The sequence below is a fragment of the Candoia aspera genome, chromosome 5 (genome assembly GCF_035149785.1).
Source record: "Candoia aspera isolate rCanAsp1 chromosome 5, rCanAsp1.hap2, whole genome shotgun sequence".
NCBI lineage: Eukaryota > Metazoa > Chordata > Lepidosauria > Squamata > Boidae > Candoia > Candoia aspera.
The window spans coordinates 36,765,372-36,904,087 of record NC_086157.1 but is presented as its reverse complement, the minus strand read 5'-3'; the positions used below and the strand labels follow the sequence as shown (position 1 = coordinate 36,904,087).

The following is a 138,716-nucleotide window of genomic DNA, read 5'->3' as shown; positions in this document are numbered from 1 at the left end:
GGTGGATGGACTCGGGTACAGTGGCAATTGGTGTACCATTGGAAGACCTGAAAGACCAGGTTAGGGATAGATCATCATGGAGAAAATCTATCTGTGGTCTCTAGGGGTCGAAAACAACTTGATGGCATTTGATCATCTAAAACTTCTATCTAGCCAGATTATACTTTCTGTATTGCCTAAAGGCACAGACAGCTATTCTTTAAGCACTTTTTAAAGGGTTTTTTTTCCAGTCCTGTCTGTACAGAAGTTATGGGAAAATATGGAAGGATACACCACTGAGCCTTTCCCTGTTAAAGCACTACCCTCCCTCCTTGAGTTACCACAAAACAATGTTGACATAAAATTTGCGGTTCCCATTGTCACTCCCTATCCTGTCTCTGCTGCTGCCATTCCAAGCCACTGCCCAGTGATGTTATCCTGACAGGCTTTTCTACTTTGGCTGCAACCTTTCTTCTTTGCTTTTATCTCCTGCACATCACCAGCTAGCAAAAGAAACATAGCACAGGATTACAGCACAGGATTTCAGGACTCTCTAGGTCAATATATCTTCCCCTCCTCCCAAACAGTATTTGAGTATCTCTCCAAATTAAAATAGTGTGAAAGAAACATAAGACGACATCAAGACAGAAATAGCAACAGAGAATAGGGAAGGAGAGCCTGCAATGACTGTGCAATCAGGTAATTTCTACAGGGTAGGATTGCTGAAGCTGACTAGTCCTGGGCAGCCATCTCTCTTAATCCGAAAGGATTGGCAAATTCAACATCCCTCATTATTTTCTAGAGGCTGCAATGAGGAAAGGTGGACTGATCTAAAAATAATGACCCCTACTGGTGCCCTTTCTGAGCAGTAGTAATATGGAATACAATTTTCTTCCCCAAATAAAATAGGAGAGGCCTGCTTTCACCTCCCCTACTTTGTTGAAATCCTGGAGAAAAGATAGTTTCAAAAATAGGGAAGTGTGATAAAGTACGTTTCAAAGAAACTCAGGAAGCAGAGTGTTATAATAGGAAATGCAAGGAGAAAAATGGCTGCAGAGGTGACTGCGGGAAGGGACATGCTGGTCGCACCCATGACAAGTCACCCAAACTCACCTTCCAGATAATGGGTGACAAAGCAGTTGAAGCTGTGGTGGGACATGGTACATTTAATGGAAGAAAAACTACTTTCATTCCTGCACTCTTAGTGATGACTTAAAGCTGGTTTGCTCCTGTAAGGGGTTAAACAACCTCATGCAACCAAGGGGGAAGATTGAGTCTCTGTGGTCACGCTGATGCTATTGTAAGGTGGAAATGTGAACAGGGTAGTAATCTGGACTTTCTTGGGAAATGTTGTGAATGAGGAAGAATGTTTGCACCAGAAAACCTCACCGAGAAGCATCCCATCTAAAGATTTAGAACTGTCTATATGGCCAACCCTGTTTATTTTTTCCTAAAATATTTTCTCAGATATAAGTATACCTGATTTCAGTATGACTTCCTTATTTGGAACTGGGCTGTGCTTAGATTTACAGCCTTACAGAGGTAAAACCTAAGTCCTCACTAGCCTAACAGAAACTGAATTGAGCTACACTTACTTCCCCCCCCCCAAATAACCTTGGATCATTCCATATGGGGCTCCTAGATGTTCTTAGAAAACAAACGTGTTGGGTGTCTGCAGCCTAATGGTTTGTGAGGATATATGTCATGCCAACCAGAAAAAAAGAAAAGCTAAATTGGAGGGGGGGGGGTGTTCAAACACTGGGGTAGGGGAGAGGTATAATAAAGATGGCAAGGAAGAGTTTCACTTGCTACTCTGCCCACTGGAACTGCCAGTCTCTTTGGATGCCCACAAAATGGTTTCAAATCCATCCATTAACTGAAAAAGGGTTGAGGACTCCTGAACTGTTCAAGTCAAGAAAGAAAAGGTTTGGAGGGTGGGGGAGGTCCTGAAAAAAGACGAGCAAAAGAATGAGGCAGTGATCAAAGCAAGTAATAAAAGAGTGATCAAGTCTTAGCCAAGAGAGAGAGCGAGAGAAGAAAAATGTTGTGATTATTATAAATATAATTAGATTAAGCAGCTAAGTGACAGTAGTGAAATATCAAAGAAAGCATCCAAGTTTGTAGGAGATAAAAACAGAATTATCCCATAGAAGAGAAAGGAAAAAGAAAGGAAAACATTTTATTTAAGTCCAGTTCTGAAAATTGAGAAGCCATCCAAGAGAGAATACTTCAGAAATCTTAATTAAGGAGTGTCATGAGTGCCGTTGAGCTAAAGTCATCAGCGCAATGGCACTCATGACAATGACAAGGAAATAGGTGAAGGGGGACAAGTTAAGTAGCCATCAACCCACAACGACTAACGGCTAATAGACAATAGATAAACGGATCACGGAGCCACCCAAGCCATCAGCGGCAATTGCAACGGGGATCGCCCAGCTGAAAGCAATCAGCAGAAGATTGAAAACCGGAGGATGGGCGATCCTGGAAACCCTCAACCAATGGCAGGGCAACACATGGGACAAAGGGGGGTGACGTGATCGAGAGCGAGGGGGCGCTGACCGGCGCGGGGTATTTAAACCCCGCACCGGCGCGCTCCTGTCACTCTCAGCTTTTTTCTAACAACGTTGTACCTATCCTGAAATAAACCAGAGCCTGCTTTGCAACCCAGTGTCTGAACGTTATTCAGAGGTAGGCAGCGCATGACAAAAAGCTGAGAGTCATAAACTCAGCCTCGCCGAGCCCCACCGGACGACAACGAGCCGCGGGAGGAGTAGACGGCGAGAAGACCAGCAAGATGAGGCCGGAACGGCGCGGGCAAGGAGGGCGAGCCGCGCGGCAAGAGGCAGAGGAGGACCGACCGAGGCCAGAGGCACCGCGGACTCCCGGAGCCATGGACGCCCACCCAACCCGACCCGAGCCTCAGCTCCAACCCCAAGGGGAGATGGCGACGGAGGCAACCCGACCGCGGGAGGGAGCAGCACGACTTCCGAAACCAGCGGAGGACCCCGCGCCCCACATCGCACCCCAGCAACGGGCGTGGAGCGACAGCCCCACGGCGCTCGACACGGAGGAGGACGACGGAGACACCCATCAGACGGCGGAGGAAGCGGACCCGCGGCAGAGGGACGATGAACCCCGCCGGCAACCCACCCCCGAGGACGCGCCAACGGAACCGGCCCCAGCGGCGGCGCGGGCTGTGGACGAGGAGGCACGAGCTGAACTCGCGGCCATGCGGGCTCAGCTGACGGAACTCCGGACCATGCTCCAGGCGCTTATGCCCCCCGCGCCACCCAACGACGTCCCCGCACAAGCCCACACCCCGAGCGAAGCATCGAACCCACACGGGCCAGCGGAGGGCCAGCAGACGGCACAGGCGGCCGACACCACACCCCGAGAAGCGAGAGGCGGGGCCGCACAAAACGCCCGGGCCCCAAAGGACTTCCCCATCTTCTTCGATGGGACCCCCACAAAACTCTCGTTTTTTGTGACCAACGCTAGGGAGTTCATGGGGAGGCACGGACACTCCTATGACTCCGAGGCCGACAAGATCGCCGCCGTGGCGATCAAACTCCAAGACAGGGCGGCGGACTGGTACGTCCAACTGTACGAGTCCAGCTCCCCCGCCCTCGCCACCTTCCCTGCTTTCATCAACGAGATGAAAACCTATTTCGAAGACCCCCTAGCTAAAGTACGGGCGAAAAGCGCACTCCAGAGACTTAAACAGGGCACACGCACGGTCCCTGACTACGCCCTGGAGTTCAAAGCCCTCGCGGGAAAGGTCTGCGACTGGTCTGAGACCACCCTGCTAGAAATCTTCAAAAAGGGGCTCAACCGCGACGTTCTCCAATGGGCCCTCTACCGCGACGACCCAGAAACGTTACACGGGTGGATCCACCTCGCGGGGAAAGCCGAACACGCGCACCGCACCTTCCTTATGACAACCACGGAAGACACAAACTACGTCGGGAAAAAGGTACCCGCACCACACGGGGGGATGGCCGGCCCCATATACCCAAAAATGAAGTTCAACCGGGAGCCCTGCGGGAGGTGCGGCAAATTAGGGCACAAGACGGCGGACTGCTTCGCCAACCGACTGCCGACCAGCGCGCCCAAGCCCGCCCCGAAAATTAGCCCCAAACCACCCAACCCGGGGCCGCCCCCTCACCGCCGAATGACCGTGGCCACAGCGACACCGGAAGATGGCTGGGACGCTTACTGGGGAGAAGGGGACAATACCGACCCCGACCAGCCGGCGGGAAATGCTCCCCGCCTGCCCTGAAACGCGTGGCGAGGCAGGCGGCGGGACAGCAACGCGAACCACCTCAACGAAACGACAAAAGCTCCGTAATATTGGCAGCAATTCAACTCTCTGCCGGCAACGGAGCCACCACGGCCGCGGCACTAGTGGACTCGGGGTGCTCAAAAAACCTTATCCACCCCGACCTAGTCGCCAAACTCGAACTCCGCTGCTTCCCCCTCCCCACGCCGCTAGCATTCCACCAGCTGGACGGCTCCACAGCGGGGGGGAAACCAGCCACGCTACAAACCGAGCCGGTCACCCTGCAAATGGGCACTCACACCGAGCGCACGTCGTTCGTAGTCACGCCCATCGGACGGCCCATTGCAGTCCTGGGGATGCCATGGCTCGCGAAAAACAACCCGCGGATCAACTGGGCGACCCGCACCTTCACATTCGGCGACGGCGAGTATCGAGCACCAGTACCAGCTGGCAAAAGCAACCCCACGGTAGGACGAGCGGAGGCGACCACACAAGACAACGCCGCTACCACTGCAGACCTACCGGAACAATACGCCGACTTCTCCGAGGTCTTCGGAGAAGCAGAGGCAGACCAACTACCCCCCCACCGCAAGACGGATTGCCGAATCGACCTACTGCCCGACGTCCCCCTACCTAGACCAAAGATCTATTCGATGACCCCGAAGGAGATGGCAACCCTCCGGGAGTTCATCGATAAAAACCTAGACAGGGGATTTATAGAGCCAGCATGCTCACCGGTCGGAGCCCCCGTCTTATTCCGGGAGAAGAAAGACGGGACCCTACGGCTCTGTACCGACTACCGGGGCCTAAACGCGGCTTCCCTGTCCAACAAATACCCCTTACCCCTGGTGAAGGACATGCTCGCCCACCTGTCCACGGGCAAAGTCTTTTCCAAATTGGACCTGCGCGAGGCGTACTATCGCATCCGAATCAGGGAGGGGGACGAATGGAAGACGGCGTTCAACTGCCCCCTAGGCGCTTTCCAGTACAAGGTACTGCCCTTCGGACTCGCGGGGGCCCCTGGGGTGTTCATGCAGCTCATCAATGAGGTACTGCATGAACATCTGTTTAAAGGGGTCCTGGTCTACATCGACGACGTCCTTATTTACACAAAAACATACGAGGAACACGTAACCTTAGTCAGGCAAGTCCTCGACAAGCTCAGAAGGGCGCAGCTCTATGCAAAGCCCACAAAGTGCGAGTTTCACAAAGAGCGCCTAGACTATTTGGGGTATCGAATCTCCGGGGACGGCATCGAAATGGACCCCGCAAAAGTCGAAGCGGTACTAAACTGGGAGCGGCCCCGCAACAGACGGCAACTACAGAGCTTCCTGGGATTCGCGAATTTCTACAGGTCCTTCGCCCGGGGGTTCGCTGAGATAGCCCTCCCCTTAACGGACCTCCTCAAAACCAAAGGGGTGGGGGACACCAGACGCGCCAAGAACCCAGGCACAGTGCTGAATTGGACTCCCGCGTGCCAGACCGCATTCGACAAGCTGAAAGCGCTGTTCACGACGGAGCCAATCCTCGCGCACCCGGACCCAGAACGGCCGTTCGTGGTCCAAGCCGACGCCTCAGACTTCTCCCTGGGAGCCATCCTGCTACAAAAAGACTCCACGGGGCTCCTGAAACCATGCGCCTACCTGTCAAGGAAGTTCTCCGAGACAGAGAGGCGATGGCACGTCTGGGAGAAAGAAGCCTTTGCGGTGAAATCGGCACTAGAAACATGGCGTCACCTACTCGAGGGAGCCACCCAACCATTCGAGGTCTGGACGGACCACCGGAACCTCGAGGCCCTACGAACGCCTAGACGCCTTAGCCCAAAACAGGTCCGATGGGCACAATTCTTCAGCCGCTTTGATTTCCAGTTGAAGTTCATGCCGGGCAAGAAGAACTTCCTGGCCGACGCCCTCTCCCGGCTGCCCCAAGACGAAGAGCCCGCCCCAGACACCATTGGGACGGTCCTATCCGCCTCGCAACTGGGGATGGCCGTGACCACCCGAAGCGGCGCACGGAGGCAGCTCGACGCTACGGCGCAGCCGACGGCGGGACAACCGGCGACGGAAAGACGGCAACCGCAACTACCAGGGGGAATGCGCACGGACCTCGCCGCCGCCCTCAAAACCGACCCCTGGTTCCTGGCAAACCCCGACAAGGTAACGATGGCGCAAGACCTAGCATGGGGGGAAGGCAGAATCTACGTCCCGGACTCGCAACGCCAGGCGATCTTGCATAGGTCACACGACGCCAAGCAAGCGGGACACTTTGGGTTCCTCAAGACCCTACACCTAACACGGCGGCAATTCTGGTGGCCCGCGCTCAGGCGAGACGTAAAAACCTACGTGGCGTCCTGCCCAACGTGCGCTAGGGCCAAACGGGCACCAGGCAAACCCGCGGGGCTATTGCAACGGGTGGCAGAACCCTCCCGCCCATGGGAGGAAATCTCTATGGATTTTATAGTGGACCTCCCACCCAGCCAGAAGAAAACGGCCATTTGGGTGGTGAAGGACTACTTCTCAAAGCAGGCCCACTTCATCCCCTGCACGTCAGTCCCATCCTCACAACAACTAGCCAAACTCTTCCTCATCCACGTGTACAGGCTACACGGATGTCCCGCACGTGTGGTGACCGACAGGGGCACACAGTTCACCTCCAAATTCTGGCGGGCCTTCTTGAAGCTGACGGGGACCCAACAGGCCCTGTCTACGGCTTGGCATCCGCAGACGGACGGAGCCACTGAGGTTCTTAATGCCACCTTAGAGCAATTTATACGATCCTATACGAACTACCACCAGGACGACTGGGCTGAACTGCTCCCGTTCGCCGAAGTCGCATACAACAACGCCGTCCACACGAGCACGGGAAAAACCCCGTTCGAAGTAGTCTCGGGGCGCGACTTCGTCCCCATACCGGAGCTACCTCAACCCCCGGAACCCCAGGTGGACGCCAGCGACTGGGGACGGAAGATCGCGGAAGCATGGCCAGTAATCACGGCGGCGCTGAAGGAGGCACAGGCTGCTTACAAAGAGCAGGCCGACAAGCACCGGCGCCAACAACCGACGTTCCAGGCGGGGGATATGGCCTATCTCTCCACCAAGTTCCTAAAGTCAACCCAACCCTCGAAAAAACTGGGGCCTAAGTACATCGGGCCGTTCCGAGTCACGCAAATAGTGAACCCGGTAGCAATACGCCTGGACCTGCCACACAACCTCCGGAGGCTCCACCCGGTGTTCCACACCAGCCTCCTAAAACCGGCAACCACCTCCCGATGGCACCCAAGCACGCCTCAGCCCGCACCGCTTATGATCGACGGGCAACACCACTTCGAGATAAGGGACATCCTCGACTCACGCAAGCAACGAGGAACCCTACACTATCTGGTCAGGTGGAAACACTTCCCCCACCCGGAATGGGTGGCGGCGCACAACGTTAAAGCGCCTGACCTGACCAGAGCATTCCACCGGGCATACCCCGACAAACCGCAATCAAGGTCAGCAAAACCAACCCCCCCCCCCGCAGGCCTCCCCCCGCCTCCCGTGCCCCAAGGGAAGGGGCCCCCCCCAAGCCCGCGACTTGGGTGGACCTCCCCCCCCCCGGGACTCACTCCCCCCGCCCCGGGCCCACGGGGTGGTGACAAACGATCGCCAGCACCCTCCCCCCGCCCCCTGGCCGCGGGGGAGTGGCAAGCAAGTCAACAGGGCAACCTGGGGGCAACGCCCAGGAGACACAACAAAGGCGACGCACTCCAAATAAGCAAAAAAGGGCCCTACCTGGAGCTGAGCAGCACCCGACCAGCCACGCCTCTCGCCTCGCCGAACTGAGCCAAACAAACAGGGTGTGGTTGGAGCATGCGCACGCCAGGTCAGAACCCGAGCATGCGCACCATGGACACACCCTGGGAAGGCACGTGGTAGAGGGAGGAGCAAAGGGAGGGGCGACAACTACTCCGGCGGGAACTTTGAAAAAAAAAAAAAAAAAAAAAAAAAAAAAAAAAAAATGGCGTTTTGACAGCTCCATGGGGAAAACCCAGAAACCCGGGGGAGAACACTATTCGGAAAGGGGGCAGTATGTCATGAGTGCCGTTGAGCTAAAGTCATCAGCGCAATGGCACTCATGACAATGACAAGGAAATAGGTGAAGGGGGACAAGTTAAGTAGCCATCAACCCACAACGACTAACGGCTAATAGACAATAGATAAACGGATCACGGAGCCACCCAAGCCATCAGCGGCAATTGCAACGGGGATCGCCCAGCTGAAAGCAATCAGCAGAAGATTGAAAACCGGAGGATGGGCGATCCTGGAAACCCTCAACCAATGGCAGGGCAACACATGGGACAAAGGGGGGTGACGTGATCGAGAGCGAGGGGGCGCTGACCGGCGCGGGGTATTTAAACCCCGCACCGGCGCGCTCCTGTCACTCTCAGCTTTTTTCTAACAACGTTGTACCTATCCTGAAATAAACCAGAGCCTGCTTTGCAACCCAGTGTCTGAACGTTATTCAGAGGTAGGCAGCGCATGACAAGGAGGATGATCAGACTAAAATGGCCTAGCAAAATGTTCTGTAGTTTGAATGTTGTTATGCTTGTGATTTTTCCTTCTTCCTTGTTGTTTATTCGTTGAGTCGCTTCCGACTCTTCGTGACTTCATGAACCAGCCCACGCCAGAGCTTCCTGTCAGTCGTCAACACCCCCTAGCATCAGCATCTTCTCCAGGATGTCCTGTCTTCTCATTATGTGGCCAAAGTATTTCAGTTTTGCCTTTAATATCATTCCCTCAAGTGAGCAGTCTGGCTTGATTTCCTGGAGGATGGACTGGTTGGATCTTCTGGCAGTCCAAGGCACTCTCAGAATTTTCCTCCAACACCACAGTTCAAAAGCACCGATCTTCCTTCTCTCAGCCTTCCTTATGGTCCAGCTCTCGCAGCCATATGTTACTACGGGGAACACCATTGCTTTAACTGTGCGGACCTTTGTTGTCAGTGTGATGTATCTGCTCTTAACTATTTTATCGAGATTGGTCATTGCTCTTCTCCCAAGGATTAAGCGTCTTCTGATTTCCTGACTGCAGTCAGCATCTGCAGTAATCTTCGCACCTAGAAATACCAAGTCTTTCACTGCTTCTACATTTTCTCCCTCTATTTGCCAGTTATCAATCAAGCTGGTTGCCATAATCTTGGTTTTTTTGAGGTTTAGCTGAAGCCAGCTTTTGCACTTTCTTTCACCTTCATCATAAGGCTCCTCAGTTCCTCTTTGCTTTCAGCCATCAAAGTGGTATCATCTGCATATCTGAGATTGTTAATGTTTCTTCCAGCAATTTTAACTCCAGCCTTGGATTCCTCAAGCCCAGCATATCTCATGATGTGTTCTGCGTACAAGTTGAATAGGTAGGGTGAGAGTAAACAGCCCTGCCGTACTCCATTCCCAATCTTAAACCAGTCCGTTGTTCCGTGGTCTGTTCTTTCCCCAATCCCCGATATTGTTATCCTTCCTATACAGGTCTTCCATATATTCTTGCCACCTTTTCTTGATCTCTTCTTCTTCTGTTAGGTCCTTGCCATCTTTGTTTTTGATCGTACCCATTTTTGCCTGGAATTTACCTCCAATGTTTCTAATTTTCTGGAAGGTCTCTTGTCCTTCCTATTCTATTGTCTTCTTCCACTTCCGCGCATTGCTTGTTTAAAAATAATTCCTTATCTCTTCTGGCTAACCTCTGGAATTTTGCATTTAATTGGGCATATCTCCCCCTATCACTGTTGCTTTTTGCTTTCCTTCTTTCTTGGGCTACTTCTAGCGTCTCAGCAGACAGCCACTTTGCCTTCTTGGTTTTCTCTTTCTTTGGGATGTATTTTGTTGCCTTCTGAACAATGTTGTGAACTTCTGTCCATAGTTCTTCTGGGACCCTATCTACTAAGTCCAGTCCCTTAAATCTATTCTTCACCTCCACTGCATATTCCTTAGGAATATTAGTGAGCTCATATCTAGCTGATCTGTGGGTCTTCCCTAATCTCTTTAGTCTGATCCTAAATTGTGCAAGAAGACGTTCGTGATTGGAACTACAGTCAGCTCCAGGTCTTGTTTTTACCGACTGTATAGATGTCGGCCACCTTTGGCTGCAAAGGATGTAGTCAATCTGATTTCGGTGTTGTCCATCTGGTGCAGTCCATGTATAAAGCCATCTCTTAGGTTGTTGGAAGAGAGCGTTTGTTATGCAGAGTGAGTTGTCTTGGCAAAATTCTGTCAGCTTATGTCCCACTTCATTTTGTTCTCCCAGGCCATGCTTACCTGTAATTCCAGGTGTCGTTTGATTGCCCACCTTAGCATTCCAGTCTCCTGTGATGAAAATAACATCTCTTTTAGGCATGTTGTCCGGTAGGTGCTGCAGTTCCTCATAGAACTGCTCTACTTCAGCTTCTTCAGCATCTGTGGTTGGGGCATATATTTGGATCACTGTGATGTTAGATGGCTTGCCCTGAATTCGAATTGAGATCATTCTATCATTTTTTGGATTGTATCCAAGCACTGCTTTAGCCACTTGACTATTAATTATGAAGGCTACTCCATTTCTTCTGTGGTCCTCTTGTCCACAGTAGTAGATCTGGTGGTCATTTGGTGTGAAGTGGTCCATTCCAGTCCATTTCAGTTCACTGACACCCAAAATGTCTATCTTTAATCTTGACATCTCACCAATAACCACATCCAATTTGCCCTGGCTCATAGATCCTACATTCCAGGTTCCAATGGTGTGTTGATCCTTAGAACATCGGATTCGCCGTTCACCACCAGCACCGTCGGCCGCTAGCCGCCCTTTCGGCTTTGAGCTAGCTGCGTCATCACGTCTGGGGCTAGTTGAACTCATCCTCTGTTCCTCCCCAGTAGCATTTTGACCATCTTCCGACCTGGGAGTCTCATCTTCTGATGGTATACCGACATATCTCTGGTTGTACTGATCCATTTAGTTTTCACGGCAAGAATACTGGGGTGGGTTGCCATTACCTTCCCCAGGGATTGCATTTAGTCTGACCTCTCTGTCATGACCTTCCCGTCTTGGGTGGCCCTTCATGGTTTAGCTCATGGCATCATTGAGGTGCTCAAGCTCAAGCACCACAACAAGGTAACGATCCTTTGCTGAAGTCCTTCTTCCTACTCTGATCTATTTAACTATTAATGAGCTCTCATTCAAGAAATGACAGGAAAGAATGTAACAGAGTTTCATGCCAGTTTTAGATGCCACTAAAATGAAGAGGCTTTGTTTCCTAAACCTAACCTCCCAGCCTGCACAATAAAATACTGTAACAGCTTTGTAATCTGAAAAGTTGTAAATAAAGTTGCAAGTCTTTTAGTTACATAGAACTTCATATATCCAATTTGTTTGAAACACTGTTACTAGAAGGTGTGCCTCTGTATTTTCCAGCAATTCCAAACATCTTCAGAAAATCTAAGTAAATTCTGTGAACGCTGCATGCTGCTTTCTGTAACCACCTTTCAGTAGGTTTATTTATTTATTTATCAAATTTTATCACCGCCCATCTGCCCCCAAAAGGGGGGGACTCTGGGCGGTTTACAACAAAAACAAAGTTTAAAATTCATTGCTGTTAATTACAATAAATATGAATATAAATAAACAGTAAAAATATAAAATGTAATAAAATCCAGATGGCTAAGACTGCATCTCTACCTGTGAGTACAAAGGGCCCTTCTAGGGCACTAGCCATCCCCAAGGATGACTGTTCACCTTCCTGCTCCAGGCAGGTTGACAAAACCAGGTTTTTAGTTTTTTGCAGAAGTCCAGGAGCAAGCGGGCCTGTCTAACCTCTGGGGGAAGTGTTCCAGAGGGCGGGAGCTATTGCAGAGAAGGCTCATTTCCTGGACCCCGCTAGATGGAATTCCTTTACAGATGGGGTCCATTACGTGACCGGGTGGGACGGACTGATGATGTGGGGAAGAGGCGGTCCCTCAGGTAACCAAGTCCCATGCCATGTAGTCTTTAAAGGTGATAACCAACACCTTGAATTGGACCCGGAAGCAAACTGGGAGCCAGTGCAGCTCACATAGCAAAGGTGTTACATGCGTTACATGTGCTGACCTTGGGGCACCTAAAATTGCCCACGCAGCTGCGTTCTGGACCAGTTGTAGCTTCCAGATATTCTTCAAGGGTAGCCCCATGTAGAGCGCATTCGAAGGGCCTCTCGATCCAGGAAGGGGCATAACTGGCGCACAACACAAAGTTGAGCAAAGGCTCTCCTAGCCACGACTACCACTTGCTCCTCGAGCAGAAGTTGTGAGTCCAGGAGGACCCCCAATTACACACTGGGTCTGTCTGGGGCAGTGCAACCCCATCCAGAACTGAAGATGACAATTTCCCAGATACCAAGGAGCCATTAATTCACAGCCACTCCGTCTTACCAGGGTTCAGCCGAAGCCTGTTGTTCCCCATCCAGGCCCCCACAATCCCCAGGCACCTGGAGAGGGTGGTCACGGCATCACTTATTTCATCCAGGATGGAGATTTACTTGTTTCTCTTGCAAATAAAGGTGACTTAGCAGGAGCTTCCTAGACAAGTGCGGATCTTCCAGGAAATAGCTCTGGATAAACTCTGGATAAAGATGGTCCAAATCAAGATGAAATTACCACACACTTGCCTGTTTCACACTGGCCTTCTAGAGGTGTGTTATAAACATTACAGCATTTTAAATAAAGGGCACCACCCTTAAAGAGCTGCTTTAGGAAACCCACATGTAATATTTAAATGTTGTCATCATCTCCATCCTTAATGGCAAATGTATTAAATTTTGATCCCTGGAGTGGTTTGCCTTGCAGAGTGGGGAGTTCATCCTTGCAAAAATCTGTATGAAATCCAGTTGGAAGCACTCTTCTACATCAGTGCTGTAAGTGAATTTAGTAGTTATTGATTATGTGCCATGAAGTCAGTGTTGACTCTTAGCGACCACATAGATTTTTCCCCTAATGATCTGTTCTAACCTGGTCCTTCAGGTTTTTCCAATCGTAAGTAAATTTAGAAAATAAGGGACACCTTATTCTGTGATCGTGATTAGTTTGCTTAGTCTTTTTTGCTTCAATTTTACTGACTATGGACATATTAAATGTGGTTTTCCAAAACTTCCAAACCTTTTAAACTGGAAGGACTCCTCTCTCCAAATCTAATGCACAGCAAGGAAAGCCTGATTACCAATTGCATTAAAAAGGTTGTGCAATTTACCATAGTGCTAAGTAGTCTGAACAGTTCGTAAAAAGTTATTAAATATGTAATACCTGCACAGCATTTCCTGGGTGGGCTTTGCAATGGAGAAGAACATTGTGTTTCCTTGCCAAATACTCTGTGTTTCACCACTGGTTAGAAATAACTTTGGTTCCATTCTAGGTGATTCAGTAATGAAACAGTCATTTCAATAGTCATATTTCATTGTTAGGATTTTACGTATCTCCACAGATGTCTTTGAAGCAGTTTTGGTTGACCCTCTCAGGCTGACCTGGCAACAATGCTGTGAGCACTGTTACAAAAAAAGCACTGGGTGATTTGGTCTTCTGTATTTTAATGTCCTACAGTGAAGGGAAGTTGTTATCAGCAGCATGTCTGCGAAAGTAAGATAATAGCTAGATCCAGTTACTCAGTGTTGATCATTTTTGGCCTGGAGGATTCCAGGACTGATACTAGAAACAGGCCCTTGGGTGTGTCTTAAGTACCAACCCAAGAATGCTGGGGGTCAGTCTTAACATCTGTATGTTCATCCCATTCACCATCATATTGCTGAAAGACCTGAACCATACCAGAGTGAGCATTTAAATATAATTGGCAGGCAGAGTTACAAAGCAATTAATAAACCATGTCTGAGGCTGGTAACGTGCCAGCAACAACAAATTTGATAATTACAGAAGCTGTGTTGCCAGCACCATTTATTTCATGATTAACATTCTTCTGTTCCTGTAATTCAAAACCCTGGAAGGAACAGAGCAATACATTATCACATTTGATATGGACATGCTTCATTAATGTTAGTACTTCAGGTATGTTCTTGGCCCAGAATTCAACAGGAAAGAGAAATGATAATAGAGCTTTAAGGAACCCATGGCAGCCAGGGGATGCCCAAACATCGCCTTTTTAAGCGGCAGGTGGGTTGAGCTACAGTTCAATGACACACCAAGAAGTGTTTAATCTCATAGCAGTCAAGCTAGAAAAGCCTTCCCAAGGGGAGATACTCTGTAGTGGTGGGCTTAGAACTTCCATTTCCTCCAGCTGTGATCACTGATCCTGTGGATGAAGGGACAGATTGAAAGGCCTCTCTAGAGTACTAGGTAAACTATTGTATAGTAGGGACCTTACCTTCCACAATGAGAAGATCTGGCAGAAATCTACATGTACTGGACAAAACAAAGATTGTAATTAGCAAAATATTAATTAAAACTAGTAAAATTAAGAAGTACATGGGCTTTGTTTCATGCATAAGACCTGTCTGTTTTGATTAATCCAAATTTTCACAAAACCTCCCTTAATTTCTTCATCTTTCTCTGTCTCTCTGCCACTAGAAGTCATTCCCTTCCCTCCATTTCCATGCAAAAAATATTTATCATTTTTGAATATCTGTTCCTTAATGTGTGCATTTTTGGCAACCATTTTTTCCTCACAAATAATGCATGTACGTATTTTGACTGATGAACATATTTTATATCACCAAAAAAAATACAGCAGGTACAATATATCCCTAGCTCAGTTTTTTTTCCTGACAGACATTTTTTGCATTTATGTTTTTAGCTTCAAACTTTACCACAAAATTTTATTACAATATTATTTAACACAAAAGTACAATTTTCATTGCACTTGTATATTTGCTTATACATTTGGGAAATACTATAAGAGATAAATAAAGGATACATGGGAAACTTTCATTCTGAAGAGTGTATAAATATTTCTAACCAGTAAATAAAAAAGAATACATGAAGCTATGAGTCCAGAAACGGAGTGCAAAGTTTAATTAGCTGGTGAAATATGCTTTTTTGGGATATGCCACAAGAAGATATATAATCATTCACATTGAGTTCTGTGTACTGTAACTATCATAAAAAGCATTGCTTTGGATGTAACCATTTTAGTTTTTATTTATTGGGCCTTTGAGTCAGTGCTGACTCCTGGCGACTGCCTGGACAAGTCCCTGCAGTTTTCTAGGCAAAATTTTGGAAGTGGTTGGCCCTTACCTTCTTCCTAGGGCTGAGGGAGAGTGACTGGCCCAAGATCACCCATCTGGCTTTGTACCTAAGGCAGAACTAGAACTCATTCACAGACTCCCAGTTTCTAGCCTGGTACCTTCACCACTACACCAAACTGGCTCTCAACCATTTTAGTGCATGAGTGGAAAAGAAATGGAAATTTTTAAAGGGGCTTAAGTGAGGCTGAGAAACATATAGAAAGATGCAGAAACAGCAGAATGAAATAACAAAGCTTAGTCCACAGATAAAAAAGACAGGACAAGATGTTCATCAAGGTCAAAGGATGTCAATAAACTGGGGAGCAATTAAAGGAACATCAACACAGTATTGTCTCAGGATAATATGAGAAAAAGTGATGAAACAAAGACTGCAAACTCATAGGAAACAGAAGGTTTCCCCCCCACACACACAAAAAACGGAGTAAGGTCAAGAGGATCAAGTTATGCAAGGAAGCCATGCAGGGCCTCCTATAAAGACTCAAACAAGGTTCCTGAAAATGTGCTGATCAGCTTGTGGACGAGCACAGGATGTGTTCGGACATAGCATGAATGCTACATACTGTACATACTGAGGAAGATCCCACCAGAAAGATTTAGGAGGTAGCAAATCAGAGGACTGAATGCCTTCTTCCTTCAAAAAGAGAGGGTGGCAGGACTCCATATACAACCAGGAGCAGCTTGTGCATCAGCTCCTCCCATCCTGCCTCACATTCACCTTGGGCTATTTTCCAGAAGCAAAGAGTGATATGCATATGATGGATTGAATTAATCAATAAACAAACAGAAACTATGATTAGTGGGGTTTATAAGAAACTTTGCTTATGCTTTATATTTTGTACCATCTGTCACTCTTAAGTTACTGTATGTGCTTTATACATTTAAAACATTAAATGGGGAAGGTAAAAATTCTGTTTCAGTTTTAAACAGTTGCATACAAAGCTTTTAATGGTGGAGAAAATAAAAATATAAAGCTGCTATAATTACAGACAGAATTTCCCACAGAAAACTGTAAAGGACCATGTAAGAATCTGGGTAGACACAAAATAATATGCTGTACCCTGAACTCAGAGGAACTCTGCAGGAAGAGGTTCCAGATTGCATAAAAATACACAATTTTCTTGGCATTTACAGAGAACACCAGTATTAGAGATAATAAATATCAGCAACAAGAGAGCATTATCTAGCAGATACTGAAAATAAATTAATGCAGTTGTTACCTAACTTTTTCCTATTCTCCTATAGCATTTATCTCCAAAGAATTAGTAAATTACTCCAAAGCAAGACAACACATTGTAGTGTGGGAAGAACATATGAGAACTCATTCTTTATCTCACTCTTTTTAATGTCTTTTTTGGCATATGTTTTATTATATATATATATATATATATATATATATATATATATATATATATTAGTACACTAGTATATGTATATAATTGAGAAATAAACAAACATACAAATATTAGGCTGCATACTAAAATTGCTTACTTTTAAGAGTGTGCAATCAAAAATATTTGGAGTTCACTGCTCTAGAAAATAAATGACTCGTGGCACAGTTGTTACCTCTGGAAAACCCTTCTTCCTGCAAATTCCAGATTTGGAGGCTGAGTGGGGATGGCAAAGCCCACTGGAGAATCATTTTTCTAACTACAGAAAGGGAGGAGTTTTGGAATATACAGTATACTTGTGCCAAAAGCCATGATCTTCTGCTTGAGATGGAGATGCATATTCCCAGTCTGGGATACAGTCATAATTCATCAGTCTTGTGAATGCCAGGTGGCATCACAACAAACTGTTTGTCCTTTTTTGACTAAGTCAATCAAGCAATGTGTCCTTAAGTAGAGAGATTAATTGTTCCGTTCAGTTCTACATCTTACAATATGCCAAGTGGCCTGGAAGGAAAATGTGCTGTCAATTTTTTAGAAAACATTAAATCAGAAGCTTTGTTTGAAGTTGTTCAGAAGTGCTACCCAAGTTCAAAAAGATCATATTTAATTGTCAAGTGCCTCCTTTTGTACCATCCTGCTAGAATGTGCTCAGTCACAGAACTGAGGTTTAATAAAAGTTGATCACCCTTTTCCTGTCAGCAAAACAGACACAGAAAACAAGCCTCAGGCAAAGAAGCTTTCTGCCCTGAGGAGATGCCATGAGAGTCAGAAATGCAATACTGGCTCTATTTGTATATTAATCTTACTAATGGAAGATTTCCATTATTTAATACTAAGAAAGAAAGCAATCACATAAAGGTCACCCGTTATCCTTGTGCTGCAAGGTCAGATCTCATATATTGCATGAAGACTCACCCCTATTTCTAGGCATCTGCTCTGGAACTTTGATTCCATCGAAGGACAGAGCCCAGAGATTAGCTGACCAGCGTCAGATGGGAAGATTGCTCTGTACTACTAAGGACTATTTTTTATTGTTAGAGGACAGCCCTTCAGCCATCATATACAGGTTGCCTCCCCAGAAATTCAATGAAAATATATAGCTAAATATTGACATTTTTATATACCCATTATACTGTCTTTGGAGTTATTCTCCTTCCCTCTGTAGCAGGTGGTAAGCAAGTTGACTGAATGTTATGAGCAAGGACATAGACCATTTGGTATTTCTATAGGATTAAAAGTTAAAGGAGGAATGTATGAGTTGCTGTTATGCATAGGATTTGAATGGATGAATAGACCCTGAGGTATTCCACATAGGAGGTGTCTCTGACTTGAACTTTCTCCCCTATCACTCATGGATGGACATGCCCACAGACAAAGGAGGAGAACCACCAGAACACCATGTTCCCCACTCCTAATACCCACAGGCAGTCCAGAAGAATACCATGATTGTTGGTACTGAAATCAGACTGAAAAGGGTCTAGATAATCCATATTTTCTAGGGCCCTCTGAAACTGAAACCTGACCACCTTCTCAACAACCTTCCTCAAAAGAAAAAAATGCCCATATCAGTCAGATTGAATGAAGGTTTCTTGAGAAGAGGATCACTGTTGTCCAGTGAACTACCTTTCTGCTCTCATCTATGTCAGAAACGAACAGTTGAATAAGGTTCAATTTCTCATAACATTTTTATGTTACTCTATATAGTTATCTGCAGAAGAATATACAGTAGTTGTCAGTGGTTTTCCCATTTAGTTATTTGAAAGATTTAAAATGGATAAAAAGATTTATGGTATAGAGCAAAGTAAGTCAGAATTTATATTTATTAAAATATAATTGTGTACTGATGATGAGCATGTAATTGCTAAAATGTACAAACTTTTGTTGAAATTTGAAACAGAGGAAGAACAGGTTAAAGAATGTATGATAAAGTGGGCTAAGAATTTTGGTTATAATATACAGATGGATCAGTGGGAAAATATGTGGTTAAATGGTTTGAAATTTACATTGTGCTATGATCTCAAAGAGAATTTTTATAAAATGATGTATTGCTGGTACATGACGCCAGAGAAATTATCTAGAATGTATAAAGGCACTTCAAATGTATGTTGGAAATGTGAATAACATGAAGGGACGTTTTATCATGCTTGGTGGAAATGTAAAAAAGCTAAAGAATTTTGGATTCAAATACCTACTTTGATACAGAGGATTTTAAAGATCAATATTCAGTGGAAACCAGAACTTTTCCTTTTAGGATTAACAAATAGTCAGAAAAAAGCCATGGAAGATTGTTTCAATTAATATTTACTGCGGTGAGATTACTATATGCACAGAGATGGAAAGATTCGACACTACCCACTATGGAGGAAAGGTTGGTGAAGATGACAGATTTTGCTGATATGGATAAATTGACTTCTTTGATTAGAGAAAAGACAGTATCTACATTTATTGGTGCCTGGAAGCCTCTTAGGGACTTTTTGCGTAAAAATGAAAAAAATGAGCTTGTGATTTATGGTTTTGATGATTAGACAGGATTAGGCAAGAACTGAGAGTTGAGGTGGTGGAAATTAAGACTGTTAGTGGGATTAATAGGAGAAATAAAGAGCTGTGGGTCAGTAATGCAATTAGAGGGGAACTCTGGATTCTCTGATCCACTTGAAGGACTTATTTAATGATTTCATAGACCATGGGGATTCATGATGTCACAGGATTGAGACTTTAATATTATTCAAGATTTCAGTTTTAGAGAGGAAAATATTTAGACAGTTGTCTTCTATGCTGTATGTTATTTGTCAGTAACCAAGGAATGCCAAGAACAAGTAGAGCAGGGCAGAGGTGGAATCAGAGTTTCAAAACCTCTGAAGAAGTGACACTGTGCTGCACCAGTGGATGTAAAGATGCCAGACAGCATTTATAAAAGCTTACCAGTGTGTGAGGGCAGAACATTTGGAAGGAAATAGGTCCGTTTCATTGGGGACAACATCAAGTATCAAAGTGAATGTTCACGAATGATTCTCTCTCAGTATATTTCTTAGCATTTGCTGAACATTCCTTCAAGATTCTCAGCTCTTAAAGTATTCAGTAAGGGAAAATTGAATCAATATAACTTGACTGATGGGAATATTAGAGTTGCCTTAAGGACAGGCCAATGAATTTTTTGGCTTGGTCTCAGGCAAGTCCAAACATGACTGCTAAGTGAACAGAATAGGATTTCCAATCACTATGCTCTAAATTGTTCACATGCTTGTTTTGTAGCCAGAGGATATAGAATATTATTTCTTTTATTGATGGATATTCAACCTCTTTTCCAGGAGCTCAAGATGGCTTAAGAGGTTCCATTTTATCCCCAAAACAACCCCTGTCCAACTACAATATTTTAACCACCACACCATGCTAGGTCTGAGGAACAAAGGGAAAAACCAACTAACAGCAAATACCGATAGTGATGGTGGGGGAAAATAAGTATATAGAAATGATAAATGAAGTTATTTGTTGGCCTAAGATTGCTTTGCCCCAAAGAAAGTATCCACCTAACTTACAATGTTTAAATGACTACCTTTGAGAAAATGTTCTAACATTTTCCTGGATGACCTCCACTTAAGCTGTTTTAAAGCAATTCACTCACAGGTGTTCTGGGAAGAGCGCCAATGTATGCAAGGAAATGGAAAATCCAAGTAAACTATTTGACAGTAGGCAAATAAGACTATCAAATAAAGAGACTTGAATACATAAAGAGTTTTTTAATAGTAGGAAATAGAAAAGGCTTCGAACTGTTTACTCAAGATATTTGAACATCATACTATTGTATCACACAAATTTGCACACATGTGCTTGTATTTGAATGTTAAGCCTGCATTCCTATGTACACTTATACTTGACAGTGGCTTACTGAATGCAGTGCAATTGTTTCTCAGTAGACATGTTGAAAGTTATTTTGTGGATATAAATTCAGTTTTTTTATACTGGCTCCATGCAAGCCCCAGATTTATTTACAATTCTATGCATATTTACTCAGAAGCAAGTCTGAGTGAGCTTCTTTAAAGAAATGTGCAGAAAATGTATCTGAAGTTGCATTCTTGTTGGTGCAAAGCCATTTTACAAATAAGAGGGAGTTATGTAGAAAATTATGTAGATCCAAAGCAGTGCATGATGTTGTAGAATATTTCACAAATCCCCCCTCCCCAGTGTAATTCTCACCCATGAGCTGAGTTGACCTCTTTCACCATTACAAATCAAATGTTCCATGTTGTCAGGATGTTTACTAGAACACTAGATTTTCAAATGGTAGGTAAGATCCAATGGCAACTGTGAGTCTTTTCAATAAAATATATTTTTGCTTTTCATCATGCAAAAAATACTCTTTTCAGCACTTATGCAGGTTTCCCACTATAATGTTTGTTTACCCACACATCAGTATAACAGCAGAAGAGTATACCAACGAAGGGTATTTGACTAGTTTAAAGCAGTCTATAAAAATAAGTGCATGCTTCTGACTTCTCCCCCAGGTTTTCTTATCCATGTTAAGTCCTCATTAAAATGGGTCGATTGAGAGATATGAAATTTGCTAGCATTCACTGTAATCTCTCTTGTGTACTTCATATAGAGTGAGATGTGGTGCAAGTCTCATGTTCTGAACATGAGCTAGTAAAAAAATTTTTTAAAAAAACCACTGAGTTGTTAACAGTAGCTAAGGTAATTTGAGCCGTGTGCGTTTTTAAATTTAACATCAAAGCACTATAGTTTTGGAATTTGCTTTGTCTTTGATCTGAAAACAGAAGAGAGATCAAAGGAAAGGGGAAAGTAGTCTTCATTCCAACCTTCCCACGTAAGGACCAACTGTCTCCTGAAAAAGTCATTCACAAATTCCCTCTCCCATGTTTTTAGTAACTCAGTTGTTTCATTTATCTAATATATGTATATGCCACCTTCCCACTGTTCAAGTAACCCACATCAATGAAATATCATAAATATGATATACTAAATGTATTAGCAGATCTAACCACAATTATTTTGAAAAAATAATCCCTTTCAGAAGAGTATAGTATTCAACCTGTTGCTTAAACTTGGTAGAGATGTAAGTAGACCCACTCTTTAGTGCAGTAACAGAGGAAACTGTATGTTACCAGGGAAGATACATACCTGGGCTTTTGAGTGATGATCTGCTGGAGCTGTTAGCAATCTGGAAATTCTTTGAAAGAAGAGCTGCAGTGTGCACGGGCACAGATTGTTAAAGCAGCAGAAGCAGCACCCTTTTAAAGCTTCAAACTGCCTTTTTGTAAGATGTTCCTGACTGTCTCTGCAAGCAAAGTAACTATTCATATGCAGTATAAGAATGCAGAGTTTTCGATTTTGAAGCAGCAGTGTGAGCCTGAAAAAAGATACAGTGGCTTTAAAGCTTCAGAAAAGTACATTGCATAGGTTCCCACATGTTGTAAACTGCCTCTTTCAAAGGATTCATATAGCCTTCAGAGATCTGTTGACCCCCGATCAGAACATGACTACAGCCATAAAGCGTCTATTCATAAACAAAGGACAACCAATGCTCATGTAAAATTATGCAGGACAAAAACTCCATTTTAAATTAATTGTATATTCTGACCAATATAGGCTTTGTACTCATAGTACTGTATATGAGTTTGTTAACACATTACAGAACTATCATGGCCCAGGACTCAGACTCAGATTCTTTCTCTGAAGAGGCTGCTCCAGCTGAACCAGTGAAATGTCAGCCTCAGGAGACACCAAGCCAGGAGTCACCTGAGGCTGATCAAACACAGGCACTATCAGAACAGCTGGAGCAGTCAAATAATGAGGTACAGCATCCAAGACCTCAGACTTGGAGAGCAGAGCAAAGACATTCAGTGAGGCTCCTTGACAAGCAAGGGAGTAACTATCTTAATTGAAGATAGCTGGCTGCAGCCTGATTTAAGAGGCAATCCTAACCTGTGTTTCTCCAGTAGAAACAACTGTCTGATGTCCTGTTGTGGTGTGTGGTTCTTGTGAATCCTGCTTGTGTAAAAAAAAAAAAACCCTGAAACTCTCACCTTCGGACCAGCTGACAAACTTGACTTGCTCTTTGAATGTTGGACTGGATTTTTTTAAAAATAATTTTATTGTAATTTTTAATAAGCATAGTAAAAACTAAAAGAAAAATAAAAGTTCAGAAGGTGCAGAAAACAACAAACACAATAATAAAGAAGTGGCTTCCAACCTGCATCACACCGAGCATAAGCTAATATAATAAGTTTTCACCCTCTTTTAGAATTACAAATAAATAAACTCTTCTCCCCATAGCCTAACTTTTATCTATATTTCAGTCCTGGTTCAGCAAAAAGTCCATTAGGAGTTAACAGAAACATCAAACAAATAATTTGTCCCTGATAGGGACAACTTTATATTCCTTCTTTTTGCTCTTCATGATCTTAACCTTTAAATCATTCCAGTGGCATCACAGGATTTGATCTTTCATCAATCTTTGGCATTCAAGAGGAGTTTTTCATCAGCCTACTTTGTAAATCCCAATAAAGAGGCATCATCCAAGATTTCTTATTGCAGCTGTTCCATGTCCCGATCCTTTTCTTCCCATAAAGAGGCATTGTCCAGAATTTTTTGTCACAGCTGTTCCATGTCCTGATCCTTTTCTTGATTTGTCTTTTGTACTGATTTTTTTCATCTCAATTTTGTTCTCTTTCATGCCTTCAAACTCTACAATGTCTATGTCAGGGAAAAGTTTTTAAAGATTTTTCTCATCATCTTCTAAAAATTTATCCATTGAAATCTGTATTCTTCCTGAGATTTTAGTTATTAATATCTGTCCAGTTATCAAAAAACTCTTTAAGAAATGGTTATAACTGGCTTAGCCATTTTAACTCTTTCCTTCCTGGTCCTTTAGTACACTCTAGTGTCCATTTGCAACCTGCATCAAACCTCAGTTCCTAATATGGGTTTAATTGTTTCAGTTGTTTCCCATGAGTATATTATTTAATTATATACAGTATGTGTTTTTCAAATCTTACAGCAAAAATAACCAATATTCTAAATCTCTCTGGTCTCCCTGTCCATTTAAAATTTTCTTAAATCAAAACCCTTTTTTCTTTTTGCGAATTGTATATTTTAAATTCTTAAGTCTGTTTAAAATTTCTGAAATCCAGAGAAGAATGTAAAACTCATCAGGTGTCAAATTAAGCTCACTGTTTTGAAGGTCTTTAATATCCATAAAGTGGTAAAATTGAACATTTTTGAATGTGATTTGAAAATGAGTTTGGCTGGCTCGTGTCCTTATTAAAGGCTCTGCCACTGCTGAGAACAAAGATGTCATCTCCCTCGGCTCCTGATATTCAAACCCGTGGGAGACCACTGTTTTACGGTCTCCTCATGAGGAGCTGTCATTTGGATCACTCATGGGCAATCCCTGTTCTCTCCTTCTCCGGAGAACTTCAAAGGACCAGTCTACTCACCAGTTGTCTCTACTCATTCACAAAGATGTCTTCAGTCAGCCATGGCTCACAGCAGATGCTGAACATTGGACTGGATTTTGACTTCTCTTCTGCATGTTCCTGTTGAAAGGGAAACTACCCAGGCAAGCTTTCCTTCCTAGAGAATCTATTTTGATTTAGGTTACTTTTCTTGTCTGCCAGTTATCTACTCAGCCTTGAGTAAATTGCTCTTCCCACCTAGCAACTGTGTGTGAGTTTGAAACCTGAAACAGGACAACAATCATTGTTCACACAAGGTATTCTGGACTTAAAAATTTATTAGTTCTCTACACAATATTAAAACAAATTCAGATGTTAAAAATGTAGGGTAAAATTCCAAATGCAACTACTAGGAAGTAAGTCATAATGAACTATAACATGAATTATGGATCATGTTATAGGGATGAAAGCTGGAATAAGACAGATAACATTACTGTATGCAATGCAAAAATGGAAATGGTTAATATATAATAAAACAAAACTTTCAGTCCAAAAGTGATCTTGCACTTTTCTCTATGTGTGGATATCTTAATATATAGTACATTAAATTGCTTGAAGGACAAGGACAGTAAAACAATAGTCTGTTTATTATTTTCATTCATTAGCATTTCTATAATATAAGCAGATTAGTCGATTTATATAAAACAGTGCCCCCGACACCTGGCAGTGGTCCAAGATAATGCCATGATTTATGGTGTCAGAAGCCACAGAGAGATGCACTACCCCTATCTCAGTCACCCACAAGAGGAATCAATGTGGTTTCAGAACCATATCCAGGTCTGAAATCCAACTGAAAAAAGGTTCAGATAAGCAATTTCTTCTAGTGTTTTCCATAGGGTCCACCAGCTTAAGAAACTGCCCCTAAAAAATTGGAAACAGGACAGTAATTATCTAATATTGCTGGGTCAAATGATGGCCTCCTCAGGAAGGGGTATAGCTGTACTACCTTCAAAGCAGATGGGGCCAAACCCTCTCTCAAGGATGCCTTAATCAGCACTCTGACCCAACCTCCTGTAACTTCCATGGAGGTTTTCATCTGTCAGGAAAGGTAAGGATCTAAACCACAGGTGTCTTAGCTAATCTCCAACTCTGTTTTGAGAAGCAATTTCTAAAAGCTGTTTATTTAAAAAAAATTCATTAATGTTCTATCACATTAAAATGCTTTACCTGTATGTGAAAAGACATTTTTGTTCTACTCTATAGTAGCTCAGCAAAGACATTTTGACTGGACAATTATTCTCACTGTATTAAAGCAACAGTTATCTAATTTTTAGTTAATTTTCTAAAAATATCCATGACATACCATTTTGTGGGTGAAAGAATGAAAGGAAGCACAATAAGCAATATTTTTCACATCAGAATAATTTCTTGCCAAAGCTAAATTGCTTGTAGTTATTTTCTAGAATTATCCTATAGCAACTTTTTAAACATACACAAATGTGATCAACATTTCTGAACCTCTTGCATTGTGGCCTCTTTGGTGTACCATAGGTTTATTATCCTTATCAATTCAATCAGTTTAGCTTGATAAATTAGCACTTTTGTTTTACTAAAACATATGATCCACTTTTGAGTGCCGATGTGTAAAAGCAGTACAAAATGATGTATCTACTTTATCCTCTGTGGCATGTCGCTCCATGCTTGAGATTTCTTTTTGGCAAGTTCCATCCATGAGGGTTGGTCTGGAGAATGACCGACCTTCCTAAGTGGTTTTATATCTTCTTTTTCAGTCGGCACTGATGGCTGAGCTGCACAGGGGGAAAAAAGAGTTTCTACTACAGTATTTCTCAAACCTGCAACTGTGAAGCACCAAATAAACATCTGGAAAATGTGGGAAACACCTATTTAAATACCATCACCCCGCCGCTCATGTCTTTTCATTAAAAGCAAAGAGTTAGAATTTTTTTGGCAAATAGGATAACGATTATAGTTACTTTTGTATATGCCTTCTAATGTTTTCAATTTTTAAAGGACTTCTTAAATTTTCTACCAAAACAATCCCAAATTAAGCTTTTATTGAACTGTTTTATGTACTTCGTGCTACGCAACAACTGTTAGCACAATGTACTGGCCACAAATGTTCTTTAACAGAAGTCTCTGTGTACTAAGTCTTTCATGTCAGAAAGGCTGGCCAGCTGATTGGTGGTGAACAGGGAAAACCAGAAGCTAAGCCAGCAAGCTGACTCTGGCCAAGGAATGTGGGGAGGCTGCAGCAGACCACCTGGAAGATCTTGTAGGCTGCTGGAGGTCTACAGATCCTAGTCTGAGAATTCCTTTTCTAAGAGCTCAGTGTTCAGCAGTAGCAGCTAACACTCTGAGATTCTACTAGCCAAGGCTGTGTAAGAATCCTGTCCATAAAAATAAACGATGAGTACAATTTTTGTATTTTCTACAAAAGCATTCTAATGCTAACTTGAACGTGTCAGGCTCATCCCATGTAGTGTTGTTAGGGGATTAATGTTTTCTAAACATAACCAAGAAAACATTCAAAAGAATGTTCCACATAGGCTGCAGAAACAAAACCTAGATTCTTCTACTCCCTCACCAAGTGAATACTGGAACTGCAGTTCATCTGGACTTGGCAAGATTCTGTATATAATTGCATAGACATTCACAGAAAGCACACTTTGTATGTTTGAAAAATATATATGAACAAGGACTTAATGGCATGTGAAATAGGTACACAACAATATTCCTATAAGTAGCAAATGAAAAGTACTATAGAAATGCTGAATAGGCCTACGTATTGTGTTAAGGCATGTTTTGTTTAACCATAGGTTTTTTTTTCATTACCCACAACTGGTCAAATTCATACTGCATGCCAAGCCAAATCCAAATCCTATGATGGCTTAATACAATGTGGGAACCCCAACAATGATGAAGTCTGCATATTGTAGAAAAATAGTAGGTCAGTATTTTGACTACTTGCTTTCATACCAGGGCTCTGATGGGGTAACAAGCTATTTCTTGGTGAAGAGTCTTGCATATCCAGCTTCGTTTCCTTCTTCGTTTCTTCAGCAGAAACCGTGAATGGGGAAGGTGAGACTGTGTTCTGAAGGAAATATGACTGTTGCCTCACTGCTTCCTAAATAAAAGTACAAAGAGAAAACCAGTAAAGTTTTAAATTATTTGGAAAGAGACTATGATAGGAATGTAACAGACAACTCATAACTAAACAGCAGAAATGGCTCTCCTGCTCATCTTCGAAATTATCCTATTATATATTACAGTTACTGAGCTCTTCATACATAATTAACCCTTGGAATTTATTATCACAAGACAAAGTAACTGGAATTTAATTCATGGAAGACAGATCTATCAACAGCTATTAGAGCCCTGCTGGATCAGGCAAAATAAGTTGCTTACTCCTTTCCAACTTTATTATTTGGACCCTTTTCAGTCAAGTTTCAGACCTGGTTATATCACTGAGATTACATTGATCACACTTATTGATAACCTTTGGTGGGACTGGGATGGGAGTAGTGCATCCATTCCAACCCTCCTTGATCTCTCAGTAGCCTCTGATACCATCATCATAGTATACCTCTGAACTGTCTCAGAGGATTGGGAGTGGAAGGCATGGTGTTATTGTGATTCATCTCCTTTCTCTAGGGCCAATTCCAGTTGGTGTCAGTAGGAGGGAGGAGATCTGGCTGTAGACCCCTGCTCTGTGGAATGCCTCAGGGTCTACTCTTTCCCTATCCATATTAAACATCTACATGAAGCCACTGGGTGAGGTCACCCAATAACATAGTACGCTGGTGATACCTAGTTATCCAAGTACCTAAGGGATTCTGTCAAGGTTCTTTTTCAGTGTCTGGAGACTGTTTGGGTCAGTCTTGGGAAGCCCAACTGGCTGCACACACACACCCTGATATTTTCTATCTAACTCTGAACGGGGTTGCACTCCCCCAGATAGTGCTGGTACACAATTTGGGGGTTCTCTTGGACTCATGGGCCCTGCTTGAGAAGCAGGTGGCAGCTGTGGCCAAAAGGGCCTTTTCAGATATCCACTTTGTGTGCCAATTGCACCCATTTCTGGATCATGCCTTAGTCATCCCCAATTTGAACTAGAATAATGTTTCATATATGGGACTGCCCCTGAAGAGTATTTGATATGCAACTACTTTGGCAGCAAAGATAGTCTTGGGTATCTCAAGATATGCTCATGTAATACCACTGCTCTTTGTCATGTTCAAGAGCTGCACTGGCTCTTGGTGAGCTTCAGGGTACTGGGTGTCTCCTATAAAGTCCTCCTGGGACTTTATTTGTGGAACCGCTTATCCCCCAATGGTTTCTGTTCACCTCACCAGATCTGTCAGAGTAGGAATGCTTCAGGTCCTTATATTAAGCGGTGTCATCTTGCAGAACCCAGGACATGTGTCTTCTCTGTTGTGGCACCTGTCCCGTGGAACAGCATCCCCTCCCCCTACAAAGATCTGGATAGCCCTCAGCTTGTTGTCATTCCATAAAGTGTAAAAGATCTGGCTTTTCCCTTAAACCTTGAAAGTTGGTTCTTAGGTAAAACCTGTTGATTAACTTCTTGTTGTCTGTGACCTAGAAGAGGCAAAGGACTTATTTGAGACCTTGGTGCATCGTATACTGATGTAGTATTTTCATTATTTTGGATTGCTGTTGTGTTTGATTTTATTTACTGTTAGCCAGCCAGAGTAGCTTAGTGAGTTGGGCAGCCATATAAATTGTATAAACAAACATACAAGAGTGATGCTAAAAAAAGAAGTTGTGCTATTTGTGCTAGGGTGGAGAAATTGTGATGCTGAACTGCAGCTTCCAACAGTGTAGCGAGTATAATTTATGGCAAAGGATAGTTGTTGTTTATTCGTTTAGTCGCTTCCGACTCTTCATGACTTCATGGACCAGCCCACGCCAGAGCTTCCTGTCGGTCGTCGACACCCCCAGCTCCCCCAGGGACAAGTCCGTCACCTCTAGAATATCATCCATCCATCTTGCCTTTGATCGGCCCCTCTTCCTTTTGCCTTCCACTCTCCCTAGCATCAGGATCTTCTCCAGGGTGTCCTGTCTTCTCATTATGTGGCCAAAGTATTTCAGTTTTCCCTTGAATATCATTCCCTCAGGTGAGCAGTCTGGCTTGATTTCCTGGAGGATGGACTGGTTTGATCTTCTTGCAGTCCAAGGCACTCTCAGAATTTTCCTCCAACACCACAGTTCAAAAGCATCGATCTTCCTTCTCTCAGCCTTCCTTATGGTCCAGCTCTCGCAGCATATGTTACTATGGGGAACACCATTGCTTTAACTATGCGGACCTTTGTTGTCAGTGTGATGTCTCTGCTCTTAACTATTTTATCAAGATTTGTCATTGTTCGTCTCTCAAGGATTAAGTGTCTTCTGATTTCCTGACTGCAGTCAGCATCTGCAGTAATCTTTGCACCTAGGAATACAAAGTCTTTCACTGCTTCTACATTTTCTCCCTCTATTTGCCAGTTATCAATCAAGCTGGTTGCCATAATCTTGGTTTTTTTGAGGTTTAGCTGCAAGCCAGCTTTCGCACTTTCTTCTTTCACCTTCATCATAAGGCTCCTCAGTTCCTCTTCACTTTCAGCCATCAAAGTGGTATCATCTGCATATCTGAGATAGTTAATGTTTCTTCCAGCGATTTTAACTCCAGCCTTGGATTCCTCAAGCCCAGCTTGTCGCATGATGTGTTCTGCATACAAGTTGAATAGGTAGGGTGAGAGTATACAGCCCTGCCGTACTCCTTTCCCAATCTTAAACCAGTCCATTTTCCATGGTCTGTTCTTACTGTTGCTACTTGGTCGTTATACAGAGTCTTCAGGAGGCATACAAGATGACTTGGTGTCCCCATACCACTAAGAACTTGCCACAATTTGTTATGGTCCACACAGTCAAAGGCTTTAGAATAGTCAATAAAACAGAAATAGATGTTTTTCTGAAACTCCCTGGCTTTTTCCATTATCCAGTGGATATTGGCAATTTGGTCTCTAGTTCCTCTGCCTTTTCTAAACCCAGCTTGTACATCTGGCAATTCTCGCTCCATGAACTGCTGAAGTCTACCTTGAAGGATCTTGAGCATTACCTTACTGGCATGGCAAAGGATAGAAGTTGTTCATTTTCAAATATGTAGACATTATAGACTTAAATGATTTATTTAGAGTTTGGGTGGACAAACTTCTCAAGCTCTTTGAAGCTCTTGCATCGTTTATGTGTAAATGAAATACACGCACAAAAGAGATTCCCACTCAGAATTAATTGTAAATTATAGGTGCAAAGGAACATTTGAGGAAGTAAATACACTTTCAGTGCATATTATCAAGGATGTGAATGCTCTTTATAATTTTAACACTTATTGTTGGACATTTAAAAAGAAAAAATCGCTGTAGCTTAGTGTAATTTTTGTATGGTTAAGCAAGAAGGGGATCAAGAATGAATGGGTGATTAATGAATCTCGACTGAATACAAATGTGAGTGACTAGTATGAAAGATGTACTTTGTTTGATCATATAGAGAGAATGATTGAGGATTGAATCACAAAGGTATCTGAAGGAACAGCAAAGGATTGAGAGCAATGAGAAAAACAAGAAAGTCATGGTTGGGTGGAGCTGATAAGACCCCAAAAAAGAGAGAGGTCAGAACTTTAAAAAACAAAAAGCAATGTATGAATTGATATGTGGAGGTTATAGGAGCAAAGATGGTGTGCAAAGATAAAACATATGCATAGATATAGAGAACTGTGGTATAAACTCGTTTTAGCTATGTTTCCTTTCCTTTTTCTGGCTTTAATATCTTTGGTTTGCTATTTCTTGTTACTTTTTTGCACATCCAAATGAGAATAGTTTGATGAGGATATACAAGGAGACACTACATGGGTACAACAAAGGACACAGTTTCTGTTAGAAAGTCCTAGTATCAGTAGAAAAAGGGTTTGGGAGCCTTTGTAGGAATGTGGAAATTAGAGGCCCTGGGTCAGGCCATAGGAAGAGCACCCCATAGTTTTATCAGATGTTACATTCCAGCTGTAAAGATAGCACAATTTACATTGCTTTCTTTATCATTCCCACGTAGCAGTTATGGGAATATATGACCCATAGCCTTGCTTTTTCAGGGCTCCTCTGCATCCTTGTGGCCCAGTGATCACAGTAGTTGTGCATGCCAATAAAACATCCTTTGTTTCAACTATCCCCAGCTGCTTTGATTCCTTATTTGAAGTGGGTATTTTCCCCACAACCATATTCATATGCATGTACAATTGAGCAATTTTATACTGACAATTATCAGTATAAACAACTGATTCTAAAATGTTCACATTGCACTGTCTTGATTATAACAGCAACATTCAGAAGTGACACACTGGAGATTATAACTTAGACTATGTACAGCATCTGTTAGAATAAGAAGAACAAATTTCTCTGTAATGCTCAACTTTCCCCACTTCTAACATCCCCACAAGCACTCTTTATTCATTTGTACATAATTATAATTATAGAAATGGAAGTAGAAGAGAGCATGCAAAGTCAGCTTAAATTTATTATTTCAAGAAAAGTCCCATAAGTCTTTTCTTAACTGTAAAACAGCCTTTCTCAACTTTTTGACCCTGGAGGAACCCTTGAAATGTTTTTCAGGCCTCGGGGAACCCCTGCACATTCAGGCTCAATATAGGCCACAAGTTACAAAATTATTATATTTGTTTTGTGTGTAGGCCTGTATATTTGCATTAACAGTGTTCTTAAACTGAAAATAGAGAATGAAACTTACTTCTTTAATGTAAAGTTGCCCAAATTGTAAATTTTTAAAATAAATTGCGATCTCCCAGGGAACCCCTAGTGACCTCTCATGGAACCCTAGGGTTCCACGGATCCCTGGTTGAGGAACCCTGGTCTAAAAGGATACTTTATTTATCTGGAAGGACTCGAAAATTGGTGGGCTAATTTGAATGTTTACTTTGTTTCTTTAAGTAGGTGTTCAGCAGATACATGTTTATAGAACGAAAGAAATAAAATATACAACCACTTAAAGATCAATTTAAGATTCACAAAGCTGCACTGATATAGAGGAAGGGGAAACATATCTAAAAGTGACTCAGGTGAAAAACAGACTGACATCTATTCCTAATTACATTAAGGCAGCTGTCTTTGGAAAATTCAACGTTTGGAACAGATTGGAATAGGAATTCAGTTGAGACAGAATGTGGCAGGCCAGAAAGAGCAGTGTTCTCACTTAGCCTCAGAAGAGCTTTGTAAGATGTCATAAATGTTTGCCAGTATGTACCTGGGACACACTGCATACTTCTTTGTGTGAATGCTAGGAGAGGAAAGGAATGGTTTGGCAAGTAATCCTAATTTGCAATTTGAGGACTGGCAAAGATGGTTTATCTAATATGGGGGTGGGGATATCTATATTGAAAGTCTTGATCTTTGCAAGAACTGGTAGTCTGTAATGTTACTGATCCTTAAAATGCTTTAAACTATGTTGTGAACCAGTGAGGCTTAATAACTGAACAGTTTGGCTTATAAGGGGGATTCAAATTCCCCTGACCGAACTGTAATGGATATAAGTTGACACATCATTTCCACTCTCTGATTTTCCCAGAATGTAATTAATAAAGAACCACAGCTTCATGACAGAGATGGTAGACACCTGTTGTTACTGGCTGAATTCTCAGAAACAGGACAGGTTTAGCTGACTTGATTAAAGGACATATCAAGGCTTAGAGAACTGCTCAGCAAAACTAAAACAAAGAAGTGCCACTGAAATGACACATGCACAAATCAATCAGTGATAAATTACATACCTCCATTGTTTCCTTCTCTTTTATTTGTTTTTCTACATCTGCCTTATCCTGTCCCACTGGCTTCTCTTCTTTGCTAAGCTCTTGTTCTACAACCCTTTGCTTTTGCTTTGCTATGCTAATCCAAGCTGGCATTTCAGTTGTTCTTGCAGAGTCTGTAGCAATCACAGGAGAAGACACACTTGTCTCTGTTGAGAGAGAATTTAGGAAGATTATTGTAGAGGGTTCTTCTGCCATTTTAGAAGGATCCCCCCAGAGGCATACAGTAAGAAAAAGAGCAAACCTTGTCTTGTAAACCTTAGAAATGGCTAGCAGATATTTCTAAGGAGAAACTTCCACATACAGCAGAGAAGTTGCTTTATAAACAGAGATGCCAGGCTGAGAAATCCAGAGCTGATGTAGATGTATCAATCCCCCCACCGCCAAGATTAGATTGCCCCCACCCTGTTGGCCTTTCACATGGCCCTAAAGACATGATTCACTATACCTGGGGATCTGAAGGCATAGTTGAGCCCATGCATTGGTCTTGCTGATTTGTTATTGGTGGATTTCTCTGTTTTTTCCCTGGTTGCAAATTACATGTACAGTATGTTGCTATTTCTCTGTTTCTTTGTTTTTATATTATGTTAATTATTGTTAGCTATAGAGTCATGAACTTGAGATGGGCGGCCATATACATTGAGATGATGATGGTGATGATGATGTCAACCAGACACTGCAGATATAGTGAAAATAGTTGCTGTCCTTCGCAGAGCTGCAGTTATTCAGAGCCAGAAGGTGTGAAAGAAGCAAGAACACTTGAGAAGTTGACAGTGCTTGCCCCTTCCAGAAAATATGTCATAACATACAGTTTTCTTATGATCTGGACTTCCTTTCAGGTTGGTTATTGAGACTTTGATAACTTCTTAACACAGATTATAGCAAAGGAGGTAATTCCCACTGATATTAGAAACCAGAGTTAAAGCAACTAGATGGGACTTGTGATAATTTCCATAAATAGGGTTGGTATTACCTCGAAGAGGCAGAGCTCAGAAAATCTTTCTCTGTGATCTATGGGGCAAAGGCTGTTCTCTTATCCCACTACCCCACACTGCAATTACATAGTCTGGATACCTTGTAACATGCTGTTTGTTTTTGGGTCAGTCACAGGCTGAATGGCTGAAAGAGGAGAATGGCAATTTTGTATACAGCACTTGTATATTATCTAATTTAAGGTGATCTGTCTGCAATGAACTATCCAGGCAACGAGTTTGCCATAGACATGTATTCAGCCCCAAATAAAAACAAATATATTTGCCTCAAGCAGTAAGGTCAGAGAAATTTATTTTCTACTTTTTTGTTATGCATCCAACACTGGATTTCCGATACTTTCAGTACTTTAACTCACTACCTTAGAACTAGATTTTCAATATACAAAAGCATATTAAGCTTTTATTGATTTATTTATTAGATTTAGGAATGGCCTGACCCCAAAACATCTCTGGGCAGCTAAATGTGTGAGAATGAATCAACTGGGTACATTCTATCAAACATGCATCTGTTAGGAATCATTTCGGAATCCATTTTCTCCCTTCCGTTCTTCTTAAATATCAAGAGGGGAAAAAGCCTTTCATTGCCCTTGTAATAGGAACAGAGTAGAAATGAGAAGGGTATGATTTATGTACAAAATGCTGTTTTCTTGCCCTTGGAGCCTCTACCAATACAAACCACTAAGCTCTTCAACACAAACAGCCATTATTATGCAAACTGAGCAAGATCCACAACCTTGTGGTTGAATTGTCTGGTAGAATGAAAGTTCTGTGTTTGCCTAGCAAGGAATTTGTGCACCTGCTTTGATAGGAAAGGCATACAGGCTTACCATAAAACCACAAATCAATCAAGTACTGTATATCTACTGATGACAGGATTGAGAAAAACATCCAATGAACTGTTTTCCGTACAAACTTTCCACTCCAGCTTGGGATGAAAAAAATGGTACTTCTTCATACCCTATTAACGTCTTGCATTTGGGCAAGAAGCTACCAGTAATACTGTAATATGTCTATAGCTTTTAATTAATCCCCAGAAGTTTCACTATTCCATAGAAGCAGCTGCGTTCTTCCAGTATTGTTTACAATAATGACCAAGTGGTTTCATTTCTGAATGCCAATCAATCATCTATTATAACTTAAATCACTATTGTGCTCTCAGTATTAGGTGTACATCCCAATGTTACTCTTTATTTAAAATGCATTTAACTGTCAGGTAACATGCACAAATTACAAATAAATGTAGTCTCTGCTTGTAGACCTACAATAATAATGGGAAAAAAAATATTAAGGAAAAAGGTATGTTAAAAAAATAAGGAAGACCATAAAGGAAAGTCAGAATGAACAAATGTGTTTGGATTTAAAAAATAAAATAAAATATAGCAAGACAATTAGAGTTCAAGCCAGCACATCAGTTTTCTCATACAGCACTGCAAAGTTAGAGTGCAAGTAAAAAGATGAAAGGCAAACGACAAAGAAATAGAAGTTAATCTTAGCTGAGGAGATTAAGGAAGCAGAGAGCAAGTTCATGGAAACATTTGAGAGTAAATGCAAGAAATTTAAAGTGAAGATAGAAAGATCAAAATGAACAACATGAAGTAAGAAAATAAAGGAGTTACAAGTTACAACATTCTGTATATCCAGTAGTCTCCATGGAGATCATTATATGTAGGTGAGGATTCTTTTCTAACAGCTTTAATGAAGCAGGGTTTTTAAAAAAGAAGCCAACTTACAATACATCCTAATAATAATAATAATAATAATAATAATAATGCAATTATTAGTGATGCACAGCACTTTTGAATTTGCTCTGTAAATTGTACTTCGGAAAGCTGCTGAGGATAGCTCCTGGGAACGGCACAACTGCTTTAACATATTGCAGGCAGGTGTTATATTTTGCCTCCCATACTCTGAAGCAGTTTGGATGCTGAAATGCTGCACAATTTATGGAGATGTTGATCTATAACTGGAAGGAGGAGGAAGAGAATCCATTTCTGTGTCTATTATCATGAATGTGTGACTCGTGACCTGATCTGCTGTTTATGATGCTATTCGCACATCAGTTTAGACTAAATGGCCTTAGAAATGAACTTCATAAATTAAAGGAAAATAGTAAAGAAAGGAGTCCCAATTTTAATGCCAGAGAACTCAACTGGAAGAGCTGTACTTATCATTCCTGCTGTTCAAGGGCATCTGACTGACTACCACTGAAGGGAATAGAAGATTAGATGGACCTCTGGCCCAGCTGAGCACAGTGACATAGGAAGTCAGCTTCTCTGCATCTAAACAGCACATCTCATTCTCCTACATTGTATTGTATGCATAACATCATTGAGGCTAAGATTACACACGGTGGTAAGCACATTTACATTTCTACCTAAGGAATAGGATTTGATTTTTAAAAGCCCAACAACATGGATGAGTTGATCTCTCTCCAATTTGCTTTTTAAATCAGCTTCAGCGTCACCACTTATATTTTGAACCTAAGCTTGTTTATAACCTTCAAATTCTGAGAGGAAATGGCCGCAGATATCACAGCTGGCAATGACTGCCCTCAGGATAAGCTTGTTATCTGCTTCTTTGGGTTTCTTAGTGTAATGCTAGGTCACTTGACTGATTCTTGTTTTTCGATGATCTGGCAGTCTAACAAGCTCAACACCATTGACCTTAAAGGCATCTGGTCAAAGATGAAATATACTGCCATAAGGATACTTTCTCGGATATGTATTAAATAAAATAACTTTCTTATTGCATGATGTTGTATTTATTTCTTTCTCTGTTATATATATACTTCTATCTAACGTTGGTATTCTTTCTGTTTTGTTTTTAATGAGGAAAGTGCTTTGGGAGTCTTGCTGTAATGTTAAAAGGCTGTGTAACAACTCTTTAAATAAATTAACTGTCCACATTAACGATGCCTGAAAATGGCTACTTTAGGTGAAAGTCATCAGTTAGGTAGGATCCAGATCCATCATTCAAATTACAAGAAAAACGCTTTAGATTAAATATTAGGAAGAATTTCCTGGCTATGCAAGTATTTTGACATGTTCCATAGGTAAGGTTCAAATTACTATTTCTGTCTATTAAACAATGAAATAAATGTTATATTTGGATGCAGTGGTCTCTCCTAACACAACCAAACAAATACATTTACATATATCATATCAATTACTTTCTGGAACCTGCTTATTTTAAAGCTTCCAGATTAACTATTACAGCCACACTTTTAAAGTAGAAATTATCTAAACTATCTTCTGAATCTCATACTAATGGGTCATAAGGAAAGTTATACAGTAAATAAAAATGATTGCATTGAAATATACATAAATACATAGTTCATATGATTACATTACTCAATTTGGGGGTAAGGAATATTACAGAAAGCACTGAAAAGGAGTGAGAAGTATCAAGCTAAATCAGATCAAATCAAATCTAGTATCTCTCTCCAAAGCTTTCAATCTTTGCAAGCCATCTTTACTTCTACATACACTGCGTCATATGTTTCCTTTTGTTCTTTAAATTTCTATTTCTTTTTGAGGATCTCATCAATTCCATCCAATAATTTCTTCCCTTATGTTTTCTCTCTATAACCAAATGTACTGTGTATCTTTCATACCAAAACTTACTTTTGTATTGAATCCACACTCATTTAGCACCCATTCATTCTTGACCTGATTTCTCCTTGTTTTACCACACACACTTCTTAAGTAACGCATTCTCACTGCATTCCTCCTATTGTATTCAATTCTTTCTTCCACGTAACAAAGTAGACCACACTTACACACAGCCATTTTTGCTTCTTTTGACAAACATTCATTTCTCATAACAGATCACATATTACTCACTATCTTTCTACTAGCACTTGCACATCTTATTTTCCCATCACAATAAGCATTCTAATACATGTACCATAAATACTTTAAATAGCCACAGTGATATACTTCCTGGTCACTGTAAAACCATTTGCTTTATTTCCCTCATTTACTGATCTTAACACATTCAGTGACCAACATACAACTCCACATTCAGGCAAACACTCCACACACTGCTCAGTGACCTGCCAAAGAACCAAAAAAATCTGGTCTGCAACCTGCTGCCTGGCCTAAAGCTGCACTGACTTCCCAAATTTTATTCATTGTAATCTCTCATACTCTTTGGATCAGAATCCTTCCAAACATCCTTAGCAAACTAATACTTTTATAGGTTGTGCATTTGCTCTGGCTCTCTTTCCCTCTGAAGTCTATCATGCAATCATGTAATATTAATTCCTCACTGACAGGGAACCAGATGAACTGTGGAATGAAATCAAAGGAGTTGTTAAAGGCAAATATGAAAAGAGATTGCCAAAGACCAAGAAACAGAAGAAAGCAAACTTGATTTGGAACAAACCGTGGAAATTGCCAAGAAGAGACAAGAAACCAAAACCAAGAAAGAGAAAGGTCTCAGAAAGGATCTTAACAAAGAATTGCAAATATCTGTTAGAAAAGACAAGAAGCATATTACAACAACATTTGTAAAGGCATCAAAGATAGAAACAGATATAGAAACACAAGGAAAGTCCTCCAAAAGATCTTTGGACTCCAAAGGGGGTTCTAACCTTCAATTGATATGCTAAATGGACAGACAGTAACTGACTCAAAGAACATCAAAGGAAGATGAAAGTAGCATATTGAAATACTGTACAGTAGAGATGTCAACTTCCAAAACACCTTATACAATATTCCCTATTTACAAGCACTTCTAGTACTTGAAGATTAAGTTAGATCAGTACTCCAGTCATTACCAAGCTGGAAGGCTTCAGGAAGTGGGAGAGGCAACTCTGTCGCTAAGCAACATGGTCGTTAAGCAAGACATCTCATGACTGTGATGGGCTTACAACCTCACTTCCACTGCAGTCATTAAGCAAATTACCTGCGGTTGTTAAGGGAGACATCATGTGACCGTGACTTGTGATTTTACTGCCAACTTCTCCATTGACTCCATTTATCAGAAGCCAGCCATGAAGCACACAAATGGTGATCACCTAACCATGGGACACTACAATGGTCCTAAACACCCACCAGTTGCAAAGTGCCCGAATCTCGATTGCATGACCACAGGGATGCTGCAATAGTCATAACTGCAAGGACCAGTCATAAAGTTACTCTTTCAGCACTGTTGTAACTTCAAACGGTTGCTAAACAGGGCAGTCATTAAGCCAGTGTAATGCTTAGGATCATCCAGTGCAGATTAGAGCCCAACATGGAAAGGGAGATGCCAGATGTTCAACAAGATTTTAGGAAAAGTCAAGGACATTATTGCTGATGCATGCTGAATAACTAAGAAAGCCAGAGAATACAAAAAAAAAAAGTCAATATGTGCTACACTGATTATAGAAAGGCCTTCAGTTGTATCAACCTTGTTAAGCTGTGGGATGTTCTTAGAAAAATGGGAATCCCAGAACATCTCAATGACCTTCTGTAAAACATACACTGGCTAGGAAGTCACAATTTGGATGGAACATAGAGAAACAGATTGACTCCAGGTAAGCAAAGGAGTGAGACAAGGCTGTTGTCATGTTCACTGATTCAATGTAGTTTATACATGGTAACGTTTCACATGCCATGGTGCTGACGCGCGTTTCTCTTTGGGAGGGAGCTGCTGTGAGACCTTGTACCAAGCTCTGTATGTGAAATCAGTACAATGGAATGTGTTTGGGTTATGTTATCTATTCAAGGCCTTTTCCCGCAGACCATCAGAAGCCATTAGGAGCACCTGGGATTGTAAACTTGGGAAGATTCTATGGGGGGAGGGATTTCATTTGCACCGAGGCTTTTTCAGTTTGAATTTAGCGTGCTTTCATCATTCTCAGCTTTCTCTGTGATCCTGCATACTATTCTTTAATATATCAGATATCTTTGAATTCCTGCTCATGAGTCTGATAGTGTTTTAGAATAGGCAGCCATTACAGCTGTATACTCTCTTCCTTATTTATTCAACTATATGCTGAATAAGGAGGCATGGTGGCTCAGTGGTTAAGATGCCAGGCTTGTTGACCAGAAGGTTGCAAGTTCAGTGGTTCAAGACCTGAGCGCCGCGAGACAGAGTGAGCTCCCGCACTCGCCCCAGCTCTTGCCAACGTAGCAATTCAAAAGCATGCAAAGGCGAGTAGATAAATAGGTACAGCTTTGGCAGAAAGGTAACAGCGTTCTGTGACTGTCATGCTGGCCACATGACCGCGGAAGTGTCTTTGGACAACGCTGGCTCTTCAGCCATGAAACGGAGATGAGCACCGCCCCCTAGTGTTGGACATGACTTTTATGCTGAATATATATTGAGGGAGGCTAGATTGGAAGAAGATGAGCATTGTTTTAAAATTGGAGGAAGAAATATCAATAACCTGCACTATGCTGATGACACTGCTCTAATATCTGAAAATGCAAATGTTCTGCAAGCTCTAGTTATGAAGATCAAGGACCATATGGAACAATGGAAAATATAAAGATGACCAAACTAATGAAAATAGCTACAGCTTTGCCTTTTAGAATTGACAATAATAAAGGAACCAACAATCCAAAATACACCACAGACTAGCACTTCATTGGATAAAAATGAAAGTCTTGGAAAAGATATTCAAATGCCATGATCTGATTATACCCACAAAGATCAGAATTGTGCAGACAACAGTTTTTCCTGTGACACTTTATGGAAGCAAAAGTTGGACTATGAAGGAGTGAGGCAGAAAGAGCACTGACACTTTTGAACTTTGGTACTGGTAAGTCTCCTGCAAATACCACAGATAGCCAAGGAAAAAAACAAAAGTATCACAAAACAAATCAGTTCAGGGTTCTCTCCTGAGGCACAAATGACGGGTCAAATTACTATACTATATTTTGAACACATTATGTGAAGAACTAGCTCTGAAGTAGTCTATAATCCGGGGAAGGTGGAACGAGAAGACGACAACCAGCAGCAAGATGGATGGACTCAATTACAGCAGTGATGGGTATACCATTGGAAGGCCTGAAGGTTAAAGGTTACGGACAGGTCATCTTGGAGAACATCCAGCTATGTGGTCACCAAGAGTTGTGAACAACTGGATGGCACATAATCTTGCTCTCTCTCATTTTATGTCTAGGTAGAGATCATTCCTTTTAAAGCTTTATTGGATCACAGGTTGAAGCTTGGATTTTATGAGAACTTTTATTTATTGACCCAGGAACTGTGTAGCCAGAGATTAAGAGTTCAATAGTCAGGCAGTCAGGAGATGATCAGCAGGTATCGTTAAAGGAACTCATACTGCTAATCTGATTCCTAAAAAAGAGTTTAAATGCTCCTTTGGGCTAAAGGAAACCATGAGCCTTAACTTAATCAGTGTGCTTGGCTAAATACCTTGAAGTTGACAAATATATTCCAAAAACAAGAAGCTTGACTAATTAGTCTTATCAATGCCCCCAGACATGGCTTATTCCAATCAATCAACCAAATGTCATGTACCCTTTGAATAATCCTTTTTTTTTTACTTCTCACGCTGACATCTTTCCAAAATGCCATTTTATTATTCAGCCAATGAAATGCACAACGACCTTTGCTTTTCCCCCTACTTACACTCATCATCCTGCCACTGCAGTTAAACCTGATGGCCAAGCCTCAATTTCAAAACCCTTTTCTTCCTTTTATTTCACATAGCTAATTTTGTGCTTCTTTTAACACATGTTTTACTCCTTATTTTTTATCCTAAACTTCCCCAGCTACAACAATTAAAATGCATTGTGATGTTGTTGCTTCTTGCTTTCTCACAAAGAAATCATGTACCTATTATTATAACATCCTTTACTGGAAAAGAATATTGTCATTGTGGCAACTGGATATTTCACCAAGACACACACATCCATTGCAAAATGATATTTTACAGGAAGTGGCCTTGAGTAACACTCATGAACATAGCTGGTAACAACCAATATATTTTTGCTTGATATCTAGTTATATATATTTGCTTCCAGGTGGCTCCAGTTCTCTCTATATTTAATTCCAATTATTTGAAAACATGAATGCTGGTTTACTTCCCTTCTAACTAGCTACAGCTGTACGTCATGGTTTATTCTAAACAGATCATGTGTGGAACTGTCCAGGATGCTAATCACATCCACAGAATAGGAAAGATCAAATAGGAATAACTGGGTATGGTATATCATCTTGGTTATGAGATGGTGGTATGTGTAGCTATGTGTGCATTCTCAGTGTATATCCAGTTTTGTCCCTTCATAATCTTCACACCCCACCCACCTGCTTTCCAGGTTTCAGTTAAATCCCAATGGAAGACATCATAAAATGATGCCTCTTAGGGATTTTTCAAATTAGGAAGCATGGACAGTTAAAATGTGTGCAGAGTGATGAGGAGATATATTGAACTGAAAAATAGCCACACTTCCAACAATTACATTCATTTAAAATCAGTATCTTCAGAGAAGATTCTGCAGAACCTCAAGGATGAGGTAAAACAAGAAGAACAGAAATCATCTTCTCAGGGGAACAACTTGCAGGATATTGGAAGGCAGATTTCAACATAGCTTTAGAAAAAACTTGAAAATATGATCTAAGTGTCCAGAATTTCCTCATGTTTTCAGAATGGATTTTCACCTAAGGGGAGGTAATGGAGACTTTTGTATCATTAATATCATTTATCTCAGAATCTAGTGAGACTCTGGATTCATCCATTGCACTAAACCATGGTTTGCTGAATAAGTGATATATATCATGCCATTCATAAATTGTGGTTTACTGCAATATGTGAATACACTCTCCTTAAGTCAGTGTTCTTCTCTAATTATTAAATATTAATGCAATATAAAAACACAATTGACACAATTGATTTTTATAAATTTATCTCCCTTCACCCTTCTTTGCCTTTGTAGATAGATAGATAGATAGATATGAATATGAATATGAATATGAAAATATATCAAAGTCTTACCAGGCACTTCAGAGGGATTCTGTTTCTTTTCCACATTTCTGCCTTCAGTTTTAAATTCTGGATATTTGGTTGTCTTTTCCTGCTTTTCTGCGCTTGTGTTAATGCCAGTAATACTGATGTGCTGCAGAACAGGTTTTCTAGGCAGTGGAGGTTTTGTGCTGCCCTGTTCAGAGGACTTTAATTTAGCTTTGAAGCTTTCATTGAACAAATCAGTGACATTTTCATCAATTGTGTTTCTGATTTCTCCTTTTTCAACCTTCAGAAAAGATAAAGTCACCTCCTCTTTTTCTAAATTAAGTTCAGCATTATCTCCTTTAGATTCCTTTGATTCCTGTGTAATGTCTCTGTGTTTCAGTGATAAAGATGTGGACCTAAGTTTGACTTGAAAGGGATTTTGGCCTTCACCACTTGAATGACCTGGACTTGACAGCTGCAGAAGATTACCAAAAGAGTTGCTCAATACTGGTTTTGAACCCAAAGACTGTGAGGCAATAGTAATTGAGTCTAATGCTCTACCAGGAATTTCAGATTCTGACTCTGATGAGGATTTCTGTTTATTAATGTACCTTTTTTTCTCTTGTGAAGAGTTCACCTCCACATCCTTCTTCACTTTTTCACCATTTATGGAGAAATTTACCTGCATGGCAGGTGGCTTCTCACACTCTGAAATGTCCTTCATGTTCAGGCTGTTAGATCTAGCTCTCCACCGGGCTGATGACACTGAAAACTTTCTCAAGCCACAAAGGTCATTGGCTTCCTTCTCTGCTTTCCCTCCCAATACACCATCAGATACAGCTGGGAGGAGGTATTCATAATTAGATTCTGGTTTCTCTTGAGCTGCTTTCATTTTGTCTTGAGCCAAAGAATGTCTCTCTTCCAGTGAAGAGGCTCTGCACGAAGCCTGGGAAATACTGCTATTCTCTGAGTGGAGTAAATCTGGAAGCTGGGAAGGATTTTGAGATAAAAAAATGATGGAATTGGGCAATAAAGAAGATCCCTTTGGAGCTTCCTTATTAGAAATACTTTCCAAAAGTTCCTTAGTATCTTTCAGTAATTTTTTTCCTGATTCATCTGATTCAGCAATCACAAAATTTTTGGCAGAGATATTCTTAGCAGTTCTCATGTCATTTTTTGATGGAGTATCAGAAATCTGTTTATTTTCTTGGTTTAAAATACTTAGGGGCACATCATTTAAATTCTTAGGGGGCATCTCACAGTGCTTTTTTTCATGCTGTGGAGTAGCAATATTTTCTTTATGGTCAGAAGCTGAAGATTGCCTTATAGTGTGTATTAATCCCTGGACAGATTGGCAGCCCTTGGAAGAGTTCTCACTGGAACATGAGTCCATCACAGAAGTGGAGTGTGACGTGTGAGGCTTTTCTTCTGTCTGACTCAAATTAAGCTGAAGCTCGGAGGAGACCATATTGGATGGAGCTGTGCTGTCAGTCAGTTCCTGGGGGCTGGAAGTCACACCTTTGTAGGACTTTTCAACCAGCACTTCTTTCCCAACACTTTCGTCTTCCTCAAGGGTACAGATCATGTCATTCTGAGACTCAGATAGTTTCCCCTGCAAGAAGCAAAAAGAGTTTGCATCTTTTCTCTACATCATAGCAGTACTTTTAAAAAAGACTGGTTACTGCTAAGATGGAAGAATCATTGACAATCAAACCTTTTGGCAGCTTAAATACAAAGAGTTTATTATAATCGTGTGGATTTTATTCACTTCAACAGTAAGAAGTATTTTCAAGAGGTAGAATTGTGAGTAGTGATGGAATTCAGAAGGCACATATAAAAGAGTGGCCACCATTTCCCTATGATTTCAATTACATTTCCCTCTGAACCAATTCACATTGCTGTTTCTCTGTTCAAATGAACCATGAGTCTGCGTGCTAGTAAAATTAAATTCAGTCATCATTAAGGTCCTACAAATTTTGTTGTCCTGGTTGCAAAGTGTAAGATAGTCATCATCATTATACAATAAATGGAAGAGGAATACTGTTAGTCTCTTATTCTCTCTCTTATTTTTCTTTCTCTCTTTAACAACTAAATACTAAGACTGTGTAAATCCTTCAAAAGAGGAGTTTTGGAAGTACATGGTATCTTTGAAGCACTTCTGTTTGAACCTTTAAAACAGCCACATCTTTCAATAAAAGGGAATATAGCTCAGGGTTGAACTGTGGAGTCCTTAGTGTTCTCTGTGGTTGTTTGCTTGCAGATGTTTCATTACCCGACTAGGTAACATCATCAGTGCTAGTGAATGCCACATCCTTGTCCAAGCTTATGTAGCTGCTTTGTATGATTTGCGTGGCCCGACTAAATAAAAATACCAAACAAATGGAATCTCTTTTTTAAGTAGGAACTGAATTTCTCATGGTTTCTTTGTTCTTTATAATAATTAGTGATTTGATTTTAAAAAAACTGCATAATTTCAACCTACGGCTAACTTCATTTTTCACATGATATTCTTTATGGGGAGTGTGCAGTATTTTGAATTCAAAGGCAAGAAAGGGCCTTGCAAGTATATGGTGATGCAAACATAATACCTGCCTGCAGCTCCTTGAAACAGCCATGCCTTTTCTCTGATCATATGGCTGTCCTCTGCAGCTGCTACATGATCCTAGGAAAACATGTATGGTTTAAGGAGCTGTAGTGAGGAGCTAAATTAGCATGCTGCAACACATCTTTTTGCCTTTACATAAATTGGAATTCAGTGTTACTTCTCAACATTTCCTTATATTTTTTGTATTTACCTACTGTATACATTTTCATTCTCTGTGTAAATAACTAAGATAGTCTTGCACTGTTATGACGAAAAGTGCATATTTCAATTAATTACAAATCTTAAGGCTACAATTTTGCCGACACTTAATGAGGGAGGGAAAATCCAAATAAATGCACTAGGACATGCTTTTCAATAGATATTTCTAGAATCACATTATAAAAGAAAGCTTTTTTTTCCTCACAGGAACTCTTAGGTTGGACTCTGTCATGGTGTTTGAACATTAATTCTTGAAAAGTAAGGAATCATTGGTGAGAGTAGTAATAGTATGGACTCCTATTGGACTTCTTGCTAAAGGACGGAACTGCACATCAATAGTTCCTATCTAGAGCTACAATTAGAGAAGTAAAAAATAGTTACATTAAAATATAAACAATATTAAGGTGGCAATAGAAAATTAGACTGAGTAGAAAGGGTAGAGAATCTTGACTGTAATTCAGTGGTAAGCACCTGATTTCCATGAAGGAGGTCCAACTTCAGTCCTTGGCATCTACAGGTAAGCTTAGAAAATATCCAGCCTTAAATCCTGAGGAGCCACTACCATTATGACTAACCATAATCTGGCTTGTTTGTTTCTGGCTCAGCATGTTGTCTGCACCCACCTGCAGCGGTTTATTTAAGCTACAGCTTAGCATGGGGTGTGAGCCAAGCTTGTGACAATATTAGGCTGAGATGGACAGGAGATCTGAGTCAGTATAAAGCAACTTCTTAGGGTCCTAAGAGTTCAAACAACCTTAGAGGATCTATTCAAGTGTTCATTTCACTCACTTAACAATCACAAGACAGAAAAAGCTCACATCACTAGTAATATTTCAGGATGTACCCATTCAATAGGACTGTGCAAAGCATTAGAAAGGGATGTTTCACAAAATACATTAGCACAAACAGAGGATCCCTCCTTGAAATGTCAAAGTATCCACATCCTTTAAAATATTAATGTGGCTTCTTCAAAGGCTACCCTTCCCAGCTTTTGGCACATGCATGCTTAGACCATGCTTTCACTGGAACCACCAGCACATCAAAATAGGTGTGTTTCGCCACACATGTGCACAGATAGCCGAGGACAGCCCTTGAGGTAGTTGCAGAAGCCTTCTGAAGGATGTGATTGTTTTCATGTTTTGAGGAAGGGAATGTCATTGACATTAACATGCTTACCAAAGTGCCCCTTTTAAATACTTGGCACAGCCTTGTTGCTCACTGAGGAGGCTTTCCTTATATTGCTACATCTGTACAGAAAAAGAAGTCTCCATCTACAAATACTTTCTCTTTCAAATGCTTCTCTCTCTCTCTCTCTCTCTCTCTCTCTCTCTTTCAACGCAAAGTCAATTACCAAAGGTAGTCTTCTTATTCTACTAGATCTCTGGTTCCGTGGTTTTACTGAAAGCTTGTGCTTAGCAGCAGAATTGTCCAAGCAAGAGGATAATTCCGGAAGAGTATCAAAATCAGCAGGAGGCAAACGGCTGCTATCAAATGTATGTTGAGTTATAATTTTAGCTCTTGACTGATGGGAGAGCAGCTGACTTTCTGTAGAACAGGATCTTGAAGGACTTTTTGTGACCTACACAAAGGGGGGGGGAGTAGCATCAAAACAAATCAATAAGAATTTTAAAAGAAGACAAAACCAGGAAGTTCCTAAGTGATGCTAAATACTTATTTCATCATTGTTAGAATTAACACTGCCTGTCAGATTTTCCATTGTTTGTTTATATCTGTTTACATTTTTTCTGTAGGCAGGGGTTAATCTTCCTATTTTATTTATTTATTTAAAAGATTGATATGACCGCCCATCTTGTAAAACACAACTATGGGTGGCTCACAACAATAATAAAACTAAAAACAGGAAAAACAAGAAAAACAGGCCCCCAATGCATCATCTCTTGGGGAATAGCATGTACTGTGCTGCTTGTTGACCTAGAACTGTTACATTTCCAGTTTTGCTACAGCAAAGCATCAAATAGTCATACTGTACATTAAAAGTAAAAGTTATAATATCGCACTAGAAAGTAGGGTGCAAAAATTTAGGTCATAATAGATTTTTAATCCTGAATGTCACAGTACTTTTTTACATAGAATAATTGAGGGGAAGCCTGTGATCCCCCAGATGATGCAAACGGCAATCCCCATGTTCAGTGAGGTTGGTTGCAGCTTCCAGGAATTGTAGTTAGCAGCTTGTTGAAGGTCACAGGTTTGCCCTCTTTATGTTACAACATCTTTCTAAGCTTATGTGTGGAAATCAGGAGGCACACATATGTAATAAGCAACTTTCTAATTTCTATTAATGTGGACTTAAAGATTTATTTCAGGAAATATTCCAAAATATACACAGAGAATATACAAAATATACAAACTCTAGCTGTCGTTTTAGGAAGAAAGGGACTCTTATATGAATTAATGCCACCAAAAAATGCCATGTCTAACGTGATGTGGAAGATAGGCCTATGAAGGCTGTTCCACAATGTAGATGATTGCACTTGTGGAGTTTCCATAGCTATGTTGCTTGTGATACTGCTTCTTTTCTCCCTTCTTTTGGGAAACTGAAAAACAGTTTGTTTAGTAGCCTATCATCAAAACAGATCTGAAGTTTAGCAAAAAAAACAATGGTCTGTTCTCTAGTCTGGTCTAGTGGTTAAGGCAATGGGCTAGAAACCAGGAGACTCTGAGTTCTAGTCCTGCCTTAGGCATGAAAGCTGGCTGGGTGACCTTGGGCCAGTCTCTCTCAGCCCAACTCACCTCACAGGGATGTTGTTGTTGTGGGGAAAAGAGGAGGAGGAAGGAGTATTAGGTATGTTCACCACCTTGAGTTATTTATAAAAATAATAAAGGCAGGATAAAAATGAAATTAAATAAATAAATATGTCGGAACAATGGATAGTAGAAACAATTGTTTAAAAAAGGGTGTTTATTTATTTATTTATCAAATTTCTCTGCCACCCATCTTGTACACGACAACTCCGGGGGGCTTACAGACCATAAAATAACGATCAATAAAAACAATACAGTATAAAATCGATATAAATATGCATGAATACAAACATAAAAGCACAGAACTATAGAGTATAAAATTCAAGATGGTAATGGGCCTTAATAGAATCTTATCCTTGGCACGGTCGTGGTGCCAGCCACCCCCATGAATGGCTATCCCCCCTCCCGTCCCAAGCAAGGTGGTACAACCATGTCTTCACCCCCTTCTGGAAGGCCGGGAGAGTGGGAGCCTGTCTTACCTCCAGGGGCAAGATGTTCCAAAGGGCGGATGCCAGGGCACAGAAGGCCCTCCTCTCATGGACAGGGTCTGTAGCATGCCTTCGCTGCCTGTAATCACTGTCACAGTATTCTTTATCAAGGTCTTGTAGTGGTATGTGGGAATGACCTTGGGAGACAGGGCTAAGAGATGCTGCCTAGGGAATGGTCAGATAAGAGACAACATAGCCTGCAGCTGGATAGTGGGTGGAGCAAGAGGCTTAGAAGAGACCCTCCCTAATTTCTCAGGGGTAAAGGAGACAGCTGGAGAATTGTACTTTCAGACTTGCAAGATTCTGTTTATGTAGCCTGACAATAAAGTAAAATGAGCTCATTTGGTCATGTTTCCTGTTTGGTCTAACTGGTAAGGCTGACAGTATTCACTTAGGAAAGAAAAGTGGTAAGTACTTCCTTTGTGTATTACTTCCTTTCTTCTCTATCTGTGGGGGGAAAGTGCTCCACATTGTCTCTTCCATCTCCCACATGCCTATAATGTCTCTAGCTCTTCTCCAGCTGAGCGAATAAATAGGGTCCTCCAAGAGGCTGCTAAAGCTGTTCTTAAATCTGCTGGTTCCATGTGCTGCTGATTGAAGAGAGGCAGCCATTCTATCAAAGAGAGCTTTGAGAAAGAGAGTGAGAGGCATACCCATGCTCTCCAAGAGAATAGCCGACCGCCTTCATCAGCAAAGCAGCTGCAGTTTCGATTGTTAAGGGGCAATTGTGGCTGATCAATTAAAGAGTAAAGGGCTAATCAAAGGACCTTGGAGATAATGGTTAATCTTTGGTCCTGTCCAAAATTAACTTTTCAAGCCAAGCCAAGGGAAGTTGTTTAAAAACTTCACCCTTTCCTTTTGGGTGACTGCCAGCCAAGCAAATAATACATGCCCATGTTTGTTTCCAGTTCATTTCTTCCTTAATAGTGTTTGAAAGAAAAATAGATGACAATATGGGTAATGCAACTAACAATATCCTTCATTAATACCTGTTAACAAAAGTGTTGCCACCTCTCCCTGCAACCTTTATGAGAATTCAGGCATCCCATGAGATATGACAGCATTGTCATTAAGTATAGTTACAATTAAATTACCTGTTCTTCTTCTTCACTGCCTGTTCCAGCTAAACTCAAAGAGCTATGATGCTTGTGAGAATCAGAAAACTGTGGGGTGGAATGAGGAAAAGTTTCAGTAATAGATGACAATATGAAATGAAATATAAATAAAAGCCACTGTACCTACTATACCAGTGTTTTTCAAACTTGGCAACTTTAAGATGTGTGGACTTCAACTCCCAGAAATCCCCAGCCAGCGTGCTGTACTATACAAACACCGTACTATACAAACATCACACAGGCAACAAGAATGTTTCTATAGAGCTCTAAGAATTAGGAGAAATCTGTAAATATGAAGATGGAGGTTGTTTTTAGAAAAAAATCGACCATATTTTCTAGTACTTACGTAGCTTTTTTTTTTAAAATCAGACTAAGGGGCTTTCACCACTGCTGAACTGAAGTGTTCTGTACCCAGCCTTGAGTCAATCCCTTTCCTGTTTATTGTTTCTGCTCCCAGCCACTGCAGTTACCTGATTTTTCTCAAAGGTAATGGGGAGCAAAGCCTAACAGATGTTATATACCTTAAAGCTGTCCTTTGATGTGTCAGAAGAAGGAAAAAAACACTGCTTTAACATTGGTACAGCTCAGATAGCTTAACACCTGCCTCATTCATGTACTGGAAATGAGATGAAGTCAACATTATGAGGAAGCCACAGAAAAAAAGATGTTGCCAAGGCGTATTTGTGCCATGGTTAGGTGAAAGTGGGGAAAGGTCTCCCTGTCAGCATTTTCTTTCTATTTCATTTTTAAACTCCTTTGAAGCTTTTCTTCCAGAACTGTATCACAGTCCAGAAGGAGGCCAAATAGATTTTTGAGAAATCTGCTACAATAAACAAATGAAACTATTCCCTCAATTATTTGAGGTCATTCTAGGATATTCCATTTCTTAGTTATTCTTAGGTTTATCCATTTTCAAAATAACTCTTAGCAAAACAGGATTTTATTGATAATATTCAAGTATTTGGGTATCTTTATTATAAACTTCTGTCATTTACTACAAAGTGCAATTATGGTTTCAGATGATAAGCACAATTCGTAATTCTAAAATGCTTTTCCCAATTTATCCTACCTTTGGTGTATTGGGATTTAAAATTTCTTGTAGCAGATAGGTTTCTGGTGGACTTCTGGGTAACCCATCATCTTCTGAACTCATTCCAGCATCCTCTTGTCTTTTTGAAGGAGTTCCAAATGGAGAGGAGAGCCCTAGCTTCCAGTTTTGCTGGAGTTTCACCTACAATGCCAAATGTTGAGTTTTGATATATTTCTTATATTACTAAAAGAAAAGATTGGCAGTATTTGCTTGCATAGAAAAAAAATGATGTAATCACCAGCTGTTCCCAAAATCACAAGTTTTCTTTTTGTGCCCAGCAGGATGATCCATGTAGATTATGCCGTTTTATTCAACTTCTTGCCCTTTACCTTATTTGACTATATACACGGAGAACATGATTCTATTCAATGCTTACTTACTGTTGTGACCCATTTTTACTGATTTCTGTTGTCAAGGTTGTCAATAATAAACAAAACAATGTTGATCCGAGGCATGGATCAAGGGAGTTTAGTAGCAGATACATAAACAAGCAATTATATTCTGCTCACATTCTACATTTCTTCATACTAATTACAAGCTAAAGAAGGGCAGGACTATTTGCTCCGAAACTATGCACGGAACAAGCACATCCTTACCGCACCAGCCAAAATGGTACATTTTGACTTTCACTGTAGATCAAGTGATATACTGTAATCTTCCAGTTCACCTTGATATTCAAGTTCCTTTAGATGTCTAAATGTTCCATGACATTAATTTAGAGAAACCCTATTGCAAATGTTTCTATTTATTCAGCTGTTGATTAATGCCTCATATATATTAAGATCACATGGGAAAAAAGAAATCTGTAATCATACCAGAAATGAAATCATCTGGAAATAATGGAAACAAATTATTTCAGTAGTATTACCTGCAAAGCCCTAATTCGATCAGAAATATTTTCCTGAGAAAATACTCGGGCTGGTCTAGGTGGTTCTTGTGGAATCTCAGAAATGAAAATGCTGTCATGTGACAAAGCTCTGTTTCCCATAATAGTTCTGTGCATCCTAGGAGAACATGGAAAGCTAATAAAAATACATATTTAAACCTGATTTCTTTCTTTTCAAGTAATGAAGTTTATTCGCAATGAAAATTTGAGTAGGAATGTCATGGGGGAAGGAATGCCTGAAGAAAGATGCCCAACTATAAGGGTATCTGATGTTGTATTTGGGTCATCATAATTTTAGGTATAGACATCACTTTTGAATCTCCACTAGAGATCCAGATGTTCTAGGTAGAACAAAGTATGATCCCATACTCTAGTTAGAAGGATCTAACCAACAAATTAGCTGATGGATAATTTTGGATTCAATCAGAAGAGATGCCCAACATGTTTGCAGAATTGGAAAGCAGACTAAGGGACCCATCTCCAATCAGGGTCTGCAATTCTTCAGGCAGCTTTAGTCCAGCCAGTTCTAATGGCTGGACTAAATACCTAGTGGGGCTGACTAAATGACAGATATTTGTCAGCCTCACTAGGTAGACCAGACCAGGAATCAACTCCACAGGAATGCTAAAAGTACTTTTATTGAAATTGGCTATAATAACAGAATCTTGCAAGTCTGATTGTGCTGTATCTCCTCCAGTGAATGAGGGAGGTGCCTGTCTAAACTGCTCCCGAATATTTTCTTGTTCTGGACTTAAAAAGTGCTTCAGCCCCTTTTGCCTAGATAGCGGTTCCTGCATATCTCCATCAAGGTCATTTTCCTTATTCTCTACACCAACCAAGACTCTTTAATGGTGAGAACTAAAAGAGCATTCCTCTTTATTAAACTTTAGTAAAAGTTTATCACCACCAGCTATTCTATACTAACTGCAAACTTATGATTCTCTCCCACAGTTAAGCCAATTCTTGAGCAGTCTCTGTTTTGTGACTACTTAGATAATGTTGTTGTTCTTTAAAAAAAACAGGTTTTTATAAATAATCATTATGCAATAAATGTGTCAAATGTTTTTCTGTGGGTTACTACATCTGTTGCAGGAGATAATTTTGTCCTAACAAAGGGAATATTATTTTCCTACAAAGATAATACATCAGCACTCAGAATAGCCCAAAGCCCCATTTTGTAATAAAAAATTAGGGGGAAAGTAGTAGAATGCTCCTTGTATCAATTGCAATGTTGCCTAAGGCAAGTATCATGAACATTTATGTCTGCCAATGGTATGTGTTAATTTATATTATCCTTCCAAATACTAAGACTTAAAATTAAACAGTTCTTCATTAAATAAAGATGCTATAGTAATGGATGCAAGAAAGACATACTGATAAATAGGAACAATGAGGTTCTCCTAACATCTGCTACAAATATATTCAGTAAAAGTGGCAAAATTAGATTAACCTTTCTCACTCCAGTGCCTTCCATATTTTTTGAACTATAACTTCCATAACTCTTATTTATACCACTTGAAGATAAATTTCCAGAATTATTATATAAGCCTTTCTGTTCATTGATTTTGAAGTCATTTCAATAGTAGTACTAACTAGAAACAAAACCATTATGACTTTGTACTATAGCACCCTCTAATGGCAATATCGAGCAAAGCATTCTTTATTAGCATCATAAGAGAACATTCTGGGACATTTATTTATTTTATTTACTTAATAAAATTTACTTTTCCCAGGATAGCTTACAACAAATGAAAATCACCAAATAGTTTTAAAATATTCTAAGATAGTAATTAAAATGCTATATACTACACATATACACAACAGGGCTATGCTGCACTTCAGATCCAAAACTGAAAAGGTGCTTTGGAGTAGGGCAACAGATTTCAACTTAGATATTCAACAAAGGAAACATCTGTACACATGATTAAGATTCTCTTGGGGGATAACCCTTAAGAAATAACCTTGCTTTTCAGATAACAACTTGCTTTGCAAAGAAGGAAAAGGCAAGCATGTAACTTACTTGAGATCATCTTCAGAATCATAATCTATATGCCTAGACTGTGTGGCTGTGATATCAATTGCAGACTGACATGCATTGATATTACCACTTCCCGAAGATGCTAATGTTTCTTTCCTTTTTCTTTTCCCAAAGAACTTTTTAATAGATTTAAACTTTGACTTCTTCTTTCCTAGGTGAGTAGATATTAATGAAAAATAATTACTTTTAGCCAAAGTTTTCAGAGAAACAATGACAGGACAAAATGATATGGGGATCACTTTCCAACATTTTCCTCATTTCTTAATCCTAAAAGTGACTGCAGCTTTCATGCAAAGAGAAAGAGATGTGAAAATAGGAACCAGAAATTAATGAAACTAAAAGAAAATTAACCTAATTTTTCAAAATTGATCACCTAACCTACAAATATAATTCTGGTTTTAAATTATACATACAGGAATAGATAATCAAACTAACCTTACTTGAAATTGCTAAACATCCATTCCAAGCTTAGAAAATGTCTGAATTTATCCATAATAATATTAAGTGTAAGCTTCAGAATACTGTAAGCATTGTTTTACTATAGAGGGCTATAAACATAGAAAGTCTTTTCTTTAAGAAGCTAGAGTGCTATATTTCTTCCACATAATGTAGCTTCACTTTCCTTTAAGTATGATGCAGTGAATTCAGTGGGTCTTCCTTTTCAATAGAATATCCGTACTGCCACCAATAAAGCAATGATTAAGTATTTTTATTTTTAAATATGCCTTTTATTATTTGGGCTCCAAGTGAAACGTGTGTTTCTAAGTACTTACAAAATCCAGAGATATCATATTTATCTTTTAAAAAGTAAGGCAATGCTATTCGCAATTTAAAAAAAAAAAAAATCTGGTCAATTGTGTCCAATTTTCAGAGATTGCCTGAACAAGCCCTGCAGTTTTCTTGGCAAGGTTTTTCAGAAGTGGTTTGCCATTGCCTCCTTCCTAGGGCTGAGAGGGAGTGGCTGGCCCAAGAACTCACAGTCTCCTGGTTTCTAGTCTGATGCCTTAACCACTACACCAAACTGGCTCTCATTTGCAAATATGAACATACAGAAACACATAGCTTTTCCTTTAGAATAATTTCTATTCTTATACAAATCATACAATAGACTGATGGATTTGCTATGTACATTTTAACTGACTACATTGGATTAAGATTAAATTTGAAATAAAGAGGGTTCCTATTCTGCAAGGTTAACAGATTTGTTAGTAGTTATCAACATTTTCTCAAACATATAACTAAAGTGAGACATTTACCTGAAGCTTCCTCCCCAAATCCTTCTGCTTCTTGAAACTTGGTATCCATTGTCCTTGTGAAATTCATATACCGAAGTAGTCTCTAACACGGAAAAATAAAAAGTAATATTTTAACTAAATTTAATTGAAAGTAGAATGCATGTTTTTTATTGACCCTTCCTACTTCTTACTCCTGACCACACTCACATTATCAAGTATGAACCTTATTCAGGGTGTCTTACTCGATTGCCAAATCCTGGTCACATTTTTTAGACGTTTTTTTAAGTTGGAATAATTGTCCCTCCCACCCAGTTTTGAAAGAGACTGAGTGGGAGGATTATTATAAATGTGTCAATGTGATGGTATTTTAATACAGTCCTGCTTAGTTAAGGTATTTGACATTGTTTGTCTTCATAGCTGAACATTTTAATATACAAACTAATTAACCCCTGAAAGACATCACTGCTCAAAACCGGTTGACAAACTTACCATTTGTTTACAGGTAGTCCTTGCTTAACGACTGCAATTGAGACTATAATTTTGGTTGCTAAATGAAGTAGTCATTAAGCAAATTGACCCTATTTTATGACCTTTTTCTGGCGGTTGTTTTTTTTATAAGAATTTGATTAAGTTTCAAGAGAAATATAAAAGCTACAAAAAAACAAAAAAAACACACACAAAAAGAAAAACTAAAACAATGTGAAAAAACAAGAGGTTTTTTTTTTCAAAGTTACAAAAAGATGTGACTTCCAACTTTTAACAGCAAGGATATACAAAAAATTTCCATAATCAATCCCTTATTCTATATTAAACCAAAATCATATTATTTCTATAAATCATTCCACTCTGGCACAATATAAAAATCACTAAGTACAGTAATTCTCTCCCCTTATATTAAAGTAAAGAAAAAAAATCATATGAACCTCCTAAACAACTCCCCCCCCAAATAGCACTTGTTTAATTTTTCTATTCCTACTACTATTCTATACATTTCTGTCTACCATAATAAAGATCAAATTAAAAAGCACATAAATTGTCTGCCATTATACTTGATAGTACAACAATTTTAATAATCTTAATCTTAATAGACCTAAAACCAAAGCATTTTTACCCTAATAATCTTAATCCAAATCCTTAAAGACAAATAATATCAGCCAAACCCTAAAAGCAATCCAGATAAACAATCTTCAACCCTTATCCCACTTCAAAATAAACCAGAGCATTTACATAGCCCCACAATGCACATAGAACGTTTTTCTTAAGAAAATCGAACAGCCCAACCGCCCCCTCAAAAATTCCAACTTCTCTTCAGAAAACCTCCCATACATAGTGACCCCTTCTTTTTCATGGCATTCCACCAGAAAATCAATTTCACTTATTGCTTGCAGATCTCCCTCTCCCTTAAATTCCTCCAACTCCACTATCCAATCTTCATACAGCATCTCAACAGAAATCCCGATCTCACTCTTAGAAGAAACATTTCTATCACTGTTAAATTCCTCACTTTCATCCACTACATCCCCAACCAGATGACACATTTCAGACCTCATATTTTCCATGATGTCCTGAATGTCTTGCATGAAAGCTTGATAGGAGTCAGAAAGAATCTGTTTAAAATGTTGGTGGAAGTCAGAAAAAATCTGTTTAAGATCGTCCATGTCTCATGCAGTAGATTATGGCGCCACCTAGGAGCTTAACCAGCGAAAGCCGAAGATATGGAAAAATTCCAAAATGTGTTTACACCAAGTGAGAGTGAGATAAGCAGACAGTTCCCAAGGGAAAGTAGAAACAGCTGAAAGTTCAAATCAGCCAATTCAATGTGTACGAAAATGCTAATACCTTCAAAGTTAGTACAAAAATAATAACAGGAAGACAATTGTTTACTCCCAATTCTCCTTATTATTTGGAAGGAGAACGAAATCCAAAACTTAAAAAAGAATTTTTAAAAAGTAATCCCAAAAATAACGATAAGCACCAAGAGAGCCAGCTTCTCCTCACTGTAGAAAGCCTCTCTTAGGGTATGCATACTTTAAAAAAAATAAATTGGGTGATTAGAAATGGGGTGGCCAGTCTTAGTGTCCCTTTAAGGCTACACCGCAGCTTGGAAAATGATAACGTCCCCACCTCCCTGCTAGCTCTTACCAGTCGAATGCGAAACGCTATTTGCGATCTTCTGGCTACAAGCAGCCATCCTGAGGGCAGATGGGGTGATTCCAGGTATTTTCCTTTTTCTAGAAAAACACTCCTGGGCTTCAGGAAAAACTGCCTGAGCCTGAAAAAAATTGCTTCGTTGTCAGCTCCACTAAGCCCGCAGGCACAGCTATTCAGTTCGCCATGTCCCCATTGGAAGTCCTTTTTCTGGCAGTTGTTAAGTGAATCACCATGGGTATTAAGCAAACCACATGGTCATTAAGCAACTCATGCTGTTCCCCATTGGTTTTGCTTGCCAGAAACCGGCTGGGAAAGTCAAAAATGGTGATCACGTAGCCATGGGACACTGGGATGGTCATAAAAGTGAACTGGTTGCCATGCACCCAAATCATGATCATGTGACCATGGGGACACTGCAACGGTCATAAGTGTGAGGACCAGTCGTAAGTCTGTTTTTTCCGCACAGCTTTAAGTCTGAACCATCATTAAATGAATGGTTGTTAAGTGAGGACTACCTGTATTTGCTACCTCTCAGGTCCCTTCACAAGATTTAATAAATTGGTTGACCATTTTATTAGGGGTGATTGCAAGACTCTGGGGAAGTCTGAAAATTTCTGAAGTGGGGCTCATTCCTGCCCCACAGATTACAAATACATTTATCCAGCTTCTTCCTGGGACATTTTATGTGGTTTTCATTCAGTCTGCTTTGTCTGCCTTCATTTTTGTAAGATTTTAGATGAAGCAGGTATATTATGTATTACTTTCTCCTTAACGTTTAAACAGGGAGCTAAGAATTCACTGTTCTCAGATTCCTACAGTGTGAGTACTTAAATAATTGTATAAAGAAGAGCAGTAAGTTAAAATGATGAATTTGCAGGCTTTGAGGTATGGTAGAAAGGCAAGGAACAGCATAGCCTGAAATACAATTAAAACTTCAGTTGCACCTCATCATTTCTCTGCCAAATGGTCCAATGGCTAAACAATCTAGATAGCCAGCCATAGGCTTAGTTACTTTAGTAACTGCTCATACATAACTTAATTTATTCATAATTTTATTCATCATTTGGATTGCGTGTTTTTAAAATAATTTATTGTCCCAATGTCCTATATTTTATTTACTTTTATATATAGTTTTTGTGATTTTTATGCAACAATGCTGCATTCTGCTATGCCATATGAAATAAATAAATAAATCTCTCTGCTAGGCATCTGTTTCTAATTTTACACCAGTTTCTGCGGTCCTATCTCTTATGACAATACATGTCAAATCTCTAAGTTGTAACTTACCTTGAATAAACCAAAAGGAACACATGCAAACAGTGCTAGTAATGAGCCTTCTCCTTAGCCGTCCTAGCAACAGGCTACATGGCAAAGAACAGGAAAGAGAATACCACTCTGAACTGACTCGCAAAGTAGATGGACCAGGCCCAGCATTTTCAGCAGACTTTAAAGATCTGCAACACAGAGCCATGTCCTGCATTTATCTTAGCAAGTGGCAGCTTTAGTAGGAATAGCAAGAAAATAATTATTTTTCCAGACTCGCTGCCACAGACAGTTCACAAACATAAGCATTGTAATGATGCATGACAAAAAGTGATTAAACTTTCTCCCTTTTCAGTGATTTCTTGATTCTCTCTCTCTCTCTCTCTTTTAATGGGTATTTTTCATTGTTTTCCAAGTTTTTTTATTACTTTTATTATTTATTACTTTAACCAAATGTTTTTGATTTTTTTGATTTAATGTTTTTCAGGGGGGCTGGTTTTTGAAAAAAAAGTTTGCTACTGTATATTATTTTTCTTCATCTATGGAAATATTGTTGTGTTTCACATTTAGGTCATCTTTAATTGCCAGTTGGAAATGGAATGTAAAAGGACTTAGATGTCCTTTGAAGAGGAGACACATGTTGACTAAACAGCAAACATCCCTAACTTTCCTGGGAGACCCTATCTATGAAGTGGAAACAATCTCAGCTCGCTGTAATAATTCCAGGCAGCCAAGCTTATTGACTTCAACAATAACCACTGTGTGATAAACACATTTCCTCATCTGACATAATCCCCAAGGATCTAACACAACGCTGAACAAGCTGGAGTTTATTAAAATGGAACATAATGCTAAAATATTCATAGAGCTTTCTTATGGTGCTATAGAGCATTCCTCTCCCATTGGAACTCTTGAAATCCTATTCTAGACGGCATTCTATTTTCTCTGTTCTTCAACTGTAAACTAAACTTGGTTTTATTAAGTAATATTAAGTAAAAATATATTACGATATGTTTTTTTAAATCAAAGCATGCCAATTCAATCTGTGATTTTTTAAAAAAATCTGTTATTAATTTAAAGAAAAAATAACGTACAAGAAATATGCTTTCTATTGATTATTGCTAGTTTAATTCCTCAGAAACAGTATTATGTAATCATTTAAAATGAAAGGTGCCTCTTTTTGTGAACTCTTTTAAAAGATACCACATTCCATTCTGTATAAAATTTGAAAACACAGAAATCTTTATTTTAAAGATTAATAGGAATTTTCATTTTTTTCTTCAATATTTTATAATTTTATAAGTAATTAAATATGCATTGTAAAATTGTGATTTTATGACATTTTAGGTTCCTTGTTTACTTATTCACACCTATCTGCATTCTGCCATTTTATTCTTCCTTCGTGTCTTACTTTTCTTGTTCAAACTCTTTCTATAAAATATTTATTAAAATATTAATTAAAAAGAAATTGATTATATATGTATACTGAGCATGAAGTTGAAATAATAAAAGCAACTTTTCACTTCTCTATCTTGTCTTTGAAAAAAACAGGTGACAGATTAATTCATAGAAAATTCAGGCATACCTAAGTCCATGGAAATTTCAACACACTGGGTGCCAGCGAGAGTTAGGCTCGTCTTTGTTTCAGAGAGATTATTCCCAAGTGTTTGATACTTATAAAAGTTAGCCATCAAAAACCACCATGTTCAGGAAACAGAAGCAGATTACTATCAACGCATTTTCAGAATGACTTTCTCGAGGAGTGACTATTGGAGCTTTATGATCAACCCTTCATAAAAACTTTTTATTTCCAGAGGTATAGGATTAGCAGATGGGAGACAAACATGCACAGTGCCAGCAATATTTCTTCTATCTGTGGAAGATCAATCTAACACACCAGTATCTTCCAAGAACCAACATATTGCCATCTGGAATGTTAGCGTCCTTTTCCAACAAGCCCAAATGTTCGCTCCAAATTCCAAACAACAAATTCCTCCCTTGTTGAAAGGAGACAAAATACTAGCCTTGCGCCCAGGCTGTTTTGTCACCAGATAGGTGATCCCTGAATTCCACTTGGGCTTCCTGTCCACTAACAAGTATCTGTTGTTTTTAATAGCCAAGCAAAGGCTAATGGATTGTATGGACACGCACACCATTTTTATGTCTTTACACAGGAGAATACACTGCTGTCCAAGTTTTATTATTTTGATGATTTATCAATATCCAACTTTTAAAAAATATTATTATCCATTTCCCCCTCCAGAGACTAAATATAATGCAATGGATTTCAAAAATATCATTCAATATTATCATAAAATTACAACTGCCACGATAAGTTACAAGGGAAAGACCATGACACAAATACATTGCAGAGGATAGGAAGAACTTGGTACAGCTTAAGAGATATTGAGTGATAAAATTTGGTACAGCATAAACTCTAAACTCATTAACACTGCTTAGGCTTTGTAATATTTTCATGTTATTTTGAGGAGATACCAGTATGGAAAAGTTTGCTTTCACAATGTTTATTTCACTAAATTGGTTAATACACACCAATCAATTCAGATAGCATAATCCATATATGATCTGACTATCATATCTGGGCTGCAAAAAGAGTTACTTTGGAATTTAATTCAATTGCCACCCAACTGGGCTGCTCACAATATATCCAAAAGAGTGAAGTACAACACAATTCAAAACCAACCCAACAAAAACAAATAAGAAAACAGGTAAAGAATGGCAAATCTGGCCAATAACAACACCCAAAAGAGGCTCCAAGCATCCAAGTCCAAGGCCAGAAAGAAGACCCAGGTCTTCAAGGCCCTTCAGAACGCCACCATAGTGAAAGCTCTGTGTGTGTGTTTGTGTGTGTATGTGCAACACTTCCAAAGCGTTCCAAGTTCCTTTGCATGACATCTCAGTTCAATTGTATAAAGTGTATCATATTTTCAATGCTTTTTTTCCCCAGGGGAATATTGTGGGTCAATCATGTTTATTTCTACAATAGTAGAGATAATAAGAGAACGTATCAACATCAATAGGGGAAAGCAACAACAACTCATTTAATTACCTAAAATGGCAATGTATGTTCTGATAACTAGATCCATTTTTGTAGTAGTCTAGTGTGTTGTAATCTGGGTAGACATAATATCTTTTCTCATGTTATTGCATTGGCCATATAACTGCTGGTAGCTCAACTACTGTTCAGCTGTGAAGAGGAGAGTGAGAGCTGGCAGTGTACTGGCTTCATAGTCAGTCAGATACTTAAGACCCCTACAACTCTGTTAATTTAGAAATATTAGTTTGCAGGGATATATTAGGCTGGATTCAGTAGTAGTGGTAAAGATACATGGTAATCCATAATCCATCCACATTGGCTTATCTGGATTAAGAGAAGAGAAAAAGGAATTGCCTAAACATCCTATTTATATTCCAAGAAGTAGTAACAAGAAGGTACTTCTTACCTTTAGTGATCTAGCACAGTTTCTGCAGTATTAAGGAAAGGTTTTTAGTCTTGCAAAATCGATTATTTGAAGATCACTTGTTTGTGATCAGGGAACCACACTGAACTGAGGTCCATGAAAGCAATCCACAGGAAAAGAAAGATATCATGGTCATCTGTTATATGGTATCCTTGAATTCCCTGTTGATAAGCAAATATAAATGCATGTTACCATTTTCTTCTTTCTTTGAAAAAAGAAGTTACATTGCTTAAGTACTTTTAGAGGTTGAGCACCCTCCAATCTTCGCACCAAAACTATCCCCATATACTAATTGAAAATAAAATTTACAAATGCTGGCAAGATACTATCCTTTCCCACAAACCCAGCATCTATTCTCTTTTCAGGATTTTTGTATTTTCACAAAAATATACAGCTTCATTTTTTCCACAATGGCAAAGATAAATGTTCTAATTTGACAGAGCATAACCCATGCAGAAATATAACTTCACAATTCATAGAACTTTATATTACAAAGTATTTTTTTCCTCCGAGACCCCTTGTGAAGGCTGGTTTCATGCTTCATTTATATTATTTAATTATATTTTGAACAAACCACTATGGAATTGGGCTACCCAATTTGGGAAGCTAAAATCCAGATAGCAGCAAAGATATACATAAAATTCTCACAGTCATCTGGACTTTTGTAGCCCGGATCTGGTAGCCTCCCACAGTGGCCTAGTTCACATGTTAAGGACCAAAACAATAGCCAGTGTTTCCAACAGCAGATACCGTCAGTCAGTTATATAAATGATCAACAACTACTTGGTTTCAAGGCCATGAGCAAACAGTTTGTTGAATTGTGGCAGGAAGAAAACTGCAATGGAGGGCAATCAACTCTTTTATATGACTTAATTCTCGTATGCAATAAAGTTTCATTATCTAGCCATGTGTTTTGTATCTCCAAGAGCCTCTAGCTGTGTTCAAGCCTAGCAGCCAAGCTGAGCCAGGCTCTGTCCAGTATCCCAGTATTTCTGCTTAAATTTTGCCAGGAAATCTGACAAACATCAAGTCAAAACATAATCCATAATTTACAAGCCAGGAAACCTGGGTTCAATATCATGCTAAGCCAAAACTAAATAAACCAAATTACAGTTTAATGTGATCTGGAGATCTAGCCAAAGTATGAATTGATTTCACTATCTGAATAAACATTCATTTATTCTCAAAATGTTGATAATAAATAAAAAGTAGTCAATACAAAGAAGTTTTTAAAGTTTAAGGTTCATAGTCTGCTTTGCATAATTATAAATTAAATAAGCAAAATAACATTGAAAAGCAACAGTTCCAGACAACTCAAATTTTAAAACATTAGAAATTTATGCAGATCATTTACAGATTACTTATAATATTACCACAGTACCAATTTTCTTGGAGGGCATATACATATACTGTACTATCACTCCAACAAAGCATTTTTTAATTAAATAAATTCTGTAACAGATTGATCAGAAAAGAATAAAGGTTGCTTCCTGTACTATAAAAATGGAAGCAATAAGCAAAATTTGGTAGTATTCCTAATGAAATTAAGTACAATGGAAAAATGCTTGCCCTACTCTGTTGTTTGCATAAGTAACCAAGAAACCTTTGGAAATGTTTGCTTCAGTCAGATCAATAGGAAGTGGAAGTCCTTACCTGAACGCTACAGTTTTGATTTACCAAATTCAGTAACCAGGAAAGTACATGGTTTGAAAATAAATGCCTCACCTTGACAACCAACAGAGCAGTAATAAAAGTGGAATCCTAATCCTATTCTTCGCATTAAAGGAGGCTGAAGTAATGTTGGTTCAATCTGATTTAAAAGGCAGAGCCCTCTTCTTATAAACAGGCAGGCATGTGTTATGCTACAGAGCTTCTTCCCAAGTGTATGCAAAATATTGCCTTAGGCCGTGCAAATGATCCTGGTCTCTGTTGCTGAATGATTTCATTCAAATAGAAAAAGCCCCACTATCCTAAGTTGCTAGGAAACAAGGAAGGAGTCCCTGACCTGAATTCTTAGTAGAATTTGATGTTGCCCAGGAAGCTTATGGTCTTCTACAGTTCCTTGGAATTAGATATATAAGTTTACACAATACATAAAAACCTCAAAAACGTAATTGTTAAGACCTCTTCTGAAAAAAAAGAAAGATATTATTCAAGAATTTGCTAAGAACTCCCTAGAGAAAATATATTGTTTTCAAAGGCTAAGAGAGTGCCATTTTTAACTGTATTGCATTATGCTTCTGATAGAAGCAAAGTACTTTTCCCCCTAAATCTGTGATCAGTAACTGCTTTGGGTTGAGGGCTGCTCTATAAAGACAATTCCCTTTCTCCATATGTGCTGCTCTATGGTCTTATCTCTACTCGCTCTGACACTCCCAACATAATTGCACAATGTTGACCTCATCCAGGCCTTAGCTCAGGAGTGAAACAGCCTAAAGTTGTCACTAAGGGTACTGGACTAAGGATTATTTTCCCCCTGAAACCAATACTACTCCCCTCCCAGCTTCAAGGTAAGCAACATTTGTAAGCCTTTGTCAACCCATTATCTTGGAGACCAGTTGACCTATTATGGCTGTGAGCAGAGTTGGGAAGCATGGACGGGCATTCTTCTGGTGACTAGGTAGCCCTGACGATAGCCATTTCTCTCCTAGATTTGCCCTCTCCATTAATACTTTGTTTTCCTGAGTTCCCTTCATACTTGTCACTTTCCCCCCAGGTCACCCAGGTCCTGCTTCCTATTTTTGAAATTAACTTATTCTCAGGCTTTCTACAAGTTAGAGGAATGGAAAGCAGACCACCACTATATGGATATAGATATTTGGAAAAGAAGAATGGGTGTATTTGCATAAATCTGTATTTACTATATTTTGAAATGGCATCTGTGAGAATATTTATCTTTAGATGCAGCAGCCCCACTTTTCCATGCGCAGTGCCCAGAAAACAGAGAATGATAAATTAAACTTTTGCTGCTCATTTGTCAGTTTCCCTGCACTTACCAGTTTCAAACATACTAGTCAGTTCCAGCTATTCTGCTCTAAAGCACCTACCTAGTTGCAAAAGTTAGTTTTAACCATCTTTTATCTGAATTTTCAACTTACTGTTATTTCTGACTGTTATTCTTGATTCACTTGGACTTCAGGGTTTGTTTTAAATTGTGCTGTATTTTAAGACTTACAGTAGATATTTTAATGTTTCTATATCATGTAAGCTGCTGAGAGTTGCTTGGATTGCAGCAGGATAGAAATGGAATAAATAAATAAAATAAATAAATGATAACTGTACATTTGCTCTTTGTATTGCTTCTGGATTGGTGATTACAGAAGGCTGACCTGGCAGAGGGATTGCTTCCTGCTTGTTCCACATCCTGTGCAACATCTTACTACAAAGTCAACTGATTCAGTTAGGAGCAGGCTCCACAGAAACCAGCAGAATGTACTTCCACATTAAAGAAGTATACCAGTGATGGATACTGCATCAGCTGCTAGTCAGTTTCTGGGCAAAATTCAAGGTGCTGGTTATCACTTTTAAAGCCCTATACAGCTTTGATTGATTTGTTATGTGCCATCACATCCTTGTCACCTCTTAGCACCCACACAGATAGATTTTCTCCATAATGATCTGTCCCTAAACTGGTTTTTCAGGTCTTCCAATGGTGCACTCATCACCACTGTAACTGAGTCTGTCCACTTTGCTGCTGGTCGTCCTCTTCTTTTCTTTCCTTCCAGCTTCCCCAGCATTCAAGACTTCCCTTGAGAGCTAGGTCTTCACATAATGTGTCCAAAGTAGGATAACTTAAGCCTGGTCATTTGTGCCTCGAGTAAGAACTCTGGGTTGTTGCCTACATAGCTTAGTGAGTGGATATTGCCCAGACCGTCTTTTCTGTGTTGAAATGGTCCATCTTGCTCAGGGTTGCAAATCTGAGGGAATGTCATCTGCAGGGACCCTTTCTTGAGCCTTCTCAATGATGGTCCCCCACCTCTGGAATTTGGACCACTCCCTATTATATTACCAAAGAGCTGCAAAAAACTTGACTCTACAAGAAGGCATTTGGGGATGCAAAAAGATTTTGTTGCCTGAATGGTGAACTCTTCAGAGCCTTCTTGCTGTTACAGTTATGCTACTGATTGTCTATGTTTTAATTTTATGTTGTTAATTGTAAACTGCTTGTAGTCTTCAGAAATGGGGTGGCATATGAGCCAAATAAATAAATACTAGCTCCCTTATTACAGAGTTAAAAACTGAGATACATGCAAAGATGAATGTATTCTTTCTGATATTTTTACCTGCGGTATTTGGAATAGTGTCCCAGAATATTGTTATTCTTCTGCTGGCCCAAACATTTAGACTGACTTTGTTAAATGTATTTGGTAGGACCATTGCAGTTACATCAATTCAAAGATTTTAAAATGCAGAATATGTTGTAATGTAAAATATATTCCACAAACTGCCAAAGTAATATGCTGCAGAGTAAAAATTAGTCCTGAATCTTCAGTAGAAATATGCATCATTAAAACCTCCATCTCTGAAGCCTGAACAAACAATAATGACGTTTTTAAAATATGTTAAAAACTAATACTGAACCAATACAGACATTATAATTTTTAAAATTATTTGTATACTGAATTGGGAAGAACACTTGTACGATAACTAAAGTGTGACCACTATCATTTCCATCTGAGTATATATCACTAATAAATTTTTGAGAAATCCCTTTGGAATCTAATGCCGTCTGAGCCCTGTGGAGGATTGGTTCCCAAGTGATAAAATGTAACCAAGCAACACTGCCATTTTTACTCTACTCCATTGTTATTCCAACTTAGAAAGAAAGAATAGCCTCTCCATTGCCACAGAAAGAGCACTGAAAACCTGATGGAGGCAAGCAAAACTGAAATGTAATAGAATGTGTTTTTTCTGCCAAAATTATTATTATAAGATCTATCATAGCCCTAGAACTGTTTTTCCATCTAACTATTCTTTAGAGGGAAAGGAACCATAATTTATCTAACATAGGTAGCTCAATACAATGAATTATTAATTGGGATATTGAGAAGAAACAGTGCCTCTTGATCGCCTGAATATTACATGCTATAGGAAAAATAATAGTAGCCATTTTAAGAGTGGTAAGAGTGGTAAGCAGGGAGCCGAGTGGGATGGGGGTGGGGGTCTTGCCAGGCGAGAAGGGGAGGGGCAGGAGGCGCAAAGGAGGGAGGATCCCTCTGCTAAGCAAAACTGACCCCCCACCCCCACCCCAAAAAAGCTCCAGACGAAGAACCGAACAGCCGTATCTTACTTCCGTCCCTGGTGCTTTCCCTGCCCGGATCGGCAAGTAGCCAGTAGTCCACTTTGTGCACTTTGACAAAGATATCCAGTCATTCCAATGTAACTTGAAAAACACCATTATAATCAACTATTTAATCAAAGGCTGTACAGTACAACTTGCAATAATAAAATGCACAACATAAACTGTCCCTAAGTAACAAGGAAATGAGATGATTTAAAGGTATCCAGAAAGCTAATTGTGGAAAGTCTGTCATATTAAAAGAAATTAAGAGTCTTATGAAAGTTTACAAATTAACAGAACTGCTATTTTAAGATCTTCTATCAATAGAAGATCTTCTGTCTTAGATCTTCTATCAGAACTGTTATTCTAAGATCTTTATCACTTAAAGATAATCCACAATAAAATGGAAGCAAACCATCAAAACTGAGAAAAAAGCTATTTGTTAAATTGATGGTTCTTTAAGGTTCCCCCCAAAACTTGGAGGAAATACTATTAGTGTTTGTATTATTGCTGTGAAAGTAAAAACTGTTGCAACATGTCATAGATGCTCACTTGTTATCTTTCTGTTGGTCACTCTCAGCTCAGTCTTAAAGGATTGTCACTAGGGGGATCCAACAAAGAAGATCCCCAAGCCAGGTGTCTACTACTAGCCAAGATGATACCAAAACAATATGAGCTCCACCTTTTTGTCCTTATGTATAACATCACACACCAGTTTGTACAAGGCAGAGTTTGTGCTGTGACATCACAATGCACGTTCTGTCACTCTCCCCTTGTCTCACTTCATCACCAATGCCCATGTCTCTATCAGAACCATTTTAAACTCCTGCAGAACAGGCAAGATATAACTATAAAAACAAATGAAAATGGGGAAAAAAGCTTTGCAAATGAGAAATTTAATGACTATTTATAATTTAATGTAAAAATAATAAAGCAAATAAAAAGACAACCAATTAAGATCTGAATTAGACAACATAATCAAAATATTAGAATGAAAAATAGCTACTCCTTGGATTCTCTAGGTTTCGTTTGTTTTTGTTGAACTTCTCTCTCAGAACTGTTCAATTTATTTGGCTATACTATAGTCAAGCAAAGTAATGGAATCTGAATTGATACCATTAGTCAGATTGCACTTGACTCATCAATCATATCAAAACACTTTATGACCACAAATTATTTACTTTAATCCTTCCTGTGATACCACATAATTATAACACTCATGCTTGTATATTGTACCTGCAAACATATCCAAATTATACTCTGAATTTCAGCCCTTTGAAGTTGGCTAGGTCAAGAAATAACCACCACAAGGATTCCAGCCATGCTGCTTTAGTGTTGTAGAATAATAGAAACTCAAAAGCCTGTCAGAATTTCTCTCTGTCCTATCTTATACCAAACAGAATTTTCTTTCTCATGCTTTACACTTTCCCAGACTGAGTAGTCATTTCTCCTTTAACAGCTCATCCATTCCTTCACCAAGGTCACCTTTACATTCTTTTACAGAATTTCATACTAATTTCTCAGATTTTGCTCATAATCTCTCATACCCTTTCAGTCAAACTTCTGCCAAACATCTCCTCTGGCATGCTGTTCCCTCTGAAGTTTTGTACTTACTCTTGCTACCTTTCCCTTTCAGCTAATCATGTTTCAATATTTATATTCATTCCTTTGTCATATGTGTTTTGATGAACAGACACACTTAATCCACATATTCAGAATAGATCTTTTTCTAAATAGATATTCAACAGTCATTCTTTGGGTCTCAAAATGTCCCAATCACTTTTTCTGTACCCTCTCAGCTTGTTCCCACCTATCCAAATAATATTTTTCTCCTGAATCTCATTCATTCAGAATGTTGCACAAATAAAACATATCACATTTACTAGAACATAATACCCCATTTGTCATGTTCACTGTTTCAATGTGCACTGTACATCGTAATGTTTCACATGCCATGGCACTGATGCGCGTTTCTGTTTGGGAGGGAGCTGCTGTGAGACCTTGTACCAAGCTCTGTATCTATGTTCATTACAATGGAATGTGTTTGGGTTATGTGCTCTGTTCAAGGACTTTTCCCGCAGACCATCAGAAGCCGTTAGGAGCACCTGGGATTGTGAGCCTGGGAAGATTCTATGGGGGGATCTCGTTTGCACCGAGGGTTTTTAGTTTGCATTTGGCGTGCTTTTATCATTCTCAGCCTTCTTTGTGATCCTGCATACTATTGTTTAATAAATCAGATATCTTTGAATTCCTGCTCATGAGTCTGAGAGTGTTTTAGAATAGGCATTCATTACATAAAGCTGAGAATCATCAAAATTGTACCGTTAGCTCCTACCAAGATCAGTTTCTTGTGAGGGAAAATAGTTAACAATGGCCGAGTCCAAACTCACGACCGAGGGACTTGAGGAGCTGGCTAGCTTGATGCCCAAGTCGATGGTCAAGAGCAGAGAACTGAGCGTCACCCCAGAACCTTCAGATTTCTGGCAGGATTCGAGTTCCAGCCCTGAGGTGGACGAACCTGATGATGGGGGAGAACCAGAGCAACCGGCACCCAGCGAATCGCCCGCAGAGTTGATCACCTGGGATGAAATGGGAGAACCCCAGCCAGGGACGTCCCAGGCGTCCTGGAAGTATCGGTTCCCGCTGACCCCAGACATAGAATCTACCACGGTATCAATGGAGAGACAGCCTAACACATGAAGGAGGGAGGAATCTCAAACCCCTGAAAGGCTAAGAGTGGTGGAGGCCAAAATAGAATCGATGGAGTACATGTTAAGAAACCTGTCTCCATCATTGGGGGGGCAGGGGAGGCACGACGGAGGTCCCAGCTTCACGCAACCATCCCTCATCCTCCCACCTGGACCGCCGGCAGAGCGGGGCTGGAGACGGCTCTGGGATGAATCTCCACCCTGCAGAGCTCGACCACCAGTGTCCCCACCCCGAAGAGGGAGAACTACTGTAACCTGGGGCCCAACCACTCAAGCAGCCACTGATTCCGCTCCAACAGGAGTGGGGGTGAAAGACTTTTCTGTCAAGTTTGATGGGGATCCAACCAAGTTATCTTTCTAACCAATGCTAAAAATTACATGAGGCAGTTTGGAGCATACTTCTCTTCCGAAGAGGCTAAGATAACTGCCATTGCCACCAAGTTGAAGGGTCGAGCGGCTGACTGGTATGTTCAATTAAGTGAGGCTGACTCCCCTGAACTTGAGTATTTCAAGGACTTCATGGGGGCGTTAAAGCTGCATTTTGAGGATCCTCTGGCCAAGGCAAGAGCTAAGAAGGCGCTGAAGGATCTTACCCAGACAAGGCGCTGAAGGATCTTAACCCCAACAAACTAGATGACACCAATTCGTAATTTTTGACATACTGTATATTTTAGCCCTCTCATTCATAACTAAACCTATACCTTTAATTCTCTGTCTGTAGTTATAACTCCTTTCCTCAAAATCAGATTTTCACTCTGATCTTTTACATTCTTTCCCTTTCTCTTCATTTCACAGACACACAATTATTATCATTTCATTCATTAATTCATGCTCTATCATTTACTTCTCTCATATGCCAAGTCACAGTCTTCCATTTGCCATCATCATCACTAGATGGGTCCATAGTTATTGATCTCTGCCATCCCTTATGGCTTTGGTCAAACAACATTTTCACATAACACTTTTTACTGATACAGTGAAACCTCAGAGCAACAGACTTGATATGGTCCAGATAAATCTTCTTCACCAATTAATGTCATTTTGTTAATGACATTAATATGCAAATGATACAAATCTCCAACAAATTCACAAGCCACGCTAAACTAATCCAACTATATTGCAGCTTAGGTTATCATGTGAACCTGCTCCAGGTATTCAAAAAACCATGATTAAAACAAATTTTTTCTCAGTGAGGTGTGTCCACTAAAGGGAGTAGGAAATGAGTAAAGCCCGCCCCTAATGTATAATTAGAAATGAATAAAAGTAGTTTCACTCAGCTTCATTAAACCTAGTTTTAGCATTCTCTTTAGGGTGACTGGATCAATAAATTCTGAAATTTGGCCAGTATTGTGGGCGAAAATACCAAATACTCCTTCCTCCTCTTATTTTCCCCACAACCACTACCCTGTGAGGTGACTTGGGCTGAGAGAGAGTGACTGGCCCAAGGTCACCCAGCCGGCTTTCATGCCTAAGTCGGGACTAGAACTCACAGTCTCCTGGTTTCTCGCCCAGCACCTTAACCACTATTATATCCATTTACCCTCAACAACATTCTAATACTTTCTCTTATCTCAGCCCAATCTTGATCACGTCTAGCTAAGAAGCTGAAATACTTGCATATATAAAATAATTAAAAATACTTTCATTTATTTTAAGCTTTGTAAGCTGGGTGTGGGTGTTTATGTTGTACTATTAGCTTGTGGCTTTATGTTTATAGCCTTCCAGTGGGGAATTATGGAAGCTTCCAGTGGGGAATTATGGTGGACTGATGCTCTCCAAAAGTGTGGAGAGACACTGCAACTGAGAACATTGGCTGGAAGGTGGATTCTGGCCAGCACAATCTCCCTGGATCAAAGGAAGATCATGAGATAAACCACATGTACTCCAGATGGCAGTTCCTTGAAAGTAAACTGCAGAAATGGAAAAGTTTTTGCAGTCAGCTTGGGAGCTGAGGTGCCAGGAGTCCTGGGATTCCATCTACAAAAAGCAAAAAGCTTAATAAAGAGGAGATTTAAGAAAGTTTTAAAATGGATAAGGGGACAGTCTTCTTTTTCTATTTTCTATTTTTATTTTTATCCTTTGTACTTTTGATGAAAGTGCTTTGGCATAAATTTGCACTAAGTCAAAGACACCAGTCCTGCATGGGAATGCTTGCTGTTTATTCTTAAAGACTGAAATTAATTGGCTGACTTTGTTGCCAAAACCACAGAAAGATAATGGGGGGGGGGGGTAGAGGCTTGTCTTTTTCCCTTGCTTACTTGAGACATCTTCAGTTTTGGATTACTGTTAGAAAAATGGCTACTAGAAAAATGGCAAGAAAGGGCAGGAGAGGCTAACTAGAGCCACCTGCAGAAAAAATAGTTACACAAGATATACCTAAGAAATTATTTGAACAGATGGGATATAAATGGGATGCTTTTGAAAAAAAGAATGGATGAAAGATGTATAAAGTTGAGAGAAAAGATGAAAGAAGATCTTTTAAAGAGATCTGGAAAGTTCTATAAAGCAAGTATCTGGAGAGATAAAACAAATCAATGATAAAGTGGAAATTTTAGAGAGTAAGACAGAAATTCAAGGCAGAGAGTTGGAAAGAGAGCTGGATAATCTGGCTTTATTGGAGGTGAGAGAGAGATTGTTTGAGATTCAGAGCTGTTCCAATAGTTTCAGATGCAAATATTAGAGAACAGATTATCAAAGTTTTGGCAATTTTTTTGGACTGGGAGGAGGAAGATATGGACACAGAAATTGATAAGATCTACAGAGTAAATTCCATATTTGTTGGAATGAGGAATGTCCCTAGGGATATCTTAGAAAAGGGATCAAGTCCTGCAGCAACATTTTAATACAAGATTGAAAATGGATAATACAGATATAATTGTTTTGAAAGAGATTCCTATTAGAATTTTACATAAGAGAAAAGAATATGCCTTCTTGGCTGAAAAATTAAAACAGAAAAACTTATATAAATCTTGTTTTCTACAAAAAGAGGAAAAAGACCATGCAATTTTTTAAGAAGTCTTTCTGAAATGTTTTCATTTAAACATTTAAAAACTAAGTCCTTTAAGGGGACTTTATTGCCCACTTAGGTGGCTAACTTCCTTTGGTCTGAGGGCCATAGCAGGTTTTGTACAGCATGCTGCGATCCAAAGTAAATGAGATCAAGGTCCATATTGTTAAAGGCTTTTAGGCATTAAGGATTGAAATTGGATTTTTAATCACCTGCAAGTCTCAATACACTTATTTTGTCCCTTACAGCCCTCAAAACTCCCATAAAATGCTAAAATGGATTCCACATATTTGATTTCATCCTTTTTGTGGAGGCCTTAGGGGCTGCAAAAGAGACGCTGGCAAGATAGAGGTGGACACACTAGGCTGTACTTTTTGCACCCTTCTTGTAGAGAATTAAGGCTGTTATTCCATTTGGCCCATCTCTATATCAGTTTGCATCATAAACATGCAACTGATCTATATCATCGCTAGCTGGATTTGCAGAAAGGACACCCTTGTTTGCAATATTAATTAACTGAGGATTCTAAATCTTGATGGATCCTTTCAGATCATGTAACATGTCTTGAGAAAAATATCTTCAAGATTTGGACATATACTGAAATGAACAAAATAATGGATGAAGATGACTATTGTGCATGTGCATATGTACTGTATATCCCAAGCTGCAGGCTAGACTGGAAAGTGGGAGAAAAATATCCTGGAAGGCAGCAATGGCAAACAACTTCTGTACTATTGCCAAGGAAATACATGGAACATGCCCAATAAGTCTTCAAGAACTGAGCTTGACTTGAAGGAATGCAGCATTTACTTTTATAGATCTGAACATAATACCAGTTCCCACAATTACAATGGCTTTAAAATGTGCCATGGCACTCATTGCTTTGCTGACTGCTCTTCACTGTGGATCCTTGTGGTGTTCCTCCCAAATCCTATTACAGAACCTAAAGCAGAAGGGGATATCCTCTTCTGACTGTTTTGGTAAAATATAGAGATATTGGGGAACAGGGAATTGCCATTTTGAACAGAAACAGCAAAAGGCTCTGATTTGCTTCATATAGCATTGATTGATTGATTGATTGATTGATTGATTGATTGATTACATGCTATCAAGTCATTTCCCACTAGATTTTCTCTATGACTGTCTGTCCTTAACCTGGTCTTTCAAGTCTTCCAACAGTGCATTCATCGCCACTGTAACTGAGTCCTTAGTATGGCTAGTTTATAGTTCAGAGTGTTGTTAACCCAGGGAATTAATTTAATTCACTATGGTTAAACAAAAGTTAACATGAAAATACAGCAGAAGGGAGCCAACAACTAATAATAACTACAGATTATAGCTAACAACTGAATCAAGCCAATATTTGTGAACCCTATTAAACAAATATTTTGTGCTTTTATTTTTTTTTAATCCTAGTATAGTATTTATTTTCTTCTTTCTTATACTTCTCTTGCCTAATTTTGAGATCAACAAATGTGATTTTGGGGAAAGTTTGGAAAGATTTCTGCATGTATAATAATGTGTTTTATTTAGTTAGAGATCACATATTCTGCTGATCTATGGTTTGTTGAATTTGTTGAACAAACTACAATATACTTGGTTCATGTTGTTGTTTATTCATCCAGTTGCTTCTGACTCTTCATGACTTCATGGACCAGCCCGCGCCAGAGCTTCTTGTCAGTCGTCATCACCCCCAGCTCCCCCAAGGACAAGTCCGTCACCTCCAGAATATCCTATCCATCTTGCCCTTGGTCGGCCCCTCTTCCTTTTGCCTTCCACTCTCCCTAGCATCAGCATCTTCTCCAGGGTGTCCTGTCTTCTCATTATGTGGCCAAAGTATTTCAGTTTTGCCTTTAATATCATTCCCTCAAGTGAGCAGTCTGGCTTTATTTCCTGGAGGATGGACTGGTTGGATCTTCTGGCAGTCCAAGGCACTCTCAGAATTTTCCTCCAACACCACAGTTCCAAAGCATCTATCTTCCTTCTCTCAGCCTTCCTTATGGTCCAGCTCTCACAGCCATATGTTACTACTGGGAACACCATTGCTTTAACTATGCAGACCTTTGTTGTCAGTGTGATGTCTCTGCTCTTAACTATTTTATCAAGATTTGTCTTGTATGAACTTGGTTCATACCATGCTAAACTAGGTTCATACCATGCTAAACTATACACCATGACTTTAATGGTTTGGTTACATAATTTACTAAGCCAATGCTAAAGAAACCATCCTCTGATTTAGCATAATGAGGGAACCTCACCCCCTCTTGTCTTAGTATAATTTCTGCTATTTAACATAAAATTATTTATGATTCTCCTGAGTTAACAAACAAAACCAACACAACTTAATGTAATTAATTGTCTGCAATTAATTATACAATAGTTTGAAGCCAGAACAGTGTTCACATAGTGGTTGGGTTTTCTCAGAGCGCTAAGGTATAGGTGATTTAACATGGTTTATTAGTTAAACCACTTTTAATTTGGTTTGTGCAATACACTGAACTATGAATTTTGATTTATGAACCACACTAGCTGGGTTCATATGAGTGAAAAAGCAAACAAACGATATTATGGCTTAGGACAATTAGTGAACCCAACTTGCTTAACCAGAGTGTGTTGAAAAAGCTGTAGATATTTGATTTGCATACAATAATAACCATAATTGATATCCAAGATGGCGGCCGCTGCGAGAAAGATGCTGCGAGAAAGACGCTGACCCCCAGTTTTCTAGTCTTCGCGAGCATCTGCAAGTCCTGCCTCTGGCTTGGCTCTCAGTCAGCTGAGGTGGCCGTGGGGTAGATAGGTCGGTCCCCCGGCTTAATTGGGGTGGACCTGGAGACAATTGGATTCCTCCCCCCAAACGAAGCGGCGAACGGCAGGCAGCAGAGGTTTTTGGTGGCGGCAGCGGCAGCATACCTGGGAGGGTGCGAACAGCCCTCCTGTGGACCCTGGAGGACCCCAGTGGAATCCTGGTAGCCCCCTGTGCTCCCCCGGTGGCCTGGAGATGAGTGGAGCCCCCCCCCCAATGAAGTGGCGTGCGGTGGGCAGCAGAGGTTTCTGGCGGTGCTCCCTCGGTGGCCCCTGGACACATCTCAATGGGCCAGATGGTGCCCCACAATGGCAGCTTCGCAACAGACTGAACCTGTTGGGGCGACAGACTTGGGGGGGAAATGGGAAGGATTGGGGGGTGAAGTGGCTTTGGGAGAAATCCCTGGCTTTTAAATCTTAGGGGATTCCGGAGGGGAGGAGGGGAAGGGAGACTGGCCATTCCCATTATATTAGGTGGCAGAGGGCTGGGGTCCCTTGGTGTGAATGTGAGTGTGAGTGTGCCACTCCTCCCATGGGTGAGAGGCTCGGGAGGAGGTTAGGATTGGTTTGATGTGGAAATCTACCCGCCCTTGAGTGAGAGTCAGGGGTGGTTAGGAGTGGCTGGTGTGTCCCACCTCTTCTAGTGAGAGAGGTTGAGGTGGGGCACTGTAAGGGTGTGGATAGCAGCGGTGACCCACCAGCGCCGAGAGCAGAAGCTGGTGCGCTGGGGGGGATTGCCACTGCCTAAGGTGGATGGTGTGGGAGAAGATGGATGTGTGGGAAGAGGGACCCCTGGTTAAGCCCAGGAGTTCTGGAGGTCCAGGAGTGGACGCTACCAGATTAGGAAACTCTGGGGGCTGTGGGGTGGGATATTCCATTGAGGTGGTGATGGGCCAAGGACATTATGATAGGACCCAGAGGGCAGGCCATCTTTGGGGAAGACACCCCCGCTGTTTATTACCGGTGGCGTGTTCCAGCCCTCCAGGGTCATACCCAGGCCCTGGATGACAGACCCTTGTGGGCCCTGGTCTTCGGCTGCTGCTCCTTAACGCCAGGTCAGTGAACAACAAGGCCCCCCTCATATGAGATTTAATCACAGAGGAGGGGGTAGACCTGGTGTGTATCACCGAGACCTGGCTGGGCTCGGAAGGGGGTGTAGCTCTCTCCGAGATGTGCCCGGCTGGGTTTCAAGTGTGGCACCAGCCGAGACACCAGGGCAGGGGAGGCAGGATGGCAGTTGTCATCAGAGAATCTCTAGTGGCCTTCAGGGATCCTGCCCCACAAGTGGCCGGTTGTGAGACCGTTTTTCAAGCTTGGATCCCGAGAACAGTTGGGGGTGTTGCTGCTGTACCAGCCTCCCTGCTGCGTAGCAACCTCCCTGCCCGAGCTGCTGGAGGCCGTCTCGGGGTTGGCAGTGGAGTTCCCCAGGCTTATGGTTCTGGGGGACTTCAATCTGCCGTCCCTGGGACGTGCCTTGGAGACGGCCCAGGAGTTCATGTCCCAGACTATCCGGGACCCGACTCGAGACAGTGGTCACACCCCGGACTTAGTGTTCTTGTCAGAGCAGTGGCAATGTGATCTGAGGGGAGAGTTAGATCTGTCCCCATTGTCATGGTCAGACCACACCCTGGTGACCCTGAGATTTTATTGTGCCACCCCGCTCCGCAGGGAGGCTGGACCCATTCGATTGGTCCGCCCCCGGCGACTGATGGACCTGGTAAGGTTTCAGAGGGAGCTGGGGGTTGTTCCCGAGGGCCTGCTGCATGGTCCAGCGGAGGTCCTGGCCATGGCCTGGAATAGGGCCACGGCCGGGGCCTTGGACAGGATCGCGCCTGTGCGTCCTCTCTTGCCTCGCTCGACCTGTCACTCCCCGTGGTTTATGGAGGAGTTGAGGGTTTTGAAGAGGGTTAAGAGATGTCTGGAGTGTCACTGGAGGAAAACAAAAGACTGAATCTGACCGAACACAAGCTAGAGCCACTATTAAGGCCTACCTTGTGGCGGTAAGAGTGGTGAAACGTGAATATTTCTCCACTCTTATTGCATCCACAGAATGCCATCCGACGGCCTTGTTTAAGATCGCTTGATCTCTTCTGGGTCAGGTAGATCCAGGGACCCACCTACAAGGCTGTTCGGAAGAGTTTTCACAGCATCTGCAGGATAAAATCACTCAGATTCATTCTAAGTTGGACTCTAAGTGTGAAGCAGAGTCTGGGGAGATGCCAGGGGAATGTACTTACCCTGTTATCTGGGAACGGTTTGATCCTGTTGGGCCTGAGGAAGTGGACAGGATTCTCCAGACTGTGAATGCAACCACATGTCAGCTTGACCCATGCCCTTCCTGGCTGATAAAATCAGCCTGGGAAGTGACTTGTGGTTGGGTCCAAGCGATGGTTAATGCATCCTTGAGGGAGGGGGTGTTTCCGACTGCCTTTAAGGAGGCGCTGGTATACCCCCTCCTCAAGAAGCCATCCTTGGACCCTACTATACTGGGCAATTTTCGCCCTGTCTCCCACCTTCCCTTTTTGGGAAAGGTGGTTGAGAAAGTGGTTGCGTTGCAGCTCCAGAGAATTTTGGAGGAAACGGATTATCTGGACCCCTTTCAGTCAGGTTTCAGGCCAGGATATGGGACGGAGACTGCATTGGTCGCACTTATGGATGATCTCTGGCAGGAGCGGGATGGAGGGAGTGCATCCATCCTGGCTCTCTTGGACCTCTCAGTGGCTTTCGATACCGTCGACCATGGTATCCTTCTGGGGAAGCTCAGGGGGTTGGGGGTGGGCAGGGTAGTTTTGCGCTGGTTCACCTCCTTCCTCCAGGGCCGATCCCAATCAGTGGTGATAGGAGAGGAGAGATCCAGCCCTCGACCCCTCCTTTGTGGGGTGCCGCAGGGTTTGGTACTCTCCCCTCTCCTATTTAACATCTACATGAAACCGCTGGGTGAGATCATCCGTCACCATGGGATGAGGTATCATCAATATGCTGATGATACCCAGTTATACATCTCCATCCTGGGTGAAGTAAGTGATGCGGTCTCCACCCTTTCCAGGTGCCTGGGGGCTGTGGGGGCCTGGATGGGGAACAACAGGCTTCAACTGAACCCTGGTAAGACAGAGTGGCTGTGGATTGATGGCTCCTTGGGTTCCAGGAAGTTGTCATCTTTGGTTCTGGATGGGGTGGCACTGCCCCATTCGGAACCAGTGCATAACCTGGGGGTCCTCCTGGACTTGTGACTCCTGCTCGAAGAGCAGGTGGCAGTCGTGGCCAGGAGGGCCTTTGCACATCTTCGGGTGCTGTGCCAGCTATGCCCTTTCCTGGACCGAGATGCCCTCCGAACAGTCACTCATGCCGTGGTCATCTCCCATATAGACTACTGCAATGCACTCTACATGGGGCTACCCTTGAAAAGTATTCGGAAGCTTCAGCTGGTCCAGAATGCGCAGGCAGTTACTGGGGCTGTAAAATCAGCCCATGTGACACCACTGTTACGCGAGCTGCATTGGGTACCAGTTTGCTTCAGGGTCCAATTCAAGGTGTTGGTTATCACCTTTAAAGCCCTACAAGGCATGGGACCAGGGTACCTGAGGGACCGTCTTGTCCCCATAACATCGACCCGTCCCACCCAGTCAGGCAGGGAGGGCATGCTACGGACCCCATCAGCAAAGGAATTTCATCTAGTGGGGTCCAGGAGGCAAGCCTTCTCTGCAGTGGCGCCCGCCCTTTGGAACATCTTGCCCCTGGAGTTGAGACAGATTTCCTCACTCTCGGACTTCCAGAGAAACTTAAGACCTGTTTCCGCCGCCTTGCTTGGGAGTGGGAGAGAGATAGCTCCACCTGGGGATGGCTGGCGCCATAGTACCCCTTAGTGATCCATCTCCACTTGGATTTCATCTTTGCTTTTATGTATATTTTAATGTAATTTTATGTTTTAATGCTATTTATTGTAAACTGCCCAGAGTCCCCCATTGGGGGAGATGGGCGGTGATATAAATTAAATAAATAAATAAATAAATAAATAAATGGTGGGCTACTATAGGTTCAGACAACATGGTAATGTAAACACAAACTACATACTGTAATACCTTACTGATATGTGTGAACCAGACCAGTGTTATGTGGAAATCTACTTGTTAAACACACACAGTATCAACACTTATAACACAACAGTAAAATGAAATATTGACAGTTTGTTTTGTATATTAGTTTTAAAATTTATGTGTAGTTTGACCCTTATTTGACTGTGGATGCAAGAGTACAAAAACAGTCATATTGTACTAACACAATTTCCTAGATGACACATAGAACAATCAATATGAAAACTGGGACTAACCCGTTCTCCAACATTCATTCCTCAGTTACAAAAACTGCAAAATTCCATTCACTTCTTTTCATTATTCATGAAATGTGGGTTAACATATTTTGTAGTAGTGAGAAGCTTTTTACAGCCTTGCCCCTATATAATCGATGCCAAGTGAATCTCTTTCTCTGATTTGATCACAGATCACAATAAAACTTTAATTCTTTCCAAGAACCTTCCCCTACTTGCAATTAATCACCAGAAACGTGCCATAGAAATCTCCTTTTTATACCATGTCTTCATGACTTCTGCCTGATCCCCAGTACATATCTCAGGCAGCTTTAAATCCTTCATAGCTTTCCCTAAATTAAGGCAGAGTTTTCTCTCTTATCCTGACAAAATTTTGCTATGGACATAGAATGATACATTTTATTGACTGTACTGTCAGAAGGATCAGGGGCTGCAAGAGACCTTCTGGCCACTACAGGCTAGTGCAGCACACTCCTGCCCCTGGGCACTGCCCTCTATGCCCATTCTGGTTTGGTCAGTGTGAGGATATGGATCTTTCAAACTGGCTTCTCACCTATGGAGTGTCCAAGACAATGCCTGGACCAGAGATCTGACTTTGAAAGAAGGATCAGCCTAACAAGTGACAGTCATGGGTGGTGGGACTCTATAGTACAGTGGGATCTCCTGGTTTAGCCATTCATCAAAACCTGCCTCCCACCCAGCCCCAGCCCAACTTAAGAAGAGTGATTGGTGAATATCTTCCCACTGGCTGGTGACATCTGGTAGGAGGGAGAGAAACAAAGCCAGGGCCATCCACCAATCCTTTCTCTTAGCAAGCCCTGCAAGCAATAAAGGACTGGCTCCCTATTGCCTGTGGCAGGATAGGGACCTGCAACAGGGACAGCAAATGTTATGCAGGCGTCATTTTCTGCTGGTTCAAGGAGGAGCAGAGAACACTTTGAATGAGCTATGAGGAACAGCCCTAACTTGGGCTTCTAGAAACAAGAAAGTATCTCAGTGCTCCTACTTGATTAACTCCCACGTAGCTTTTCCTGCCAGCAGGAAAATATACCAAAAAACCTTCCATCTATAGTTCCTTGGAGGTTGCCTGAACCAAGAGTCCAAATAATAAGCCAGGATTTCTTTTGTGTTTATGACTCTGCTTGGTTAGACTGAAACTCGTGAATTCTAACTAACCTTCTGGAAATTAAGTCGGTAGAGAAGCAGGCGTTCTCGGGCGATCGTTCCACAAGGTGTCCTTGCTAGATGAAACAGCTTCCTGCTTACGGCTCCCAACAAGTGAGTCTGCCCGCACCGCCAGAAGTCTTATTCTACCACCCAGGACTTCCTTCAGGGCAAACAAGCAGCGGATTAGGCGGCGCAGAAGGAAACCAGAGAGCTTTAGAGGCGCAGCCTGGTGGCGAGGCTGGCCTGCTCGCTGTGTTCGCGCTGAAGGGAAGCTGTCTTCCCGCCAGGTGCGCCCCAGCCCTGTTTTCTCGACGCCCCTGCCTAAACTTCGGCAGCCTTGCCGCTCGATGGCCGCCGCGGCGCTCACCTTTCCGTCGGCCTCACGGAGGCAAGAGAGCACTCAGCGCGGAGGAGAGCCACCCGAGGCACCTTGGCAGAGAGCGAGAAGCAGAAGGCGGAGCGCTGCCCCGGGCGCTGCCAGGGGAGACGGGAGGAGGGAACACAGGTCACTCACGAAGCAGCCCATTGGCATTCGCTCAGCGACTTCCCAGCTTGAGCCGGGAGGGGACGTGAGTTGGAGGCTTGCTCTAATCGGCGCTGCCCTTCCTGAGACCGTTCGTGCCACCTTCCTTGCTGAACCAGCGGCAGGAGGGCGCCCGCCTAAAATTGCAATCCTGCATTGGCTTATCTAGGAAAACTCTTCAACAAATTCCTCGGGGTTTACTTCTGAAGAAACGAGGACTGGATTGATTACGGAAAACAATTGTAAAAATGTGACCCGGGTTCGGTTCCCTGCACCGAAGTCTAATGTCGTCGGTCACAAAGCAGATTATGATGCTGACGCCTGCTGATATAAACCACTTAAATTCAGTGAGGCAGGGCCGCAACTGGGGGCGGGGGGCAACCGGGGCATGTGCTCCGGGCGCCGCGCTGGTGGGGCGCCACAATGAGCGCTGGGGGGAGCGCCAAAATGGGCGCGGAATCCATGTTTGCCCCGGGTGACACAGACCCTAGTTGCGGCCCTGCAGTGAGGCTTACTCGCAGGTAAACCTTATAAGAATAGGATTCTTTGAAGGTTGGCGAAAACCTGGCCAGAATGGACACGTTTGCAATGACATTGATACAGGAAGCACATGGGGTGTGTTCGAGATAAATGAGAACATGTAACAACTGTAGCGTTTTTTAGAACAATTTTACTAACCCCTTAATCCCTCTAAACCAAACGGAATAGGGTATAATGGTCCAGAACACCATCTTCCCAGCTAGGTTAACAAAATCAAACAGGCCCTTTGAAAGGCATTGATACAATAAGGACCAAAATTTCCATGGAAACACATTCCCAGGGGAAAGGCTGTATTTCAAGCCTATAACTCCAGCTTCCCAGTCCACCAAAATAATCATATTCAACAGTCACACAAGACTGTAGAAAATGGCCTGGAATGCCAATTTCCAGTCAGCCAGTTCAACTAAAAACACCAGTCATATAAAACTAGAGGGAATTGGTACTGTAAAAATGGAAGTCTTCCATGGAAATCACAGACCATTACTAATTCTAGGCAAAAAAATTTTAAAAAAATATCCAAGGATGTCAATTGCTAGTCAGCTAAATTAACCAAATTCCACCAGTTTCACAAAATAAAGGGAACTAGTGCTAGAGATCCAAATTTTCCATGGCAACTATGTTCTGCCACCCATTCCATGCAAATTGAAAAACTGTTTTGACCATCACTTCCCAACCAGTCAAATCAACAGGACAAGAAGTTGCATGAAGTTTAGTTTTCTGATGCAGCAGGATACAAAATATCCAAAGGAACCAAGTTCTAGCCATTAGGAGAGGCAAGGTAGATATGGATTAGAGAGATACTGTAGGTAGATAGTTGTTGTTTTTTTAAATCTGTTCAGTCATGTCTGATTCTTGGAGACTGCCTGGACAAGTCCCTGCAGTTTTCTTGGCAAGGTTTTTCAGAAGTGGTTTGCCATTGTCTTCTTCCTAGGGCTGAAAGAAATTGACTGGCTCAAGGTCACCCAGCTGGCTTTGTGCCAACCGTGCCTCAAGTTTTATAACAGTTTAGGTGTGCTCTGACTATGTAGAATAGACAATGACTTTTCTTTAGCTTGACACTATACTTATGTTGATGCAGTTTAGGGATTGCATTTGCTTTTTTTTGCAGCTGCATCATACAATTGATTCATGTTCAAGTTGTGATTTATCAAGAAACCCAGGTCCTTTTTGCATGTACTGCTTCCCAGTGTTGTCTTTCCAATCCTGTACTCATTGTTTTGCTTATTCATATGAAGATTAAGACTTTGCATTTCTCCTGTTGAAAACTAACTACCACTATATGTCTCTCCTTGTTGAAAATTCTGTAATCTAGTCCAGGAGCGCTTTATCCAAAACTTCTGCCTGGCTTAGCAATCTACATCCCCCCTCCAATATTATTGTTTCCCCTTCCTTGTATTCTTATCCAGATGTTCTCAATTAGATTCCCATGTTCAAATTCTTCACCTCTATGTATACGTGCACTTTCTTGTAAAGCTATTCCATCACCTCTTTTTTCTATTTCTTTTGAATAAACTATACCATTTAATTCACTCTGTGTTTTGTCCCACCAAGTTTCAATAATGCCTGCTAGGTCATATTCCCACCTTCCTGCATTAAGTTCTCTGGTTCTTTCTGTTTCGCCTTTCTTCATGCATTTGTATAATGACACTGAAAATTTTGGGTCATATAATGTGACCTGTCTTTTCCTGTATTTACATGTTTATTATTGGGTGCCTCCATATCCTGCATATCACTCTTAATCCCATTTGCAGTTCTTGGCATCATACTTTTTTTTTTGGCATCTCCCTTCAAACAGGCTTAATTTTAGAGCCCTCTAGATCATTGAAAGACACCTTCCAAATATATTCTTACCAGCTCTGAGGTGCAGCCCCATCCCTTGCCAAGAGTCTCTCAACAGTGAAATGCAAATCATGATCAAAGAATCCAAATCACTTCTGGTAGCACCATCTGCATAGCTCATTTTCAATATTTTCTCTGTTCCTGGGCCATGCCCTTCAACAAGAAAGGGTGAAGAAAACATCTCCTGTGCCCAGAACTGCTTCACCCTCAAGCCCCATGTTTCACAGTCCCTTGCAGTATCTTCAAGGCTGTGTGTGGTGTGTCAAGACAGTGACATTTGTTCCCATGTGAATCAGTGTAAAGGTGAATAATCAATAGGCTTAAAGAGTCCTGGGAATCTTTTTGTTATATCCTAAACTTGAGCCCCAGGAAGACAATACACTTCTCTAGCCAGAATATTAGGCCAGTAGATTACTGTTTTCTTCAGCAAAGGATCATTACCTTGTCGTGGTGCTGGAGCTTGAGCACCTCAGTGATGCCATGAGCTAACCCATGAAGGGCCACCCAAGACGGGAAGGTCATGACAGAGAGGTCAGACTAAATGCGATCCCTGGGGAAGGTAATGGCAACCCACCCCAGGATCCTTGCCGTGAAAACTAAATGGATCAGTACAACCAGAGATATATCAGTATACCATCGGAAGATGAGACCCCCAGGTTGGAAGATGGTCAAAATGCTACTGGGGAGGAACAGAGGATGAGTTCAACTAGCCCCAGACGTGATGACGCAGCTAGCTCAAAGCCGAAAGGATGGCTAGCGGCCGACGGTGCTGGTGGTGAAAGGCGAATCCGATGTTCTAAGGATCAACACACCGCTGGAACCTGCAATGTAAGATCTATGAGCCGGGGCAAATTGGATGTGGTTATTGGTGAGATGTCAAGATTAAAGATAGACATTTTGGGCGTCAGTGAACTGAAATGGACTGGAATGGACCACTTCACTTCAAATGACCATCAGATCTACTACTGTGGACAAGAGGACCACAGAAGAAATGGAGTAGCCTTCATAATTAATAGTCAAGTGGCTAAAGCAGTGCTTGGATACAATCCAAAAAACTATAGAATGATCTCAATTTGAATTCAGGGCAAGCCATCTAACACCACAGTGATCCAAATATACGCCCCAACCACAGATGCTGAAGAAGCTGAAGTAGAGCAGTTCTATGAGGATCTGCAGCACCAACTGGACAACATGCCAAAAAGAGATGTTATTTTCATCACAGGAGACTGGAATGCTAAGGTGGGCAGTCAAATGACACCTGGAATTACAGGTAAGCATGGCCTGGGAGAACAAAACGAAGCAGGACATAGGCTGATAGAATTTTGCCAAGACAACTCACTCTGCTTAACAAACACTCTCTTCCAACAACCTAAGAGACGGCTTTATACATGGACTTCACCAGATGGACAACACCGAAATCAGATTGACTACATCATTTGCAGCCAAAGGTGGCGGACATCTATACAGTCAGTAAAAACAATACCTGGAGCTGACTGTAGTTCCGATCATGAACTTCTTCTTGCACAATTTAGGATCAGACTAAAGAGATTAGGGAAGACCCACAGATCAGCTAGATATGAGCTCACTAATATTCCTAAGGAATATGCAGTGGAGGTGAAGAATAGATTTAAGGGACTGGACTTAGTAGATAGGGTCCCGGAAGAACTCTGGACAGAAGTTCGCAACATTGTTCAGGAGGCGGCAACAAAATACATCCCAAAGAAAGAGAAGACCAAGAAGGCAAAATGGCTGTCTGCTGAGACACTAGAAGTAGCCCAAGAAAGAAGGAAAGCAAAAGGCAACAGTGATAGGGGGAGATATGCCCAATTAAATGCAAAATTCCAGAGGTTAGCCAGAAGAGATAAGGAATTATTTTAAACAAGCAATGAGCGGAAGTGGAAGAAGACAATAGAACAGGAAGGAGAAGAGACCTCTTCCAGAAAATTAGAAACATTGGAGGTAAATTCCAGGCAAAAATGGGTATGATCAAAGACAAAGATGGCAAGGACCTAACAGAAGAAGAAGAGATCAAGAAAAGGTGGCAAGAATATACGGAAGACCTGTATAGGAAGGGTAACAATATCGGGGATAGCTTTGACGGTGTGGTCAGGGAGCTAGAGCCAGACATCCTGAAGAGTGAGGTTGAATGGGCCTTAAGAAGCATTGCTAATAACAAGGCAGCAGGAGACGATGGCATCCCAGCTGAACTGTTCAAAATCTTGCAAGATGATGCTGTCAAGGTAATGCATGCTATATGCCAGCAAATTTGGAAGAGACAAGAATGGCCATCAGACTGGAAAAAATCAACCTATATCCCCATACCAAAAAAGGGAAACACTAAAGAATGTTCGAACTATCGAACAGTGGCACTCATTTCACATGCCAGTAAAGTAATGCTCAAGATCCTGCAAGGTAGACTTCAGCAATTCATGGAGCAAGAATTACCAGATGCACAAGCTGGGTTTAGAAAAGGCAGAGGAACTAGGGACCAAATTGCCAATATCCGCTGGATAATGGAAAAACCAGGGAGTTTCAGAAAAACATCTATTTCTGTTTTATTGACTATTCTAAAGCCTTTGACTGTGTGGACCATAACAAATTGTGGCAAGTTCTTAGTGGTACGGGGATACCAAGTCATCTTGTATGCCTCCTGAAGACTCTGTATAATGACCAAGTAGCAACAGTAAGAACAGACCATGGAACAACGGACTGGTTTAAGATTGGGAAAGGAGTACGGCAGGGCTGTATCCTCTCACCCTACCTATTCAACTTGTACGCAGAACACATCATGCGACATGCTGGGCTTGAGGAATCCAAGGCTGGAGTTAAAATCGCTGGAAGAAACATTAACAATCTCAGATATGCAGATGATACCACTTTAATGGCTGAAAGTGAAGAGGAACTGAGGAGCCTTATGATGAAGGTGAAAGAAGAAAGTGCAAAAGCTGGCTTGCAGCTAAATCTCAAAAAAACCAAGATTATGGCAACCAGCTTGATTGATAACTGGCAAATAGAGGGAGAAAATGTAGAAGCAGTGAAAGACTTTGTATTTCTAGGTGCGAAGATTACTGTGGATGCTGACTACAGCCAGGAAATCAGAAGACGCTTAATCCTCTGGAGAAGAGCAATGACAAATCTCGATAAAATAGTTAAGAGCAGAGACATCACACTGACAACAAAGGTCCACATAGTTAAAGCAATGGTGTTCCCTGTAGTAACATATGGCTGTGAGAACTGGACCATAAGGAAGGCTGAGAGAATAAGATCGATGCTTTTGAACTGTGGTGTTGGAGGAAAATTCTGAGAGTGCCTTGGACTGCAAGAAGATCAAACCGGTCCATCCTCCAGGAAATCAAGCCAGACTGCTCACTTGAGGGAATGATATTAAAGGCAAAACTGAAATACTTTGGCCACATAATGAGAAGACAGGACACCCTGGAGAAGATGCTGATGCTATGGAGAGTGGAAGGCAAAAGGAAGAGGGGCCGACCAAGGGCAAGATGGATAGATGATATTCTAGAGGTGATGGATTCGTCCCTGGGGGAGCTGGGGGTGTTGATGACCGACAGGAAGCTCTGGCGTGGGCTGGTCCATGAAGTCACGAAGAGTCGGAAGCAACTAAACGAATAAACAACAACAACATATTACTGTTTTAGTCTCTCTCAGTGGGGAGTCTCTATCTGGCATAACTCATCACTTCTGACTCTTCAGGGCAGAGGTGGGAACTCTTTTCTTTGCAAAGCCTTAACATTGTCTTCTTCAGTCTGAAGTTTATAATAGCTGCTATTTGTCCAGAGGTCCAGAAACATAATCAGAGGCTCTGGAACTCATTGAAACTCCATCAGAAAAAGAGCTCTTCTTAACAAGCTTGGTTCTTTGTGTCCTGTTCCTTCAGCTCTCTGAAGGACCTACTTGGCTATCTTCTGCGAAGCTTTACAGTTTTTTCATTTTTCTTGTCTTACTAAAGAAAAATTGTTTAGGAAGAGGAGGTATAAAAGTTCCACAATACTGATTGCAAAGTATTAACATTTTAGCAGGTGTGAAAGTGCAGATTACACCATATATCCTGGAAGACTGATTTGTGGCAATTTCTTTTTGCCCTCATAAAAGTTATATTTTAGGTTATACCACAATATTTTTTAAAGCCTACCCAACCTAAGTAGGGCTGCATCTTTGATAGAAAACCATCAGAAAATGCCATTAAGAAATGCCCTCCTCTCCTCTCTCCCCACCCAAACCCATTCCTGTAGGAGGTAATGGAAACCACTTCCATATTAATGTCAAGAAAACAACATAGATATATCCTTGAAGAGACTTTACCTTTACAGTTCATACACACAAAAACAGACGAGTGAATGAGTGAATGAATGAATGAATGATAATGTACTGGATCTAATCTTTGTCACAGGTAAATAGCCATAAAAATCTGTGAAAAAAATTAGTTACAATTTCTTATTTTTTACTGATTTCAATAATTTAAAGTATGAGTAAGGTTGGATTTCCCCAATGTAAATAAATCTGAAGTTGCAGATTTTTATGCTTGGGAACTGTCCTATTGACAATGACATAAAAATGATGGGATAGTTCAGAAATACATAATGCTTTGAACGTTAAGACTACCTACAATAATTTTTCCAATCATTTGTAATATATATTAATTGCAAAATTGCAAAATTCACTAATTTTTAAAGAACTTTCATAAATGCTATAAGTAATTTAAATATATTTCACAGCTTAAGGCCCTGATCTGCCAGTGCTCTCAACTGCAAAGAATAAGGGATGAAACTGCAGAGCTTGTTCGTCACTATTTCTGAAATAGTAGTTAACATTGATTTTCATAATAAGGCTGCTGCTTTACTGATTTTAAAATTATGGATTGAATTCTAGGTTTTTCTTTAGTTCACACAAATGTATGTATGGATTTTGCCAAATCTCTTCCATCACAGCTTATCAAACACTATTCCACTGGATTCCCTAAACTCTAGTAGTAGGTGAGAGGGTATGGGCATCCAGAGATTAGCACACTCAGTGTGCTTTGTTAATTCTCAGAAGGGGAAATTGGGATGGAAACCAATGACTTTATCATCAGGTTTTTTTTAAAAAAAATCAAGACTTGAATGATTGTATAAGTCTGATTTTGTCTATCAATTTGTCAAAATGTTAAATAATTTAGCAAAAGTGCAGCCAAGATACAACAAATAAATGAAGAATAAGAAGCTGTTTAAATTTTTCATTTAATTTATTTCTTTGACAGTGTGCAATTCAAATTTCATTTCAGAACATCTTTTTAATAATAAAAATTATTTTATAAAACAATGTATCAAAATTGCTTTTATTTTAATGGCCCAAATAAAATATTTGTGTATGTATGCTTCTTCAGTTAATAAGCACTCTGAACATTATCCATTACCAATTGGATTAAAGCAACTGTTTTAATAAACCTTGAGTTTGGTTTGGCATGTGTATTTTCTATGATGGATGTTAAATTTTTTCATATCTTCTTCAATTAGAAGTCCTTTGAAATAGAAATAGAATCCCTATGAGAGAAGAAAGAAGTTTTGTATTTTATCCAGTGGTGGCAGTCCACTCCCTTCACACACAAACACACATACTGAACATAAATCTCTTTTTTTAATTCTTTAATGATAAGGGTCTCAATAAATTGGTTTTTGGATAATACTTACGGTCTCTGTGGACACACACGCCCATTTAATTGCTTATTTATCTCATAAGCATTTTTAATCCATGCAATTTTATAATAGATAATCCCTCCTAAATCATGAAAATGAGCTCTTACAAAAACAACCAATATACAGTATTTTGAGTTAAGGAAAGGGGAAAGGAAGCAAAAGATCAAGAATGAAGTAACCTGAGAAGATCCAAGTAATATCATCACTGATTGAGTTCCCATCAACAGTATCTGCAAGAGCCTTCTGCTTGCATCAGAATGATGGAATCAACATTGCAGCATGTGCATGTGCATGTGCATGTGACATCACAATGCACATACAAAAAGGTGGAGCTTGGTGCATGACACTGCTCTTGTCAGCCTGACCACCACCACCACCACCACCACCCTGCTTTTCCATGGTTGCCACTGGTTCATATGTTAAACTAACCACAATATGGTTTGCATGCTATGGACCTCATAGTTGGTTACGGTTTATGGCTTAGCTTGTTAAGTGAACCCAGCCAACTGTGGCTTATTAAATATATCATGATTAAGGAAACCAGCAGGATATATGGCCAGTCACTGTCCTGAAACAGTGATTTCAGGGAAACAAATTAATATCTTCAATGTTTGGAGCAAATAAATTACTCATGTCCTTTTCTTTATATAAGAATTCCCTTAGCACATCTTTTTTAACACATCTGCTATTATATGAGCTATCATGTGCACAGTTTTGTGGAATAGCAACAAAGAAACAAAATGATGGACTTCATTTCTAGTTAAAGGATGTCTTTGTAACATGGATAAAGAGATGGTCTATGCTTGAATAACAGTGAGAGAAAGGAGATATATTTTTAACAGACATTTTCTCACCCATCCAAAGATCTATCCAGAGACCTCTCAGGAGACCAGTGCCGGGAACGTTCAGGTGATGTTGTTCTTATCGTAGAAGTTAAATGGTATGAAGCTGTAAGACTCTGCCGGCGAAGTTCTTGGACTGCACGTTCCCTAAAAAGTTTTTAAAAACTTATTTAAATAAGATAGTATCAATACAGTGTACGTATTTTCCTAGGCCCAGCATGTTCTGTATCTTATAAATCTCAGAGGAAAATGTTTTTAAATTTTTATTTTTAAAAGGGACACAAATCAATTCTAATTTTGGGTAGCATGTGCCTGGGTGTGGAAGTAAGGACAGCACAGTACGAGTCAAAGAGTAATTGATTCAATAAAAATATTCAATAAAACAAAATACAGAAGCTCAGAAGCTCCATATTTGTGTGGAGTTCAGAGAGAATTGGACTGGTTGGAATTATATCAGTCCCTATTTGAAATGTACGCCAAAGTTCCATGCTTAGCTCTCTATGAAATTTCCACTAGATTCAAATTGTTACCTTCTAATCAGTATAGTCTTATTGATTACACACAAAGGCCAAAGGAAGGCAATACAGTATTCTTGCAGGCCTCCATTATGTCTACTTCACACGTGGGAATGAGAAAAGCACTTAGGGCAATAGCTTTATTCTGCACAGATCAAAAACTTTCAATAAATTATGAGAAAACTAAAGTTAGTTTTCTTGCCCGACACCATCGTAAGATTCACAAATGGCATATAAATGGGACTCCAGTTGAACAGGTGCGCACCTATAAATACCTTGGAGTGCAGTTCCATGCTTCCTTATCCTGGAATGCTCATTTTCTTTACCAGGCAAGTGTTGCACAGGGTACCTCATCAACTATTGCAAGATTTTTACCATTCAAAAGGAGCCCATTACATTCCTGCAGCTTGCAAGGTCTTTCAAGCTAAGGTAGTCCCTCAGCTTCTCTATTGGTCTCAAATTTGCTCCCTTGCAAAGCTTAATATTATTGAAACCATTCAGAATAAGTTCATTAGAGCCATTTGATGGTACCAAAAAGTATTAAAAATGCCATCTTATGGGTAGAAATAGGTATAGTTTCATTGGATGCCAGCGCATGGTTCCTTCTTCTTACCTTCTGGCTAAAGTTAATTCTGTTTCCTATAGGTTTAGCCCCATTAGTATTTTAGAGATCATTTTAAGTCACCGTGTCTAAAAAAAGCCTTAGATAAAATTAAATTGCTGGGCTTCTCTATGGAAAATCTGTGCTCATTAGGATTTGATAATGCTAGAACTGCCCTTAAACAATGAATCCTGGATATACTGTAGATCTCCAAACAAATTTAAGTAAGGTGCTACACCCCAATATCTGTCATTTTCTTCCAGAATGGTATCTGGGCGATCTGGGTATCACACTATCTGGGTAGTGTGATCACCCAGAATGGAAATGCAAAGCTGGATGTTAAGTGCTGCATTGGGAAGGTGATAGCCGTTTTTTGGAAGATGAATAAGTTCTGGTCCTCGCCGTCCATATTGCTGAAGATTAAACTCCATCTGTTCACTTCTATTGTGATCCTGACAGCTATTTATGCCAGCGAGACTTGGAAGGCATCAGCAAGTATTAACAAGAGGCTTGACGTCTTCCAACAGAGATGCCTCCGCCGAATTCTAAAGATCCAATATTTTGATCACATCACTAATGAGGAGGTGCTCCGAAGGAGTGGCTCGTGTAAACTTCGTAACATTGTCGCACGTAGAAGACTTCAACTGGCTGGTCACATCTTCCACATGGACAACTGGATCCCTAAAGTGGCAGTGAGTGGACTCCTCCTGATGCCGAACGACAACAAGGACACCTTCGAATAACATGGTGAAGAACACTGACGCAAGACCTGAAGGCACTGCATATCACATGGAAGGACGCCAAAACATTCACCCAAAATAAAAACAGCTGGAGAACCCTTACTGCCTGATATGCCACGTAGCATGGACCCGGGAGAGAGAGAGAGAGAGCGTGCACTACACCCCAATATCTGTCATTTTCTTCCAGAAGGGTTCATTCCAGCTTATTTATCATCCATTACAATTTTGAAATTTCGTAAAGCTTTCACCTTAGCCAGGCTGGACGCACTGCCCTCAGCAGTCCTTTTTGGACGTTTTAAGGGTACTCCTATGCATCTTCGGTTATGTCTATGTGGTGACGGCACAATAGAAACCCTAAGCCATATGTTGCTATATTGTTCCCTATATAAGGACTCTAGACAGATCCTTATATATCCAATATTGAAGAAATTTCCAGGCACGGAGTGTAATTTCTATTTCATGCTACTTCTTTTGGACAAGGACCTGAAAATATCCTCCCAGGTTGCCCAGTTTTGTGCTATCATCTGCACAATATGCCGCACCATTACTTAGGTTTAGAATTTCTTAACATAGTATTTTATTTCAATTTATTTTAGTATTTTTATCCTTACTTAATTTTAGATCCTACTAATTGTTTTTCCGTTATATATATAATATATATAATAGTAAGATCGTTACTATTATATATTTTGATTGTATCTGGCCTTAGGGCTGTAATAAATGTGTTGTTGTTGCAGGCCTCCTCCACAGCATGTTTGTTTTTTCACAAAACAGTACATGTAAAGAGACTGCCAAGATCTGTTTTCCTTTTTCACAACTATCTCTTCAGGACTCTGGTGCATTTTATATGGTGGGACACTGCCTAAGCAACAAAGCATCCGTTCCTTCCCTTGGTCTTAATTTTGACAATGATTTAAGCTCCTTTTATTTCAGTCTACTCAATACAAGGATAAATACATCCAATGGCAGGAGAAGCTCTGGGAAGAGAAACTCAAGATGGGTGTTCTTAAGGAAGATTACATTAAAAGCACAACTGGAAACAAGAAAGCCTATATTAAAAATACATATGGAACCAGTTTCAATAAGGAGGAAAAAGGGAGGAAAGAAAAAGTAGTCAATGTGGCTAAACAAAAAGCTTAGCAAAGTTCTGAAACCAAAAAGGATACATACAAGAAATGAAAAGAAGTCCAGATCACAAAGGACAAGTACAGAGCAGTAGCCCAGAATTACAGAACTGATGTCAGGAAAGCAAAAGCTCAGAATCAATCAATCAATTAATTAATTAATTTGGCTACCCATATCGCATATGTGACTCTGAGCAGCTCACAATATTAAAAATAATAAAAACATATACAAAAATATACAAAACCCATAGCAGCCAGGAAAAAAAATTACGAAGTCACAATCCAACACTCAACATAACAAAGCAACAGGTTCTGTCCCACACCCAGAGCCCCAGGCTCGAGAACAGAGCCATGTTTTTAGGGTCTTAGGGAAGGCCAAGAGAAACAGGCCCAATCTGTTCTCTGGAGGAATGGTATTGTGGGGGGGGGGGTGCCATGACAGAAAAGGCTCTCCTCCTGGGCCCCACTAGATGACACTCCTTAGCTGACGGGACCTGGAGCTTGCAACTCCAGTCAGACTAGGTGGAACGGGAAGAAACAACAGGGAAGAAACGGTCCTGTAATAATCCAGCCCCAAGCCATGAATGGCAGCACCCTGAATTGCACCTGGAAGCACACTGGTAGCCAATGCAGCTTGTGAAGTAGTGGTGTCACATGTGCCAAGGAACAAGCCCTTCTAACTGCCCACCCCACTGCATTCTGCACCAGCTGAAGCTTCCAAATGCTCTTCAAAGGCAGCCCCATGTAGAATGTGTTGCAGTAGTCCAATCTGGAGGTCACTAGGGGAGTGAGTGACTGTGAATAGGGCCTCCTGGTCCAGGAACAGATTCAACTGATGCACAATCTGAAGCTGTGCAAAAGCCCTCCTACCCACAGCTGCACCTGCTCAAGTCCAGGAAGGCCTCCAGATTGTGCCCTGGAACTGTTGGAGGCCATGCAACCCTATCCAGAACCAGAGATGGAAGGTCCCCAAAACCAGGGCCCAAGCCCCACAGTCACATGATCTTACTAAGGTTGAGCTGAAGCTATTGCACCTACCCAGGTGCCGATAGCCTCCAGAAACTGGAACATGACATCACTCAGGTGATCTAGAGGGCATATGTAAAGCTGGGTAACATCAGCATACTGATAGTTCCTCACCCCAAACCATTGGATGACCTCCCCCAATGGCTTCATGCAGATGTTAAAACGAGAGGAGAAAGCACCAAGTCCTTAATGGTGAAGTCTAGCAATAGCTTCTTGAGGAGGGGGTGAACTTAGGAAACTCAAATACAAAGGAAAGGTATAGGATGGGGAGTTTCTGGTTTGGTAACAGCAATTACACAGTCTTTGAATAGTACAGGTAGTCCTCACCAACCATAATTGGGACCATTGCTACGCGGCGTGGTCATTAAGTAAACATCACATGACCGTGCCAACTTATGACATCAGTTCTGGCTGCAATTGTTAAGCGAATCACCATGAGTTGTTAAGCGCAATGTCATGTGACCGTAGGTTGTGACTTTCTGCCAGCTTCCCCATTGATTTTGCTTGTTGGAAGCTGGCTGTGAAGGTTGCAAATAGCAATCATTTGATGGCAGGATGCTGTGACTACTGTAAATGCATGCTGGTTGCCAAGTGCCTGAATTGTGATCATGTGAGCATGGGGATGCTGCAATGGCTGCAATTTTGAAGACTGGTCATAATTCTCCTTTTTCAGTGCCATTGTAACTTTGGATGGTTGCTGAATTAGTGGTTGGTAAGTGAGGACTACCTGTAGTTGATTGCAAACTGAATGAGGTAGCAATGTGCTTTAGCTGCAAAGATGACAAATGCAATTCTAGGCTGCATCAACAGAAATATAATTTCCAAAGTTACACATAGTAATTGTTGCATCTGTTCTGCTTTGAGGGTGGTTAGGCCCTCACCTCATTATTATATCTATTTCCGAGCACCACACTTTAAAAAGGATTCAGAAAAATTGGATCAGGTTCAAAGGACAACAATGATGATTAGGAGACTAGAAACTAAGTAGTATGAAGAAATATGGAAGGAGTTGGGTATCTTTAGCATTGAGAAAAGATGACTGGGGAATAAGACCACATTTTTCAAATACTTGAAAGGATGTCACATAGAAGGTCAAAATCTGATCTCTCTTGTTCCAGTACAGAATGATGGGATGGAAAAGGAATTTCATTTGGGTTTTATTCAGAGCCAGGATGAATACCATTGGAGAATCTGAGTTTCAGATTAAGAATACAGGAAACCAATATTTTAGGACAGTTATCTAACCTAAAGTTATCTATTCTGGACTCAGAGATAGCATTTTTTAATCATTCTGTATTTAAACCCAAGCCCAGCACTGAAATATGTGTGTGTCATATAGCTATGGTTTTCCTCAACTCATGTTTCATCTCCTCCACTGGGTAACATTCACCCCACTGGCCAACTGGAATTGTATTTAGGTGATTCTAGACCTCTTTACCCAGATCTAATACACCATTATTCTCTAGGGGCAAAATAAGGCAGGATTTAATGCTGGCTTGTAAAGTAAGAAAACTGCCATTCTCTCACTGCTAAATTTAATGCAGCGGACAGCTTCATTATTCAGTATTGGCCAGGGGTGAAGAACCATGTTCTACAGAATATATGCAGCCCTCAGCAAAGCATCTGTTCTAACATGAGAGTATACCACCAAAATTCAATGGCAAAATGGCCAGTGCTTGACAACATAGTTTTTGCAGGTTTCTCCCTTCCCCCATGAAGCAGAGGAGGAGGAGCCCTCTGGAGGCATATCACTCCAATTTCTCTTTTTAAACCCTCTGCAAGAAATAGCCTGAAATCATGCCACTAGCATTCAGTTATTTGCCACTAAATTTTGATAGCATGACTTTGAATAATTTGGTTTCAACTACAAAGATTGGAAATGGGGTCTTTTTGCCTCCCAGAGACTTCCTGAATCCCTTTCCACCCTTAAAACTCCCAAAACTGATTTAAAAACTTCATCTTTCTCCCTGATTCACATGGAAGAAAGTACATTTAAGGGTAATGTTTGAATGAGGGCAAAATCTGCCTGTAATACTTGGTAACAGGTCCCAATAAATTGTCTGGTCCTAATAAATAAATAACCTGGTGGATACTTTGTATATGTCCAAACAGTAAAATCTAGGATGAAATTGTGCAATTTTAATAATTAAACATAAATTACATATACAGTACTATATCTACTGAAATAGCAAAATAAAGAATTAATACAACATAGCAATTTAAATTTAGAATATGCAAAGTTATATACATTTTGATACCTGAAATCTACAGTAGAGTGTAGATTTCTTTCTTAAAACAACAGGATATATATAACAATGTACAGTCAAATAGGTCTGAGCTTTTAGTCTGCCTAAAATGGATCTACTTAGTAGCAGTGGACATTTGCTCAACTCAACCCCCTACCAATTAAAAACAGAATTAATAATTGAATCCCAAGTTTCTCCACAATTTACATAACACTGATTGATTTCTGCCAAATTCCCCCTTCTCTACACTTTCTTTCAATACCTTGTCTCATTTTCGTGGCTCATAATTCTTTTTTTAGGAATTATACAGTGGGTTAGGGAGTCAAGCTATTTTAGGTAGTGGAGGTCACAGGAACACAATAAATATTCTTGTAGCTGGGCCCCCAATTAGCACTTTTATATTTTCAGACCAACACTGTACCTTTGATTTTGGATTTTTATTTGGATACACTATATTTACTCCTGGAAGTGATCTTAGTGGCTCAGATTAGTCAGAAACTTCCCTGAATCTGCAGCTTTCAGAATATTTTCCTGGATGGTGAATTCTGAGGTAAGTAAAAGCAATCAGTTTCTGTTGAATTCCCTTGAACTCTGGAAGTATTAGGTCAGTAACAGTGTATTAAACTGATATTATATTCAATTCTGAGCTATTCCTGTCAGCAGAGTGGAAAGGCATGATGATTCCCATAGTTCTCAAACTCCTCAGTGTTCAATCAGTGTTCAAAAGATTTTCAGGGAAAAAAGGAGGTGGAAAAGCTCCATTCCATGAATCTCTATTCTACTTATTGATGGAAAATTAGGAGTCATATGTTTTGATTACTTTTTATAAATAACTAGATTTTCTTTTTTTTTTTACAAAATATGAAATATGCAACAGAATAATGATTCAACCATCATTCTTTGAATAAGTCTGCAGAAGATATTTTCAAGTCTTCATGAAAAAATCCATAATCTACAAATCTACTTGGCTTTTTCTATTAAAAACAATACATAAATCCCCACAAGGCTTAAGTGTAGTGCTTCCTAATTATTTAAAAAGTCTGACTTATTTGGAACTGGTAAATAATCTGGTTTTATATATGTGGGGTACAATCAAATGCATGTTTACTCCCAACTAAGTCATCAAATAGTAGTACTTGTTCCCTAGCAAGCATGCTCCAGTGCTGAATTTCAGCCTTACTTCGATATAAATTAGTAGCAATATTTAATGATGGGTTTTTCTAAATTAGTGAAAGTGTATATTACTAAATTGGGAATAACAGATGTAAATGATTAAAAATGTGGTCACACACTTGCCTTTCAAAGCGCTCTGTGCCCAACTGTCTTTTGGTGATATCTAACTCAGATTCCAGCTGAGTTATTGTATTTTTGAGCTGTGAAAAATCTCGACTCTGGATAGCGCTATAAAGGACAAAGTTGTCACTTAAACTGAAAGAATGTAACTAGTCAAATATAATAAAATAAAGAATAGGATTAGTTTTTCAAGAGCAGCTTCCAATATACTTGATATAAAAAGAAATTGGATAAGAAACCAAAAAGAAAACAGAAACAATTATATGATATTCCTGCTGTGTTATATATCTGGCATTATATATCTGTGTTATATATCTGGCATTATATATCAGTACTGCTAAAATTTCCTAACTGCACTGAACGAAAAGTTTTTATAGCAATATACAAATAGTATGTACTTTATTCTCATGGGATACATAGTTTTTTGCCTAATATTTAGCTTACCTGGTTTCAAATAACTTTTAAATTAACTATCTTCCACTCTAATAAGTGCTCTCTTAAAGCGGTTAAAAATGGGGTGATTAACAAAAAGTATAACAGTAATTTTAATTGTGATAATCAAGTGTTCTTTTTGCCAGTTACTCACATTTTGCTTTCAGCCAGAGAAAGTTGTTCTTTAAGAAGATGTATTTCAGAATCCTTCTCTTGACTTATCATCTGAGACTGATACTCCTTTTCTCGATTAGATGCTAACAAAGTTTCCAAGTTTTTAATTGAGATTCTTTCATTATTGAGTTGTTTTCTGAGAAGTTCTATTTCTGAGTGAGATGATTCCCATTCATTCTGAAGCTGAAAGCCAGAATAACAAACTTCCTTATTTTCTTTATTATGTACCATATTAGAACCTGGTGGATTACGTTTTAAATTGTATAAGAAATCTACATACGCTCTCTCCTTTTTCCCCACACTGCACCTACAGGTATATCCATTCAGCTTTTCTCTATTAATGTAAAAAAACTGAAGCCCTGTCTCCGATAAGAACTTATTACTATTCTCTAAAGACAGTACAGAAATCTTGCTTAAGAGGTAAAAATAAATGGGTTTTACTTGTGATATTAATCCAAAACTAAACAAATCATTGGGTTCCTGGTACTCCTTGGTGAGGAACCTTATACTGTAGGACATTCCATCCCATACAAAATATATCAGAATCTATATTTCTTGACCCTCTGAATATATTTAGTCTATTTAAATCAAGGTGGATACCTATGAACCACATGGTGCTCCCACATCTATTTTTATAGCCTCTGGAACCCCCAGGACTTCAGTATCAAATCACAGTAAAATGGATGTCAAAAATCAGGAGGAAATTGGTAGTACTTTTTCAGACTAACAAAGGCATAAGCTTTCATGAACTACAGCTCACTTTGTCAGATGCACATCAGGATTGCATCATTCTCATGCTTGAAATGCTCAGATCTACTCCTACAAAAAAATACTACAAAAAAATTTGCCTGCCCCTGACTTAATCTAAAATTCATTTGTCAGATATTTCTCTTTTAGAAATGAACTAGTCATAACTTCTATTGAGATCAAATATTTTAAAAAATCTATTTCAGGAGCTTTGAAAAAATAGTAAAAAAATATACAAAAATGAATGATGGTAAAAAAAACTTTCTCATCCATCAAAAATACCCCCCAAAATGAATGATGAATTCGTATATATCAAGCTCATGATGAATGACAATATTTGATTGTCTTAAAGAAAAAGATGAGTTTAGACTAGGGATCTCTTAAGAATCGGTGCAGAATGAGACAGAGTTAACAGGGTTCTAGAGTTGGGACTTCAATGATGCAGTCACACCTGCCATTTTGACTTTTGACCTATGCCCGCAGAGACTCCTATGCCTGCAGATGTGCTAAATCCACATCCAGGATTCACAGTTTCTCAAATAAGCACAGACTGTACTTCTTCTTAGCAGCTTTATGTATAGTCAGACCATATACTGTACAAGTAATCCTCGACTGACAACCATTAACAACCATTCAAAGTTACAACGGCACTGCAAAAAGTGACTTACGACTGGTCCTCACACTTAGGACTGGTGCAGCATCCCCATGGTCACATGATCAAAATATGGGTGCTTGGCAACCAGCATGTATTTACGATGGTTGCAGTGACCTGGGGTCACATGATCACCATTTGCGACCTTCCCAGCCAACTCCCGACAAGCAAAATCAATGGGAACCGCATGATTCACTTAACAACTACGGCAAAAAAGGTCATAAAATTGGGCACAACAGAAGTTCCAGTCCCAATTTAAGTCGAGGACTATCTGTACAATCATGTTCTGTTTGCTACAGAACAATCATGGCGTCAGACTTCATGAATCGCTTCTCGGCCTTTTGGCTAAGATCAAGTATAGTTCTTAATCAGTTTAATCAGACTTCATGAAAAACACTGATATTTGGCAGCGTTTTCTTCTGATATCTTTGCTTTTTAAAAACTAAGCAAGCTCCCAAATAGAGGTATTAGAAGAAGACATTGACCATGTAGATGCATTCAGAGAGCTCACAAACATGGAGAGTGACAGCTGTTTTTCCAGTATTGTTTTCTAGCACCTGATAAGATATGCTGCCTATAATTTAGGAAATAATAAATAAGGTTCTGCAAAGTTTCAGGTTTGAAGACTAAAAAGTGCTTCAGAGTGTACAAAGGTGAGAATGGAGTACCTGTGCGCAACTCCATAATATACACTAGCTGTACATTTTCCTGTATGATCACATGGCTGCACTCTACTGAAGCCTTGGACCATAGGGCATAATTGACACACACGCAAACCAATGCACACACATAGTCAAAGGGATGGAAGCACTTATTTGCCTTATTGTATACAAAATTAGGTACCTTGTTAATATAATAATGTTTTAATTTCTAAATAATTCATTTTTTCATATATAGTGTGAGAATTGATTCTCAGATTGATAATAAGTGTAGCAGTCATTTCCAAAACAATCAGAAGGGGCAGTCTGACCCCTTCACAAAAAAGATAAGCCTCCTCCCCTTTACATAGAAAATATTTGAGAAAAAGCAGCCGAATCTTCCTTTCCCAATTTGCCTATATATAGGTTTCTCATTTGAAAGTATAGTAATTTATAAAATTCTTGTGTTGTCACATTAACCTTCTTCTTAATAAGATCTTACTAATCAGAGTTATGAGAAAATACTTCTTGTGATGGACAATTTCTACTCCAGGTGGTTATAAATTAAATCTGACATGCTAAAGAATTTTCCATGAACAGCAAGAATTTAATTCAAGCATTAGGAAAATGTGTATGATTTTCAACTTTAATGTTTGCTCTCTATAAATCAAGCCAAAATTATATTATACCTACTCGTTCTACTTCCTTTGTTGTGTTCTTTAGTTGCCGGATTAATAATTCTTTGCTAGTGCCCAGTTTAATGCACAGTTCCCGAGAAGATGCCAAATCTGAGAGTATAGAAACCTTTTCCAGCTGGATTTTCTCAAGTTCCTCCTCCATTTTCACCAGAGACTTACCTAAAGTAGAAATCTGTGACTTGCAGGCTTTTTCAGATGCCAATTGCTGCCCCCACAAAAGAAAAGTCAATTAACATTTATATTATAAATAAACCAGCAGGAATATCTTCAAGACAAATTAATCTTACTTAATAATAAACATATCTGAATAAATCTTTACTTTTTATTTTAATTTTAAAATGTTCTACAGTCAATAAAAAATACTAAATATACTGAAATTTATTTTAATATGTTCTTTCTTTATATATATTGTTAAGAGATTTTATGGTACTGACAGACCAATCCAAAATTCCAAGTGAATTTCAGTGCAAGAGTTTGTTAGATCCACAAAAGGAAGCTTTGATAGAATAGAAAACCATGTGAAACCTGAAGGATTTGTGCCAGAATGTAAAAACCATATGGAAATGATATACATTATTCAAAATAAAGTACAACTGTTTATTTTGTATAACACAAGAAGCTAAGAATTAACACAGAAGGAATTAAAATCTTACTTTGGGGGTGCAAATTCAGTTTTAGAGTCAAAAAGAAAATTATTCAATGAACAAAAATATGCACACTATTTCCAAACAGCCATGCTGTGCATGGGCAATATTTTACAGTAACTCATATCTACTATCTAGAAAGGTGAATTTAGGCTCAGTTGAAAGTCTATGATTCATAATAAGCAGTGAGAAAAATAAATGTCTTTCCACTCCTATAGTCCAATCCCAAATTTTCTTTAGAAAGACCAGAATGTTTTGAAGCTAAGTGCAGCAAATGGTCAACATCTTACCCTTAAAATAAACATCCATTTTGAAAGAACTTACTTCAACCTGAATCATAAATGCAGAGCATTACAAGGTAAAAAAAATTCTTAAGATTTTAAAAACAATTTTGTTAGGAGTGTCATACTGAAGGTTTGGAATAAATATAAAGCAAGATTGTCTCCTAATGTACTATTGTGGTTGTCACCTCAAGAAGCATTTGTTAGAAGAGAAAATGTGGGGGAAACAACTGGTTAAATTACAAAGATTTGTTAAACTTTGAAGAGGGTGAATCTAAACTTTAAAACAAGGGAACAGTTAGAGTTGGAAGGTTTCATTTGTTATTGGTTTACATATGCGCAATTGTCAGAACATTGTAGTGGACAAAAAGAATTTTAAATTTGTTAATGAAATAACTCAGTTTGAAGTGGAATTTTGTACAAATGATGAACATGTTATTACAAAGATGTATAAGATGTTGTTACAAATGAACCTAGAAGATGAACAAGTTAAAGAATGTATGATTAAATGGGCTAAGAATTTGGGATATAATATTATGTTGGAGCAATATGGGAGAACACGTGGAACAAAGGTTTGAAATTTATTTTTAATTACAATTTAAAAGAGAATTTTTATACAATGATGTATTGTTGGTATTTAACTCCTAATAAGTTGTCAAAAATGTATAATGAGGTAATGAATGTCTGTGGAAATGTTCTCTTGGCCAAGGAACTTTTTATCATCTTTGGTGGACTTGTCAAAAGGCTAAAAAAAAATTGGGATCAAATATGTGTTAATATTCAAAAGATTCTTAAAGTGGATTTACAAAAGAAACCAGAACAGTTTCTCATGGGATTGATGAGAAACAGCATGGGACTTTGCTTTTATATATGATTACAGCAGCAAGACTTTTATATGCACAAAGATGGAAAGATTCACAAATCCCTACAGTAGAAGAATGGATAATTAAATTAATGGAATTGGCCCAAATGGCTAAGCTAACAGCATTGATAAAATACTGTCTGGATTTGTTTCTACTTGGCAACCACTTTTAGACCATTTGCTTGTGTCCGAAAAAAATGAAGTTTTGATTTTGGGTTTTGATGATTAAATAGTTTGATTTTATAGAAATAATGTTACTAAGGTTTAACTAATGGTAAGAGATTACATCCATATAAAATGCATTTATATCTGTGCTGGAGAAGGTTGGAAGTCACTTTTTTTCCTGCTTCTATCTAATTCTGCACTTTTATAGATTTTTTTTCTTTAGTTCTGTACTCTGTCTTATCTATGCTCTATATTTTGTATTTTAACTATACTTTGAAAATCAATAAAGTTCTTTTAAAAAAAACAAGACAAAAAAATTCTTTAACGCTTTACTCATGTGGGAGGTAAAGAATAAGGAAAAGTGTCACAAAGACGATTTTTAAAAATCTAAGCAGCTGCTTTACTAACTAGCCATTGAATTAAAATTAGAGGGAGGGAGACAGGGAGTGTAAGAGGAAGCTTTTAAAACCTACTTGTCCAATTGCTATTTCAAGCGATTCTGTTTGCTCTTTCAGTCTATGGTTCTCAGATTCTACACTGAGAAGTGCCACCTGGATGGAGTTATAATCTGTTTCCATTTGATGGAACTTTGATTCCCATTTGTCTGCCTGTTCACGTAACCTGTGGAAGTTTTCACAAAGATCTCCGTTTTCTTTTTCCTAAAATACAAAATTTTATTTTATTTTTTTATAGTTAGTTTACATATTTACCCTCTAAAACTACTGTAATGTCCAGTGGTACATTTGTGTGCTTGTAATTGTGTATAAAATCCTGGAGTCCTTTACCACCTCTTTTAGATTAAAAGGGAATTGGCTGAGTGCACCACATATGCACATTACAAATATGCACGTTACAAAATATATCGCTTCATTATTTCATGCTATTTTTAATAAAGGTGGCTGATAACCCCACCCACCTCAAATAACTATATCCATTCTCAACAGCAGTACAGGTATTCATTCAGCAACTGGAGATATCTAGAGGTTTTATGAAAGGGAGAGTTCTTTCATACAAAATGCTGCCGATTTTATTTATCTTATTTATCACCTCCCCAGAGCTCAAGGTGGCATATACAGCATTTTCTCCTCCAACTTTCTCAGTACAAAGCAGTGAGAATAGGTTGGTCTGAGAAAGTGACTGGCCCTAAGTCACCCAGTAAGTTTCCATGGCTGTCAGTGGACTTGCACCTGAGTCTCCTCAGTGCTAGTTCAATACTTTAACCCTATGCCATACTAGCACCCCTCTTTTCCAGTGCAATTTTCCTGCATGCTGCTGGGAGTGGAGGCAGAGAGGCAGGAGTGGGGGGAAATCAATCTTTGATAAGTAGCATTCTGCTCTCACAATACTGGATCCAATTTATCATATGCAAATGTTGATCATAAAAATATACAGTATAAATGTACAAATCTTAAGTAATCACACAATGACCAATTAGTATCAATTAAATCATTAGGGGTCAACATTTAAAAAGTGTCAAAGCTAACCTATGAGATTTTAATCAAAAAGTTGCTATCTATCTATTGTCTGAGCACAATCACATAAATTCAATGCACAGTCTTTAACTAAATATTTTTTTAATCCCCGACAGGATTACTTACTGCAGTCAGCTAGAACTTTCAATCATAGAATGAACACTAAATTTCTAAAAAAAACAATCAGCGAAGTCATCATTAGGGGGCTACAAGAGTTAAGGAACTTTTTGTTGGCAAAATATAAACAAGATTTTTATATTAATTGCTGAAATTTTTATCCTAAATTGGCTATTAAGATTTCCTGAAATGGGATAGGTAATAACTCCCTGTTATTGTTTTTCATTTGAATGTCTTTAAATTTTGAGTCCTACTTGTTTTGAATGTAAATTATAGGTAAAATTATACGTAATGTTATAGGTAATATTACAGGTAATATCTATTTGGAATGTGCATTATATTTATATTATTCATATTTTATACCATACTTTCAATTTAATTACATAACTGGATTATATCTTTGACATAACTCCTCTCCCTGATTTTTAATATGACCAATTTGATTTTTTTTAAAAAAAGATCATTGTATTCAGATATCTGAATACTGAAAATTCATAAGTTACATATATTTATCCTTGTTTTATTTCATAAAAGAAAAGATTATCCCTCCAGTGGGCCATGAAAACTGGATTTAAAGATTACTGTACTGTGATCAATTATTTATATGATAAGACGTATAGTTGGTTATAGCCATGTAAGTAGCAATTTTGGAAAAAATAAATCTTGCTTTAAAGACTTGGTGTTAAACTAGACAATAATTTAAAATACTCAAATGTTATTTAGTTAATTGTAAGTCAATGCTTAGCACAATCTGGACTGGGACTACTAGTGCAGTGGAAGTTTAATCTTTCTCCCTGGTCTCTTAAGTTTTTTTTTTTTTAATTACTCTTCCCATTGCATATGTGACTTTTAAGAAAAATTCCCCATCAGCACCAAAGTTTTGTTCTTTTTCAAACTGTGCCTGCATGGCGTATACCCAGGAGGAGGTATTATCCCTCTCTCTTTATATGGACAGTAGTCTCAGTCCAGGTTGGGCTGCTGTGTAGTTACAGTTAAGAAATTGGATCTGGATAACATGCAATTTGCATTATGTGATTTAGCTCCTAGAAGAGAAAGGAATAGATATAACCAAAGGGAAGAGGCAGTTATAACTTCTTCCTGAGCTTGCCAGCTTTCCCTTGGAACTTTTTCAGTAGCCATTTTCCACCAATATATTTCAAGGAAGAGTTATTTCTATTTTCAGAAGCTTGCTGGTAAAGGGAGAAAAGTAATTAGGGAAAAATCACTCGTGAGAATCAAGATGAGGAAGAAAAAAGCACTTTCTTCTCATCTGACAAATCTCTCTTCAAAATCCTTTTCTCTACATTAGCATTTTAAGGGAAACATGGAACTGGAAATCTCATATTTATCTTGCAATGTATATCTTTGCCCGAAAGGAGATATCCTGAAATGACAGTCAGGGCCACAACTAGGGGGGGGCAACTGGGGCATGTGCCCTGAGCGCTGCGCTGGTGGGGCGCCAAAATGGGTGCAGAATCTATGTTTGCCCCGGGTGACACAGACCCTAGTTGCGGCCCTGATGACAGTGCATTCTAAAAGCAGAGATGGAAAACTTTTTGGTGGCCAAAGGCTGTATGATGTGTAGGGCCATATCACATATGTCAGAAGGGTCAGGTCTTTTGTAGACTTTCCTTCCTTTTAATGTCATATGGCAATTTTACAGCTTATAGGATGGCTTTCCTGTGTTCTTTCATCACAAACTGATAGGAAACTCTGCAGTCCAGTCAATTATCAATAATCATGTTCAGAGACATCTCTGGGAGTTAAAAAAAAGGGGGGAATGGGGGGGCAAATTGCCCATGCCCACTCTAACATTTTCTACCATTAAAAGAAAGAGACACCTGAAATTGCCTATTGTTGCAGGAAGCCTTGTACTGAGCCTTTTTATAGTTGTATCTTTTCAAAGTATACATTTACTTTAGAGTTCAGTAAGGTCTTCAGTCTTTGCAAATCTTCAGTTTTCAACTTCATATCATCAAGATCATTCTGACATTTACTGAGTTTCTCAAGTAGAATCTGTCAAATAAATATAAACCATTATTTCATATGTTTATTTTATTCATGTTTTATATTTTCTAAATAGGATTTGATATTTGAAAGCATTAATAAGTTGTATTGTTAGAAAATAAAAAGAGAAATAACTTTAATGACTGGGAAAATGTGTTTCAGCAGTGTCATTCTTCATTCAATAAAAGCTGAGGGCCAAGATTAGGTTGCTGCTTGAACTATATAAGAGAAAGCCACAGTGGACACAGCCATTCCTCTAGATGAATGGACCTGCAAAGGGCTGAGGTAGCAGAAACCTTTCTAAGACATATGCTAGATGAACAGATAATCCAATGTGCAATCCATTGTGAGAATGTTGCTAAAACCTTTCTTGCCTGTTCATAGTTCATAAACAACCACTCTGATTGTTGATTTTGTTTCTTAAATGCACAGGTTTGTTCATGTGAAAATATGAAGTTCTTTGAAACTCTATGGCAGGGTTTCTCAACCAGGGTTCCATGGAACCCTAGGGTTCTGCAAGAGGTCACAAGGGGTTCCCTGAGAGATGATGATTTATTTAAAACAAGTATTTCAAATTTGGGCAACTTCATATTAAAGAGGTACGTTTCATTCTTTATTTTCAGTTTAAGAACACTGTTAATGCATATATACAGGGCTACTCATGAAACAAATATAATTATTTTGTAACTTCTGACCTATATTTGAGCCTTAATATGCAGGGGTTCCCCAAGGCCTGAAAAATATTTCAAGGGTCCTCCAGGGTCAAAAGGTTGAGAAACGCTGCTCTATGGGGTAAGGGACTGTCTCCAATGGGGCTGCTGAAGCCAAAGGAAACACTGGCAAAATAATGCCTTAATTAAAGTGAAAACCAGAAACAACCTTGGGAAGAAACTACATGTCTGGAAATAATACTACTTTTTATTTGAAGTAGGCTAAAATTTAGGCTTAAATTGAAGAAAGTAGGGAAAACCACTAGACCATTCAGGTATGACCTAAATCATATCCCTTATGAATATACAGCAGAGGTGATGAATAGATTTAAGGGACTAGATCTGGTAGACAGAGTGCGTGAAGAACTATGGACGGTGGTTCATAACATTGTACAGGAGGCAGCAACTAAAACCATCCCAAAGAAAAAGAAATGCAAGAAAGCAAAGTGGCTGTCTGATGAGGCTTTACAAATAGCTGAGGAAAGAAGGAAAGCGAAAAACAAGGGAGAAAGGGAAAGATATAACCAACTGAATGCAGATTTCCAGAGAATAGCAAGGAGAGATAAGAAGGCCTTCTTAGATGAACAATGCAACGTATTCGAGGAAAACAAAAGAATGGGGAAGACTAGAGATCTCTTCAAGAAAATTGGAGATATCAAGGGAACGTTTTGTGCAAAGATGGGCATGATAAAGGACAAAAAAGGCAGGGACCTAACAGAAGCAGAAGAAATTAAGAAGAGGTGGCAAGAATATACAGAAGAACTATACAAGAAAGATCTTAATGTCCCTGATAACCATGATAGTGTGCTCACTGACCTTGAGCCAGACATCCTAAAGAGTGAAGTCAAGTGGGCCTTAGGAAGCATTACTAACAACAAAGCTAGCGGAGATGACAGCATTCCAGCTGAGCTATTTAAAATCCTAAAAGATGATGCTGTTGAAGTGCTGCACTCAATATGCCAACAAATTTGGAAAACTCAACAGTGGCCACAGGATTGGAAAAGGTCAGTTTACGTTCCAATTCCAAAGAAGGGCAATGTCAAAGAATGTTCAACTGCCGCACAGCTGCGCTCATTTCACATGCTAGCAAGGTTATGCTCAAAATCCTACAAGCTAGGCTTCAGCAATATATGAACTGAGAACTACCAGAAGTACAAGCTGGGTTTCGTAGAAGCAGAGGAACTAGAGATCAAATTGCCAACATTCGCTGGATCATGGAGAAAGCAAGAGAGTTCCAGAAAAGCATCTACTTTTGCTTCACTGACTATGCTAAAGCCTTTGATGTGTGGATCACAACAAACTGTGGTGAATTCTTAAAGAGATGGGAGTACCAGACCACCTTACCTGTCTCCTGAGAAACCTGTATGCGGGTCACGAAGCAACAGTTAGAACTGGACATGGAACAACCGATTGGTTCAAAATTGGGAAAGGAGTACGACAAGGCTATATTTTGTCACCCTGCTTATTTAACTTATATGCAGAGTACATCATGAGAAATGCCGGGCTGGATGAATCACAAGCCGGAATTAAGATTGCCGGGAGAAATATCAACAACCTCAGATACCGGATGATACCACCCTAATGGCAGAAAGTGAAGAGGAACTAAAGAGCCTCTTGATGAGGGTGAAAGAGGAGAGTGCAAAAGCTGGCTCAAAACTCAACATTAAAAAAACTAAGATCATGGTATCTGGTCCCATCACTTCCTGGCAAATAGAAGGGGAAAAAATGGAAGCAGTGACAGATTTTATTTTCTTGGTTCCAAGATCACCGCTGATGGTGACTGCAGCCATAAAATTAAAAGAGGCTTGCTCCTTGGGAGGAAAGCTATGGCAAACCTAGGCAGCATATTAAAAACCAGAGACATCACCTTGCCAACAAAGGTCTGTATAATCAAAGCTATGGTTTTCCCAGTAGTGATGTATGGCTGTGAGAGTTGGACCATAAGGAAGGCTAAGCGCCGAAGAATTGATACTTTCGAACTGTGGTGCTGGAGAAGAATCTTAAGAGTCCCTTGGACTGCAAGGAGGTCAAATCAGTCAATCCTACAGGAAATCAACCCTAATTGTTGATTGGAAGGACAGATACTGAAGCTGAAGCTCAAATACTTTGGCCACCTAATGCGAAGAGAGGACTCACTGGAAAAGACCCTGATGCTAGGAAAGACTGAAGGCAAAAGGAGAAGGGGATGGCAGAGGATGAGATGGTTAGATAGCAACACCAATGCAATGAACATGAATTTGAGTAAACTCCGGGAGACAGTGGAGGACAGGAAGGCCTGGCATGCTATGGTCCATGGGGTCACGAAGAGACGGACATGACTTAACAACTGAACAACAACATATAATTAATGGGTTAAGAGGGAGAGCTGCTAGTTTACTTGCATGCCAGGTTATAGTAACTGCCAGCAGAAAGCTATTTTCAGTGTGACAGCTGCAAATTTGAGATAGCTAAAGGCTGAAATGGCTTGCTCATTATTGGTAACAGAAAACTTAGATTCCATGAAGGAAGCATCAGCAACCAATGTAGACATAATTGAGTCACTTTAGAAAGTTTTGATGAGAAATAAAGATAAAATATTGAATTCTGCTCAGCTGGAGCATGGAAGTCAGACCTTCAAGGAAGAGGATGGTAAGCTTATGGAATAAAGAGACAAAAATGTAAAAAGGAAAGGAGTACCTAGTGGTGAAAAGCCTTGTGGAAAAGTGGAAAACACACACCACTTTGCTTTGTGTGACTTCTTTGTTACTGCCTTCCTAAATTTTGATAAATTTCTTTTTTTATTAACACAAATGGAATGCATAAAGTACAATCTGGACCAATAAAATGACATCTTCTGAGGATCAGAAGCCATGGTCTGCTCCAGTGCAGAGCTCATAGCATAAAATGTTCTGTGGTGATGCAAAGGGTATTTATCCCAGCAAAATAGGTGGCAAGCAAATGGAAGTCATTAGTCTTTTATTCATGCACCCCCTTCATTGTTTAAGAGATAGAAATCACAAGAATATTCCCCATTCCTTAGGATGCATCTGCTCCACATATCCAAGATGAGAAAGAGGTGACTACAACGTTTAATTCCATCTTGCTTATTCAGTTACAAAGAACACTCATAGAATATAAATAATCCCGTGGAGAGGGAAGTTTTTACTTCAGCCTATAACATCACAGAGGAAAGATCTGATGAAGCACAATTCCAAGGCATAGTCTCCACATATTATGGTGGAAACCCAAAGATATGTATTTATTTACAGCTTTTATAGCTTTAAATCCCACATTTCTCCAGGAATTCAAAAAGATATATATAGTATTCCCTCCAATTTTTCCTCACACACACAAAAAAACCCTATGAAGTTAAATGGTCCAAAGTCATCCATTGAGCTTGCATGACTGATAATGGATTTGAATCTGGGTCTTCCCAATCCTAATCCAGCACCTTAATTATCAGAATTCATTGGCCATATTGGATACATAAAACATTGGTAAATAGTGGCTAAAGTGCTGGGCTAGAAACCAGGAAGTTGTGAGTACTAGTCCTTCCTTTGGCATAAAAGCCAGCTAGGTAACTTTGGACCAGTCACTTCATTCAGCCCAACCCACCTCACAGGATTGTTGTTGTGGGGAAAATAGGAGGTGAGAGCGTTAGTATGTATGCTGCCTTGATTTGACAAAAAAGGCAGGATAAAAAATAAAATAATAAAATAAAATAAATCTTTCTATCTCTTTGTAGACATCCAAGGCTAGTTTCATTTTTAAAGCAAGTTGAAAATGGGATTTCATTATACTTATTTGGATAGCATGCAGTTTTTACCATTATAATTATTAACAATGCAATTAAAGGCAAATATAAGCACCTAAGAGATCAATAGAATTCATTCATAGAGAAGTATATCTACAATTATGAATTTTGTTAGTTCTTAAATCATTTAGAGAGAGAGAAAAGTTTGAAAGAAAGTTAATGTTTACATATCCAACTACTGATTTTCAAAAAATGGTAACTTTTCCCCTGCTAAAAAGAGATGATCCAATAAATTAAAGATGATAGAAATATCAGAGTTAAAGAGCTACACAAAGGTAGTGTCTGTTGTTCAGAAAAGGTTTACAGAAGTAATATTTGAATAGGGATTTAATGGAAGGACAGAGAGATGTTGAGGCAGAAGGTGAAACGGTAGACAGCAACCATAGGTTGTTAATATTTTATTTATATACATACATACATACATACATACATACATACATATATATATATTATTATAATAATGTAAATTGACATTTATACCTGATTTTCCTGCTTAAAGCCACAAAGTTGTTCCTTTAGCTTTGCATTTTCCCGAGTTAATATATCTTTCTCCCTGCCAGTCTGATTAAGCTCATTATTAGCACCATCTAACAGGTGGTGTAGTCTGTCAATATCTTGTTCACACTTGCGTAATGCTTCAGTAGAATGCCTATGTAACAAATTTAAAAAAAAAACTCACACAAAACTTTTACATAAAACATTGTAATCCAAAATAAAAAAGGACTGACATAAAATCTCCTCATAATACTAATTCCACATGAATAAGAGTACTAACAACTATGAATACAATGTCACACTTCTTCCATAATATAAAGACTCTAATTTAAAACAGTTGTTTAAAACTTACTTCTATTTACAGCTTTTAAAACTATGACACTTCAAATCCCTTTTAATACTGAGGAATCAAACATTGCTTACAGATGATAAATACAGAATAATTTATTCTATTAATTATTAATAGAATTATAAGTAAATTATAATTATTAAATACTATATCTAGTATTATATATTAAGTTAAAGCAAAAATTTAAACAGAAAATCTAAATTGAGTTCTGAATCTTACTTTGATGAATGCTCCATGTCAGAAAGAATACACTTCAAATCTGAAATTGTCTTCTCCTTGAAAATAAACAAATTAAAATTTCTGTTATCTCTATTGATACAATACTCATACAAGTAAAGAAAATAATGAGTTACATAACTCATTATATAAATGAGTTAAAATTTCTGTTATCTCTGTATTTATACCACACTCATACAAGTAAAGAAAATAATGAGTTTATTTTGATCGATTTAGATATACTTTTTTGTTGTTTATTCGTTTAGTCGCTTCCGACTCTTCGTGACTTCATGGACCAGCCCACACCAGAGCTTCCTGTCGGTCGTCAACACCCCCAGCTCCCCCAGGGACGAGTCCGTCACCTCTAGAATATCATCCATCCACCTTGCCCTTGGTCGGCCCCTCTTCCTTTTGCCCTCCACTCTCCCTAGCATCAACATCTTCTCTAGGCTGTCCTGTCTTCTCATTATGTGGCCAAAGTATTTCAGTTTTGCCTTTAATATCATTCCCTCAAGTGAGCAGTCTGGCTTTATTTCCTGGAGGATGGACTGGTTTGATCTTCTTGCAGTCCAAGGCACTCTCAGAATTTTCCTCCAACACCACAGTTCAAAAGCATCGATCTTCCTTCTCTCAGCCTTCCTTATGGTCCAGCTCTCGCAGCCATATGTTACTACAGGGAACACCATTGCTTTAACTATGTGGACCTTTGTTGTCAGTGTGATGTCTCTGCTCTTAACTATTTTATCGAGATTTGTCATTGCTCTTCTCCCAAGGATTAAGCGTCTTCTGATTTCCTGACTGCAGTCAGCATCTGCAGTAATCTTCGCACCCAGAAATACAAAGTCTTTCACTGCTTCTACATTTTCTCCCTCTATTTGCCAGTTATCGATCAAGCTGGTTGCCATAATCTTGGTTTTTTTGAGGTTTAGCTGCAAGCCAGCTTTTGCACTTTCTTCTTTCACCTTCATCATAAGGCTCCTCAGTTCTTCTTCACTTTCAGCCATTAAAGTGGTATCATCTGCATATCTGAGATTGTTAACGTTTCTTCCAGTGATTTTAACCCCAGTCTTGGATTCATCAAGCCCAGCATGTTGCATGATGTGTTCTGCATACAAGTTGAAAAGGTAGGGTGAGAGGATACAGCCCTGCCGTACTCCTTTCCCAATCGTAAACCAGTCCGTTGTTCCGTGGTCTGTTCTTACTGTTGCTACTTGGTCGTTATACAGAGTCTTCAGGAGGCATACAAGATGACTTGGTATCCCCGTACCACTAAGAACTTGCCACAATTTGTTATGGTCCATACAGTCAAAGGCTTTAGAATAGTCAATAAAACAGAAATAGATGTTTTTCTGAAACTCCCTGGCTTTTTCCATTATCCAGCGGATATTGGCAATTTGGTCCCTACTTCCTCTGCCTGTTCTAAACCCAGCTTGTACATCTGGCAATTCTCGCTCCATGAATTGCTGAAGTCTACCTTGCAGGATCTTGAGCATTACCTTACTGGCATGTGAAATGAGTGCCACCGTTCGATAGTTTGAACATTCTTTAGTGTTTCCCTTTTTTGGTATGGGGATATAGGTTGATTTTTTCCAGTCTGATGGCCATTCTTGTGTTTTCCAAATTTGCTGGCATATAGCATGCATTACCTTGACAGCATCATCTTGCAAGATTTTGAACAGTTCAGCTGGGATGCCGTCGTCTCCTGCTGCCTTGTTATTAGCAATGCTTCTTAAGGCCCATTCAACCTCACTCTTCAGGATGTCTGGCTCTAGCTCCCTGACCACACCGTCAAAGCTATCCCCAATATTGTTATCCTTCCTATACAGGTCTTCTGTATATACTTGCAACCTTTTCTTGATCTCTTCTTCTTCTGTTAGGTCCTTGCCATCTTTGTCTTTGTTCATACCCATTTTTGCCTGGAATTTACCTCCGATATTTCTAATTTTCTGGAAGAGTTCTCTTGTCCTTCCTATTCTATTGTCTTCTTCTACTTCCACACATTGTTTGTTTAAAAATAATTCCTTATCTCTTCTGGCTAACCTCTGGAATTTTGCATTTAATTGGGCATATCTCCCCCTATCACTGTTGCCTTTTGCTTTCCTTCTTTCTTGGGCTACTTCTAGTGTCTCAGCAGACAGCCATTTTGCCTTCTTGGTCTTCTCTTTCTTTGGGATGTATTTTGTTGCTGCCTCCTGAACAATGTTGCGAACTTCTGTCCAGAGTTCTTCCGGGACCCTGTCTACTAAGTCCAGTCCCTTAAATCGATTCTTCACCTCCACTGCATATTCCTTAGGAATATTAGTGAGCTCATATCTAGCTGATCTGTGGGTCTTCCCTAATCTCTTTAGTCTGATCCTAAATTGTGCAAGAAGAAGTTCGTGATCTGAACTACAGTCAGCTCCAGGTCTTGTTTTTACCGACTGTATAGATGTCGGCCACCTTTGGCTGCAAAGGATGTAGTCAATCTGATTTCGGTGTTGTCCATCTGGTGAAGTCCATGTATAAAGCTGTCTCTTAGGTTGTTGGAAGAGTGTTTGTTATGCAGAGTGAGTTGTCTTGGCAAAATTCTATCAGCCTAAGTCCTGCTTCGTTTTGTTCTCCCAGGCCATGCTTACCTGTAATTCCAAGTGTCATTTGACTGCCCACCTTAGCATTCCAGTCTCCCATGATGAAAATAACATCCATTTTAGGCGTGTTGTCCAGTAGGTGCTGCAGATCCTCATAGAACTGCTCTACTTCAGCTTCTTCAGCATCTGTGGTTGGGGCATATATTTGAATCACTGTGATGTTAGATGGCTTGCCCTGAATTCAAATTGAGATCATTCTATAGTTTTTTGGATTGTATCCAAGCACTGCTTTAGCCACTTGACTATTAATTATGAAGGCTACTCCATTTCTTCTGTGGTCCTCTTGTCCACAGTAGTAGATCTGGTGGTCATTTGATGTGAAGTGGCCCATTCCAGTCCATTTCAGTTCACTGACGCCCAAAATGTCTATCTTTAATCTTGACATCTCACCAATAACCACATCCAATTTGCCCTGGCTCATAGATCTTACATTCCAGGTTCCAATGGCGTGTTGATCCTTAGAACATCGGATTCGCCGTTCACCACCAGCACCGTCGGCCGCTAGCCGCCCTTTCGGCTTTGAGCTAGCTGCGTCATCACGTCTGGGGCTAGTTGAACTCATCCTCTGTTCCTCCCCAGTAGCATTTTGACCATCTTCCGACCTGGGGGTCTCATCTTCCAATGGTATACCGACATATCTCTGGTTGTACTGATCCATTTAGTTTTCACGGCAAGAATACTGGGGTGGGTTGCCATTACCTTCCCCAGGGATCGCGTTTAGTCTGACCTCTCTGTCATGACCTTCCCATCTTGGGTGGCCCTTCACGGTTTAGCTCATGGCATCACTGAGGTGCTCAAGCTCCAGCACCACGACAAGGTAACGATCCTTTGCTGAAGTTAGATATACTAGATGCTCTGAAAAACTATTTGCTAAATAGAAAGTTCCCTCTATAATTCACAAAATTATGAACATACAAAAAGTAATGGGCCCCACTATTGATCAAAACTATAGATGCATTCACATATTAAAACTTACTTTAACGGCCAAATTTTCTTCAAATGTAACAATTTTTTCTCTTTTTTCTTCTAGAAGATCTTGTAAAGAATCCTTTTCTGAATCCAATTCAGCTATTGTATCATTAAGAGTACAAATATCTCCTTGTTGCTCAACGTTCTCTTTTGAAAGTTGTTCTGAAAATAAAATAATAAAGGGTCATTTAGGAATCAATTTAATATACAGGCTGATCAAGCAAAGCCTCTCAGAAGCATACATTCCACCTGGCTGGGGGGAGGGGGACCTCAGGATGGTTTCTATGCACTTAAAAAAGGGGCAGGAATTTGATCCCATGGTTGTAGTTGCCATCTTGAGTTTTCTGACAACTCCCCCTTCCCCCAAGAATACTCCTGCATGAAAAGTTTTTGTATAGAAGCTATGGTTTGGTTGTATGGCCAAACTGCAAAACTCTTTTAAAGGATATTTCAATGCACTGTATAGGTGGCTGTATTTGATGAATATTCATGAATTACCATTTAATGTGCCAAAGCCAGACTGCTAATGGGGCCCATTACCTGAAAAATACAGTTCTGTTGTAGTTTTATCTACATTAGTTCAAGTATGTTTTCTAAGCCCAATTCAGTATGCTGATTATCATCTATACAGCTCAGATTCAAGTTTTCCAAGGAGCTGCCTGCTGCTGTATATTTCTGATCTCCCTTTAAAATAGATTTCCCCTCAAAAAGCCTACTTGGTTCACTTCCCAGTAGCATTTCTTAGCATCCTCTAGATTCACCTGACTTTTGTGGTACTAGAATATCTGTAATGAGGACAGACTTCGTAATATCACTGGGTGATGCTGTTAAGTAACTGAGAGGAAATGGCCACTGATTTGTTACTGAGTTAAAATGGTGTAGTAGCAACATTCATCAAATACCTTTAATGTTTAAGAAGGCGTAAGGACATATGATCCATCATGGATCTCACAGTGACATCACAGTGACATCACATAGCCACAAGAGGCTATGCTGCTCATAGATGAACTATCCTGGCAGCAAACCCACAGACATTGCTAGTCAAATGGGAAAACAAGATGATAGGAAGCATGCATTTGTTGCCATAGTGATGAGGATACTTCCTTTTCTGTCAGCAAAGTATGAGATTGTTCATCTCTTCTTTAAAAAACCCACCCATTAATCAAACTACAGATACTACTGAATTTCAATCCCAACAGCCCCAAACAGCTGGGATCTGGATTTTGGCAGGATCTGCTGGAAAACCTGTAGACAGTTATTCATAAACCACCAGGCACTAGTGAACAGATTGGAGGATTATTTCAGAACTGTTCAATGAGAGAAGAGCAGAAGTCTAAGCTTGGGAAAAGAGGACAATGGCTCAGAAGACGATTTAACTCTTTTCCCAACAAAGGTCAGAAGCAATCATGGAGAAAGTTAGGCTAGCAGCTTAAAGCACTTGTAATGCCCTACTTATAGATATAGATGCAAATTATTAATATTGCTATTACTGAATAGAAGGAACTATTGAATAAATATATTTTTATAAAAGTTATATGAAAGTTTCACATACATATATTCAAATACATACACATACACACTTAGAATCTACTCTGAAGATCATTCAGTCCAAACGTTCAATATAGAACCTCTAAATTAAGTAAATAAAAACCAAGAGCTGAACAGTAAAACAACCTTCCTCAACCTGGACCCTTGAGATGCAATGACATTACAATCCTAGAATTCCCAGCCAGCTTTCTCATGATGAGAATTGACTAGGAATTCTGTGAACTGTATTTTGAATACCAGATGGGGAAGACTGATGTAAATCAACTGAAGTCTGCTTTTGTGGCTGGCAATTTTACCATCACCATTAGTAAAAGAATCTGCAATTCATGTATAATAAAAGTGACATGTCTAAAGCTAAAAACAACTTTTCATTTAAAAGTATTATTCAAACGAACCAATTTTTTCATCCAAGCACATAATTTTCTCTTGAGTAAGTTGTAATTCATATTTTTTCTTTGAAAGTTGTCGTTGTGCCTCTGCGTAGTTATGTTCTATCTTTTCATTCAGTATGCTGAAGATTAACAATGAGGACATTTAAATTAATCTTTGCAATAAATCTGCAATACCCATAAAAACAACTTAGCAATAAATGAGAAGAACCATATCATTGCTTACAATAGAACAAGCAGTTTCAGACATAAGATACTTTAGTGGTTTACCGTATCTTTCAGCCAGCACTGTTGTGAAATATCACTAATAGAGACAGGCTTTTTGTCATCACAACGGCAACTGGATGATGCTATAAACTGATAGTGTATATTGCCACAGAAAGTCTAAAAATAAACTACTTAAAAAGGGAGTCATCCTTAATATTCAAGCCAGGCACCTATATATTTAGAACTACAGTATGAAATGAGCTCCCACAGTCAACAAAATGCAAAACAGAATATACATTATTACATTTTTAGATCTGACAATTTTTTAAATGAAGAACCGTTTGCATCTAGTCCTAAATGAAATCAATAACAAACATATTTACATACTACATGATTGTTTCTATTTTCTTTACCTTAGTGAAGCATTAGTTGCTTTCTGTCTATTAAGCTCACTTTCAGAGTCTGCTGCCCTTCTTGCCAATATTTTCATCTCCATTTCTATAGACTCAATAGTTTCCTTCATCAATGCTGTCTTTGATATTTGTTCTAATCGTTCATTATCAAGCTGATAAAGAATAATTAAGAATTACTGACAATTATTTCACTTTCATTTGGTTACTTCAATTTGCATTTTCAGAATTTTCTATAGAAGGAAGAGTGTCTTTTTTTTTCTAGTGTGCACAAAGTAAATTTCCTCTAAAAACAACCTTCCCATCACAAATTGAAGTATGCTTTTAGGACAAACATAGGGGACCAATATTTGTCTTAGAAAAAGCCACTTGCATTGAATTGCTATAAGCTAACTCTACCATGGGTAGAATATCTGGCCAATTATTCTGCTGGCAATTTCCACAACAGTGAAGGTATTGTTCTAAGGTGGCATTTGTTTTCCATTTCTCCATTCAATTGTAGATGATGGGCATCTAGAGAGGTGGAGCTTCACATCCAAGAGTTGAAAAAGAGCTCTCCAAAGTCCTGCTGTGGATTGTGGATTTCTGTCAGAAATCAAATGATTATCCAAGCTATTGTTCTGTAAAACTTGTTGAAATCACAGACAGGCAGTCAGAAGGGAGGCCATGACAAGGAATGAAGTGGACCAATGATATGCAGGCCTTTCATATATAGGAGGACACTTATACAATCCAAACAAACTATCCCAAGGCCCTTATGTGGAGGGGAGAGGTTGTAACAGTCTGAGGTGTTGCATGGCAACAGATATGGCATAAAGAAATGTAATTTTTGACATCTGCTCCAATGCAAGACCACCAAAAGCCACAGAAAAGGGGATGAGTACTTTTTGGCTGGCTCCCATGACAGGGTTGCAACAATTCCTTCCTTAGTTCAGTCATTCCAGCACAGTTCTGCCTGTTCCCAGGAAAAGGGAAAGATGGCAGTAGGTTCACTAAGGTCACCTATCTAAGACTGCAAATAAGAACACTATTTTTACTGAACACAGATTCAATCTGTGTTTAATTCTCTTCCAGCTCCAAAAGTTTCACTGGAGTAGGGGCAAACTTTTCAGGGCACAGGATGGAAGCTGAGTGAAAGGTTCCAATTCTGAAAGGTTTCCTTGATGGCCAATAGCTCCTTGTTAAAAACATCAGTTTGGATTCAGTCCTTGCACTGAAGATGTTGTCTAGTCAGGGAATGAAACATCTGCAAGAAAACAACAAGGCTCAGAGAGCACCAAGGACTCCACAGTTCAACCCTGAGCTACAAATATTCTCCTCAATTGGTACACCAGTTTATCTCCACTAGTAGTAGCTGCTGAGAAAGGACATGCAAGGGAGAAAGCTACCCCAAACCTCTGGAACAGTTTTCGACAAGCACAGTTCCAAAGTGAAATCAGAGCCGCACAACAGAGATGGGCAGGATGACAGAAAATAGAATAAGAAGTGAATGCCTTTTGGAGGTGAAGAAAGGCTTGCTGGGCTTCAGAATTCCACTTTTAGGGAATCCCCTTTCTGGTAGGATGCTCAGTGGTGTGAACTGCAGAATTAGGAATTAACGTATAGTCAATACACTGCAAAGACCAAGGGGCTCTTTTCCAATCTTAACTACATTATCCACGAGTTCAACCGCACAGCAACAATCAGAGGCAGTTAAATGTTTATGCCTCTCTTTCATACAAATCAGCTTGTAATTCCCTCTGAGATCCAATTTAGTCATGATCTGTCTCTTCTGCAATCACTCTGAGTTCGGAAGTGAAGTGAAGAGGGTAGCGATATCTAATGGTTAGGGAGTTCAAGAATAGATTACCCATAAGAAGCCATCTTCCTTCTTGACAAAAAAGTCAAGTTAGTAGAATATACTTGCTGTGAAGTGGCAAATGGTGGCAGTTTCAGAATTTGTGCTATGAGACTTAGCTTCCTAGGCAGTCAAAGGTGTTATCATCAGAATCCCATTTAATATTTGGATTATGAGCAGATAGCCAATCTAGTCCCAGAATTATGAGAAGATGTAAGGAAGCTAAATAAAGTTGCCACAACTCAGTGGTGGGTTATTTATTTCTCTTGCAAATTTATATGGCCATCCATCTTAATGAAATAACTCTGGGTGACAAACAAAACATAAAACAAAACATACATTTAGAAGCAGTTCAAAAACAGTAAGAGACTCCGGGCAAAAACAATCAACTCTTTAAACAACTCAGAAGAAAATACATATTGACCCTAAAGCCAGAGGGAAGAGCCAGGTTTTTAAGGCCTTCTGAAAGGCCAGTATGTTTGAGGCCATCTGAACCTCAGAGGGAGGCTATTCCACAGGGCAGATGCCACAACAGAGAAGGCAGAGTTACAGAAGTTCCATATTTTCTGTGATGGCCTGGAATGTAAATCCTGGCCATCAATGTGAACAGGAGGACTGATGGGCAGAGTAAGGGCAGAATATTTGCATGCAATGGCAATCCAATAAATTTACCGATGGCACCCACAATCTACTAAAATTTGCAGGTTAGTGTGGGTTTGCAGGATAGGATAAGAGAAATGACAAAATATTGATGTGTAGCTAGGTATATCTAGACTTTGTTTGATTTTTGGCTGTCCCCTCAGGAGCTAGAACAAAGTCATTTCCCAACATGCCTGATTGGAAGCTAATAGAATTTTCCCTCTCTTGCAACTGTAACATTGTGCTGATGTTTTTTGGGAGTGGGGTAAGCAGGATATTCCCATGTGAAGCATCAACATTTTTCATAAGATGGACACTGGCTTTGTTTGTAACTGAACAACTTTCCTTAGGCAGGCAAGAGAGGCCATGAATTCACCTTCTGAAGTCAGAGATATGTGGGTGGACAGAGGTAGGAGGGCATGAAAGTGGCTAGTATTGTTTTTCCTTCCTGTGTGTAGTCTCGCACAATTTCTCAAATCTTTTGTCAGTGCTGAAGCAGACCTGGATTAATGCAGTCATGGTGTCTGGGATATCTTGACAAATAAACTCATCTCAAGTTTCTTCTGACAGTTTCTCTCTGAACTGTCCAATTAATCCTCTTTCATTCCACCTTACATCCTGAGCAAGCAGCTGAAACTCAGCAGCACATTCTGACATTGAACTCTTAACCTGCTCTCCAGTATGCAACAGATAGTTGACCAAATCCAGGCTGACTTAACTCAGAAGAGGGTTTGCCTATTTTACAATTCCTTCCATCATTAAGTTAATTATAAATGCTACACAGCTCTGTAAGTGGGGAAGTCATACGTTTTCAGGGAGATGTATAGTTCACATTGAGTGACAAGGTAGTAAATTTAATTGGTTTACCCATTTTATTTGGCAGAGAAGCAGGCATTCCTCTTGGATAGCCACAATGTTATCCAAGACAGCCTGGTCTATCACCAGGAAGAACCCACCTGTGGTGGTTAAATCTGCTGGGCTAGTTGGTCCATTTTGGTAGCAGTTTGGTTCTGATACTGGAGCAAGGCATTGGCTACTTAGTCAATAGTCAACAGAATAGATAAATTAATGTTTGATCTCTAGGCAATGGCTCTCCTCTTGTAACAATGGAGCAGGAATGGGCAATCAAGCTATCAGGCTCACTCACAAGAACTTGGCAGCAAATCACTAATGCCCTGATCTTCTCTGCCTAATTAGTTTCCATACCAAAATTAGTTTCCAGATGTATTTCAGGCAGACAAGGATCAAGCCATATGAAACAGATTATTTCCAATGCCAATATAAAGGTGTAAATGTTTCTTATACCTCCAGTACCACCTGGAGCTTTTTCTTCCCGCAAATTAACAGACTCTATATACAGGTAGTCCTTGCTTACTGACTGCTTCGTTTAACGACCATTTGAAGTTACAACAGTGTAAAAAACATAGCTTTGTGACCAATACCTGCATTTATGGCCACTGCAACATCCCATGGTCACATGATCGCCATTTGAGCACGTCACAACCAATGTGCATTTACAACTGTTGCAGTGTCCTGCAGTCACATGATCACCATTTGTATGCTTCACAACTGGCTTGCAACAAGCAGTTAATAGAGAAGGCAGAAGTAAAATGGTAAGTCGCAGTCATGTGATATTTCACTTAATGACTGCAGTGATTTGCTTAACAACCAAAGGGGAAGTGAGGTCAAAAGCCCGTCATGGTCACATGATATTTTGCTTAGTGACTACAATGCTTAGTGACGGACTTGCCAATCCCACTTGGGGTCACTAAGTGAGGACTACCTGTATCAGATTGAAGCTGAGCAGTTGTTGAATATTTATATAACTGCCAACTCTAGCCTCAGAACTGCTGGCTCTTAGCTTTTTTTGGAGTCAGTCTTGACCCTCTGCAATTGCCTGGACGTGTCCGTATAGTTTTCTTGGCAATGTTTTTGGAAGTGATTTGCCATGTCTTAGGGCTTAGAGTGAGTGGCCCAAAGTCACCTAGTTGGCTTCCATGCCTAAGACAGGACTAGAACTTGGGTCTCCCCACTCCTAGTCGAGTGCCTGAACCAGTACACCAAACTGGCGTTATATCTTGCCAAGTTGTTATATTCATACATTTTAGTTACTGGTGAATATTAACGTTTGTTTGTTTGTTTGTTTGTTTATTTAAAGAATATTTTTCTTACGCTTTGAATATTTAATTCCAGCTCCTCAATTCTCTGCTCTAGGTGAGCTTTCTCATTCAATGCAGCATCCTGAGCAATCTATATCAAACAAAAAGTATTAAATTATTTTTCAGTGTCCTAAAATTTAATTTAATACACTAAATTTTGCAGCATATGCTATAACATTGCTATATGCTATAACATTGTTATATGCTATAACATGCTATACTGCTTAAAAGAATTTGGATAAAAAGTCAAACCTTTAACCTCTCTCTCAAGCTATCACGTTCTGTGGCCATCCTTCGAAAATCAGAAATGGCTGCATCCCTTTCTGTTTCCACACGTCTTAAGACAGCCTGCACAGTCATTGCAGTTTTAGAAGCTTTGGGGATTTTCATAGCTTCTTTTCGTAGGTGATTTACTTCTTCCTGTGCCTGTTATTTAAAATTAATATTTAGGCATGTATCTATTTGTGATAAGAATTTGCTGAATATTTAACTTACTAGCAGACCTGATCCCAGACATTTTGAGGTTGACATGAAAAATAAAACTCTTCCCCACCCCTCATTCCATGTACATAATTTGACTCAAGTGATAACTGATTTTTTCTTCAATAACAGTAATAGAACAACATCTGCCATAACAAGGAAAAGGAAGTTTAGGAGATGCAGGGCACACACAGCTCTGTTCTTAAGCATTATTTGTTCCCTTCCAGGATTTATAACCTAAGGCATTTGCTGATCGGGTACACATACAACAGGCAATCACATAAATCCGAAATATATTATGTGAATATTGTCTGCAAAATAATAAATGCGAGGTAAAAACTTAAGTTTAATAAAAGAAGACTATAAGAGGTAAGGCTACGGGACTGCATTATCAGTTGTTTGCTACAAGAAAAGTCTAAATTGTTTTCCCTAAAACCAGGTAAAGATTTATTAGTCTTAACTAACACATCTACTTACTTACTTACTTACTTACTTACCTACTTACTTACTTACTTATTTATTTATTGTATGCTATCCCTCTCTCTTTCTCTTGGCATAGGATCTGCTTATAGCAATTTTTCTAAATGTTTTTATACCTCATACTCAAAATCTAACGGTTAAAAGGATAGCATAACATAGGTCTATCAGTGACTATTAGTTACAATAATTAATGAAACCTGTGTTCAAAGGCAGTCTCCTATTGAATACAAGTTGCTAATGAATACAGACCCAAGAAAATATTCCCTTTGTAGCTTGTCAATAATATTGGCTTCTCAAAAATAATCTGACTGTGGAAAAAGATGCTAAATAAAATAAACCCATTATCTGAAAAAGCAGGGATATTTTATGTATTAAAATTTTATCTCAGCAGGGGTTTTGTATAAGGTCACAGGAAGGGTACCTTCTATGAATTTATTATCATTCACTGTATTATTTATTTTTCAAATTTATGAATCATTTCCTTATCAGCAATGCACAAACTTCTATATAATATCATAATATAAAACAAATAAAGAGGAAACAGTCTTAAAAAAGCAACATAATCTACAGAACTTGTTTCCTTTATAAACACATGACAAAAGGATATCTATCAAAAGACCAGGAGAGCAAAACAGTTTAAGATGTTGGTTAAAACTTATGTAGATCTCTTCAGACAGGGACTCCAAAATGTAGGGACCATTACTGACAAGTCCAACTTGTAGTATTGTCCACCCTAGGGAAAGGACCCTCTGTAAGGCTATTTGAGATGATCCCATAAGATTGCAGTCATCTTATAATATATTGGAACTTATATAATCCCTTGTAATATATCAAAAATTGTTTTTACTAAAATGCTGTATCAAAAAATTACCTGATCATAAAGACAGACAATTTTGTCTCTTTCTGCTGTGAGAACTTTGATATTCCCCTGCATTTCCGCCATGTGACGTTCGTATTTTTCCAGCATTGTCTTAAACTCGTCACGTTCTCTCAAAATTTGCAGAAATTCTGTATCAGAGTGACTTCCCTAAATGTTTAATGGAGATAAAATGCTCATTTTCTAATACCTTAAATTTATTTTAAAAATTCTAAGCTTCTATATTAGCACTTTGAAATTCTTTCTTCCTTTCTTTTTTTGGGAGGGAGAACATAAATTTAGTTTGCAAAATTCACTATTTTGAATATTTTTATTAGTTTCATAATGTTATTATTTTACTGTAAGTAAACATACACTTTAAATTGACAATTTGAAATATATATAGCTCTTAAATATTCATCATAAAGGTGAAATGAGCAAATGTCACATATTCCTTCCAGTTCCCAATAGCACAATAATTCCCTTGCTAAACCATCATCAATCAATCCTTGCAATACAGGCAACTATGTTCAAAGGGAACAGCTAAGCTCAAATAAGGTGGCTAAATTTTGTATATATTGGGATGGAAACTAGAAGCTAAGCAGAGTCAAATCTGGCTATACCATCAGAGAATTCCATAGTTATAAAACAGTTTGGGGAAGTAATTTTAAAAAATATGCCCCAGAAGAAGGCAGTGGAAAAACCATGTCAGTAGTGTTGCAAAAAAACCTACATGAATATATCCTTCAGCTTACCAAGATTCAAGCTCAGCTTGAATAATATATAAATTTATATAGTAAATTTATATTTACTATATAAATTCATTGGAGAATAATGTCTCTTGACTTCTTAACTCTTATGACTTCAAGGTAATTAAAAGAATTAAGCAAATAAAAAACTAGCTTAAATGCATACATTCTATATTTTAAGAAAGCTAAAATATATACCTGAATTGGGGAGGGAATCTTTGAAATAGAACAAGAGAAGCTGCGCTTAGAACTTGAAGTATTTCGAAGCATCTTCTTAAACTGTTCTGCTTCAGATTTATAACGATTTCTCTCTTCTTCTATTGTTTTTATAAAATTGTTGAGCTTTTCGTCTGACTTTTCAACATCCAGGGCTGCCTTTTAATTGCATGTGAAAAAGAACAATTACTAAATCCCATGTTCGAAGTTTTCTAGATATTCTCTGTACAAGAATCTAAGTATTTTATTTACTTTTAATCCAAAATTTATCCTATATTTTTTTTCTGCAAAAATTGATAGTTGTATGAATTTGTCACGTAAAGGCTGCCAAGAGTAAAAGACAAAACAAAACAAAAGGTCCACTGAATCTTAAATGATGAATGTTAATATTTAACCTAAAACCTTTAGAAAGGCAGGAAATAGAAGTCTAACTTCCTAATTCTCAATTTAACAATCCAGGTTTTGCTTAATTAATACTTCCTGCTTTTCTTCACATGCCCAATTTAATACAAAGCTTCCTGATTTGATATTCTGTCCAAACCCTGAAGCAGTAATTATTAATTTTTTTATTCAGCAAGATTAGTTTGTTTCTTGTTTGTAAGCCTGACCTACAGAAACTTCTCATACCACACTTTCTTGGTGCAGATATCAGGACAAAAAGCAATTTGACAGACAAGATCTTTTATTAAGTCATGGAATATGAAATGAAAAGAAAAAAGAGTGGATTAATTGTATATTGCTATTCCAATACATTATCACTGTTTGAATTACAACATGATATTGTATATAGAATGTTGACTAGAAAGTAATTTTCTTAGAATTGAAGAGTGAAGTTTATAGGCTACACTTCGAATCTTCTAACATACTAAGATAGTCACTATATATAAAGCCCTATATGGCTTAAGTCTAGGGTATCTTAAAGTCTGCCATTCCCCAATAGTTTTCACCCATCCTACTAACTAGGATAACTAGGGAGTGCCTGCTAAGGGTCCACACCTATCAGGTGGTATAGCAGGAAGTGGCCCAACAGTAGGCATTCTCTATAGTAGCTCCCTCCTTTGGAATAACTTGTTTCCTAAGGCAAGAATGGCTGCCAGACTCATGGCCTTCTAGAATCAGGTGAAAATATAGGCCTTCTGGAAGGCCATTAAAGATTCATTATAAATAGTGGTGCCATATTCAATAAATTTTATCTTAATACTTTTAGCATTTAATTTAATCAAGAATTATATTGGATTTATTGTTTTCTACCTAGGATTTTCCATTTTTCCACCTTTAGCTCTAAATTGGGTGACTCTGACTCAGACACAACTGGTATGCATTTTCAGGATTCCTCCCGGATTTGCAGCTCCAGTCAATGAACAGGTGGCAATAGTGGTCAGGAGGGCATTTGCCCAGATTCAACTGGTGTGTCAATTGTACCCCTTCCTGGATTGGGAATCCCTTTTCATAATCATTCATGCAATATTAACTTCACATGTGCAACACACTCTACATGGGACTGCCCTTCAAAACCATTCAGAAGCTGCAGCTGTTCCAAAATGCGGCAGTGCAGGCATTTACGCGCTTGTCTTGGTATACCCATGTAACACCTCTACTGCATGAGCTGCACTGGCTACCAGTAAGCTTCTAGGTACAATTCAAGGTGCTGGTTGTTACCTATAATGCCCTTCATGGCACAGGGCCTGGTTATTTGAAGGACTGCGTCTTTCCCATTACCTCTGCCCATCCTATAAAATCCCCAGCTTGTTTCTATAGCCCAAATAAAGAAAAAGGCATCCACATGCTGGTGTCTCATAAGACGGTCTTTGGTCACAAATAGAGGGTCTTCTATTATCAAAATTACCCCACCTCCTCAATTCTGATGTTGAGGATGGTAAAGGACCCAATAACTGGCTGGGCAGTTCTTCGACAAGAGCACACTGCTGTCCTTGCACAGTCAGGTGTCAGTAACATATGCCAGATCTGCTGCTTCATCCAGCACTAAATCATGGATCAAGATGGTCTTACTGCAAACAGATCTGGCATTAACCAGTAACATCTTGAGCCCAGCAGCATCAGCAACTTGACCACCTGGTCTCCAGGATGGGTAATCAAGGTGGAAGTAGAGATTACCACTAAATTGGAGATTTCCACTCCCTTAGAATGGCTTCCCGACACCTCCTGCCATCTGTCTCTCAGCCCAGCACCACAGGGATATAACTATTAGAAACCCTATCTAAAAGAGAATAACTAGACTCCCCACCCCCACCCTATTAAAGGAAACAAGAAATATCCATATCCTGCAGAAGACACAACACCCTAGGCCAACTCTCAGAAAGCTCCCTCACTTGGGCCTGACACAGCACCCCAACCATGCTAAAACCATCACAGATTAAAACCATCTAACCACCCACCAGGCCATAACCAAATGCCCCTTCATACACTGGGGCATCTCAAGCCTCACCCGTTTGTCTTTCACCTCAACTAATTTCTCAGTTGTAAAACAGTAAAGCTCCTGATAAAGATTTAATCTTGCTAGAATTCTTAAAACTAAATCTTTTGTGGTGGGTGTCCGTGCTTGCTTCCCTCTTCACAGCCATAAATAATTCCTTATGTCTTCCTAAAGATTGGCTTAACTCTATTATTATTCCAATTTACAAGAAAGGTGATAAATGTGACCCAGCAAATTATTGATCAGTTAGCTACAATTATGACACCACTGTTGGGATTATTGCAGAGTGCTATATATGGGGCTACCTGAAGAACATCTGGAAACTAGTCTAGTATAAGTAGGGCAATAGATTGTTCATTAGAGTTAGGAATTGGTGGTTTGTTTGTTTGTTTTTTTGGCAATACAATCCCTGATACACCAATGCAAAGTCTGGCATGGCCTTAAACCAAAAGGACTACCCATCCCAGTTTTAGGTCTTTGCCCCTATTTTTAGGATTTATTTTATTCTGTGCTCTGGTGGTTTTACTGTATTTTTATCTGGTGTTTTAGCATTTCTACTGCTACATTATATTTATAGCTTCCATCTATATGCTGGTGAGATAATTTAATTCTCTTTAGTTATTGTGCAGTTACACAGTGTATACTTGTGTGTCTATAATATTCATAGGTGTACAGCATCCTAAACTTTTTAATGAAATAATTTAACTACCAAGTAAAATAAGTATCAGTTGTAAAGCACAAGTGAAATCGTATGAATTAGCAAAGGAAAGATATGAATAGCTTACAGATTTAAGAGTGCTGACTGTATGTTCCAATCTTTTAATAGTATTTTGTTGGCATTTAATCTGAGACTAGAAAGAAAAAAACATTTAAGTAGTTACATGAAAATCTAATAATATATTTCAATTGCTCCATAAGATTAGCTGAAATAATATTATGGGCTACAGTCAAATAACAGATATATAGCAATGACAGAAATAATGGGCCCACTTCCCTCAACTCTGAAGAAATCACATCTTTATGTATCTCCCATTGAAGAGCAGGCACTCCATATAAAACTATACATGCATTTCTTAAAACATGAGTACAGTAATCTTACAGTGTAACTAGAACATCTAATACAGGTAGTTCTTGAGTTATGACAGCAATTGGGACTGGGATTGCCATCGCTAAGTGATGCGGTCTTAAAATGTGACATTACAGGACCACATCACTTAATGGAGCAATTTGCAATCTTCCCTGCTGGCTTCCCCATTGACTTTGCTTGTGAGAAGCCAGCAGGGAAGGCTGCAAATGGCGATCACATGACATGGCTTGCTGCGATGTTGTAATTGTGAGCCAGGTACCTGACAGCCCGGATCGCAATCGTGTGACCGTGGGGATGGTGCTATGGCCTGAACTTGAAGGACTGATTGTAAATCATTTTTTTTCAGCGTTGCCGTAACTTTGAAACGCTGAATGAATGGACATAAGCCGACGACTACCTGAAATGTCATGTTTACTGAATTGTTTCTTCCAGTTTCTCCATCTATTAAAACTAACAATGCAACATAGATTGAAATGCACTGAATGTATAAAACATTTCACGTAATAATTCAAGTACCTTGGCTTCTGAAAGTTCCTGGTTAGCACTATCAAGTACAAATTCTTTTTCTTTTTCTAGCTGTTCAGCTATCTTGTCTACATGAGCAAGTTCTTTACAAAGATATTCATTCTCACTGGTCAAATCATCCACTTGGGTTGTTACTTCCTCTTTAGTATTAAGTAGTTTCATAACATGCTTCTCCAGATCAAGATTTTTTGTTTTTAGACGTTTAATCTGGTAAAAGAAATGGAACAATTTTTAATGTTTCTTTTATCACAGCAATAAATTTGTTAATATATTGGATGAAGTAAGGCCTTGCACATGCCAGTATTTCCACTTTCCAATCTCTATAAAGCATTTTGAGTCAGCAATCAGCTGTGTAATTATCTTTACTCCTCCTGAACACAAAACACTAGAAACAGGCAAGGAAAGCCATGAACAAATCAGTATTCCCTCCAATAAAATTTAGCTACTATCTTACCCCGAGCTAGCAGCGGGTCTTGCAATAACAAAAATTTCTTTAGCCTCTCCAGATACAAAGAGGAAAAAATAATGTCTCACTACTTTGCAAAACAACTGAGCTGTTGATACAAGAGAATGCTGCCTGGCCATCAATGTACCATTCTTTCTGCATGTACATTCTCAATGAAAGCTACACTGATGGAATTATACTGCAGTTTTGCAACCCACTGCTTTTTTCAGGAATTGTAGTTTGTATGTGTTCTTGGGAAGGTGTGGGAAGAACAGAGCAAGAACTCACTTAAACTCAGACACTGGGAGATGGTGAAGTAAGAGTTCAGTGCATAGATAATAAAATCAAACCAGGCAATTTTACTACTGTAGTTGTGAAATAGCCTAGATTAAAATTGGTTCTCCAATTTTGTTCCCTGTGAAATTTACTAAGGGAGCTCTGAGTTTGGGAAGTTGGAGGTGGGATGAGACAGGAAATAGGAAAACAGCCCATTTCCAAACCCACATAGCACTAGCATCACAAATAGCTATGCTTTTGCAGTGAGTTAGACTCCAGCTGAGCCTAAAAGAGCTCCATTGTAAAAGAAGGGCAATGTTGTGTGAAAAGCTTCACAGTATTGATTTATGGGACAGCACAAATGCCACATATGGTGGGGCCCTAAGTGAAAAAGGAGTCTTCAGAATTGGGCTATAATCAGGATTAAATTTACTGAAGTTAAACATCAATGTACTATATTTAAGTTATTGGTAAATTAAATGAAATGTTCAATGATATATTTTAAGGGATGCAGTTTATTTCCATTTGTATTAATGGAACTCAAAATTTAGATCTAAACTATCTGATCTCCATAGCTTGCTCTCTGCTTTGTTATGGAATGCACAGATGAGATTATTTATAATATGAATATAATTCAAATATGTCCAGTGATAAAATGGTTTTAATCCTCTAGATCTAAGGCCTAATATATCTTTGATGACTTTTTCTATGGCTCTTGACACATTCTGAACCTCTTTTGGACCCCTCAGAGGTTTCAGTTGTAGACAATTTTTATTCTATGTTAATGTGGGCCATCTGTCATATATGAAGCAGCCAAGTCAGACAGATTAAAAGACAGAAGCAGCAGAACTAGGTTTAGTGCTAAGACTTGAAGAATTCCTCTAAGTAATAAATTATTATCAACATTATACACTAAACTGTTTGGAAAGCCTATTTTGGAGAAATAATGGTGACTGATAGGTTCAAGCTACATTTGATCTGTATGTAAAAAAGCAGGGTCACCACTGAATTAGCACAAAATAAAGGAACAGGGAAATTTTATCCTGCATGATGAGCAGGGAGAAGTTAAATTCTTCTCTCAAATTTTCTCCCATAAAACCATTTTACTTTATCTGATTCTATTTCAAGGACTTCAAAACTGTTTTACTGTCATCAAGTTGGTTGTGCTATGAGATGCATGGAAACTGTAATAATAAATGTGGAGTCTGAATGAGAATATAGCTTGTAAATTCTGTCCTAATAAATCTGTATCAAATTTAGTGTCTTTATTCCAGAATTAAAACAGTTGAATGTATATTGCTGCTCAGATGACATGCTAAACTATCTAGCAACTTCAGGATACTTGAAAATTATCCATGGCTTTCCAGTGGTGGGATCATATTAGGAGAGTTAATTCTGTACTACTAATACTGTTAGGCTTAGGAATATTCATAACACAATGAACGTTATATCATCTAATAATAATATCAATTCCTGTTGCAGCTATTATTCTAGTCTTTATGCATACAGGCAATCTTGTGATCAATACCTTATATCAAGTTTGACACTTACTTTCTTAATGGCAAGCACAACCTTTATCTGTTTCTAAATAAACCATCAACCTTTTTTTGCCATGAGGACTGAATTAAGACCAAGAAGAGCTAAGTAGTCTTGATACATCTAGGTGATTAGCCTCTCTCCATATCATCCATAAGCAAGTGAGCTTACTCTTCTGGAGACACATAGTAGGAGGGCCATTAGTATAAGAGGTACTAAGTCATAATGATAAAATGTCATCACTGATCCTAGGCCATGATCTTGTCCCTTCATCTCTATGGAGAATACAAAACCATTTTTTCACATTAGAGCAATCTGACTAACTAAATGATGTCATTGGAAGTTTATTCCATACATCTGGTTGTTACAAAATAGCAGAAGCATATGACAACACCTCGAAGTGCAATTCCTGGATTATTTTGTCTTTGCTTCTAAAGCTGTCTTCTGATTTTGAAGTTCTGTCACTTTCAGTAAATGGACCTCTTAATGCAAGCTCTTCTCTTGTTGTCACCCTCTGTGAAAACAATAAAAAAAATAACCTCAGTCTAAATTTGTGGTATTTATTTCTACATTTAGCTGAAATTTAGCTAAATTTAGCTGAAATTTTACATGTGAAATATGTGATAGTATCAGATGAAAATATTTTTAGCCTAATTTTTGCAAGTTTACCTGAAAATAAAATTGACAGGGTTCAATAGGGACTACATGATAATTAAATGGATTCAGAGATTCTTGGAAAAATCATGCTTAAATACTATATATCCTGTAGCATACTGAAGAGAGGTTTCAAATGGGTGCAGGTCGGTCAACATTTTTATCAGTAATTCAGTAATGGCGATTAGCTTTTCTCAACCTGCTTTTGTCTAAGATTGTGGTGAATTATAGAACTGTTCAACATACCTGGAGGAAACAATATTGCAGAAGACTGACATAGATCAGGAATACCTTACATTTTAAGTTTGGGGACACGTGGAATCCTGAGAAAATGTTACGGGTTCAAGTCAGAAAGTATTATGTAAATGAAGCAATTTACAAAATAAGCAGAAAAAAGAAGTTAGATCAAAACAGTTCACAAAATATAGAAAACTGTAGTAAAAAGTTATTTCTCTTAACACGCATGTCTCAGTTCCACTCTCAAGTTTCCACAACTTATTTTGCCTTAAACTACAGTATCTGAAGAAAATAACAAGCAGGGTGTTAATGTAAATTCTGTTAAGAGATTACTAGAAACTAATGGTCAAAAAAAGCCCTAAACAAGACCCCATTTAATGAATACATAATGTAAAGATTTTAACATGGGTGGCCTGAATTTTAAAATCACAGACACAATGCTTGCATATTCGATAATACAAAAAAAAGGTATTAAGGCACAGATTTTGCTTCTTCTTTTTTTGGCATGGGGCCTTCCTGAAATCACATTTATCAGAAATTATATCAGTGGACCCAAAATTCACCCCTCCTTGTAAAAATTATTTTAATCTAAGTCTTTTTAAAATCTAAGACTTTTTAATATAAAACTTTTTAAATCTAAGACTTTATGTCTTTTATAATGTAAGATTTTTTTCTATGAATTTGTAGAGTATCTAATTATTTATATGTTTTAAATCAAACCAATATAATTAGCTTCAAAGATTTCCCCAATTTCCCATCTCAAATAGCTTCCACTTTCCTCTACCCCGTTTTACTTTTTCTGGTACTTTACTGAAATGGAATGGAAAATTTTAAATAAAGATGGAGAAGATTCTTATCAAATTTAAAGTTATAATACATATACAAATAACAATCAAGAGTATGGAAACAAAGCTAGTGATTATAATATATGCCACCATGATACTTTTCCAGAATGTTAGCTAGTCAATTACCAGAAAAATAGCTTGGATAATAGCCACAGGGCTGCTAACCATCAAACTAAGGCTGGAGAGTTTATTGATATATACCCAACTGACATTTTACCAATGGGTAAATATCATACCTGTAGTTAGCTACAAATTAGGTTTTGTTCACACAATTAGTCACTTCCATTGATAGGAGGAGCCAAGTAGAATTTAAAAAGCAATGTGTACCCAAAGTTATTCAGAATGGGTTTAGGATGAATGTAAATATGGTGTATGCAAAGTTATTTGAAAGTAAATCCCATTGATTAGAATGGCATTTGTTCCAATACATGCGCTTAGTACTGCACTGTACAACAGGAAGATTACTCTGTGATACTTCTTTAAACTGATCAAGTAATGAAAATTGTTAAATTTGAACTAAAATTTTAAGACTAGTATAAAAAAAGTAAAGTGCAAAATATTCAATATCAATAATGAATAGCAGATTTTAAATTTAAAAAGAGAAATATTAGGGTATGTCAAATACAATCCAAACCTTTCTGTGCTTATTTAAAATTAACTTCCATGGAATTCAATTCCCAAACAGCAGAACAATCAGGCCAACTGTTAAAAGACTAAGTCACTTGAAACCAAGTTAGTTATGGAAGTACCATGGTGATAGCAGCCCCAATGGGTTGGGGAGGGGTGAATCGGGTACAGGGAAACTAAAAGCTTATTTTCCCTTGATCTGCCCAAGGATCATGTCCCAGAACTATGTATTGGTATTTTCCCTTTCATTTGTCTCAACAGGGAGATTTTTTTAAACGACAATAACAGAAATGAAATATACAAGGAACTGCAATTTCCTGCTCCTATTACAGATATTGCATTCCTTCAATAAGTATCTTCTTTTTAAAATCTGTTGATCAAGAACTTCAAGTATCAAATTCTCAGCAAGATAGAATCGAGTAGAGTATTTATAGCATAAATATCCAAACCGATACAAAAGATACCCTTATTAAAATATATTGCGTTCCAGTCTCATGAACTCCTTTGATATTAGCATATCCTTAGAATTTTTAAAAATTACAATAGTGAAATACAAACAACTACACCAACCTCAACAACTAAAGTACTGTACGGATTATACATGCTTAGAAATGAAACCACACAGCAAGCAGCTCTTCCACAGATTTCTGTGGAAAAAATAATAATTTAATAATCAATGACTTGGAAAAGCCAAGCTAAAATCAGTAAATTTTGTTAAGTAAAAACATGAAAAATATATAATATTCATTTGAATATACTCCTGTCAGCCCTACAAGGCAGACCAGACCAGACCAGACTAAAAAACCAATGCCATACAGGTCAGGACTTTCATTGTAACAGCTACAGTAACAGAATCTTGCAAGTCTGAATATGCTTCCCCCCACCTCACTTTAGTTTTGGGTGCGGGGCTTGTCTGAGATGTTTCCTCAAGTTCTTTTCTTTGCCCAGGCTCAAGCCCCATTTATCTGATCACTGCTTTGGTAATGGCTTTTCCTCCTGTCCTTCATGGTAATTCCCTATGCCCTCTACAGCTCCCTACATTAGAAGTGGGAAAAATGTCGCCCTCCAAATGTTTCACATCCAAACATTAAAAGGACTTTTCAGAGCCTAGAGGGATTATGCCATGCCGGCTTTTTGTTAGGCACAATGCAGGCTAAGACTCACCATGGCAATGGAATTTGTTTTGTTTGAGAATTTAACTCCTTAGGACTCTCAAAAGGAAATATTAACAAAGGAACCCAAGTGGACTGGTTGTGTATTCTACTTTTGTTGTTGGTTGTGTTGTTAGCTGCTTAGAGTTTCCACGGTGAGATGGGTGCCATATAAATCAAAATAATAAAAAGCTGATATATTTCCCACATATTATGCCAAGGATATTGTTTTTTTTCTTTTAAGTTTATCCTTTCTGAATTAATTGCTGTGTTTTAAGAGTGCATGTGTTCTTAGCTATACCACCAGGATTTGGAATCTGTCATGGATTTATCAAATGTGGAAACAGGTAAAAGAATGGTCATTAAGCACTGGAAAGAGAAATCTATACCTGAATTCCAGCAATGATACAAGTTTTTTTTAAACAAAAGAACAACGAAGAAGACATTCAGGTAATATGGTCAAAACTGGGGGAGTTCTTCAGTTTGCAACATGAATTTTCAGCCTTTCCTTTTTCTAAAAAAATATTATCGTGATTATTAACTAAGTTATGTTACATTCATACCACACGTGTATGTATCCACACGTTTTCCTTTGAAGACTAGCTTACACATTAATAAACTTTTAAAGACAAAAAACCTTGTTTATTTGTGTTTTTCATTTAGGGGGGTTAGCACAACTTCGGGACGATGATCCCATCTCCCCTCAACCTCCGTAAAATTACGGGAGCCCCCATTTCAGAAGACTTTGATTCACGACTCCCTCACCCTGTGCAATTAACCCCAAAGCTCCTAATTAGTACGTCTGCCCGTAGGGTGCCTCCTTATTCTTATTCCCTACGGGCTCTCTGTACCTTTGCGTGAAATTCTGTTTTTTTCCTCCTGCGCCCAGTGTATTTCCTAGAGGTCATGACGGCAGCTAAACTGTGAGCGCCAGAAAGAGTACTGCCTGCCTTTTCTCTTTCTCCTTCTCCTTCCCGGGTTCCTCAACTCGCTTCTCAGCTTTCCCCGCTACCTCGCCTCCTTTTCCCTCTCAAGCCAGACAGGCCAATGAGAAGCCAGACTGGCAGCGGGGCGATCCTCCGCGGCCACCCGCCTCCGTAACTGCTGGGCAGGTGCAGCCGGCTGGGAGTCCACCGGGAAAGGCTGGGAGTCCCTCCTCCCTCCCCCCGGCCCCGCCAGCCAGGCCTCGGCCCCGACGTCTCGCTCGCCCCTCGCTGCCCCCTACCGGCTTGCCACAATAATGTCTCTCCTCGGCGTCTCCTGGTAACCCCCCTCCCCTTGGGCTTTCGATACCTGTTACACTCAGCCGGCCGAGTGATGCTCCGCTTTTGATCCCACCCCGCCCCTTCATGGGCGCACGCGCGGCGCGCTCTCGCCGCTTCAACCGCCGCTCGTGCTTCAAACACTTCGTGGCGACGTCGGCAACGGGCGGCCGGTCCGAGCGGTCGACTCCCAAAATTCCATTGGGCGCCCAGGCGGACGAGCATTCCGTGGTCCGCTGTTAGGGGCCTTCCATCGGTGGAAGGGTCTTGCGGTAGAGATTATTTATGATTATGGTTATGATTATTACTATTATTACGAAATTAGCAAGGACTGTAATGATCGAGGATATACTGAGTACTAGGGAAGGAAGAGAAAACTAAGAGGGACTAGTGGAATGACTAGAATGGCTGGATGTTGCCTAGAAATTCCACATTTTGTTGCAGTTTCTGCTTGTGCTTGTGTAACCTCATGTGCACCACTCATAAAACATCATCATCATCATCATCATCATTTTGATCCCATCTTTCATCTATCTCAAGGTGGCGAACATACTTAATATTCCCTCCTCCTATTTTCCCCACAGCAACAACCCTGTGAGGTGGGCTGAGGGAGAGGGAGAGGGCCTCAAAGCCTACATCAGCAAGAACAATTTGCAGAAGTACACAAAAGGGTAATGGGTAAGAACTGTAAACACCTGTCTAAAAAGCAAAGGGTGTTGAAATGGAAGTATGCGTCCTAGAGAAAGGAATGACTTGCTAATACTGAGCAATTACACCTCACATTGCAACATTTGGGAATGTTGTAAATGGGACATTCATTTCCATTTGCTGAAGGAAATGGAATGTTTCTTTGAACTTATTAGAGGGCTCTCTGCAGCAGTTGGTTGAAGGGAGGTACGGAAGGTAGCTGGGCCCTGTAGGTTTTAGCAGAGGGAATTTGTAACCGGGAGATTGCTTGGCAAATCACCAGCCAAC

The 138,716-nt window shown here is 39.7% G+C and overlaps 2 protein-coding genes and 1 pseudogene across 2 annotated transcripts; 1 reads left to right on the top strand and 2 right to left on the bottom strand.

Annotated features, from left to right (window-relative positions):
• Positions 1 to 25,466: 25,466 nt before the first annotated feature.
• CRACDL (CRACD like) lies at positions 25,467 to 82,095 on the bottom strand. The gene is made up of 13 exons (XM_063304978.1): positions 82,033 to 82,095; positions 81,675 to 81,825; positions 62,356 to 62,534; positions 55,499 to 55,580; positions 54,225 to 54,393; positions 52,187 to 52,322; positions 51,298 to 51,459; positions 50,208 to 50,276; positions 47,214 to 47,441; positions 43,105 to 44,671; positions 33,127 to 33,311; positions 27,276 to 27,423; positions 25,467 to 26,086 (listed from the first exon to the last, which is right to left on the bottom strand). The coding sequence occupies exons 4-13, from the start codon at positions 55,563 to 55,565 to the stop codon at positions 25,947 to 25,949; spliced, it is 2,871 nt and encodes a 956-aa protein (XP_063161048.1). The 5' UTR covers positions 55,566 to 55,580; positions 62,356 to 62,534; positions 81,675 to 81,825; positions 82,033 to 82,095; the 3' UTR covers positions 25,467 to 25,946.
• Positions 82,096 to 89,797: 7,702 nt separating this feature from the next.
• TSGA10 (testis specific 10) lies at positions 89,798 to 137,607 on the bottom strand. Its single transcript, XM_063304977.1, has 20 exons — positions 137,331 to 137,607; positions 133,360 to 133,479; positions 130,700 to 130,915; positions 129,882 to 129,947; positions 126,645 to 126,821; positions 125,713 to 125,868; positions 124,134 to 124,307; positions 123,895 to 123,972; positions 119,250 to 119,401; positions 118,636 to 118,751; positions 116,700 to 116,854; positions 113,100 to 113,155; positions 112,517 to 112,685; positions 107,444 to 107,542; positions 104,411 to 104,596; positions 101,981 to 102,190; positions 99,231 to 99,433; positions 98,648 to 98,752; positions 91,112 to 91,246; positions 89,798 to 90,104 (listed from the first exon to the last, which is right to left on the bottom strand). Exons 1-20 carry the CDS (start codon positions 137,385 to 137,387, stop codon positions 90,074 to 90,076), a joined length of 2,661 nt encoding a protein of 886 aa, XP_063161047.1. The 5' UTR covers positions 137,388 to 137,607; the 3' UTR covers positions 89,798 to 90,073.
• On the top strand, positions 100,975 to 101,105 carry LOC134499392 (U2 spliceosomal RNA; annotated as a pseudogene).
• Positions 137,608 to 138,716: the final 1,109 nt, after the last annotated feature.

Bases quoted from the DNA above. Each gene is read 5' to 3' on its own strand.
- TSGA10 (XM_063304977.1), bottom strand. From the start codon at position 137,387: ATGACCTCTAGGAAATACACTGGGCGCAGGAGGAAAAAAACAGAATTT. The intron at 112,686-113,099 runs GTAAGATTCAGA...TTTGTTACATAG, and splicing joins GACATGGAGCATTCATCAAA to GCATTCTACTGAAGCATTAC. The intron at 90,105-91,111 runs GTGAGAAAATGT...CTTCTCTCATAG, and splicing joins CTGGATAGATCTTTGGATGG to GGATTCTATTTCTATTTCAA.
- CRACDL (XM_063304978.1), bottom strand. From the start codon at position 55,565: ATGAATTTCACAAGGACAATGGATACCAAGTTTCAAGAAGCAGAAGGA. The intron at 52,323-54,224 runs GTAAGTTACATG...ATGTTCTCCTAG, and splicing joins GATTCTGAAGATGATCTCAA to GATGCACAGAACTATTATGG. The intron at 44,672-47,213 runs GTAATTGACTTT...TGCTTCTTGCAG, and splicing joins GAATAAGAAGACTACCTTTG to GGGAAACTATCTGAGTCTCA.